The sequence below is a fragment of the Oryzias latipes genome, chromosome 10 (genome assembly GCF_053564925.1).
Source record: "Oryzias latipes strain Hd-rR chromosome 10, Olatipes_Hd-rR_3.1".
In the NCBI taxonomy this organism is placed as follows: Eukaryota; Metazoa; Chordata; class Actinopteri; order Beloniformes; family Adrianichthyidae; genus Oryzias; species Oryzias latipes.
This window is the reverse complement of record NC_136246.1, coordinates 7,221,349-7,326,959: the sequence shown is the minus strand read 5'-3', so window position 1 is coordinate 7,326,959 and position 105,611 is coordinate 7,221,349. Positions and strand designations below refer to the sequence as shown.

General features: G+C 44.5%; 8 protein-coding genes across 29 annotated transcripts; 6 read left to right on the top strand and 2 right to left on the bottom strand.

Moving 5' to 3' along the window:
• Window positions 1-3,996: 3,996 nt before the first annotated feature.
• igbp1 (immunoglobulin (CD79A) binding protein 1) lies at window positions 3,997-9,251 on the bottom strand. The gene is made up of 3 exons (XM_004086502.4): window positions 8,769-9,251; window positions 6,378-6,713; window positions 3,997-4,854 (listed from the first exon to the last, which is right to left on the bottom strand). The coding sequence occupies exons 1-3, from the start codon at window positions 9,249-9,251 to the stop codon at window positions 4,603-4,605; spliced, it is 1,071 nt and encodes a 356-aa protein (XP_004086550.1). The 3' UTR covers window positions 3,997-4,602.
• Window positions 9,252-9,461: 210 nt separating this feature from the next.
• On the top strand, window positions 9,462-14,903 carry tmem129 (transmembrane protein 129, E3 ubiquitin protein ligase). Of its 2 annotated transcripts, none has more exons than XM_004086555.5 (7): window positions 9,462-9,693; window positions 10,022-10,080; window positions 10,198-10,455; window positions 11,139-11,299; window positions 12,027-12,186; window positions 12,263-12,335; window positions 12,821-14,903. In XM_004086555.5, exons 1-7 carry the CDS (start codon window positions 9,468-9,470, stop codon window positions 13,003-13,005), a joined length of 1,122 nt encoding a protein of 373 aa, XP_004086603.2. In that variant the 5' UTR covers window positions 9,462-9,467; the 3' UTR covers window positions 13,006-14,903. The 2 variants fall into 2 exon arrangements, with proteins under 2 accessions (XP_004086603.2, XP_078810046.1); XM_078953920.1 differs by lacking the exon at window positions 9,462-9,693 and adding an exon at window positions 9,745-9,886.
• atoh8 (atonal bHLH transcription factor 8) lies at window positions 14,897-22,277 on the bottom strand. 2 transcript variants are annotated; one of them, XR_013658492.1, is made up of 5 exons: window positions 21,050-22,277; window positions 20,603-20,752; window positions 19,728-19,913; window positions 16,284-16,343; window positions 15,936-16,190 (listed from the first exon to the last, which is right to left on the bottom strand). XR_013658492.1 is itself a non-coding variant. In XM_023959552.2 (4 exons), the coding sequence occupies exons 1-4, from the start codon at window positions 21,782-21,784 to the stop codon at window positions 16,338-16,340; spliced, it is 1,077 nt and encodes a 358-aa protein (XP_023815320.1). In that variant the 5' UTR covers window positions 21,785-22,277; the 3' UTR covers window positions 14,897-16,337. The 2 variants fall into 2 exon arrangements, 1 of the variants encoding a protein (XP_023815320.1); XM_023959552.2 differs by having other exon boundaries at window positions 14,897-16,343.
• Window positions 22,278-27,323: 5,046 nt separating this feature from the next.
• Window positions 27,324-31,300, top strand: LOC101174815 (dolichyl-diphosphooligosaccharide--protein glycosyltransferase subunit MAGT1). Of its 2 annotated transcripts, none has more exons than XM_023959551.2 (10): window positions 27,324-27,483; window positions 28,029-28,198; window positions 28,276-28,393; window positions 28,942-29,082; window positions 29,152-29,292; window positions 29,461-29,550; window positions 29,868-29,931; window positions 30,719-30,793; window positions 30,887-30,977; window positions 31,054-31,300. In XM_023959551.2, exons 1-10 carry the CDS (start codon window positions 27,403-27,405, stop codon window positions 31,067-31,069), a joined length of 987 nt encoding a protein of 328 aa, XP_023815319.1. In that variant the 5' UTR covers window positions 27,324-27,402; the 3' UTR covers window positions 31,070-31,300. The 2 variants fall into 2 exon arrangements, with proteins under 2 accessions (XP_023815319.1, XP_078810045.1); XM_078953919.1 differs by lacking the exon at window positions 27,324-27,483 and adding an exon at window positions 27,533-27,833.
• Window positions 31,301-32,360: 1,060 nt separating this feature from the next.
• Window positions 32,361-38,553, top strand: rnf103 (ring finger protein 103). Its single transcript, XM_004086500.5, has 7 exons — window positions 32,361-33,452; window positions 33,668-33,816; window positions 34,961-35,076; window positions 35,198-35,620; window positions 35,694-35,826; window positions 36,870-36,956; window positions 37,165-38,553. The coding sequence occupies exons 1-7, from the start codon at window positions 33,227-33,229 to the stop codon at window positions 38,011-38,013; spliced, it is 1,983 nt and encodes a 660-aa protein (XP_004086548.1). The 5' UTR covers window positions 32,361-33,226; the 3' UTR covers window positions 38,014-38,553.
• Window positions 38,554-42,493: 3,940 nt separating this feature from the next.
• LOC101168026 (heterogeneous nuclear ribonucleoprotein A0-like) lies at window positions 42,494-43,768 on the top strand. Its single transcript, XM_004086553.4, has one exon. The coding sequence runs from the start codon at window positions 42,617-42,619 to the stop codon at window positions 43,649-43,651; it is 1,035 nt and encodes a 344-aa protein (XP_004086601.2). The 5' UTR covers window positions 42,494-42,616; the 3' UTR covers window positions 43,652-43,768.
• A 6,198-nt stretch (window positions 43,769-49,966) lies between these two features.
• Window positions 49,967-64,622, top strand: fbxo38 (F-box protein 38). 19 transcript variants are annotated; one of them, XM_011473167.4, is made up of 22 exons: window positions 49,967-50,141; window positions 50,796-50,983; window positions 51,057-51,258; window positions 51,329-51,462; window positions 51,575-51,738; window positions 52,938-53,103; window positions 53,175-53,450; window positions 54,837-54,927; window positions 55,464-55,594; window positions 55,813-55,983; window positions 56,053-56,195; window positions 58,862-59,036; window positions 59,879-60,016; window positions 60,104-60,253; window positions 60,358-60,954; window positions 61,880-61,980; window positions 62,114-62,216; window positions 62,302-62,468; window positions 63,269-63,414; window positions 63,641-63,744; window positions 63,849-63,962; window positions 64,031-64,622. In XM_011473167.4, exons 3-22 carry the CDS (start codon window positions 51,062-51,064, stop codon window positions 64,207-64,209), a joined length of 3,447 nt encoding a protein of 1,148 aa, XP_011471469.1. In that variant the 5' UTR covers window positions 49,967-50,141; window positions 50,796-50,983; window positions 51,057-51,061; the 3' UTR covers window positions 64,210-64,622. The 19 variants fall into 19 exon arrangements, with proteins under 19 accessions (XP_011471469.1, XP_078810035.1, XP_011471467.1 ...); XM_078953909.1 differs by having other exon boundaries at window positions 61,850-61,980; XM_011473165.4 differs by having other exon boundaries at window positions 54,834-54,927.
• A 10,298-nt stretch (window positions 64,623-74,920) lies between these two features.
• On the top strand, window positions 74,921-90,581 carry LOC144994845 (uncharacterized). The gene is made up of 4 exons (XM_078953903.1): window positions 74,921-75,333; window positions 88,241-88,393; window positions 88,480-88,552; window positions 88,701-90,581. Exons 1-4 carry the CDS (start codon window positions 75,303-75,305, stop codon window positions 88,750-88,752), a joined length of 309 nt encoding a protein of 102 aa, XP_078810029.1. The 5' UTR covers window positions 74,921-75,302; the 3' UTR covers window positions 88,753-90,581.
• The last annotated feature ends 15,030 nt before the right edge of the window (window positions 90,582-105,611 follow it).

Sequence of the window (105,611 nt, the reverse complement as noted above, 5' to 3'; positions counted from 1 at the left end):
CTTTTATTGCACCTGTCAGATGTCATGTTTTCATTCATGATTCTGCTACTTTGGCTTGTCTTTGGTTAGACTCTACACTAACACAGTAGTTAATTTTGTATATGAACTAAACGTGTTGTCAATGAGAAAGCAGACTGGACCAATTTATAGACTGCAGTGATAGCTCTGTAACAAAAGGGACAACAGTGTGTTGGCTGTGACAGAAGGATTTTTGAAGATCATCTGTACCAATAAAGGAAGAATTGACATTCTGACCAGAAGCTGTTTCAAACGGGTCTGGATTTAACTGAAGTTAATAAATTACTGGTTAAACATAGTCGTGTCTGCACCTTAGCCTACTGCAGCACCCTTCAGACAAATTGAATTGCAGTTTATTGCTGCAGAAGAGAGAGCTGAGCCAGAAAGCGAAGCTCTCATTTTATCTGTCGATCTTCGTTCCAATATTCACCTATGGTCATGAGTTCTGGGTTATGACCGATAGAACAAGGTCCCAAATACAAGCAGCTGAAATGAGCTTCCTCCATAAGGTGGCTGGGTGTTCCCTTAGAGATAGGGTGAGAAACTCGGACACTTGTGGAGACCTCAGAGCAGAACCACTTCTCTTCCACATTGAAAGGAGCCAGTTGAGGTGGCTCTGGCATCTGGTTCGGATGCCTCCTGGACGCCTCCGGTGTGTTCCGGGCATGTCCCACTGGGCGGAGGTCCCGGGGAAGACCCAGGACATGCTGGAGAGACTATGTCTCTTGGCTGGAGAGGAGCTGGAGGAAGTTGTCCAGGGAAAGAGAAGTCTGGGCATCTTTGCTCAGGCTGCTGCCCAAGAACCTGGTCCAGGATGAACAGATGAAGAAGGATGGATAAATGCTGCAGATGACAGGTAACATGTTCAAATAAAACCCCATACGAATTATACTGACCAAAAACATAAACGCAACACTTTTGTTATTGCTCCCATTTTTTATGTTATGAACTCAAAGATGTGAAACATTTTCCACATACACAAAATAACCAATTCTCTGAAATATTGTTCACAAATCTGTCTAAATCTGTGATAGTGAGCACTTTTCCTTTGCCAAGACAATCCATCCCACCTCGCAGGTGTGCCATATCAAAGATGCTGATTAGACAGCATGATTATTGCACAGGTGTGCCTTAGACTGGCCACAAGAAAAGGCCACTCTGAAATCTTTAGTTTTGTTTTATTGAGGGGGTCAGGGGACCCAGACAACCAGTCAGTATCTGGTGTGACCACCATTTGCCTCATGAAGTGCGACACATCACCTTCGCATAGAGTTGATCAGGTTGTCTATTGTGGCCTGTGGAATGTTGGTCCACTCTTCTTCAATGGCTGTGCGAAGTTGCTGGATATTGGCAAGAACTGGAACACGCTGCCGTATACGCCGATCCAGAGCATCCCAAACATGCTCAATGGGTGACATGTCCGGTGAGTATGCTGGCCATGCAAGAACTGGGATGGTTTCAGCTTCCAAGAATTGTGTACAGATCCTTGCAACATGGCGCCGTGCATTATCATGCTGCAACATGAGATGATGTTGTTGGATGTACGGCACAACAATGGGCCCCAGGATCTCGTCACGGTATCTCTGTGCATTCAAAATGCCATCAATGAAATGCACCTATGTTCTTCGCCCATAACATATGCCTGCCCATACCATAACCCCACCACGACCATGGGCTACTGGATCCACAACATTGACATCAGAAAACCGCTCACCCACATGACGCGACACACACTGTCTGCCATCTGCCCTGAACAGTGTAAACCGGGATTCATCCGTGAAGAGAACACCTCTCCAACGTGCCAGACGCCATCGCATGTGAGCATTTGCCCACTCAAGTCGGTTACGACGACGAACTGGAGTGAGTTCGAGACCTCGATGAGGACGACGAGCATGCAGATGAGCTTCCCTAAGACGGTTTCTGACAGTTTGTGCAGAAATTCTGTGGTTATGCCAACCGATTGTTTCAGCAGCTGTCCGAGTGGCTGGTCTCAGACGATCTTGGAGGTGGACATGCTGGATGTGGAGGTCTTGGGCTGGTGTGGTTACACGTGGTCTGCGGTTGTGAGGCCGGTTGGATGTGCTGCCAAATTCTCGGAAACGCCTTTGGAGACGGCCTATAGTGGAGAAATGGACATTCAATTCCCTAACAACATTCCTGCTACCAGCATGCCAATTGCACGCTCCCTCAAAACTTGCGACATCTGTGGCATTGTGCTGTGTGATACAACTGAAGATTTCAGAGTGGGAAGGATTGTCTTGGCAAAGGAGAAGTGCTCACTATCACAGATTTAGACAGATTTGTGAACAATATTTCAGAAAACTGGTTATTTTGTGTATGTGGAAAATGTTTCACATCTTTGAGCTCATACCATAAAAAATGGGAGCAATAACAAAAGTGTTGCGTTTATATTTTTGGTCAGTGCATGTTTGTGATTTTGACTTTTAATTGAGCATGTGAGAGTATGAAATCCGTCTCAGCTTGTACAGATTTTGACTTGTCATCCTTGCAAATGAGATCTGGTTTTCACTTGACCTTGGTAGTTAAATAAAAGTGAAATAAATGATGTAACAGAAAAAAAAGAGAGAGAGAGAACTCTGGTTAACTCCCTCTCTTGGCCTTCTAGAGAGAGGGAGTTAACTAGAACATTCTTGGTTGGGACTTTAACCTCCTACTAGTATGTTATAGGTTGGATCTTTCTCTACCAATCTGACCAATCACACCTCTGTCTACTGCTCCTTCTCCACGTAGCATATAATTGATTAGAGTGGCCAGTCCTAGAGTCTTACATTTTCTATGGCTTGAACCAAGGAGCAACATTTATTTTCTGTTTATCTTTAACACCAAAACTAATTGGAGCCAGTCAGTTCACCTGGTAGGGGGTTTGTTTTTCTTTTTAATTTCATCATTGAGAAATATGTGGCACAGAAACTTTGGTTGCAGAAATGTAAAGCTAATAATAAGCTAAAATCAAGTCAGAATCAAACTCTATGTTGAAAAAGAAATGTCAAAGCCTGGATGGAATTTTTTTTCCTGAGAGGTCACATGAAAATAAAGAAGAGTTTAGATATTTCTACATTGACATCAGTCCTTCATGGTGGATCTTTGAGATGAAGAGTCACGCTGTACTGCATTGACCATCAGCTACTGGGAGGGGAGGCTGGACCTGGTTGAAGGAGTTTAGCTCATTTCATTGCTCTACCATCTAACTTACTCTGTCACTATGGCTGCTGAACTGATGGATCCAAATGGCAGAAACTTGGTGCAACAGTACAGAGCACCCCAGACAAATAGATACGTCTTCGTCTTTGTTTTCCTCATCTGAGCTGGAATCTGGTTTAACCCTTGTGCTATCTTAGATGACCCCACCCTTACATTGACGTGTTCTCCCTACCATGACAAAGGTGGATAAAGGTGGAAAGATTTCATGGAATCCATGGACACCAGTGAAGATCACAAATCATTGAAGAAAAAAGGTTCAGAGCACGGTCTAGTGGGTCTAGATGACCCAACTCCCAACGTTAAAGTGCCTAGGATAGCACAAGGGTTACTTGTTAGGTGAATGTTAGGTTGGGGTTGTGAGGGACTGTGAGCTAACAGGAGGGTGTGTAAACAGATGGATGATGGGAAGGTGGCAGGCTTATCTGAGCTAGTAGTCTTGGCCACAACTCAGAGGTGAATTTCTAATGGACTACTACTGCTCTGCAGAAACTGTCCTAGAAAACAACATGTTTATTGATTCGGGATAAAAGATCACTGGCAAAACTTTTACAGTGGATCAAATGATGATTGGAGTGGGACTATGAAGAGCAGGGTTTGATGAGGTCATATCCTGCCAACATAGCGACAATCAGGAAGCTAAAATCTGCTTTGCATCGTACCATTACGTTTATCTGCAGTAACTGTTTCAAACAGGGATGGTCATATCCCAAAGCTTGAAACTCTTCCACCCCAGCAGGGTAAATACACACAAACAAATCAGAGGTCAACATCTTCAGGTTTATTTGGGTCAGATCTGCCTACAGGCCCAAACACTAAACTGAGCAGGGGCAAGGTAAGCCAGGTGGCACACCTGACGGGTGGAAAGTGATGACAAGCAGAACCAAACATCCTAGGAAACATAGACACAAAAGATTCTCCTCCCACTGTTCTTACATGCTCTCACGTGTGCCCCACCCACTTCTCCAGCCAACAACCAGCACTACACACAGACAAAGCCCCACCCACATAAAAGACGATGGTGCATGTGTTCACGCCACCAGGAAACACGTCAGCGCTCAACAGCGGTGGATAGACCCAGAACTCAACAAAACCATGAGGGAGGGGCACACACACTACCCCTTGCTGCTCCTGATTTCCACATCCCGCCACCACCAGAACCTGCTCCTCTGATTGGTCAACCATTGTTTTTTCTTTGCACCAAAGTGGATCCAGGGGAGTTTAGAAGAGGGTTGGATTTACAGATTGCCAGGAGCCATGGTGCTGTCTGTTTCTAACATTCAAACAGTCTCCAGGAGTAGAGGCATGTTGTCCCGTTCCGGATGACCACAGCATTACATGGGACAGGCCCATTAGTGGGTCCAGTTAGCCCATGTTATGACGGTTCCCATAGCCTCTGCGGTGGCTGTCCTTCCACTCGTCCCACTGCCTGGCCTTCTGCAGAGACTGCTCGTCTTCCTGCTCCTCCTCGTCCTCCTCGTCGTCCTCCTCGTTGTCCCGCGTCGCCCTCTTCGGGATGCCCTGGTCAGGCAGCTGTCCGTGTTTGGCGTGCTGCTCATACCAGTCATTGACTGACATAGTGGGGAGGCTCGGGTAGCCGGCACCGTACACCTGAGCCTGCAAACAGAACCAACACAGTTACTCACAGAAAACAGTGATGGACCTCCAGAACCAGACGCCAGGAGGGAAAATGCTCTGTTCCTAAAAGAACTTCTGTTCCGGTACAAACTAATGGCTGAAATCACATTAAAAGACAAATCCTAAGTCTTTTCAAAGGCGTCGCTTCACCTCTAAAGTGTCTTTTTCAGACTCATTTTGAACAGCAGATTTATTTAGCGTCTACATTGAAGTTAAATCAGACGCTCCTTCATAAAATCTGTATTTAAACCGTAAATAGAAGAACGGCTCGTCTGTCCACGCGTGGATGTGCTTGATCAGATTCAATATTAAGGTTTGCTGGCAGTGCAGCACAAAGTCGTGAAGTCAGTCTGATGTAGTCTCAGAGTTTTTCTCGTCGTCAATTGTCTAAAATAAAAAATTTGAACTAATCGATTAATTGCCCAGACCTAAGAAATAAACAGCTAGTCCTCATTCTATTGGTCAGATAACCATTCTTGCTCTGGTACTTGTTCTTGATAATCCTCTTTTTTCATGTTATTCTTCTGTGAATAGTGAAGCTAGTCAAGTTATAAACTGACAAATCAGATGCCGCAATAAAAGTAGATGGTCTCGTGTCGATATTTCTAAAGTTTGACAGATTCTCTAGAGCCCGCTTTCAGGTGGTAGGGGTGTGGCCTTCCAACAAGCTCACTGCTGACTGGTGAGAGGGGTTGCCATATAAACGTAGACACCGACCAATCACTGCTTATTGACTATGTCTGGTTCCAACACTGGGATGGCCGTATTGCGAAATTTTTGGTGTAGCCAGAAGTTATTCACATTTTATTGGAGATGTCACACTGACTCAGTCCAGTTCTCATATAGTCAATGGCTATAATGATTCGCTTCGCTGTTGTGCAGTGAAGCCTCACCATGGTAACCAGGCTGAAACCCCTTAACTTTAATGACCAAGTGTCATTTGTACAGTTAACCAGGCCCTCCAGATGTTTTCCCAGATGCTGTTGGAGGTTGCTGCCCAGATCTTCTACTCGTCTAGTAATTGTATCATTTGACAGATTTTCTTTTGCTCTGGACAAACAATGTCAGCTACTTTCAGCATTTGTTCTTTTTACAAACTCCCCGTCACCTAAAGGTTTGCTATGCCGGGCCATTTCTAAAGCCACATCTTTGTAAACATCTGCTGTGCAGCATAGCCTCGTTCTAGTTGTTGGAGCTCATTGTTGCGCTCCTCGTTGGTAAATTTGTCATAGTGGTTATGATTTGAAACACAGTCACGATTTATATTGAATTTTTTGAGCATTGCATTTACCTGCTTGCAAATAAGGCACATGACTTTATCCAGCCCTTGAGGAACGACAAAGTAAGCATTTGTTCATTTAGCTTGAAAGCGCCTTTTCTCCTCGCCAACACAATATTTTTCCTCAAAGGAACCTGCTCTGGCTCCCTTTTATTGGGGGCCACAAAAATTGGCCCCAGGGACGCATTTGAGAACCCCTGCTTTAGAGTGTAAAGAGGCTGACCTGTGCTGCGTCCCTCGTGAGGATGAAGGGCTTCATGGGCTGCCTCCCTGGGTGGGATGGGGGTTTAGATGACCCCTGATTCATGAACTCCTTGCTCTGGAGGACCTGCATTTCCAGGTCCATACTCTGCAGCTCATCCAGACACACAGCCACCCATCTGCGGACGTGCAGCAGGTGAAACTCTCTGGTGACCTCATCGTCGGCCCGTCCACTCTCCACAGCCTTCCTGACCTCAGACAGTCGGGCCTCCAGCTCCTTCTTCTGCCGGTGCTGCTCAATTTTACACTGTCTCCTCATTGCCATGGCAGCCAGGCTTGGCTGACCCCCAGGACCAGACTGGAAAAACAGAACACAGACAAACTAAATCCTGAGGAACCAGACATAGACAAAGATCCCAAACCATAGGGGGTGCAAGAGCTGTCCTCTATAGAGCAGTGTTTTTCAACCTTTTTGGAGCCGCGGCACACTTTAACCTTGACAAAAATCCCGCGGCACACCAGCATCCCAAAACAAAACAAAAAAGCAGAAACTCAGTCTGTTTTGATCTAAAACAGTTATAGCTGCAGCTAAATCGCGTTACCGTCATTCTTATCAAAATGTCTTTAATAGAATCAAATAAACACAAAGAAAAAAGTATTTTATGATCGTTTATATTCCTAACTACTCAGTGTTTTATCAGGACCTGTTTGGATGAACAAAGAGCTGATTTCCTGGAGAGGGGAAATGTTTTTAGATCAGTAAATGAAGGCAATTTTCCACGGCACACTTGACCATCTCCCACGGCACACTAGTGTGCCGCGGCACACTGGTTGAAAAACACTGCTCTAGACCAGCGGTCCCCAACCTTTATTGCGCCACGGACCGGTTCGATGTCTGGCAAAATTCTCACGGACCGGTTTGTTATATGTGGCGGACACACGCTGCAGCAACGCTGCAATAAAGGCAGAGACACGTGATAAGACGTACTCTGCCCTTTCATTTTGACACGCTAAACATTGTACATCGCACAGGTGTCATCATCCTCTCCCCTTCCCACACTCATGGTGCTAAAAAGAAGTAAACACAACAGGAAGAAATAACTAAGGGTGGAACAACGTAACTGCCAGATGAAAGGACACGTAGGCAAAAAGAAACATCCGTGCTTAACCCTATTTTGACCAAAGCAGGCAAAGGGGATTGATTTAATTCCCTGTGATGCCAGCTCCGACAGTAACCCCTGCACCCTGAGGAACTCCGACAGCAGACCAAACGATCACATGACGGACACTACAGTACAACAAAGTAATATGATATGACCTGCATGAAAACTGTGGTATTTTCTAAACATAACAATAAACACGAATTATGACGTGAGCAACGTCCTCTCTGCCCGCAACACTCCCTGGTCGCTATTATTATAACAAAAATAAGTGCATGGAAAATCCGACTCACCACAACAATGCTGAATGGTTGGAGGGAATCTCCCGTTGGGATAAATCCGTATATAAAGTAGGACTCCTGATACTGTCTAATAAATGTAGCTTTCTTTTTTTGGAAATGGAAGGCTCCTCTTCTGTCTCCTGGCTGGGCCTTTTCCACTTGGCAAAGAAACTTTCCAAAGATGTTTGTTTTTTATTCATTTTGGTTAAGAGTAAAATAAAATAAAAAAACCCAGGATCTAGCAAAATGAGTAAAAAAAAAACATTACTGGAAAGTTTCTTTGCCAAAGGGAAAAGGCCCAGCCAGGAGACAGAAGAGGAGCCTTCCACTTCCAACAAAAGAAAGCTACATTACAGACAGTACTTCTTTTTGCACCATGAGTGAGGGAAGGGGAGAGGATGATGACACCTGTGCGATGCACAATGACATGCATGTCAAAATAAAAGCTCAATGATCATCTTGTCCTTTTTCATCGTTGCTACATCTTAAAGACTCCGTGAAAATGTTGTCTGACGTCATACCGGTCCGTGGGTTAAGTTGAAAACTGCTGCTCTAGAGTGTGTGTGTGGGTGTGTGTGTGTGTGTGTGTCAGCAATGGTCAGACAGACTGATCTAACTAATGTCTAATCTAGCGTCCAAAATGTTTGCACAGACTTAAGTAGGTATTTAAATGGTCTATAAAACGTCCCAGAAGGACTGTATGACAGTGTTATGATGGTTTTAGAGCAGCTGATAACGGAATTTGACCAATCACAATCAACAAATTGTACAGACAGAAAGTGCTGGAAGAAATTTGAGGACAAAACGTTCCTTGTTTTTTTGCTGTATGTCACCTTTGTTCTGAATCAATAATAAAAAAAAATTGAGGACAAAGCCATGGGGGCCGGTGGGAATTTCAAAGTGGGCGCATTTGGCCCACGGGCCGGACTTTGGACATGCGTGGTTATAAAACGGAGGCGCCTCTCTGCTTACCGGCGCTCCTGGGCCATCGCGTCCGGGCTCAGACTCTGCTTCTTCTGGACTGTCGGCCTCGCCGGGTTCGGGCAGGTCGGCTTTGCAGAGGCCGTAGTCTTTACACCTCCGGAGGAAGTCCAGAAAGAGCTCCCTGGCGGAGCAGAGGTGCTGCAGCCGCCGGGCACGGTCGCTCAGCTTCAGCTGCAGCGCTCCGAGCAGCGCGGGCAGCAGCAGGAACCTGAGGTCGGCCGTGGCCACTTCCTCCAGGTCCTCGTTGCGGCTGAAGAGCTCCAGCTGCGCCACCATGGCCGCCGCCTCCTCCAGCGCGCTGACACCGCGCCTCACCCGGGCCTGCACGCTGCTGGAGTTGAGGGGCTCGTTCGTGTTGTCCACCTCCTCGTAGATCTTCCAACCGAGCTCCAACAGCTCCGGCAGCTTTAGATTCTTCGAATCTGGGTCCACTGGAGGTCCGGCTACGCTGCTGGGCCCGCTGTCCGCCATCTTTGAGCGTCCTCTTCTCTGACGTCTGATTGCTTTGGCGGGAAGGACCAATCACTGTCCAGGGCCGCACCGCGCACAATTGTGACGTCAACCGTTTGTTTGTTTGTTTACTGCTTTACAACAGCTGACCTGCAGGGGGCGGGAGTGCGTCTCCTGTTTACCGGCAGAGGAAGAGGGGCAGGATGCGGAAGCGCCGGTAGGCGTTCTCGGACCCGGATGTTCTGGTCCAGTTCGATCATGGAAAGCCCAGAACTGTCCTTCACGCTGGCTTACGTGGTCCTCGCGTTCTGCTTCGTCTTCACCCCGAACGAGTTCCGCGCGGCCGGGCTCACGGTCCAGAACGTGTTTGCGTCATGGCTCGGGAGCGAGGACGTCGGCTTCATCCAGTACCACGTAAAGAGGACGAGCGTGACCGCGCTTGTGCACTCAGCACTGCCTCTGGGTCAGTCTCTCTCTCAAACACACTCATGACCAGAAACGCGTGAATCACACACACATGCACTTTGTAAAGGACTCCTAGAGCTTAAAGAAACCCGTCTTATCTTGAACTTGGAGTCTGAACTAGCAAAGCAGAACCTTCAGAACCTTTCCTCTGTTCTCCTGTTCTCTGCAGACAAAGATGGTCAGAACTTCAGGTCACTTCTCTGCGCTTTGGTGTCTTCTTTTGGGCACAAGCACAATAAACCTCCCCTTCACTGAATCTACTTTTTGTTTCTATTCTCCCCCCTCCTCACAGGCCTCTCATGATGTTCCTGCTGTCTTCTCTGCAGGTTATTACCTGGGCATGTGTGTGGCAGCTCCAGAGAAGAACCTGGCGCTCATCCATCAGGTTGGTTCTGATTCCACGCCTTTGCTTCACATGTCACTTGACTGAGACTGGGCTGCTCCCTGCTGCTGCAGAGGTTCTGTTCTGATGGTTCTGATGGAGTTGTGGGGGTCCCCGCAGGTGAGCGGCAGCTGGAGGATCTTCCTGTTGCTCTCTCTGTGCCTGCACTTCCTCAGCTTGGCGTTGGTCATCTACTGGTCCCGCCGTCACTGGCACAACCACCCCATCAGCCGGGCGCTGCAGGCCCATGCGCGTGCCCCCAACTCCAGATGGGGCGCCATGGCAAGTAGCATCAACACAGAGTTCAGGCGGATAGACAAGTTTGCCACTGGCGTTCCTGGAGCCAGCGTCATCGTGACGGACAGCTGGGTGTTGAAGGTGAGCGCTCCACTTCAGGTCTGCAGAGCCGCGTGCTGAAAGCATGGAGCTCTGGAGGACTTCTCGTGAAGAAGAAAGCTTGGAAAGCTGCAGTCACGCTGAGTTCTGGTTGGATATTTTGTTTAGTTTGTCCTCTTCATCCAGCCCTTTGATTTGCACATTTGGTGGTTACATCTTCTTCAGCTGAGTTCCAATGAGAAAGAAACATTAATCATTGGTCCAGAGAAGAAGATCCCTCTGATCAGACAACACAGTGATTCTCTTGGCTCGTCTGTCCAGTCCAGCATCTGGATGCAGAAGTTTATTTTAAAACATTTGAGCTCCTTCAACAAACCGTCTTGTGCTCTTAGATCCTGAGGTTGTCCCTCTAAAAAGTTCTCGAATCTCAGTGCATCAAATGCTCCAAGTGATGGCTCCTAAACCCTGGAATGCACTGCCTCTGTCCTGTCTAACTGAGGCTTTTAAAATCCACCTAAAGAGGACTTTATTTCAGCAGGAATGGCATTTTTCTATTGATGAAATTTCCCAATTCTATATTTCATCTTTTAAACAAATGATATGTTCATTCGACTTGTATTGTTAAGCACTTTGGGATTTTTTTCAGATACGCTTGATATACTCAGACTGGTGGTCTCTGACCTGTATTAACACACGGATGGTTCACGGTTCTGCTTTTTCTCCAGGTGACCACCTACCACGTCCATGTGGCCCTGCAGAGCGAGTGTCATGTGACCGTGACGCAGTCCAGACGGCACCAACTGAGTCCTGATTCTGGCTCCCCTGTGGAGATCCTGACCCTGAGGGTGGACAGCATCAACCCTGCTGTCAAAGCCTTCACCATCAGGTACAGCTGGGTGCTCAAACCCTGATCTCAGGTCAGCTGGTCGTGGTGGATCTGCAGAGGCTGCACTCTGCAGGCTGCAGCTGATTGTTTCAGTGGTTGAAAGTAATAAGCAGGAGAACGGATGCACAAAAGAAGAAAGGAAAACCAGCTTGGTTGGTTTATACAAACTTTTAACTGCCCGAAATGCAAAAAAACACAAAAGTTTTTCAGAATGATGTCCTTGTTTCCACAGTATAACAAAAGTCTGATCCTTTATTTTATATTTATTTTCCATCAATACCTGATATGTGACTTTATCCACTTTGAAAACAGATGAACAATTTTAAAGATTCACTCTGTTTTTGACATGTTTTTGTAGCGTTTGTCTGAAAATTGAATACACTAACATTAACCCTACATATCTTTGTGTTTCTTGATTCAAATTATTGTGAATCAGGAACAGACCCCCACAGAGCCCCCACCCTTTACCCTGTCACTTCAACCTCCTCCCCTCAACAAGACGAATCAGAGCAGAGGACATAAGAGTCTCTGAGATTGAAGGGCATGGTTCATTTTTGGCCCCAAGCCCTGGTTGAGGTTCTGAGCTAGTCCACCAGGGTTTGTTTTGTCTGCAGCTGAGCAGGGAACCTCAGAGGGAGGCTCTGCTTCGCCATGGCCACTTTCAGCTCAAAGTTCTTCCTCTTGACAGAGCAGGAGCAAACAGTTCAAGTCCCTTTTGTGTTCTCAGGGTCAACTCCTCTGATTATGCAGACTTCAGGGAGAAGCTCCATGCTCCTATCAGAGTTTCTCCCAATGTGGTGATTCACCAAACTATAAGTGAGCTCTTCCTGGAGACCTTCAGAGCTCAGGTGGAACTTAACCAGGTCTACAGGCTTCCAGCAGGACAGGTATGCAGGTATAAAAAAAAAAGGCTCTAGGTGAACGCTAGAACTGTGAGTGACACCTGTTCTCTTTGATCTTTAGGAGCTGGAATCCTGCATCGGCTGCATGCAGGTTCCTGCCGGAATCAAATTGGTCAGGCTGTGCCAGACTGCAGGTGAGTGCATGCACCAGTGTGCCTGTGCAGTTAAAACCAGAGCCCAGAATGCTTCTGTGATCATATTGACCAGTAGATGACCTTGGCGTGTACTTGTACAGCGCTTTCTAGCTTCCCCACAGTCTCAAAGCGCTTTACAGTCACAAACCCATTGGCTCATTCACACACATTCACACTCTGGTGGCGCCTCCACTGCCGAACACTGGCCCCAACCTTCCACCAGAGGCAAGGTGGGGTTCACTGTCTTGCCCAGGGACACTTCCACACATGGAAGGGCGGGACTCGAACCTGCAATCCGCTGCACCACGGCCGTCCCCGTATGGAACCCGTATGGGCTCTGCTTCTATTCACTGGGAATTTGAATCCTGGACCAGAACTACGGTTGTAGCTGTGCTGTAGTCCTGGTTCTGGACCTTTGGGGCAGGGTTGGTCCTGGCAGTCAGTGCCTGTGACACTGTGTGACTGTGTTTTTTAATGCATTTCAGGACCGGATCAGGAGGTCGAGTGCCAGCAGTGCTTCTGCAGGCCCATGTGGTGCCTGATGTGTTTGGGCCGGTGGTTCGCCAGCCGCCAAGACCAGCAGAGACCCGAGACCTGGCTGTCCAGCAAAGTCCCCTGCCCAACCTGTAGATCCAAGTTCTGCATTCTGGACATTTGTATGGTCCATTAATAGCTGAACCTGTCACTCAGGGGAGTGGATCGGGCCCGTTCTGATGATGGTCCAAGTGACGTGAATCTGTTTTTGGAGTTTGAGCTTCAACTGCCGCATTCTGACAAAGACAATTAGAACTTCCTGACCGCTGTGGTACCACTGTGACTTAGCTTGTACGATTCTGATCTTCTCCATCAGTGAGTTTCTGGACTGACCGACCTGAAGGAACTAAAATGTTCAGGAACTCTTTGGACTGGAGGTTCCGACCCGAGCATTGTGAGGATTCTCCATCCAGAGTCGTGCATGTGAGCACAAAGACTGCAATTGTAATTTATGACTTCAGAACCTGACAATTGGATCAAGTTCTGATCCAAACAGGCTGATTACCCCTTCTCAGACAGGTTCCTTTGTCACGTACAGCTCCATCAGAACCAGAGCTGCTGCCATCAGCGCTTATAAGGCTGTCAGGTTGATGTGCACTCTGATGTGTGCACACAGGTTAAGTCCTGTTATGGAGCGTTACACATGACACACATATGATTTTAACACTTAAAGCCAAAGCATCCTTTGGGAATGACCCCCATTTCTCTAAACAGTAATTTCAAATGAATATGAACATTTGTCTGTCCTATAGAGGATTTCTGTGGGATTTCAGCCTGTCTGAATGTTTTTCGAGTCAAACTTAATGAACTTGTGCATTGCCCAATCTTCACTGCGTGCAAAAATATTTGGCAAGTAATTATTTTGATCATAAAATAGTTGCCTTGAATGTACGATGCATGTAATGCATATCTGGTGATGGGCATTTATGTAACGAGGGAGGGCATGGCCTAAGGAGGTCAACATCCTATATCGAGGTGGGCAGAATTATTCTCCTCCTCAGGTATAAAATGAGATTTAACAGAGTCCGTAAAGTAAAAAAGTGTAAAAAAAACCTCTTGCTCTCTTGAAATATCTAAGACATAGGGGTGGGATCACAGCACCATCAATTGTTTTGTTGCAAATGGTCAAAAATGGTCACAAAAACAATGTCGAGATGAAAAGATGCAAATTAACTGCCAAAGAGTAAATCTTGAAGCTACTAGAAACCCATTATCCTCCAGTGCTGCCAGTTTCTACAGCTGCAACTTACCTGGAGTGTCAAGAAGTATGAGGCGTTAAGTTCTTGTAGATGTGACCAAAGTAAGAAAGGCTGAAACCCGAACATCTCTCAACAAGACACACACGTTGAAACGTCAAAAATCGGCCAAGAAATATCTGAAGACTGATGTTTCAGAGGTTTTGTGGACTGATGAGATGAGAGGGACTCTTGATGGACCAGAGGGATGGCCTGTGCTTAGATCAGTAATGAACACAGAGCTCCATTTCTACTGAAACGCCATCCAGGTCGAGGTGGGGTGCTGGTATGGACAGGTATTATTGCAGGTGAGTTAGCTGGACCTTTTTGAGTTAAAATCAGCCCAAAATAAACTCTCAGACCTACTCCCAATTCTTCAAGCAGTGGTATTTTTCAAAGTCTGCATCTTTCAAGAAGACATTCATTCTTATGTAAGACAGCGCTCCACCACATGCATCAAAGTCCTCCACTGTTGCTGGTAAACAAAGGCCTAGAGATAGAGAAAAAATCTCATGGCATGGCCCCTTCTGCAGCAACTTAGACCTTATGGAGAACTTTGGGGCCTTTAGCAGGAACTCTACAGTTCAGGTAAACACTACACCCCTCTGGTCGCACTAAAAGTTGATTTCAACCTAAATAAGGAAACTGACTCCATGAATGGAAGTCATTAAAGTTATAAAAAAGAAAAGTGGCTATTTTGTTCAATGAGGTTTTTTTTTATTATTTCAGATATGCTGATTTGTAAATTTTCAGTTTCCTCTCAATTTAACAGGTGAAAATAAACAATTGACATGGGAAATCGTGTTTTTTATTGAGTTGCATAGTAATTCTGCACACTAATAGTTGCCTAATAATGATTTACATGTAGATACTCTTTTTAAGAATTCCACCACTTCACTTTTACAACAAAAATGATTCTGTTTTAGGGTTTTTAAACACTTTGAATTGACCAGGAGTACTGAAGTTGTGTAATAATAAAATAATCCTCATCAAATGCTGACCCATCTTCACTCTGATCCAAAACCACCTGAACCAAAAGTCCTGTTAAATGCCCCCTGAAACCAAACCAGCAGCTCCGAGTGCTGCAGCTGGGAACTGTGGAAGGTCTGAGGAGCAGTTCAGAGGTCTGTGAGCTCATTTCAAATAACTTTATTTGTACAGACAGAATGATGGACAGTTAGAAGAGGGGAAGTGGATGTGTAATAATTAATCAATTTATATTCCGAGAATCCAACAAGATCTGTCTGAGCCACGTTAATTAAATTGATCTAGACCTGTTATAATTTTTTTAATGAAATAAATGAATTATATAAATATTGGAAAATAGAATTTAGATTGAGGTTTATTTTACTATGATGTAAAAACAACCAAGTGCATTCTAGTTTACTTGTTTGTTTGGACACATATTTAATTTACACTTGATGATCTTGAAAAAATCAATGAATCTGGAAAACTTCACTGTTCAGTAGCAGGAATTTCTCTCTGAGTCACACTAATTGTGGTTTGGGCTAAAAATGTCCTGGATCATCCAAATAGAACCGATATTGAAAATGAATTGGATCAGGAACCACAAATTATGATGTGAATAAAATCCTTGTTAAAATGAATCGTTATGTCCCCAAGGGGAAGTGATTTCGGTCCCTTCAGGAGCCCGGGACCCTCACTGGGTCTGCAGCCAAGCAGGGTGGGGCTGCTGAGCAGGTCCGAGTGATCTGCAGCTTCAGGTTCTGAAAATTTCAGGACAGATCCAATTTACACGAGCTAAAAACTACTGGAGGGTAGCACACCCACAAGCCCTGTAAGAACTTTTTTGAAATCCAGTCTTTTATGCAGACAGTTTTTAGTACATGTTAAAGAACCTCGAGTCCAGCTGACAGGTTGCTTGTCTCCGGTTCTGGTGCACCTCCACATGGTGCTTTGTTCACTGCAGCTCAGAAAAAAAAATCCCCTTTTGTCAGGATCAGCAAGACTCCCGTGCTAGATCCGAACCAGCTGCTGGTGGTCCTGCAGGGGTCTTCCTGCTGTGAGATCTGCTGCAGTCTGGCTCCAGACAAAGCTGCAAGACACCTTGCTCATAAGGCACATCCTGCTAAGGAGAGGGGTGGAGTTCACTGTCTGCCCACTGGCTCCAGAAAAATAAGGGTGTTTCAAATCAATATCAGGACAAAGAAAAACAAACATGAATATTCTTCAGTCCTCCATCTTCATCCTCTGTGTGCTCCTCCTCTTCATCTCACTCCTGAAACACACAGAAAACCTTCAGTCCAAACCCTCATGGCTCTCCAGTTTAGTTCTGAAATAGAGACATGAGCCTCTGTGAACACAAAGTGCATCTTTCACTATATGTGTGTAGCTGGTTTGCTGTTTTACATTGCAATGTCAAAGTGCAGTTTTTCAATGAAATGTTTCTTGTCAACTCCGGTGTAAATAAGTATTAAGGAGTGTTTTGTTTTAGAGTCCAGGCTTCTGCTGTGCATTCGATGTATCGCGTCTCCTATCTTCTTTCAATGGTTCCTGTTCCCACACCAGCATAACTGAATCCAGGCTTTTCCTGTTAAGAGTGTATGGGGGAAACCCTCACCTGTGTTAGTACTTTTGGGTTGAGCACTTCTTTGACATAGCAGTTATAATCTTATGCTATCTTAGATGACTCCACCCTTACTTTGACGTGTTCTCCCTACCATGACAAAGGTGGATAAAGGTGGAAAGATTTCATGTAATCCATGGACACCAGTGAAGATCACAAATCATTGAAGAAAAAAGGTTAGGCGCTCTGTCTACTGGGTCTAGATGACCCAACTCCCAATGTTAAAGTGGCTAGGATAGCACAAGGGTTACCAATAGCAAAAAAAAAAACACACACACGCACACAAAAACTGCTGTTCTTCTCAGTTATTCATTCATTTTCTATTCCGTTTTATCTCTTTTGGGGTCACGGGGCTGCCGGAGCCTATCCCAACCACTTGTGGACGAAGGCAGGGGACAACCTGGACAGGTCGCCAGTCTGTCGCAGGGTAGAGTGTCCTCAATCACACACCCATTCACTCTCACACTCACACCTATGGACAATGTAGAGTTGCCAATTAACCTATGAAGCATGTTTTTGGACGATGGGAGGAAGCCGGAGATCCCATCTTCTCAGTTCTGCTCTTTATAACCCAACAGCTGGATTCCAGACCTCAGGCCTCACTGGACCAAACTGGACCCGTCTATGGTTATGGCAGCCGAGGCTTAAAACAGAAGGAGTCAGCTGAGAAGAACCGCACTGGAATGAATTCTGAAAGTAGGAGGTTTCAACATTCCCACTGAGGCTGCTGCTCCCCAGAACCCCTAAAAGGAGGAACATGATGGGCTGTGTTCCTTCATGTGCTCGGTTCTGTATCACATTGAGGTGTCCTGGGTTCTGAATAAGTCCTTTCTAAATAACTTACTGCTTCTACTGTTAAGTTCTAAATTTCTTCCTGAATATCTACTCAGACGTTTCCATGTACCTGTCATCTCTCAACTAACCACTAGATGTCAGTAAATATCGAGATTTTTTTCCTGGAAAATATCGCATTTAGAACCAGAACCGGAGCTGGACCATGGCAGTGCCTTGTCGGATTGTGTAAAACTGGTGTGATGAAAACTTTTTTTAGAGCTGAATGTGGAGAAAACAAAAGGACTCATAATTGATTTCAGAAGAACTAAAGTGAAACCCTAAGCGAGCTCCATTCCCGGCGGGAGGCTGAAGTTGTTGAAAACTACAAGTGCTTAGGCACTGTGTTTGACTCCACCCTAAAATTTGACACAAACGCAGAATCTATAGTGAAACTATACCAACAAAAAACACAACTGCTAAGACTGATGGCCTCTGTCAAAGTTTCTAACAAATTCGTTTGTATGTTTTTTCAGTCTCATCAAGAGTCTTTTAATGTTTTTCTTTGTATGCTGGTTTGGTGGCCTGTCTGTCAAAGACAAAAACAAACTGCATCCACTGCTGCTCAGTGCAAACATCACTAACCTACCATCCTTCAATGTCAAAAGCACATCTGCAGCATATTGATAAATTCATTTCTTCCTACTGTTCCTTCTTTATCCCTTGTACGGTGGCCCAGAAGGGTCACAACACAACACATTAACTTTATACACAACACACTAACTTTACACACAACACATTAACTTTACACACAACACATTAACTTTATACACAACACACTAACTTTACACACAACACACTAACTTTACACACAACACATTAACTTTACACACAACACATTAACTTAACACACAACACATTAACTTAACACACAACACATTAACTCACAACACAACACAATAGCTCACAACACAACACATTAACTCACAACACAACACAATAACTCACAACACAACACATTAACTCACAACACAACACATTAACTCATGGCCCAGAAGGGTCACAACACAACACATTAACTTACCTCACAACACATTAACTCACAACGGAAGTAAAGCAGCAATTGAAGTGCTTTTATTCTGAAATTTCTACTGGGCTGAGCAGCTAACTACCTAACAGAAAGTAATGTCACAAAGTTAGTGTGTTGTGTGTAAAGTTAGTGTGTTGTGTGTAAAGTTAGTGTGTTGTGTATAAAGTTAATGTGTTGTCGTGTGACCCTTCTGGGCCACCGTACCCTTGTGCTATCCTAGTCACGTTAATGTTGGGAGTTGGGTCATCTAGACCCTTTTTTCTTCAATGATTTGTGATCTTCACTGGTGTCCATGGATTACATGAAATCTTTCCACCTTTATCCACCTTTGTCATGGTAGGGAGAACACTTAAATATGAGGGTGGGGTCATCTGGACCCCATAAGATAGCACAAGGATTAGAGGAGCAGACGCACTTGCACTTTTCACCAGGCACATGGTGCAGCAGCACCCTCTTGTGGCTGTTCGCTTTATCACAGTCCTTGATTTCCTGATCTCAGGTGTTCAAAACGTCCTCCAGATGAAGCTGTGTGTGTGTGTGTGTGTGGGGGGGGGGGGGAGGGGGTTAACAGCTGCACAATTTCTGAGGAAATAGCACAGAAAACACACGTGCACGCCCCTCTGTCCACCAGCTGCTGCTGTCTGACAGGCTGACGATGACTGTTTTCCTCCTCCCCGTCGGAGAGCCGGGGCAGCAGGGAGATCAGGGGAATGTGGGGGTGGGTGGGGGGCTGCTGGGGAATGTGCCAAAAGTGTGTGTGTGTGAGAGTATGGTTGTGTGTGGTTGAGCTCGCGTGCCTTCTTTCTGCCCTCTGCCCTTCATGGCGCCAGCTCCACTTCCCTTCCACTCTAAACATCTGCTGTCTGCGCCTCTCATGCACACGCACGTGCACTAGCAGCAGGAAAAATCTCTCAGCTAGTTTACATGTGAAGGAGAACCCGACTGCGGGGGCTGCACGTGCTCAGTACGACTCTTGAGCGTCCGTATCATTTGAGGACAGCCTCACATAAGTAAAGAGCTGCGGGTTTGATTATTGTGTGGAAGCGCAAGTCTGGTGCGTGTTTGTGTGTGCGCTGGCAGAACTGCACGGAAATGTCTCATCTCAGAACTCTGTCCTTCACATGATTGTGCACGCCGGCCTCACATGCACGCCGGCCAGTGCGGACCTCCCTCACCTTCCTTTTCTTGCTGCGGCCCTCGGCCTGCAGCGTCCTGGTGCACTGGTCCACGCACTCGGTGAATCCGCTGCGGTCCGAGCCGGGGTGCAGCTCCGCCAGCTGAGCCAGAGACAGGATGTAGTTGCAGGCGATGCGGAGGATGGCCAGCTTGGAGAGCTTCTGGCCGTACGAGTAACAGGGCACCTGCGGGTCGGGAGAAGGTCATGGGTCACAGCCACCCTCCAAGACAGGAAAACAAACTGATGAATGCAGACGAGGTTTGACATCAACCTCTCATGTGAAGGACCTGACTGAAGAACGTGAAGTACTGAGTCTGTCCTCGGCTCCTCAGTTTGTGGTGAAGAACATCAGAAGTCTCCTAAAAAGTAACCCCCTTATTCATCCCTTAACCCTTGTGCTATCCTAGGCACTTTAACGTTGGGAGTTGGGTCATCCAGACCCACTAGACAGTGCTCTGAACCTTTTTTCTTCAATGATTTGTGATCTTCACTGGTGTCCATGGATTACATGAAATCTTTTCACCTTTATCCACCTTTGTCATGGTAGGGAGAACACGTCAATGTAAGGATCGGGTCATCTGGACCCCATAGGATAGCACAAGGGTTAAGGAATAAGCCGTCATGAAGACCACTACATGTCCTCATGCTGGAGACAGGAGCCAACAGAACTGGGACCAAGGCTGCAAGACTGAGGGAGGCTGTGAGGTCTGAACCGGCAGGTCCATGTAGACCGGGTCCGGGTCAAGTGCAAAGTTGTGCTGAACTCCTCAGATGCTTTCTTTGTTCATCTGGGTTTAGTGATGGATGGGACGACTTGCATCCTTCAGACCCAGAAAGGCCGGTTCTGGTCTGAGCTCTGGCTCAGGGACTCACCTGCTTCCTCAGAGCCTCAAATGCAGCGCTGATGGTGTGGACGCGCGTTCTCTCCCTGGCATTGGCCAGCAGCCTCCTGGTCTGCTGGATGGCTTTGACCTCCGGGCCTCGTGGATCTGCATCGATCCCGGCTCGTTTCCTGGGGGACTCCTGGAAGCAGAGAGAGACTGATGTCAGAGGTGCAGCTCTTTCTCCCTTTAGTGTCTGTTCATCAGAGGAACTGTGGTCTTCAGGCCTTCATGACAGCCAGAGACAACTTGGACCTCAGCGGTAACCATAGAAACCCACAGGGGGGGGGGTCCTCTGTGAACCCGACTCAACCCCCAGGTTCTGCACCCAGGGTTCTAGCACAAATGATTGAAACCAACCCCAACTCCTCTGATCTGGTTGGACCAGCTCCAAAATCCCCCCCACTGAGACCGTTTAAACTGTGATGGTCACACTCACCTTGGGCGACAGGAGTGGGCCTTCACTGTGGTCCAGGCATGGAGGGGACTGGGGGGACAGGTGCGTTCTGGGCCCAGATTGACATGGTGGGGAGGTCTCCACAGAGAATACCTGATGAGGGAAGCCCGACCCTGCGGGAAAGGAGGAAGGGGGGCCCAGCTTAAGTCTGCCAGACAGCGGCTGGGAGATGGAAGGGGGCCAGTGGGAGATCTCCTGAGTCGACAGCGAGAAGGGGGGCTGGGACGCCTTGGCGCCGAGCACAGGCCCGTTACTGCCAGTTCTCATGTCCAGGGCCCTGATCTGAGCCCCCGCCTCGTCAGACATGTCCTTAGACATCATCAGCTGTCTGTGCAGGGGGGCCAGCTTGCTGACGTAACGTGTGCCCATGAGGGTGTCCTCTGAGGAGTCCACATCTGACAAGTCCAGAGGGGGGGGCGCGGTGTTCAGCAGCCTTTTGGGCTCCCTGGACTTCCTCTTGAACTTCTTGGCGCTAGGTGTCTCCCCCCGCTCTCTGTGCAGGGAGCTCCACGCATCAGTGGGGGGTGCTGGGTTCTTCATTCTCAGGGTCCACTCCAAACGGAACTTTCTGGACTCTCTGACTGAGTTTAGAGGGCCGACTTCAAACCAGGCCAGAACCGGTCCAGAACAAACCGCACTCGTGCACGGAGCGCGTTCACAGGATGTTTGTAGAAGGGAGGCAGCAGGTCCCGCGTGGCTCCGCTCTGTCTGCAGCATCCACGCAGATCCGCATCACACCAACATCTGTTGCAGCGCGCGCACGACCGCGTGCAGCGCAGTCTGGCTCCAGCCTGTCTGCATTTCTGCGCCGTGAATAACCTCAGGCACGCGCGCGCGCCACGGTCACTGTCCAGCCCCTCATAACCAGGGACCGGTGCCGAACCTCTGTGCCCCACGAACCGCGAAAGAACCGGGTTTAACGCCGCAGGAGCTCACACGCACTCCAGATGAACTCGGGAACAAGACCCGGGGGAAGTCTCCGGTACCGGTTCCTCTGAAGTTATAAGCGTCAGTTTAAGTCCTATTCCGGCCCAGTTCCCAATCGAACTGTGCAGACATAAAGTTCTGATCCGGGTTTAACATCCGCCTTTTTCTCCTGGACTTTTGAACCGGTTTCGAGCGTGTCCGTGCGGCTCCGTGACCACCAGCAGCCGCTTCCACAGAGAGTCTGCAGCGAGAAGAGATCCGCGCTCCCGCTGCCGACTGGCGTCGGACTGGCGGAGCTCGTGCGCGCGCACACGCACGCGCGCACACATGTTGGGTTTTCTGCGGCTGTTAGGGGTTCCCATTGACACAATGCATTCCTCAACAACCCCCCCACCGACCAGAACCATCACTACCCTGCAGAGTCAATCAGAAGTAAGGAACCTGAACAAACCGAACCTCAACTAAGGCAAGAACTTGACTTTGAATCAGAACCTCAAAAAAGACAGCCTGGACTGGAACCAAAACCTGAAAAAAAAAAAAAAAACGGCACCAGAGCCTGACAAAAGCATGAACCTTCTGAAAGGGAACCTGAACTAAAAGTAATAGAATTAAAACCAGAACCTGAACCAAAAAGAGAACCAAAGCTAAAGCCCAAACCTGAACCTAAAAAAGAAAACCTGACATCAAACCAGAAACAAAAACCACAACCTAAATCCAAACCACAACCTCAATCTGACAAAACATCAACCCTAAAACCAAAACCCAAACCTGAACTGAAACCAGCATTAAAACAAACAAAACAAAAATTAATTAAAACAAAAAACAAAAAGTGGAACCTGAAAAAACGCACTGCAGTAAGTTCAGAACCAAAATTGAAACTAGAACTTTACCTACACCTTTAAATGTAAAGCCTGAACAAAAAACAAAATTGAAAAAGCATTTCTACATCTAGAACAAGAACCAAACCCAGAACTATACAAAAATAGGAACATTACGCAAAAGACATTGATCTAAAGCCAATACTTAAACTAAAACCAGAACCTAAACTAAAATCTGAAAGGAACCTGAGCTTAAACCCAAATATCAAACAACTCCAAAGAATGACCCTGAACCAAACCAAACTAAAGTCAGAAGTAGAAAAAGGATTCTCTGTACTTTATAGTACTTTATAACAAAATAAATACCTAAGAAAAACCATTGCACAAAAAGGCTCAATGATCATCTCAAAATGATAACGTATAATTATTGTATTTGTGTTATGTTATGGTCAATGATATTAATAATATCAGTACTATTTATAACTATTTTATCCAATTATTATTTGTTTTGTAGTCTATTCGTTTTACTTGTCCCTCAAGGTCTCACTAGTTTAGCACTAAAAACATACGTTTTAATAGACAGTAGCTAACTTTTTTATTTGTGTACCAATAGAACGTTTCATGAGAATCCCGTCTCATCAGAGCAGAAGACTGATGTCGATCTGCAAAGATGAACTAAATCTGAAAATGCTGCTGTTTCGAACAGACGGCTGACTTTCACAGCGTTATGGTGATGCAATGCACCGTGTTTTCAGGGATTGCTTTGTTTTTAAAGACTCTGTGCTCGGCTCATTGGCCAGATCCTGAAGATAGAAGCAAGAGAAATGCCTGGCATGGAGAAAAAGGACAGTTCAGTTTCATCTACATCCACATTGTTTACATGACATCCATCCATCCATCATCTAGACCTGCTCCACCCCGCTCACGGTCACAGGGTTGCTGGAGCCTATCCCAGCTGCTTTTGGGCAAAGGTGGGGCTCACTACAAGTAGTTTGCTACTCACCTGGAAAGTTTCACTTTGCTGACCAAAGTAGTGACGGGGGTTAAGGTCAGGATGAGTAAAGAGGTCCTTCAGTGGATGCAACTAGAGGAAGGAGAGTTTTTATGGAGTCTGAATAAAACATTACCACCTAAACTGCTGTTTATTAACCTTTTATATCTTTTTAGTATTTGATATGGATTAGCAATGTAGCAAATGGTTTATTTAAAAAAGGATGAAATATACAGATTTGATGTGTAATTTTTGTTTGCTCTTTAAAAACATATTAAATGTGTGTGTGTGTTTGTTTCCTCTTCATCCTTGAAAGTCCACTTGATCAGTTTTCAGAGAGTTCTCAGTGGTCTTTTAACCATGATTATGCAGTTTTTGGCTAAAATCTAAAAACCTGTGTAATTTAGCAGGAAATAAATTCTGCAGAACGGCAGAAGTTCATCAGAAATTCACCTCTGACTTGTGGGTAGACTTTGGCCCAGAGCAAGCCCACCACCATTTGCCATCATCCATCTGTTTACGCTCTATCCTGCTAGCTTACAGTCCACCGCAAACCCAAGTTTACATTAGTGGTGCTACAAAAATGATGGGCAATATCAGAGCCATCCAGCCGTACAGTTTAGATCCAGATTCCAGCTAAGAGGAGGAAAACAATGATGTACATGGATCAGTAGCGGTTTTAGGAATGGGCAATACGGGCAATTGCCCGGAGTGCAACTTCAATGGGGGGCGGCATCCACGTGCTTGGAAGAAAAGAATAATAGCCGCACTATCGTTTTTTTTGTTATTTATTATTTCACAGACTTTGGAACGGCCTAAAACCACAGAATTAGCGCCCCCCCCCCCCCCCCCCCGCAGCTGCGCCCCCCCCTGTCATAGAGAAGAAAAAGGGGAGGGGTAGTGGGCTTAGGCTGCGAGGAGCACAGCTGCTATTAATCAAATCAAATCAAATCAAACTTTATTTATAAAATAGCGCTTCTCATGCATTTTTTGCAGCTCGAAGCGCTTAAACATTAAAAACAGAAAACACACAACATTACAGTAAAAACCCTACCCACCCTTCACCCTTCCCACTCCCCTCCGTTAAAACACATGACCCATGGCCCCCACGTACAAAGAATAATGACTATGTAACTTTAAATAAATAAATAAATAAATAAATAAATAAGCAAACAAACAAGTATGGCTTGGCTCTGCTGTGAGGAAACAGTATTTGGGAATCCTTTCATACCAGGAGCCAGCTTGGCCATTGGAACATCGCCACAGCGCCCACCCAGACTGGGACAACACTGGGGTCCACTTCACAGCCGTGAAGCTGCAAAATTAGACCCCAGCTGCCCCAGCAAGGGCAAGAACTGCAGCAACAACCGCTGACCAAGCCGGCAAGCCCTGGAGGAAAAGATCCCCACAAGAAAGACTGGGGCTAAAATCATGATAAGATACTAAAACTAAAGATACAAGATGTATATAAAACCTTAAAATTGAGAAAAAAGATGCATGAAATGAAATTAAATAAATAAAATTGCCAATACTAAAACTAATAGAATAAATTAGCAGTTAAAATCAACTAAAAGCTAAATTTAAAAGGTGGGTCTTGCGCCTCTTCTTAAAAACTTCCACAGTCTCTGTGACCCTGAGGTTCTCCGGCAGGCCGTTCCATAGGCGAGGACCGTAATGGCAGAACGAAGCCTCACCATAAGTTTTGGTCCTCACCTTCGGAACAACTAAGAGGCCAACACCGGAGGACCTCAGGGTCCGCGAGGGCTCATATTTTAAAATAATATAATTTAAATAAGAGGGCCAAAAACATTTATAAACCATTAAAAGAATTTTAAAATCAATCCTGAAATGTACAGGGAGCCAATGCAGCGATTTTAAAACCGATTTTTATTACGCAACACTTGGATCATCGCGCACTGTTCATTACTCAGCTCATGTTGACAATGTCGTTATTTACTAACTATTGTAGATCTTTTTGTCACTTGTCTTTTCTGTCGTTTAGTTTGTGTCATTATTTGACATAAAGAAAGCAGGAAATGCGGGAAAACAGCTGCACTTTGATCATGAGATCATAAAAAAATTGATCATTGTTTTTTGTTGAATGGATTGAGGTTTGAATGTAGGATTTTTACTGTTGGTGTTGCACAATATTAGAAAATGGCAAATATTTTTGGAGTTCTATGATTTAGTTTTGAATGTTTTAAGACTTAAATAAGACTTAAAAATGATATTCACAATAACAGGTTTTTTTTGAAAAATCATCCCTCTGACACGATTCACACAGACAGGACGTCACACACCAATCAGAAATTAGCTTATTGCTAAAAATGATAAAAGAGCAAAGAATAAAGAATACGGAATGATTTGATTTGTTATTTCAAATTATTAATATTTCCAAGCTTTGTTTGGTTTGTTCTGCATGTTCATATTTGTACAGAATATAGTTTTATGGAGAGCAAAATATTATACGTTATTTAAGGTTTAACTTGATTTATTCCAGATTAATATTCCTGTTTTTATTTATATTTATGCTCAAAAAGTTCAGTTTTAAAGGTTTAAAAGTTTAGCTTAAGTGTGTTCAATAAATTTTTATCTCGTTCCGCCCGCAACCTTAAGTGTGTTTTTAATTTAGGCCCCCTGTGTGTCTAAGTTTGACCCCCCTGTAATACGAGTTTATAAAATTCATGCATTATAAAATCAAATACACTCATTGATGCATTTGTGTAAAACAGCCAAATAAAGATAGGGAACACTTAAGGATGTCATCAAATTTGTCGGGGGGGGGGGGGGGGGGGTATTCGCCCCGGGAGTAAGTTAGTGTAGAACCGCCACGGAAATGGATCTATTTGTCTGCAAGTGGATGAAATGAAGAAATGCTGCAAGAGTATTTTTGTATCTGGTCAGAAAAGATGAGTTGTTCTTGGGCTCCCTCTTGTGGCCAGAATAGGTATTAATCTTTTAATCCCTGAGCATGAGATAAATAAAAGGCTGCTGTTTGAACTTTTTACTGAAGTTTTAAGAAATGATGGAATCCAACAGCAACTTGGCTTCTTCTGTGACTTCATTTTGTATTAACTCCCTAATTTGTTTTTTAATTCTTTACTGTGCACATTTACCAGAATCAGACACACAATAGAAATGTTCTCAAATCATCTTATTAGCACCTTGCTGTGGGCTGACAAGTTTTTACAAACTCTAATTGCCTTTTCCGAAGATGCATAGATCATGACTCTGAAGGTGAAGGAATTAATTACCAGCTTTGATGGTAATCAAACCTCTCAGCATAACTAACTAACTAACTAACTAACTAACTAACTAACTAACTAACTAACTAACTAACTAACTAACTAACTAACTAACTAACTAACTAACTAACTAACTAACTAACTAACTAACTAACTAACTAACTAACTAACTAAACGTTCCTGTAACTGTCATCTGTGAATAAAGCTTTTTGGGGGGATTAAAGTCATCGTGCCATTGCGCCTGCGCAGCAGTCGTAAACACGGAAGATAGGAACGTCTGTGATTGGCTGACTGCTGTCCAATGGGGCACTGACAGGAGTGAAGCGCGTGCTTGTGTGCGCGCGCTGTAACAGAATGTGGGACAAACTTTTATTTTCTCTGCTTTTTCTACTCTTTTGCTGTCACGAGCCCGGACATGCGCAGAAAAAGAAAGAGGTGAGGAGCATTTACGTTATCGGAACCACCTGTCTAGAAGTTCTGACACTTTTCTTGAGTTAATTTCGGACCGGCTAAAGCTAACACACAGCCTTTCAGCACGCGCCTTTCTGCTGTTTAGGTAGCACTAACAGACATCAAACTACTGACGATGAGTCACGTGTGCCGATTCTGGATCTAATGTCTTATCTTATGGCTGTGTCCAAATTCGAAACCATAGAACCAAAGACCTAAAAAATGCTTGTGAATGGCAACTTCCGGTTCGGAGGATAAAGGGATAGGGGGCGGTCCGCCGTATTTACACCCGGCAGTTCATGTATCTTTCGTCAGTTCTGGGTCAAAACATGTGGGTCAGTGTTCCTGCAAATCATGAATGATTTTTTTAAAATATATATAACTTTAAGTGTAGTCATGCCTGTCTGTGTCAAGTTAGATTAGAACCTCAGCTGATCTTGATGTTCCAGCAGGTTTATTGTTGCTAAGGATCCCGGCTGAGCTCATGAAAAGCTACAAACGTGTGCGCATGCGTGTGTGTCTGTGTGTAGACTCTGGTGTCAGAGAAGGTCTCCCAGATGATGGAATGGGCCTCCAAACGCTCTGTCATCAGGATGAACGGGGACAAGTTTCGCCGCTTTGTGAAGGCCCCACCCAGAAACTACTCTATGGTCATCATGTTCACGGCGCTGCAGCCGCACAGGCAGTGTGGCGTCTGCAGGTGAGTGGCAACCAGAGGTGCGTCGCCCTCCATGCTCTGGATCTGCTTCTGCCAACATAAAGCCTTCTCTCTTTCAGACAAGCAGACGAGGAGTTCCAGGTGCTGGCTAATTCTTGGAGGTACTCCTCAGCCTTTACCAACAAGGTCTTCTTTGCGTCTGTGGATTTTGATGAAGGATCGGACGTCTTCCAGATGGTAAGTTGATTTGTGTGTTTGTCTAAACTGATCACCTGAGGTGACATGACTAAACGCACAAACAGACCCAACACTCACTGTAGAGCTGGCCTCCTGCAGAAGCCCTGCTTTCCTCTCCTCTGGAGCAGGAGTTTTTAATGCTCTTCAGGGCAACACTGTGATACAGGCACATGCCTGGCACCAATGAGCATCACAGGGGCTCAACAGGTTTTTAGTAGCACCGGGGGTGCTACTTTCTCCAGGCTGCATTCGTTCAAAGTCTGCAGAAGGTTTTTCACGAGAGGATCAGGAAGAACCAAACCTCTGCTGAAGAGCAATGCTGCCCTCTACAGGAACATTCTGGAACTGTGGGAACTTGATTGAACTCAGTTGTTGAAGCATTTAGAAACTGATGTTTGACATGTCTGTGACTTCATGTCCGGTTTCTCCCTGATCTTGTGAAAACGTGATCTAAGAATAGCAATGGTGAAACAAAGTAGTTCAAACAAACATTTATTGTGTTAGCTAATCTCCAGGTGTCACACCTTCTAACCATGTTGTGTTTGCAGATGAACATGAACTCTGCTCCCACTTTCATCCACTTCCCGTACAAGGGGAAGCCGCGCAAGTCAGACACATACGAGCTGCAGGTGCGAGGCTTTGCAGCCGAGCAGCTGGCTCGATGGGTGGCCGACAGGACGGACGTACAGGTGAGTAGATGGAGTGAGCATCTTAGGAAAGCACAAACACTCCTCCAACACTTCCTGCTGTGCTTTCAGATTCGGATCATTCGGCCACCTAACTATGCCGGGCCCCTTCTGCTGGGATTCATGCTGGCTGTGATTGGGGGGCTTGCCTACCTGAGGAGGAACAATCTGGAGTTTCTCTTCAGCAAGAATGTCTGGGCCTTCTCTGCGCTGGTAAATCTGCACCGATATGCACAGTCATGTCCACATGCACATACCCATGTCCACCCACACACTCAAATATGTATGTGCACATGTCCACGTGCACACAAGGATACATGCAGGCGTGCACATGGAGTTCTGGAGGTCGGTGTGAAGCTGACTGTTTTTTTTTTTTTCCAGTGTTTCACCTTGATCATGACCTCAGGACAGATGTGGAACCACATCAGAGGACCTCCGTACGCACACAAGAACCCGAGCACCGGCCAAGTGGTAAGCAGTGATGCGGAACACACCGGACGCTGGATTTACACTGGTCCGTGTGCAGTGCGTCTCCCTTGCATTGCGTGGGGAGTCCGTCTCACCACCGTCAGTTAGCTTACATTGTCTCTGTTACGTCTCCAGTCTGGAGGAGTGGTTTGTCCAATGGAAACTTCAGATTGTTTAATGAACGTTGTACTTTTTTTTTTTTTGTGTCAACGCAACGGAGACACACCGCAGACGGACCAGAGTAAATCCGGCGTTAGCTGCACCTTGAGCTGAGCCTCACATGAGCGTGTGCATTCACTGGAGTGTTCTTGTGTTTTCAGAGTTACATCCATGGCAGCAGCCAGGCCCAGTTTGTGGCTGAGACTCACATTGTCCTGCTCTTCAGTATCCTTCAGCTGTCAGAAGTTCTGACACTTTTCTTGAGTTAAATTCGGACCGGCTAAAGCTAACACATCATCTCTGAAAAATACATTCAAACTTCTGGTGTGCTTAACTTACTTGGAGCCAGAACTCTTTGAAGATGTAAAGATAGTCTAATGCTGCATGCTCACCAAATGCGATTGCCCCGTCAAGTTTGCGTCTACTCTACTTGAGCATCAGTAATCACGTCTCCATTCATCAGATCATTCAGAGACTCTGACAGTACGGTGAGCTTCACCATTTACCGCTGGAGCTGAGTCTGAATGACGGACGCTTTTAGCAGTACTTCTGCCTCTCTGTGACCCAGTTTGATAGACTTGCTGTCCTGTATTAGTCCAAATAGGGCAACATTTATAAAGAATGAAATAAAAGGGACTTTTTATTATTTTGTCAGTGTAAAAATAAAGTTAAGGTTGAGAACAATCAGCTTTCCTTCATGTTGGTTTTGGACTCCACCAGCTGATCACATTATCCACAGGTCTTGGGGCAAAGGCGAGTCTCTGATTGGTTGACCCGACAAGTTCAGATATCTGAACTCCAAAAACATTGTGCGGTGACACTAGTTGTCATTCAGTGATTGCTTATCCTGTCAAGCAGAAAACTTGATCATGTTTGTAGAAACTAGAGGTATCATGAACTGAAATTTGTTTATGCTCTGGTATACAAACCAATGCAGCTGCTGCTTCCCACTGAACAGCCCTTTCCTGTTGCTGTCATTTACTTCCTGTTTGACCCTTGACCTTGCCATCAGATGGTGCTGTTACAGCTGGGATGGTGCTGCTGTGTGAAGCTGCCACAGGTGACATGGATGTGGGAAAAAGGAAGAGTAAGTACTGCCCCCTTCAGCTTGGTGACCTGCACTGATGTCACGTGACCCCGTGCTGTTGTCATGCGACCTGTTTGTGTGTTTGTGTCTCAGTGACGTGTGTAGCAGGCATCTTTCTGGTGGTGGTTTTCTTCAGCTGGCTGCTGTCCATCTTCAGAGCAAAGTACCACGGTTACCCGTACAGGTAAGTCTGCCCCCTCTCCCCCCCTGCCACCTGCACATGTCGGGTCTGAACTGCATCTGTTCTCGTTGCCTTGCAGCTTCCTCATCAGTTAGGGCTTCTCGTCGCCTCGTCCAGGTTCAGGATGAACTTGAATCTGTCGGTGTGCAGGGCGCTGCTACAGTGACCAGCGGTCCTTGAGAAGGGCACGTGGTGTTCAGGCATCCAGCGGCCCAGCCCTCACACCGCCTTGGAGCTTCCTCAGCCGCCTTCTACCAAACGTGTCTTCTGGGTTGTTACTATGAGGAATAAATGTTTTTAAAAATAAATTGATCTCATTAATCAAACGGCCGTATTTTTTTTTTGTTCTGCTTAAAAACGTCTAGTTTCCTTCGTAGTTGAAGACCAACTGAAGATTCTTTGTGCCTACAGCCTGGAGAACCGTCTGTCTTTTTCCATTTACAGCTGCTCTTCCTCAGGCTCAGATGTACATCTCCAGTCATGTGGGTGAACTAGTTCAGAACTAGAACTGTACCTGCAGCTCCAGGAAGATTCCTGACCACAGCTTCCATCCACTTCATGAGCTCACTGAATCCCTTTGGCGTTCTGCTGGAGCCCAGCTGTTGTTGGGTTATGGTGGGGTACAACCTCAACAGGTCGCCAGTCTTTTGCAAGGTCACACACACACACACACCTAGGGACACTAATTAACCTATGAAGTATTATTTTGAATAAAACCAGAGTTTCTGGAGAAAATCCACTCAAGCATGAAGAGAAAATGCAAACTGCACAGAAAGACCCTGCTGGGATTTGAACCAGGGCCTTCACAGTGTGAACCTATGTTCAGACCACTCTCTGCAAAGTGTCTTGCCACTTCTTTGGTAGTGGCCACACTAACACCAGTGAAATGTCTTCCCTGTTAAATGCCTCACAAGAAGCTATTCAAGATTAAAATCCGTTTTCAGGCTCTATGTGCCAAACACGTGGCGATTGAACAGGCGTTAAAAGTTAAACTGGGTCAAACTTTGCTCTAACAGGGACTCTGATTTGGTGGTGACGTACGGATCACGTTCCTTCCCCGTTGAAGAGAGTGGTTTCAACATCTCCAGCCTCCGATTGCTCGTTCTCCTTCATGGCCGAGTATAACTCCCTCTGGGTCAGCTCTCCTGTCAGGAACAAAGATGGAGAACAGTCAAGGACGGGTGTCGTCTTCCTGTTCAGATCTTCATCTAGCTGCTTTCAGTTAACCCTGATGAAATCTAAGACCTCCTTCTGTTTCAGCTTTAGATTTACTACAAAAATGTTGACGTGTGTTGACTTTAAGGCCAAAATGGCTTGCCAAACTCAAACCTGGGAATAACTCCTGCCGGAGTCATGTGACACCAAGTCTTTCATGTATCAGGATAGAGATGTGACACAAACGCCTGGAGCTCAATTTACGAGATCTGCACCAAGCCTCTTCTAACGGCAGGGTGGCAGACATACGCAAGTAAGCAGTGGAAAAAGATGGAGAAGAAGCCCCTGTTTCTGAAGCTGAAAGCAAGAGTGCTAACAACTAGACCATGTGCAACCCTCTTCTACAACCGTGTTACACAAAAGGTTGTATTCTGTAATGAGCACAAAAGGTTTGGGACAACTCACAGATGTTAGGTGTGAAATGTCAAAAAAATGTCACTCGCTCATTCATGCTTTAAGCGACAGAAACAGACTTTTGTTTAGAAATTAACAAATAATCGTCCCTACGAGTGAGAATCTATTTTATTCTCACTTGTACTTTATAACCTTGAGTGTCCGAGAAGAAGAAACGCATTTGTTTTGAGAACGACTAACTCTGTCACTGAAAATGGACGCACGGCTTGCCATACCAGCAGGAGTTGACATTTTTACGTGATGACATCATTGTTGCACGTTGCCTGACGTCTACAGTGGAGTTTGCAGAGTCCGGTCGGTTCGGAAAGATCCGAGCCAGCCAGTGTTTCTGCGGGTGACAGAGGCCCGCTGGGTTCGGCCCGCATCGAGCAGTCGTGTCGTGGGACTGCGTGAGCGTGCGGGACTTCTCTGCGGGTGACGTCCGAGGCCTTTTTGTTTTGGACACATCCGAGGCCTCCCGAAACCAGCCGAGCGGGTTAAATAGCCATCGGCGCCGCAGATTGATGCCGGACTCCGGCGGGCCAACCATGGAGCTCTGACGGAGCCGCTCGGCCCAGCAGCAGGTCCGGGAGTTTAGGATCCGTTTCAGATCCGGCTCGTGGTTCCGTCCAGCGTCCGCAAAGATGTGGCTGAAGCTCTTCTTCCTGCTGCTGTACTTCGTGGTTCTGTTCGTGCTGAGCCGGATCTTCGAGGCGGTGGTCTGGTATGAGACCGGCGTGTTCGCCACGCAGCTCGTGGACCCGGTCACGCTGAGCTACAAGAAGCTGAAGACCATCCTGGAGAGCCGGGGACTCGGACACCCCGGACTGCCCGGGGGGAAGGACGTCAGCGAGCTGGTGGAGAAGTCCGGTGAGGCTCGGTCCCGGTCCACATGTGTGAAACCCAAACACAACGCTGTATGGCAAGCCGTTATGGCCTTAAATTCAACATTTCTGTAGTAAATCTAAAGCTGAAACAGAAGGAGGTCTTAGATTTCATCAGGGTTAACTGAAAGCAGCTGCATGAAGATCTGAACAGGAAGACGACACCCGTCCTTGACTGTTCTCCATCTTTGTTCCTGACAGGAGAGCTGACCCAGGGGGAGTTATACTCGGCCATGAAGAAGGAGAAGGAGCAATCGGAGGCTGGAGATGTTGAAACCACTCTCTTCAACGGGGAGGCGCACTTCTACGAGCTGGTGGAGGACACCAAAGACGGCATCTGGCTGGTTCAGGTAAAACCCCAGGTTTCTCTTTTGAGGATCTGGAGCCGGCAAAAGATGCATCCAAGTTATCTTAAGAAGGGTGAGAAGATAGACTTTACTAAAGAACACCAATTTTATTCATTCATCTTCTAAACCCGTTTGTTCCCTTTCGGGGTCACGGGGCTGCTGGAGCCTATCCCAGCCACTTGAGGGCAAAGGCAGGGGACATCGTGGACAGGTCGCCAGTTTGTCGCAGGGTCACACACCTATACCTTTCTATACAAAAAAATGTGCTTCCCATACATTGCACAACTAGAAGCGCTTTAACATTTAGAACAAAAACAAAACAAAACACAGTATTATAATAAAAACCCAACCCACCCTTTCCACTCCCCTCCGTTAAAACATACGACCCCACACACAATGAATACTGATAAAAGGAACTACTAAAAGAAATGTAAGGCTTGGCTCTTCTGTGACGAAACAGTACTTGGGAATCTCTTCATGCCAGGAGTCCGCTCGGCCGTAGGATCATCGCCGCAGTGCCCACCCACACCGGGACAGCAAGGGGTCCAATTCACAGACGTGAGGCTGCTATGTTAAACTCCAGCTGCCCCAGCAAGGGCAACAACCACCGACCAAGCCGGGAAGTCAAGGCAGGAAAGACCCCCATAAGAAACACTGGGGCTAAAAACCTGATAAGATACTAAAATTAAAGACATAAGATGAATATAAAAACAAAAGACCGAGGATAAGATTAAATGCATAAAATGAAATTAAATACATAAAATCATATGTATTAAAACTAATAGAATAAATAAGCAGATAAGATCAACTATGGACAATTTAGAGTAACCAGTGAACCTATGAAGCAGATGTTTGGATGGTGGGAGGAAGCCAGAGTCCCTGGAGAAAACCCACGCATGCACGGGGAGAACATGCAAACTCCACACACAAAGTGTTCTGTTTCAGGTCCCCCAGCCGGGACTTGAAAGAATCAAGAGCGCCAACCACGGCACATCCAAATTCCGTTGTTTGCATGCACAAATTTCCATTTGGTTTATGTAACATTTTAAAGTGGAGCGGCATTCAGCTGGTCTGGATCCTCTCAGTCCTTTTCAGAGCTGGATACGTGGTCCAGAGAAATGTTCCCTCAACCCGTCTGTCCCTGCAGGTCATCGCCCAGAATCGAGAAGCTCCGCTCAGCAAGTCCAGCTGGGGGAAGGTGGTTCAGAAAGTGTCCCAGTTTGGGATAAGAACTGGAACCTTCAACTGCTCCAGTGACCACAGGTGAGGCCTCGGGTTCCTCTGTTTCAAACTAAGAAGGTTAAATGGACCTCTTGTTCATCCATGGCTTTATTTGTTCGTGTAACCCCCCCCCCCCCCCCCCCCCCCCTCACCTCCTTGGCAGGTCGTGCATAAAGCGAGGCTGGCAGCGCTCCACCCTGGTCATGTCGGCTCCGCAGACGTCAGCGTCAAAAGGAAAGGTTATGCTGAAAGAATACGACGGATGGCGCATGGACACGGAGCACATCTTTCGCTGGATCACATCCCACGTGGCCCACCGGATCAAGACACTGCGCCGCTCCGACCAGCTGATGGAGGAGTGGCGCTCTGACTCGGATCACCCCGTTAAGATGTTTCTGTTCGCCCGCCTGCCGCAGCCGCCTGCCTTTTTTTCCTCGCTGTCCGTCAAATTCACCGGCAGGATTGACTTCATCTTTGTGGACGTCTGTCGCTGGAGCAACTTCAGCAGCCTATCGGCTATTGGTGTGACACGAAGCCCCGCCTACATTCTGAAGATGCCTGAAGGCACCTATCACTATGGCAACAGGTAAGTACTTAACAGGAGTCCCAGAGACGCCAAACATCAGTTCTCATAAGCCACTTTCAACCCTGCCTCCTAGTTTTGGGGAGTTCCTGTCCCTGGCGTCCATGGACGTGTTCCTGCGCTCGGTCCAGCCTGAAGTCAACGACCTGTTTGTGCTCAGTCTGCTGCTCATCAACCTGCTGGCCTGGATGGATCTCTTCATCACTCAGGTGAGATTCAGTTCATACAGGTTTGCGTGTCCTACGTGAACGGGAACTCAGAGGAACCCTTTACGTGATCCATCGAGGAGGAACTTTAGGACAACCTGTCAAATATTGTAGCAGATAGTTTATCAGGAACCAGACCTTCAGTGATCGATGAACATGAATTTTAAACCTGATCAATATGTCTTTATCACACAACGTTCCTCGAGATTTCAAGGTTTGTGTTACTAAACCTCTACCTAAAAGGTCGACTCCTCCTCCACAAGCTCTATCTAAATACAGGCCAACTTCTGACCCCCCCCCCTTTATTCCCAAACGTCCAATCATCTTCTGATCTGTTGTAAAACTGTTCCCAGTGGTCTTTCAAATATGATGATGCCGCTTTAGCCCAAATCTAATAACCTGTCGTTTTCTAGGACATAGTTTCTGCAGAGAGTTCATCAGAAATTCATCTTTGAGTTGTGGGCAAAAATGTTGGAGCAGAGCAACTCCGCCCCCTTTTCTCCTCTCCATTGTGGAGCAGGGCAGGAAGCTTGTGGCCCACCCAGCGTTTTTTATGTCGCTCTATTTCTAAAATCTGCTCCGGATTCACAAGGATTTGCAAAAAGAAACACTCAGAAATGCAATTTAAGCCTGATTGGTTTAATATATGTCCTTTAATAAAACGGTTGCAGATCAACCTTATGAGCATTTGCTTAGAAAGGATCTTTGAGTAGTTTCAGTCAGGATTTTCAGCACATTGTTGCACTAACACATCTCTGCTGAAGGTAGCAATGATCTTAGGGCTGCAGATATTGGGCATGTGACTGTTCCTGTTCATTTAGACCCCACTTATGCATTTAACACAGAGGTTCAGATTGTTTCATTGCAAATACTGGAACATGTCACTTGAATTACAGGAACTGCTTAAGCTTCTCTGCTTTGCTGCCTTAAACCCAGAAACTGCAAAAGTTCTGGCTCCATCTAATGTGGAGAACTATGATGAAATAAAATTCATAATATTGTCACTACAGAGCTGGTGCTGGTGTCTAACATGTTCTTTCTGATAGGGAGCAACTGTTAAACGATTTGTGGTTCTGATCCGAACTCTGGGAACCTACAACTCCATCCTGCTGGTGTCTTGGCTTCCCGTGCTGGTAAGAAGTCATGGATCCATGTGGTGTTTTAGGCCCCGCCCTCTTGTTTGGCTCCAGTCTGTTGGACACTGTGGTTAGCCCCGCCCCCTGTTCACTCAGTCATTTTTTTAACATGAACTATTTGGTTCTTTCATTTACTAGCAGCCTGTAGAAACAACGATCAGTTGGTTGACTTGTCTGAACACCTTTGCCCCTCCCCACCCCTCAGGCCCTGCTGCAGCTGCCCTACTTGGACTCTCTGTATGGTTACAGCCTGAAGCTGCTGCGTTACGCCGACACCACCACGCTGGCCAGTTTGGTGAGAGCCGATTGGATCTTCTACTCGTCCCACCCTGCTCTCTTCCTGTCCACGTACCTGGCCCACGGCCTGCTGGTGGACTACTTTGAGAAGAAGCGGCGCTGCGGATCCAGGAGCCAGGAGGACAGCTCCACCAATCTGGAGTGGCTGGCCAGCCTGTGGGACTGGTACGCCTCCTATCTGCTGCACCCCATCACCTCCTTCCAGCAGGTTCCGTCGGACCTGTCGGACTGGGAGGATGATCCCAGCTTCCTGTTCGAGCGCCTGGCATTTCCGGACCTATGGCTCCGCCCCTTAGTGAATATGGACTACATGAAGGCTTTACCCACCTGGAGGCTGTCGGTGGACACCCCCTCACCTCCTGCAGGTCCCTGCAGAGACGGCAGTAAAGGCCCGCCCCCTTTAGGCCACCACGACTACAGTGTGTCTACCGGTTTGGCGCCCCACAGTGGCTGTCACAAAGAAGGAGCATCATCATCATCATCAGTCAACAGAAAGCCTGAGGATGGAGGAGGGGGCGTGTCCGGCCGGGAGCTCTGTGATTGTTCGGAGTGGCCCCCTTCTGTCCTGCCGTGCTCCGAGTGCGTGGTGTGTCTGGAGAACTTTGAGGGCGGCGAGCTGCTGATGGGGCTGCCCTGTGGCCACGCCTTCCACCAGCACTGCATCGTGGTGTGGCTGGCCGCCGGCAGGCACTGCTGCCCAGTATGCCGCTGGCCCAGCTACAAGAAGAAGAGTGCCGTAACCCCCCCTCTGGACTGACCCGGCCTTTAGGTGAAGGAAGAAGATGGTGGTCCTGATAATTTCCCCCTAATCCAGACCAAGCAGGTTTCAGTGCTGAGGCTCCACCTGCAGCAGCAGCAACCCAAAGTCCTGATCTAGAACTTGGTTTTCGAGGATCCAGCCCTCGATGGGGCCGGATCAGCAGATCTTCAGGTTTCTGATGTGTTTGTCCGTTGAGCTTCGCTGTGTCTCCTTCGTTTGTGTTGCTGAACATCTTCAGACGATGAGCTGTTGAGAAGATCCCAATGATTGTCACAACCAGAAAGTCCTTGTCCTGGAGAAACGGCCGGAACCAGAGTCCAGCACACTGCTCGTCTCATATCAGAACCACCTTAGGAGGTCATGAAGTCGAGAAGAAATGTAGTAGACCGAGATCTGGATCAGAACTTTGCACCAGAACTGCTGAGTCCCCCTCCTCCCTCCGCCCTGCTGTGTTAAATACTGGAGTTGTGTGTAACCTTTGCTGGTGGACTTTAGCAACATTAAATATTTAGAGTTCAATAAAGATCTGTGAAGGACTACTGGGAGTGCTTGTCAGTCTTTTTAATCCTGTGGTTCTGATGAAAGCCCGGTTTATCTCTGCTCCCTTCATCACACCTTTCCATGAAAGCAGATGCTGCAGAAAATGCAGCCTCATGGATCCATCTTCTCCTCTGAGCCTGTGCTGCCAGGGCTCAAGAACAGAAGCAGATTGGAGCCTTGATGCAAGAAGCAGCTGCTGGAAGTGTTCCCCCCTGCATGGAGGTGAAGAGGCAGCTGTGTTCTACACGACCCAAGCTCCTCAAACATCAAAAGATCTCTGCGTTCCAGTTCTCTCTGCTCCCTCTGCAGACGGATGAGCTGCACGTTGGAATCCAGCTGGCACTGATTGGTGCCCTGCTGTAAAAAGGAGTCCTTGCCACGATGACATCATGGTGACCTCACAGTGTTATCTGTTGAGCCTTTGCTGTGGGTTAGTGAGCTGCTGTCATACTGACATGTTTTTGTCCTGAAGAAGTTTGATTGAAAATTGATTTATGATCAACTTTTGTAAGCAAACAGACCCTCGTTGGGTTTGGAACTTTGTTGTCACTGCCTCCTGGGTAGAGCTGCCTTAGTGTGGTCGAACCCAACATAGAAGGTTGAGAGCAGAAACTCAATGAAGGTTTTGAACCCCATCCTTTGTAAAAACTAAAAATCCAAAATGCAGGCTCACAACACACTAGACCTAGAATGAGATGAGAATCAGAAGCAGATTTGTGACTTGACCCCTTTTCTCCATCTACAGTCAGGACTATAAATATTTGGACAGAGACACGTTTTTTCTAATTTTGTTTCTGTACATTACCACAGTGAATTTTAAATAAAACAACTCGGATGCCATTGAAGTGCAGACTTTCAGCTTTAATTCCATGGGTTGAACAAAAAGATTGCATAAAAATGTGAAAAACTAAAGCAGTTTTTAAACACAGTCTCTTCATTTCTATGGAAGCGATTCTGTAGCATAATTAAAAATAAAAGTCAAAACCAAAAATGCTTTTTCCTTTTCTTCTTCAACACCGCTTATTCAGTTGCGTGAGTGCGTGTTGGTCCAACCAGCAAACGTTTAGCATGGCGAAATCTGCTAGAGCTGTTGATGGGGCTCCAGCTGTCATCGAACAGCAAAATCAGCGCGAAGCTGCAGGAGACTATCTTCTAAATGTGCTTTATTACTGTTGTGATTATTATTAAGGGTCTGCTCGCTCATATTTTTTATAAATCCGTGCGGTCAGTGCTTTTTCCTTCGCTGCAAGGAGGACCCGAAAGATGGGTTAGCATTAGGCTAATATGTACTTAAAACTCTGAACGGGCATTGAGCATCTTGGATGTAAATATGTGGGAATTACATCAGACTTTTTTTTGTTCTGGACACCACTGGAAACACAAATTAGTCATGAGAAGCTGTGTAAAATCAACAGAAGTTCACAACCATCACAAAGCCGTCTTCTCTGCCGCTAACACAAAGCTACACTGCTCCTTGCATGTGTCTGTGTCTCTTAGCAGCCGGACACACTGAGATAGCAATGACGTCATCGCCCTGCCTCCCCTCTGGAAATGCTAAGTCAAATTGAGATATGCGACACTACTGTATTCACAGGGTGGATGTTGAAATGAAAACGCAATCCCCTCTTTGCATTTTCGTTTTAATTATAACACAGAATAAGCGGTTTTTAAGTAGAAATGAAAAAGCATGGACATCACCAGATGCTGGGTTTTCTTCTTCTGAATGCTCTGCCAGGCCTTTACTGCAGCGGCTTTCAGTTGATGTTTGTTTGTGGGCCTTTCTGTCTGAAGTTTAGTCTTCAAAAAGTGAAATGCTGCTCAATTGGTTTGAGATCAGGTGACTGACTTGGCCATTAAAGAATATTCCACTTCTTTGCTTTAATAAACTCCTGAGGTGCTATGGCTGTATGTTTTGGGTCGTTGTCCATCTGTATTATGAAACGCCGCCCAATCAGTTTGGCTGTATTCACCTGGATCTGTGCAGACAGTCTGTCTCTGAACACCTCAGAATTCATTGGGCTGCTTCTGTCCTGTGTCACGTCATCAATAAACACTAGTGTCCCAGTGCCACTAGCAGCCATGCACGCCCAGACCATCACACTGCCTCCACCGTGTTTTACTGATGATGTAGTGTGCTTTGGATCAGGAGCTTCTCCACGCCTTCTCCATACTTTTCTCTTGCCATCATTCTGGTAGAGGTTGATTTTGGTTTCATCTGTCCAAAGAATGTTTTTCCAGAACTTTGCTGGCTTTTTTAGATGCTTTTTAGCAAAGTCCAATCTAGCCTTCTTATTCTTGAGGCTTATGAGTGGCTTACATCTTGCAGTGTAGCCTCTGGATCTACTTTCATGCAGTCTTCTTTTTACGGTAGACTTGGATATTGATACGCCTTCCTCCTGGAGAGTGTTGTTCACTTGGTTGGCTGTTGTGAACGGGTTCCTCTTCACCATGGAAATGATTCTGCCATCATCCACCACTGTTGTCTTCTGTGGACGTCCAGGTCTTTTTGCGTTGCTGAGTTCACCAGTGCTTTCTTTCTTTCTCAGGATGTACCACACTGTTGATTTTGCCACTCCTAATACTGTAGCAATTTCTGGCATGTTTTTTTCTGTTTTCTCAGCTTAAGGATGGCTCCTTTCACCTGCATGGAGAGCTCCTTTGACTGCATGTTGTCTGTTCACAGCAAAATCTCCAAAATGCAGCACGAGTCCTCTAATCAACTCCAGGCCTTTTATCTGCTTCACTCATAATGACATAACAAGGGAATTGCCCACACTTACTTACTTACTTACGAGCCCATGAAATGAAGAGATTGTGTTTAAAAAATGCTTTAGTTTTTCACATTGTATACAATCTTTTTGTTCAACCCATGGAATAAAAGCTAAAAGTCTGCGCTTCAATGGCATCTGAGTTGTTTTATTTAAAATTCACTGTGCTAATGTACAGAAACAAAATAAGAAAGAATGTGTCTGTCCAAATATTTATGGTCCTGATTGTATGTAGCACTGAAGTCCAGGCTGACCTGGTACCTTCACCCCTAGAAATCACAGATTGATGCTGATAACCAAGGAATATCAGAACCAAGATTATTCAAGTCGATTGGATTGTTTTGATGATTTTATTTAACAGGTGTTTTTTTTTAATCTTCAATTGAAAATAAATCAAAAACAGACATAAAGAGGTTTTGGGTTCTTTGACTTACTTCCAGGTCCTGCAGAAATTCACATTCCAGCATTTCAGATACTAAACAGCAAAAATAAATAGGTTTAATAGTAACAAAAATTCACAATCTCAAAGGAGTATATTTTAAAACATTTAAAACAGTAGTTACAAAGAGGAGTAAAGACTTCTGGTAAAAGTTTCTCTGACCTGGAGGGGCTCTGGTGGAGGTGATTGTCCTCGGTGATGAAGAAAGCCACCCTCATCACTTTGCAAATTGCCAGGTTTTAACTTTAAGGGGGGAAAGGAAAATTCTTCCTTAGCCTCCTAGTGCTCATTCATTGAGATTAAGGGTCAACAGTGAAAGTCTCATAGTTAAAGTGCTTTTTGAAGCACTTTGAATGACTTTGTGTACGAATTGTGCTATACAAATAAACTTGCCTTGGTCCTGTTAGCGTGAAACCTAATTTTCAAAATAATTAGGGGATTAGGGTGGGAATCCGGACACAGCCCTATAAATCTATACAGTGCTGGACTATGTAGTAATTCGGACACCACACTCACCAATTTTTTATTACACAGCGAATATGACATGTTTTCAAGAAGTTAAAGTCAAAATAATATGAGCATTTTGCGATGATTATTTATGAATCCTCACATTGTTTCGCATGTTGTAAAGGTGCAGTCTGTTCAATAAATTTAAAAAAAAGCAAAAAATGTGTCACCACTCCGCAAGCCTGTATGATGTAACATGTCATCAGATGAAAAAAAGGAAAAAAGCATGTAATGAAATGAAGTCACATGTCATGAGATGGCGTCACATGTCATGAGATGACGTCACATGTCATCAGATGAAGTCACATGTCATCAGATGATGTCAGATGTCATCAGATGAAGTCAGATGATGTCAGATGACATCACATTATCACAGCTTGAAATCTATGAATACACCCACTTTCCTTTCCATCATCCATTTCAAGATTTCAAGGTTGTTTTAAAGATTAAACCAAACACATCTTACGATTTACCAAAAATGTTCAACCAAGCCTGTAAGCTTTTTGTGGGAGGACTCAAGGTGGACACCAATGATGACGGGCTGCGCAAGCATTTCGAGCAGTTTGGCACCCTCATCGACTGTGCCGTCGTCCCACACAAGACGGCGCAACGCTCTCGCTGTTTTGGCTTTGTGACCTACTTAACACCAGAGGAGGCCAACGCAGCCATGGCGGCAAGTCCACACACAGTGGAAGGGAACTGGGTTGAGGTCAAACGAGCTGTTCCAAAGAAACAGACCGATGAGTCTGAAGCTCGTGACAAGGTGAAGAAAATCTTTGTTGGTGGCTTGAAAAACGACATCCAAGAGGACGACCTCACCGACTACTTCTCTCAGTTTGGTGAAGTGGAAAACTCTGAAATCATGTCAGAGAAGGAGACCGGAAAGAAACGGGGTTTCGGCTTTGTGCACTTCACGGATCACTATGCGGCAGACATGGCCGTGGCTGTGCCTTTCCACACAGTGAACGGACACAGAGTTGAGGTAAAGAAAGCTGTTCCCAAGCAGGAGATGCAGGCACCCAGCAGAATCAGAATGACGCCAAGAGACAATTCACGCCGCACCATGATGGAAAACCAAAACGACGCCATGGATTATGGCCAAAATTACGGCTATGGAAATGGCGGAGGATATGGCGTTTATGGGGGGTGCTGCTGCCCATGCAGAGGCGGCTGTTCCGACCAGCAAAATGTTTACGGAGGCGGCTGTTCCGACCAGCAAAATGGTTACGGAGGTGGCTATTCCAACCAGCAAAATGGTTACAGGGGCAGGAATGGCTACAAAGGTCGTGGCCATGGCCAGCAGTCTTCTGGCTCTGGTCCAATGAAAAAGTCTTTTGGTGGTCAGAGAAGCTCTGCTCCCTACACAAGAGGCAAACAGTAAAGACTTAGAGGAAACGTGAAATAATTGTAGGAAATTCACGTCCCAGAAAAAAAATGAGGATTTATACTGACAGGAACCTCTTTTATGATTTATATTGTTGTTTTTTTATGTTTAAAAGAAAAATAGAAGTTTTAAGGGAATTAAGCTAAAAGGTTAAACAAATTTATTAAATAGGAAAGTTTTTTTGTGCATATTCATTTTTTTTAGTTGTAGGAATTTTTAATATGATTTAGAGTAGCTTAACATTGATTAATTATTAATGTGAGGTTTCACCTTTATGAATTTACATTTGTGAATAAAATGTTGTGCAATGCAAATCCATGAATTGATGATAAAGTCTAGACTTTTTTCAAAAATAGTTTTTTTATTTTATTTTAATAGCATTCCAATTTAAATTGTCTATTGAAACATTTTTACTGGTCAACTGATTTAGAAAAGAGGACCAGAACAGTTCAGGATGTAAACAATGAAAAAACAAATGTTGTACAGTTTTAACCTCATTTAACAGAAAACATAAAGATTTTAACAGAACAAAACATGTTTATCACAAGAGACGCTCAGCCAGAAGGAGCTTTTGTTAAGGATAGAGTTCATCCATCTCAATTACAGAACTCGCTCATGACTGAAAAGATAGAAAAAAAATTTAAACTCCGTTAAGGACCAAAAATCAACATATTGTGCAAATGCAAGAAAACTAAATCAGAGAAGATAAAAAAGGAAGAAAAACAAATGCAATGCAGGTCAAAAAGTCAGCACTAAAGAGTTTCCACAGACAGAACACAGCCCATTCTTCACAGCTGCTCCTCCAACCCAGACATTGCAAAAATCAAAGCTCAACAGGTGGAATGGTGTTGCTCCATTCCCCTGTTTTAACTGCACACCTCAGTGTACACCCACAACAACAAGAGGAGGGGGGTCACGTCAGGCCCTGTCTCTTGTCTTGAGGTGGGATGGGCCTATGACTGATGCCGGGGGGGTGGGGGTGTCTTGGGGGATCCTGTTCCCCGTAACATCTGAGCTGGGTGGACCACACTTTTTTTTAGCTTGCACTCACTTTGAATTAGAAAACTATGAACTTAACTATGTGAACAGAGCAGACAAAAAGGGTGGAGGAGTCACAATATATGTGAAAAGAAACACAAAGTTTACAGTAATTGATAAAGTGTCAGTAGCAGTGGATGGAAGATTGGAATGTATTAAAATTCAAATATTCAGGGAGAAATGTCATTATACGCTGTGTATATAGGTCACCAGGGTCAAGCTTAAGCCTCCTGTTATGGTCAGGGTCAGATTGACCCATTTTGAATTTTAAAATCCAAAAAATAAATAAAAACTGAAAAGCATTTTTCTACTTTGAAGCTTTAATGTAATCACCATATCAAGTAAGGGTTCATATACTTTAATTATAGTTCAAATAGGGACTGCATATCGGTCATTAGCATGTGTGGGTTTCCTCCAGATACAATGGATGGATGGATGGATAGATAGATAGATAGATAGATAGATAGATAGATAGATAGACAGACAGACAGACAGACAGACAGACAGACAGACAGACAGACAGACAGACAGACAGATAGATAGATGACTTTATTAATCCCACAATGGGGAAATTTCACTTCTGTGGCAGCAACACGACATTCAGAAATAATCTATATAATATAACATCAATAAAGGACATCACAAATGACATTTATATTAGATAATTAAAAATATTACTAAAATTATTATGAAAAATTATTATCAAAAATGAGATTCTTATTAAATAAAGAAATAAATATTAAATAAATACAGCTGCAAAAGTGTAAAAAAACATGTGGTCTGCAAAACATGTAAAAAAAACATTACAAATTTTTTCAAAATACAGAAATAACTAATGAAGTTCACACCAAAAACAAAAACAAACAACTGTTCAGGAACAAAAAACAATTTAAAATTGAAAAACAACAACTACAACAAAAGTAAATGAATCAATGACTAAACAGAAAAACACCCCTGGGACCGTGGAGCGTCACTTTGACACAGTGTTGTACAGTCTGATGGCTGTGGGGAGGAATGACCTGCGGTAGCGCTCCTTCTTACACTGAGGGTGCAACAGTCTTGTGCTGAAGGAGCTGGTCAGCGCCTCTACAGTTTTGTGTAGGGGGTGGGAGGGGTTATCCATGATGGATGTCAGCTTAGCTAACATCCTCCTGTCTGCCACCTTCTCCATGGACTCAAGTGTGCAGCCCAGGACAGAGCCGGCCTTCCTAACCAGTTTGTTAAGCCTCTTCAAGTCTCTGCCTGCACTGCCCCCCCCCCAGCACGCAACTCCATAAAGGACCACTGAGGCCACCACAGTGTCGTAAAAGGTCCTCAGCAGCTGTCTGCACACGCCAAAGGACCTCAGTCTCCTCAGCAGGTGAAGGCGACTCTGACCCCTCCTGTACAGAGCATCCGTGTTGTTGGACCAGTCAAGTCTGTTGTTCACGTGAACACCCAGATATTTAAATGTGTCCACGACCTCAATGTCTGAACCCTGGATGTTCACCGGTGACTGTGATGGTGAGGACCTCTTGAAGTCCAGGATCAGCTCCTTTGTCTTGCTGGTGTTAAGCAGCAGGTGGTTAACTTCACACCAGCTAACAAAGTCAGTGATGACCCCCCTGTACTCCTGCTCATCCCCCCCTGATACACAGCCCACAATGGCACTGTCGTCTGAGAACTTCTGCAGATTACAGATAGATGGATGGATGGATTTATGGATGGATGGATGGATGGTAATTCAAATAGAAACGAGCATCAATGCTGTTCCTCAGAAACAAACAAAGCAGGAGGGTTAAAGGTGTTCAGTGACTGGATGGAAAAGACGTTTAACTCTCAAAATAACAAAATATTATTAATCTGTGATTTCAATATCAATCTGATAAACCCCAGAAAACATAAAAAACGATGATTTTATCAGCAGAATATATGCTATGAGTTTATGTCCAACCATAACTAGACCCAGCAGAATCACTACTCAAAGTGCTAATCTGATTGATAACATATTTACAAACAATATAGAATACACTCATATGAGTGGAATAATGACAAGTGACATAACTGATCATTGACCAGTTTTTATAACTAACCAATCAATCAATTAACCAATCAATCAATCAATCAATCAATCAATCAATCAATCAATCAATCAATCAATCAATCAATCAATCAATCAATCAATCAATCAATCAATCAATCAATCAATCAATCAATCAATCAACCAGTCAGTCAATCAATCAATCAATCACTCAACAAATCAATCATTATTTATAAAGAAATTCATATGAAAGCATTACTCAAAATGCTTTACATTAAAACAAAACAAAATAATACACAATAATAATACATACAAGTCTGAAAATTGAAATAAACAAGCCCAAATATTAAAATAGAGCCCCCTCCCCATACCCATACACAACCCCCACCCCTTTCACACACCCCAACCCCTAACTGATGGGGATAGACAATAAGAAATAGGCTGAGCACAAAACCAAGATGTTTGTTGTTGGAAACACTAATCATTTGGAGCTCCCTCTCTGTGAACAGCTGCATAGCAGCAAAATGCAGCATCACAGGCGGGGACCGCTCCACCACAGCAAAGTGGAGATGCAGGTCCCCATTTAAAGCTGCAGTGGCTGAACAGCAGCCGACCCAGAGGGAGAGGATCCAGCTGAGGAAGCACCAGAAAGAAAAATGAGAATGAAAAAGTAAACAAACTGATAAAAGCAACAAACATATAAACAATAAAATAATGAAATAATGTAAAATAAAATAAAGGAGGGGAGGGGTCTTGAAATAAAAACAATTAATGGACAGGAGTTTGAAAAATTAAAAAAGCTGATGCACACCTTTTTAGTCGTTTCAGAATGTATCATTAAAAGCGACATGTAGATCAGCCTCCTGAGTGGGGGAGGGAAAGAGCGCAGCACGTCTGGGAGTTTCTCTGGGATATCCAGAACCGTGGCTCCCGGAAAAAACTGAGTTACCGCGTTGAAGAAACGGACCTTCCCTATTATGGAATCCCAGATTTATGATTATTCATAATAATGATGATGATTTTTATTATTATATATCATTCATTTTTAATTGTCTCTGAACTCTCAAGTTTACCACCAGAAAACCTAAATGATGAGCAAAATTTAAGATGAACCTAAACAGCAAGAAGGCCCTGGTTCGAGTCCTGTGACCCCGAAAGGAAACAAACGGATTAGAAGATGAATGAAAAAAAAAGAAAAGATTTACAATTCAAACTAGACAAAATGTACAAAGCTAAGGCTGAAGGAGCTTTTATAAGATTCCAACAAAAATGGTTGGAACAAAGGGAACAAATGACTTCTTATGTTTTCAAATTAGAAAAATCACAAGCAAAGTTTAACCCCGTTAAATATAGATGGAAAAATTACAAATGTTACAAAAACTTATTTCCAATTTTATTCATGATTATTACTTTATAAGATAAAGTGTAGTCAGGAAGCGATGTTTGTATTTAGTAATTCCTTGAATAACATAAATACAATGAGTGAAGAAGATAAATTGGCATGTGATTCTTTAATTTCTTTAGGAAGTTTTAAGCAGGAAGAATTTCTAGACGGGTCTACATTGCTTCCTCGCTATCTCTGGACACTAAAAATGCAAATAGGATTGATCGGATACTTTTTAATTTCCTTTGGAGAAATAGAATACATATGTACGAACACCAGTAGTAATTAATTTATCAAAACACGGAGGACTTGACTTTCTTGACATCTCCACTCAATGTATTTAAAATTAAATGGTTAAAAAACTTCTTATGGTGGAACTTCATTTTGAAATTTCTAACCAAAATATGTATTTGATAAGCTTGGAAGTCTGCCATTTAGTCTATTACGTAACTTTAGAATCCTTTAAAACTGTCTTACTTTCATTAGCAGGTTTATTTGCATGGACTCTGATCTATAAACATAATCTTTCTCTTCAGCGCTAATATATTTGGAATAAAGATATTCTACACAAAAACAAGAGTATTTTTCTTGAAAATTGGTTTGATAATAACATTTCTCTTGTGACACAACTGAATAATCCTCAAAATGATCTGACGTTACACAGTGAGTTTCTGTCCACCTATAATCTGCATGTCTCACCTGCAGAGTGTGCACTGGTTATTGGTGTTAGACTTCTGTGTAGCGGTTCTCCTTCAAATTCTCCACGTTCTCCTCCCAAATTTACAGAATTGTGGTTTGGAAAAATGTTTTCTTTCGCTTGTAGAAATTATCAAAACACCTGTTTACTTTTTCAAAATGAGATTGGCACGAAGCCCCATGTTAACCCTTTAGTGGAATACGTTTTGTAGTAGAATTCAGTGGGAAAAAGTTTGGTCCCTGGCCCAAGAATTTTCATCACCAATAAAATTAAAGAAATTTATTTGAAAATTATCCAGAAGTTTTACCCTGTAAAACACTTATTTATGTATTTATTTTAACCAAATTTTAAAAAGATCTGGATATAAACTGTTCATTAAACATTCATCACCAGTGAATGACTGAAATATTTCACACTAGTTGGTTTAAAGGCATAGGTATGCGTGTGTGAACACTATCTGTTTTGTGTACATGTCGACAGGTGGACATTTTTGCAGCTAACAGGTGTGTTGATAACATTTGAGTGTGGGTGTGAACAGGCCCCGCCCTTTTTGTACTACATTTGAACCTTACCATAATGATTAACAACCAGTAAACTTGCTGTTCTATGCTGCTCCATGGTCTTATCCCCCTTCCCCTCCTATTATCACCCTCCTACCCCCCCCTCTCTCTAACATCCCTCCTTTTTTCTTCCCTTCTTTCTTTTTCCGTCCGGTCCAACACCCAAAATTTTCAAACATGGTTGAAATTAATAAAGTTTGGCCTCAATTACAAAAGGGGTTTATTCAGACATACCTTTGGTTTGTATGAAGATTAATAACCCCTCTTGTTAAAGTAAAATATGTCCAACACAAGAGGCCCTCAGCTCTCATCTGCCTGGACAGGACAAGTTAAAAAAACAAAAAAACATTCATCACCAGAAACTGTGCCTCATCTTTCTTGATAATGCACTTTCACCTTTATTATTTTCTTTTTTTTGGAAAATCTGCTTTAGATTTCTATTATTATAGTTTATCTAATTATGTATTTAATTTTCCTGGTAAATGTGAAAATGTTGTCATTTTCACATAGTGTGGAGGGTGAATGTTCGATTTTCTGTATGTGCAGTATTTGTCAATAAAGTTTATTAATTTTTTTTAACTTCCTGTTTATGATCCCACTTGGTCGGTCTGTAATTTACGTTTCCCCCCCTTTAGAGGGCGGTGAAGAACTTCAAGCGCCAGTTTTCCACATGAAGAACAAGAGGCAACTCTTCTTCGCTGCTATCTGCTTCTGCCGAGTATTCCTACTTCAAGTTCGATTATAAAGGGGAAGATCTGGTTCTGAGTGACCCGAACGGATCAGCACTGGTGGGTCATAAAACGGGCCTTGGTATCACGGGTGAGGGCTTTAGCGCGGTTTGAGCGCACGGTTAAAACAAGCTTTGCTACAGGCGGGTTGTTGTTTGCAGCCTCGCTCGGTTTAGCTTGCGTGCTTTTCTCCTTTTTTTTAGTTAATTAGAAATATTTCCGTTTTTGTGTACTCCATAGGGTAAGGCCCCGTGTTTACATGAAGCCTCCCCCTTAACTGTGGGGGAACAGAGTGGAATTCTGAAACGCTGTCGGCCGTTATGGAGCAGTGAAGGAGGGATGTTGTCCTTCTGCTCAGATCATCAGTTACCTTCTTAGACTCACTGCCCCCCCCCCCCCCCTCGAAGCCCCTCCCACATTGAGATGATAATAATGTAACTAACTTTTTGGGTCTTTTATTTGGGGGAAGGTGTGTCCCTTCCGGGCTACCCTAGAGGCCAGGTAGGCGTGGCAAGTTAAAGGAGCATTGTGAGTTTTGCGGTTAAAAAGAATAAAAAGGAGTGGATTCACCGAATGGCGTACTCGCTGTCCTGTATGTCGTTTTTACCACAGAGTGACTGATAAATGAACCTCCCCCATGACTAATAACTGAACCTCCCCATCGCTCGGTTACAATAATAATGATAACAACAACGGGATGTTCCTCTCCTTAAGCCACAGGAGCTCCATCTTCGTGGTCTTTGCATCCTGGAGGAGTCGGCGGTGGTCCAGTCAGCAGCAGGACCCCGTCAGTCAGATCAGATCTTTGTGGGGGGGAGGGTTGAGCCTGGGTGTCCTGACTGCCCCCCAGAGATCTGCAGGGAGTCATGCCGGCTGCAGCCGTTGCGGTGATGGTGAGCTGGGTCAGTGAACACAGCAGCTTCAGGTGGTATGCAAACCCCCCCCACACTGATCCTTCCCGTGGTGTTTTTCCAGAGTGGATGATCCTCCCCCAGGAGTCCGGGGCAGTAGGCGGTCTGTTGTGCACCTGCGGGGTAGATAGAATGGCACCGAGGAGGAAGGCTTCTAGACTGCTGTCCTCAGTGGACAGTGCTGGGGGGCCGTCTGTCCCCAGACCCCCTGAGCCCAAAGACTACATCAATGAGCTGTCCCACGAGGTTCTGTGCCACATCTTTAGGTAGGTCCCAACACGAGAGCAGGTCTCAGAGCTGGAGTGCTTCTGTGATGAAGAGCACCATCTTCTGCAGGTATCTGACCATGAAGGACATCATGTGCATGGAGTGTCTGTCCAGGAAGCTCCGAGAAGCCGTCACCCTGTACCTACGGGTGGTCAAAGTGGTGGATCTGTGTGCGGGTCGCTGGTGGGAGTACATGCCTTCTGGTAGGACCTGACCTGTGACCACACCTGCTTTCTTTGTGGCGTTTCTGCCAAGGGGGTTCAGGGACTGCTGTGTTTTTGTGCGCTGCATAAAAAGCTCGGGCTGTGTGTTCAGGTTTCACAGACGGCAGCTTTCTGATCCTCCTGAAGAAGATGCCAGACCTGGAGCAGCTGTACGGCCTCCACCCTCGATACCTGGAGAGGAGGCGTGTCAGAGGCTTTGAGGCCTTCAGCATCCCTGGAGTCCTGGAGGCTCTCCAGGCCTGCCCAAACCTGCTGGTTAGTCCAATAACACAGTATCATGTTATTTTCAGAGCGCAGCTCATCTGATATGGAAGCAAAAAGGAAGAATAAAAACACGAAAACATATCATACCCCCCACAATAAAGGAACAAGATTAAAGTGAAGTCAATCATCAAAATGGAGAAACTTTTGTTGTGTCTCTAACATGAAAAAAAATGAGAAAAGAAATTAAAAAAATAAAACTTCCTAAACTAACTGTGATCAAAAGAAACACTTTGGTTACATCACCCACAGAAAATGGATTTCTTCTGGCTCAAACCAAATTAAATCAATTCAGACGCCATATTTTGCGATATGACCGCCGCCATGTTGGAGTCAGACATAGTCCTTAAGCAGTGATTGGTCCGGGTCGGTCTGATTCAAAGTTTCTACGGGAACCACTCTCAGGAGTCACCTTGTTGGAAGTCTACACTCCTACCACTTGAAATTGGGCTCAGGAGAATCTGTCAATCAAATGTTTCAGACATTCAAGGTGGGGGCCAGCGGGCTCCATATACTTTTATGGTGCCATCTGATTGGTTCGTTTATAATAATTTGCATTAAAGAAAACATACAATGTAAAGAAATAGGAGAATTATCAAGAACATGTTTAAAACGGGTATCAGAGAAAGAATGGTTCTTCTGATCAATAGAATGAGTTATAACTGTCTATTTCTCTATGGTCTATGGGGCTTTGACTTTATTTTATTTATTTATTTATTTTTATTGAACAATTGCAGAATATAATACAAAAATGCAACATTCATACCAATACAATATAAGAATACAACACAGTTCTGAATACAGAATAAGATTGGGGCTTTGACTTCTTGGAACTAGCAGGTACTTGAGGTACTTGTTTGGAGTGCTGGGGTAGGGGTGGGGGGTGGGGACCACTCAGTCCAGTTCTCATATACAGTCAATGGTTGCAATATAGATTTTTGTATTTGTGTTGTCGACGACCTGCTGCATATTGCTCCATTCCCCATCATTGTGTTCTGTGGCGTTCTCGTCTCAGCACTGAGCTCAAGAGTTTGAAATCTGCCACAAAAGCAGCCAATCACAGTCAAGGAGCTTCATGGCTCTGAACTGGATCTCAGAGTCCTATGTGGTCTGGATTTAATAGTCCTGAAAAACAGTTCTGAAGTGTTTTTTGCTTTGAGGGCAACCTTGCTCACCCCCTGGTCTTCCTGCAGGGCGTGGAGACGTCCCATCTGGAGCTGGTGGAAGCTATTTGGAACTACATGCCTCAGGTTCACATCCTGGGGAAGTTCCGCAACCGGAATGGGGCTTTTCCCATCCCCGCGGAGAACAAGCTGTCCATCCCAGTGACGGCCAAAATCCAGACGCTGCACCTTGTGGGTGAGTTCCCCGATGAAGGCAGCCCCCCTTTAGGCACGGTCGGCGCCTGAGCTGTGGTCTTTGTGCTGCAGGTGTGAACGTCCCGGAGGTGCCGTGTGTGTCCATGCTGCGCCACCTCTACATGAAGTGGGTCCGCTTCACCAAGCCACAACCCTTCAAGGACTTCCTTTGTGTGAGCCTGAGGACCTTTGTCATGCGCAACTGTGCCGGACCCACCAACTCCCTCAAGTACGTCCCCCTGGTGACCGGCCTGGCATCCGCCCGCAACCTGGAGCAGCTGGAGCTGGTGCGGGTTCCTTTCCTGGGGGGGCTCATCCAGCATGTGGTGGAGGACAGCTGGAGGTCAGGTGAGGGCTGCTGCTGCTGACTTGTTTTGTTAAGCAGATAAACAATCAGAAACTAAAAATCCCTCAGTTCTGTTCTGTCCTCCTTGGGTCACCAGGATGAATCTAGTGAGCATCGATGCACATTGGTTTTTTGCAGAGACTTCTGGGAAATCGCTAGGGGACTGATTTTGGAAGTTTAGGCTGTGTCTGAATTCCCAGCTTAACCCCTAACTACTAAAAAATTATATAGCGCGGCACTATGTAGTGCCCTGAATTTAAAAAGCAAATCAGACACCATGCTCCCTACTTTTTATTTTTATAAACGGTGGATATGATGTCATCGATTTCACGAAGTTAAAATCTCATTGATATGAGCCGTTTGTGACGATTATTTATGAGTCCACTGTCTTCTGAAGAAAAAACATTGATGATTTAAAAAAAAAACACAAAACATTTAAATACATTTTTTTTTGGCAAAAATAGTTCTGAAGCAATGCATTGTGGTCTATGTGAGCATCAATCCGCAGAGACTTCTGGGAAATTTCTAGGGCACTCGATTTTGGAATTGCATACAGTGGAATTGTAGTGGACAGCACTACAAAATGGCGAACGCACTACATAGTGAGTAGGGAAGGAATTCAAACACAACCATTGCTTATTTCTTTGAAGTTCAGAATGTGGGTGAGTGAGAGAGAGAGAGAGTGTGACAGACAGACGGTGGAAGAGAAAATAAAACATGGCTACAGAAAACACACATATCTGTGAAGACCCACCTGACAAAACGGCACCCACACTCACACACATCCGTGTTTGTGCAGAGGTGAACAGGGAGGTGTGTTCAGGTGAGTGTGTGTGTTTACCACAACGTACCATAGTGTTACTGAATGTAGAAGAGAAAGGAACCCACACACACAGAGGGACTCGGAGGACTTCCTTCCCATGGACCACCTGATGCCAATCATCCAGAGACTGGACAAGAAGGTCCTCCCCATGAGCATCTCGCTGTAATGAGAGTACAGGGCGGTGGTTGGGGGCTTCCTGACTGTCACCAGTGTTCAGAGCCCCCACTCCAAGTCTCTAACTGGGAAGTAGCAGGCCCACCAGTTAGGAGATCGTATCAGAGGCATCACCAGGCCTTCCAGACTCTTTTCTAACCAATGACGGGTCAAGTCTTCTGAGACCTGCCCAGAGGTTTCTGCAGCCCTATCAGAGCCCCAACAGGCCGTTCTTTAGGGTTCAGTTTCTTTGGTTGGTGCCTTACTTTGGTCTTTGTCCTGATTCTGCAGAGGTGCAGAGTAGTAGAGTTGACCGAGGTGAACCTCAGTAGGAAGAAGAGATGAGCAGGACTCTAAAGGTCTGCAGGTGTCTGAGCTGTGTCACTGATGGAATACTTTCCCCCCACAGCAGGATTCCGAAATCTCCACACCATTGTGTTTGGAGCATGCAAGAATGCTCTGGAAGTGGATCTGGGATATCTGATCATCACAGCTGCCCGCAGGTAACCACGGCGACTAGGTCAGGAGGCCACACCCCCTGTTGTCGTAAAGATCTGTTACAGTGATCAGATGAGCGTGTTTGTGACGAGGTTTACTCATTTAAGTACATTACAGTACTCTGATTACACTGATACAATGACAATACTCCAAATAAACTTATAGACCTGGATCACAGTACTCTGATTACATCAGTGAACTCTAATGACAGTACTCTGAGAACACTGATAGATTTGGATGACAGTACTCTGATTACACTGATTGACTTTAATGAAACTACTTTGATTAAATCGATGAATTCAAATAAAAGTACTCCGATTACACTCTTTGACTTGGGTGACACTACTTCGATAAGACTCAAAGACTTGAACGACAGTACTCTAATCCCATCGATTGACTCAAATCAGAGTACTCTGATTACACTGATAGACGGAGACTGCAGTAGTGTGATTGAAGCCTCTGTGGACTCCGCTGCAGCCTTTCTCACCAGAGGAACAGCTCTTTGGGTTAATTCTCATCCTCTGCTCTCGTCTGGGCCCAGGCTTCATGAGCTGCGCGTCCAACCCTCTCTGACCAAAGACGGAGTCTTCTCCGCCCTCAAAATGGCTGAGCTGGAGTTTCCTCAGTTTGAGACGCTTCATCTGGGATACGTGGATGAGTTCCTGTTGCAGTGTGAGTTTTTCTTTTCTACTGTCAGTAGGAGTAGGGAGCTGCAGTTCTCTTTGCTGCATCATGGAGATGTTACTCTGCATTCTGACAGTCATTAACTATCTACTAACTCCAGAAAGGCCAAAGCGTCTTTAGCAGTGAACTTGTGACATGAGAGAGAATGAGTGTCTTGCACTTTATGTTGAAAGCTCCCGTCAGCTCAGGTGAGTTTCTTTCTGCAGGTAAGATGAGTAACTCTGAGCTGGTGAAGTACGGGCTGGCTGATGTCGTGGAGAACCCAGGCATCATCACCGACATCGGGGTGAAGGTGGTGAACGAAGTGTTCACCAACATCAAATACTTGCACATCTACAACTGTCCACACCTGCACAGCCCCCACCATTGGATCACAGGTCAGCTCTGCTCTTAGCTGGTGGGTGGTGGTGCTTATGTATGTGGGGCTCACTTCTGTCTGTCTACAGATCAGTCCAGGTGGAGCCGGCTGGTGGACCTAACTCTGGTCCGCTGTCATGCCATCAAACTGGACTCCTTCTCCCACTTTGTTGAGCTGCTGCCATGCCTGGAGTTCATTTGCCTAGACCAGATGTTCAGAGAGCCCCCCAAGGTGAGCTAAGCCTTCTATCCATGAGAGCTTGTGTTCTGGTGGGACGGCTTAAGCCGTGACACGGCTCTCTGTTGTGCGTAGAGCAGTTTCTTGTTTCTTGGAGGTGACCATTTGGTTCACAGTCTGACGTGAAAAGCTTCGGATGAGACTTGTTTCTTTGTGTTTTCCAGAGGGAACCAGATGTTTCTGTCCACTGCATTGACTTCCTAGGTTTGAATTTAAACCATGGGTTTTTATAAATGCGTACTTTGAAACACAACATGAATGAACTGGGTGTGTCGCCTAGGTAATGGTGAGATGACAGGAAGCGTGTGGCTTGAATGTGATGTATAACAGAGTAGAAGATCCTGGTAGTTTTTTTGTTGGAACCAAGGAGACCAGAGAAGAAACTGGATTTGGTTTGTGTGATGGAATCTTTGTAGAGAGTGGGCTGCAGTGTTAGAAATAAGGAGATAAAAAAGGCAAGTAAACTTGGTTGTCCTCCCCAATTTTTGGTTGTCCTTCGATACCAATAGCAACAAAACCTACTCAGATGTCAGTACTTACAGCTTTATTTCTTCTATACATCTAGTATCAACTGCCTCTTATGATGGACATTTAAAAAAACTCTTTAAATATTAAAAACAAACATTTTACTAAATATTGACGCATCTGGTTACGCAAAGTATTGCCAAAAACTTGAAACTAATATCTTTTTAACTAGTATCTTTACACAGATTTAAATATCTTGGTTCTTTTTTTTGGTTTTGATAATTGTTGCTTAAAGAATATAAAATGCAAAGACTGTTGTAAAAATTTAGAATATCATATCAATCCCATGGAAAAAAAAATTTCAGCTCATGTCAGTCTGTTCTGCTATGAGTGAAAGTTATAGTGTTTTATGAATGTTTTAAATCTTTTTGCGTGTTTTGGGAGACCTCTAGCGGTCGCGTCAGGTACTGTTGTTCAACAGCATTTGAATAATCTTTATTGAAAAATGCACATGTAGAAACAGAAAGGATTCGCTAGCATGCACACACTTCGTTTGGCAGTGGAAAGCATTTGCTGCATGTGTCTCAATTCAGAGGTTGCCAAAAACTAACCCTTGGAACTTGAAAAATAGTCGAAAAATACCAAAATGTTGAATAAAAAACCTGGTTGTCACACGGACAACCATCAGGTTCATTTTGGTTGTCCTCCGTGAAATCTGGTTGTCTGTTTGGAAAACCGCTTATTTCGAATGCTGGGGCTGCTATGTAAACATTTCTTTTTTGTGTGGCCCGTTTTATCTACAAAAATGTTCCAGCTGACAACATTTTGCCTCCATACAGCAGAGTTCAGAGGTAAACCAAAGGGATTGTGGGAAAACAAACTAGGAGTTCAGTGGAGCAAGAGAATTGAGGACAGAACTTCAGGACAACCTTTACTTTTCACAGAAACCACCTCATCAAAAGAGGACAAAGAGCCAGAGAAAGAAAAGCCAGCAATGCAGGAAGATAGAATATCAATATTCATGTCCTTAATATTTTAGAATGAGATCATTTGGGAGAGTTTTAACATGAATAGACACAGATAGAGATCACAGAGATGAGAAGATGGTCTGATATATGAAGTATATTAGCTGTATGGTAACACCAGGGCACTTATACAGTTACGAGAAGGAAAGTTGTTGTATTGCTGGAGTCCAAAACTAACTAGACATGAGTCAGTATGTGGTGAGAGGAAGACTTGGCATTCTTTATATGAATAATGTAATCCATGGAGGTTTGGAGACTACGAGGATTAGTCCATTTTTTACAGTAAGCAGTGGCAGCAACTAGCATCAATGAACACTCAACCCAAAGCCGGTCTTTGATGTGTTGGAATCCACTCTCTACACGACTACGTTTGGCATTTTTTTGGAGGGAATGTCTGAATCTACATTTTCCAGAAGTCTCTGCGGATAACCAGTGCTCACGTTGCGTTTGAATGGTTTGTCATTTGTGGCGGGAAAAGGGTCATGCCAGGGGTTTAAAAAAGTAGTGAGCATTAGGTCAAACTGCATTAAAAGCACTATATAGTCTTTTAGAGGTTAGGGAATAGTGAGGGAATTCAGACACAACCTCTGTGTTCTGAGACAAAGCTTAGGTGGACTTAGTGATCCGTGTTTCCTACCAACAGTGTTGTGAGGTGTTTGGCCACATTGTAGGTGATGGAGGTTTGTGCTGCTCACTCAGGGTGTGGGTTAGGGGGAATTTGTAAGACAGCTGATTACGTTTGCTGTGATACTTGCTGTGGGATCTCTCTGAAGTATTTAGTGTGTCGGCGTGGATTCAAAGGGGAATGTATTAACCCTTGTGCTATCTTAGATGACCCCCCCCCTTCCATTGACGTGTTCTCCCTACCATGACAAAGGTGGATAAAGGTGGAAAGATTTCATGTAATCCATGGACACCAGTGAAGATCACAAATCATTGAAGAAAAAAGGTTCAGAGCACTGTCTAGTGGGTCTAGATGACCCAACTCCCAACGTTAAAGTGCCTAGGATAGCACAAGGGTTAAAGCCCTCTGAGCATCTTCGTTTGTCATCTGGTTGGACATTGTGGTTCTTTTGTAGAGATGTTTCTGTTTTGAAATCTTTTTTTCTTCCTTCGATTGCTAAATGTGTGTGTTCCTAAACCGTGTGTGTTTGTGTGTGTGTGTCTCAGGGCTGTGCCAGGGTGGGGCTGAGTGCAGGAACTGGTATTGGTGTTTCCTCAGCTCTGGTCAGCAACCAGAACCCCAACAATGACAATCACCATCATCCAGCCAACGAGGCCAACATGCCTGCTGCCCCCCCCCCTGCCAACATCAACAACAACCAGCAGCAGCAGCAGCACAACGGCAAGCTCTTCCTCTTTGTGTTCTGTACAGCTTCAGGGGCTGCCTCTGCTGCAGCGGATCAGGGATTCTTTTGTGGGTCTGAACATCTGGCTGTGACATCTGCCTCATGCTGCTCGTTTCTTTAAACGTCTGAAGTGAAGGTGCGAGCTACGGAGGAAATGTCACAGATGTGCAGCTGAAGCACAGCAGGGGTGGGAGTAGCTTTCCTCTTGTCCGTCTCCCCAGGCTGGAGCTAACGGATGAGACCTGCAGCGTTCTGTCAAGTTCAGTTTCAATATAATTCACATTTATTTCTATAGCCCAATATTTATAACAATAGTCTCAATGGGCTTCATACTGTGTAATAAACCTGAATCATAAAGAGCATAAAGTCATAGAATTCAACATGAAATGGCTGAACTAAACAGACTAAACTAAACTGGACATCCCTGCCCTTTGACCCTCCTTCACAGTAAGGAAAAACTCCTAAAAAAATGGATTATGGAGAAAAAGAAGAAACCTCAGGCGTGTCCAGATGAAGGAGGGATCCTCCCCCAGGACAGACAGGCGATGCACCAGAACTCTTAGAGAAGAATTAACTTAAATAACTCTACAACTACATGTTTAAATAGTCCAGCAGATGGGCTTCATCCAGATGAGTGGGGGGACGGCTGGGGGTGCGATTCATGTGTTGTCCCTCTGTCCCGCTGGGGTGGGACAGAGGGACAACACATGAATCACACTGCACCCAACAGAGGCACGGAGAACTGAATGATCGATAAATGATCAAGTTCTCTCCATGTTCAGAGCAGACTGGCTGCTTTCACACAGGCTCTTCATGAGCTCATTCATGCTCTTCACAGAACCACTGGAAATAAATGGAATGGATGAAGAGGAGGAGGAAGAGGAGGCTGCGTACGAGGAGGAGCGGCGGGCTGAGGTGGGGGGGCAGAACAATGACATGGTCGTAGCTGCACCTCCCCCTGATGAGGAACAAGCAGGTTCATAGCATCTTCTCTTTGACACTTATGCTCACTTCAGGAGTTTTTAAAATCTTCAGTCTGACCCCGCCCCCTCCACTCCTGCAGGTCCCAGTGGGTTGAGTGGGCAGAGCAGACCAGCTGCCCCTGTGAAGGCCCCCCTGACCCTCTCGGACTCTGACAGTGAGGAAGAGGAGCGGCTACTTTCTGAGCTCAAACCAGCTTCCTGTATACAGCGACCAATTTCTTGCAACAAAGGTCAGAGGTCATCTGTGTTTTCTCTGTGGGCAGGTTGCTGATGAGCAGGTGACAATCAGGACTGACGAGGGGCAGACTGTCCTCTAACAGAAGTCTGTCTGCAGGTAAAGGAAAGATGCCCCTGCGGCGCTGCAACAACGCAGCGGTCCAGGTAAAAGCCCGGGCGACGCCCAGCAGCTGTGAGAAGAGCTGCCAGGTGAGCAGTGAGCAGATCAAAGCCGACACCAAGGCTGCAGCTGAAAGCAAGAGGGGCAACAGGGGCGTCTGCACAGACCCAACAGACGCCACAGTGCCCAGGAGCAGGGGGAGGTCGTGGGCCGGACCCGTGAGCAGGGCTGCCCCCGCTGCTGGAGCGTCTGGACCCGTTAGTGGCTGTGGCAGGGTGGCGGACGGTGGTCCTCTCGGGTCAAACACAGACAGAACTGCAGGACTTCTTAGGACCAGCACATCCTCCGGACCTGAAGTGGAGACTTCTAGCACAGCAAGCACAGAGGCCGCCAAGAGTCCCAGTCCAGGTCCAGACTCTGTTTCCACTAGCGCTGAGTCGGGGTGTCCTTCTCCAGTGTCGCGATTGGGTCATGGAGGGGCTGCCAATGTCAATAGTTCACAGCAGACTCCAGCGGGCGCAGATCCCAGTCCAAGGAGACCCCTCACCAGATCCCATACGCGCATGTCTGCTCTGCCGCTGCTTCCTGAGACAGGTGAGGTGGGCGGGGCTTTGTCATTCTACATCTAAGTTCAGCTTTCTTGGTCTGGGCTGCAGCTTGGTCTGCTTGGCATGGTTGGATCTGACCTTCAGCAGGTCACAGTTGAAGTGTTCGATCCTCTCAGAGGCAGAGATGCTTGAAGGAGTCTGCAGATAGTTTCAGCAGACCTGGAGCACCTCTGCACCCTTTGCGGGTCTCTAAAGTTCAGCGGCAGTCCAGCAGAACTTTAGAAATGTGTTGTTCGTGTGACGGCAATGCTACGTTTACGCCGGCCAAGTGACACAATTATTCACTTCCGTGAATTAAAGGGACGTCATCCATACTTCACTAATATGCCCGAAAATTATCTTAAAATCCTGTGTAATGACGCGTAAACATGAGAGTTCTGTACGAATAAGTCTGAAACCCGCAAATAGGTGCATTTACATCGACTTTTCATTGCCTGATGCTTGATCACGCGTTGCAAAGGCCGGTGTGAGTGAAGCTTTAAAGGTTTTGTTTTGAAAGTCAAGTGGATCCTTCTCCTTCTTCCTCCCCCCACAATAACTTCCTGTAAGCTGGTGTCTCTTTTTTCTTTTATTTATTATTTTCTTTTTTTTAAACTTTATTTATTTTTTGAGCTGGTTCCTCTGCTGCAGCCTGGTTCTGTTCAGTGGAGCAGCAGCTCCTCAGGATCTCCGTCATGCCGGGACTATGACAATTTAAGAACCAGAGTAAATTGACTTCAGTAGGGTGGGTTTAATGGCTCACATTTTCTTACATGCTCCTGTTTTTCCCACCACTTTTTGACAAATGTAGTTTGCTTTTTATATGTCAACATAAACTACACATTTTATTGGACAGTATGGTTCTGATTTGGCTAAAATGATAAATTGGTTTCTTTTAGCAGATTCTTCAACCTGTCCTTCCTGCTCACCAGATTTTTCCAGAACAAGACCTCGGGCTGCTACAAGGAAGAAACGGATGGCTGACAAATCCACCAGCACCTCAGACCCGGTTACAGAGGACGACCACGTCCAGGTGAGGAGCTGTGGTGGAACTCTGTGCACGGCTCTGGGCTTTGGAGCTGCATTCAGAATGCCTGCAGCACTTTGCTGATCTTTGAAAGACGTCCTGTAGACTCGGCGTTCAGTCATGGTCTGGTCTCCTGCAGGTTCTGTGTCTGAAAAGTAAGAACTTGGTGGGCATCACTTTGACAAACTGTGGAGTCACAGACCTGGTCCTGAAGGACTGTCCCAAGATGATGTTCATCCATGGTAACCATCTTTGTCTGCTCTCCCCGATGACCATAGATGAATTAAAAACTGAAGAAACGTCTTTACCTGCTGTTCTCCTCTGCAGCCACCAGGTGTCGCGTCCTGAAGCAGCTGCGCATTGAACGGGCCCCCATCGTGAACCGCTTTGACTACGCCCAGTGTAAGAAGCTGGACATGGAGCAGGTTCTGGATCAGATCCTGAGAACGCCTCCAGAGAGGAACCGCATCATCTACATGCGTCCCATGCACCAGGTTGGTCATCTGGTGTCTCCACGCTGTTCTCCTGTAGGTCTGAGCTGGAGCCTGGTCTCTGGCAAAGAGGAAGAGTCTTGAGGTCTTCTCTCCTTTACGTGGAAGTTGAATATTGGCAGCATTTACAGCTCTGGTACCTTTAGGCAGACAGAAATGCTGTAAAAAACACAGACTAAAAAAAAGACACAACAAATTCAAGCAAAGAATGACTTCTGTGTTGAATTATTAAATATTTAGGAACAAAATAAGTGGGAAAACAACAAACAGGCAGAGAGGTGGGGGCGGGGCTTAGACTCACCGCTTATGATTCCAGACAAACTAACAGCTGCTTCCTAATAAAAAATAGTTCTCATCCATAAAATTAATACAATTCTTTGGGTTTACTGGATTTAAAGAAAAAAAAATAGAAAGGAGTCTGCATCAAAGTGAATTTGTTTCCATCATCTCACTTATGTTAACTCTGGGTGTTTGACAGACAGAAAAGTCTATTCAAGGTTGTGGAAAATGGACAAAAGATCAAAGGAAACATCACACTCATAAAGAATAAAAATAATTAGATTAAATAACTTAATAAATGTCCCGACAACATTTTGAATCAATACAAGTATTGCCAAATTAACTATCTTGATATGTCGGTAAAAACATTTTTTCTAACACATCCAGTGTTGCGGCCCCCTGTTCCTTTCATCTCAGTGGGAAACTGATCCAAATGGCTCTTTGAGAGGTTCAGGTTGCTGACCCCTGTGTTAGTCTGTTTGGTTTGCAGCTCAAAGCTCAGACCCTCGTCTCTCCTTCCTCAGATTGACTCGGTGGCTCTGGAGCGGCAGCTCTTCCGGGGCCCATATCCGTATCACATCGCCATCGTGCACGAGTTCAGCAACCCTCCAAACATCCGCAACAAAGTTCGCATTCGCAGCTGGATGGACACAATAGCCAACATCAGCCAGTAAGTTTGTGTGCGTCGTTTTCCTGTCGATCCTGGAGTCCAGATTTGTGCCCACCTCCATATTCACCTTGAGCGGCAGCTTCCTGAACCTCTGTCTGTCTGTGGAGCTGTTTGAAGGTGGATTATTGAAGCTGCACCAGATCGGGAACAGGACCGTCACGGCCTGCCAAGGTCAAGGTTCTGGATTCTGCTAAGATTCTGGAACAATCTCTCACTTGTCTCTTAGGGAGCTGATCAAGTACGAGTTCTTTCCAGAAGCTACCAGATCTGAAGAAGATGTGAAGAAGAATCCTCAGTATCCCTGGGGGAGGGACATCTACACTCTAGAGGGTAATGTGTGCGAGTCATATCTGTGTGCCCTAAGACCTGTGGCCTTTGATGTCTGAGAGGCTGTAGAAGCGAGAGGTTCTGCTGAAGCTCTCCTGTGCTTCCAGGCGAGGTGGACGGCGCTCCCTACAGCATGACCACAGACTTCCCTTGGCTGCGTACGCTACGAGCCGCCTACCCGAACAGCTACGCCCGCTGCGACTTTGAGGACGATGAAAGCAGTGAGTACCCGGCCCTCATCCTACTGGAGGACTGGAGGTTCTGGAGCTGAAGGTGCTTCTCTCTGCAGCCACCATCTACGCACCGCGGCGGAAAGGACAGCTGTCAGCCGACATCTGCATGGAGACCATCGGAGAGGAGATCTCTGAGCGCAGGCAGAGCAGGAGAGCCGTGTTCCAGAGGGTCGCCGTCGTCTTTCTTCACCACTGTGACACGCCAGGAGAGCCGGTGGAAGACGACTACATCTAGACCGCAGAGACCTGACGGAGGTCAGGAGGAGGGTGGTCCTCTCTGGAGAACGCTGGAGAGACTTGCAGCTGTGCACATTCCCCTCTGATGGTTCCAGATTCAGCACCACCCCTCCCACATCTAGCTGAGAAGGAGCTGAAAGCAGTCTACCTCCAGCACTCTGGCTTTTCTCCTTCAGCTTCATGGAGGATGCTAAGCTGCTGAAGGTGTTGATGTGAGCACAGTGGACATATTTGTATCTGCAGTTGAAGGACTTGGAAGGATCCTAGTAAGAGATCAGAAATCTCAAGCATCGTAATAACAGCTGAGATGTTTGGACTCCATGAGCCGTAAACCTTCAGGAGGTCATGGGTGAAGCTGTTTGAATAAAAAAGGTGAATTTCTCTCAATGCTAAATGAATATAAAACCAAAATGATCTCTGTTCTCATTTTTCGACATCTCACATGGGTTCAAAACCTCCTTACTGCTCTAATTCTCATTGTTGTCGCTGCTGATGGACTCTGACCTGATCACCTACAGGAGAAAAGAAGAGTGAAGGAAACACTGGAATTCATGAGTCTGCATGTGATGACAGATATGATGAAGACCAAAGTGATGCTAATGCGTGTGTATGTGTGTGTGCTTGCATGTGCGTGTGTGTGTACATCATCTCTGATTTTCATATGGGAAGGACTTTATTTCTTGAAAATGAACCTTTCTCTCATGTTATCCTGGTAAAAGGGACAATTCAATTATATTTATGTAGCCACATATAATAACAATAGTCGTCTCAATGGGCTTCATACAGCAGGAGCTTTGGTATTGTAGACGACAACCTCTTGGTTCAACCTGCAAACTTCCTGTTTCTGACCAGAAATCAAGAGATAAAACCTGAAGCCTCACCGAATGTGGTCAGTTATGTGTGTGTGTGTGGGGGTGTGTGTTGGAGGCTGTGTGTGTCTGTCTCTGTGTTCATCTGTTCATCAATAAGCTGCGTTCAGCATAAACTCAAGACTCTGCGGTTTTGCTGGCATCTTCAGGAGCTCTCTGGCTCTCCTGTGGCTCTGCCATGTAAATCTCAATCCTGAGCTTTGGCGTCATGAAAGCTGAAGAAAAGAAACCATCATCAGCTCTAACGGGAGAGTCTGAATTTCATCGATCCTTCCTGAAATCCTCCTTTCTCTTGGCTCATCAAAACTCTCCAGGTAGATTGGATGTGTGCCGGCTCATTGAATGAATTTGTAATTGCTGCAGCTAGGGCCACACATGCATCTGTCATCACGCTCCTGCTGGTGACATTTTTCTTTAGGAAACTCCATCTTATCCTTCATAATTCATTCCATGATTTTGGAGTTTTAGGAAAAATTACCCAGAAGTTTCTTGTGTTATCCTGACAGAAACTGCAAGTTGATTTCTGAGGGGAGAACTTGACATGATTATTCGCACATTCCTTTGATTATGTCTGGATTATATAGGAGGATCTTTTAACCTATTTAAGCTCTTCAGAACTGCAGTTTTAGCAGCACTCCACTTGTTCTCAGTTTTTTTTTTAAATTTTACTTCAAATTCATCTTAAACTTTAGTTTTTTTAGAGCTCTGCACGTTCAGATTTTGAATCAACAAACCTTCTCATACTCTCAGATCATAAGGTTGTTCCTAGCACACATTTTAAATCTGTAAGGAAGTAAACATTCCCAGTGTTGGTTCCTGAACTCTGCAACGCTCTGCCTCCGTCTTTATGCGCCACTCAGGCTTTGAAACAAACCTGTAGACCTTTTTTATGTCAGCAGGCTTTAGCTCGAAAGGGGTTAATTAATTGACATTTTTAAAAATGTTTTATTTCATGATTTATCCCATTTGATGTAGCTGTGATTTGTATTGTTAGGTGATTTGTGCATTTTTCTAGAAAGAACCAAATGAACAAAAGTGGCAGAGATGTTCAGCAGATTTTTGACCACAAAGGTTCTCAGCTCCAGTGCAGGGAAAGGACAACATTCTGTGCGTTGGATGGCCAGCTCATTTGCATATTTTCTTAAAACCAGACTGAGTTTGTTCTGTAACTTTCTGAGCTGCAACTTTTCACACGAAGTGAACCCCCCATGTCAGCTCTGTCATACAGTCTTATCCGTCTGGTTCAAATGATGAACGATATTCATTTTCTCGTAACCCTTGTGCTATCCTAGGCACTTTAACGTTGGGAGTTGGGTCATCTAGACCCACTAGACAGTGCTCTGAACCTTTTTTCTTCAATGATTTTTGATCTTCACTGGTGTCCATGGATTACATGAAATCTTTCCACCTTTATCCACCTTTGTCATGGTAGGGAGAACACGTCAATCTAAGGGTGGGGTCATCTAAGATAGCACAAGGGGGTACAAGTCACTTTAGGAGGAAAACTAAGGAGAAAGAGAATTTTTTTAAACCTCTGCAATTATGAGAAGTTGTTTTTAAAATGTGCATTTTCTGTCTTGCCACAAGATGGCAGACCTTCATCAGAGGAAAAAGAAAATGTTTAGTCCAATGTTTTCCAAGTATGTCAATAAGTAAAAAAGACACAGACAAAAGTGCAGACAGGAACCAAGGCAGGCAGACACATAGACAGGAAGGCAGACAGGTAGGGAGGAAGACGTAGGCTGGCAGACAGGACAATAAAGACAGGGAGACAGACAGGTCAACAGGTAGAAAGTTTGCAGGGTCCTAAAGAACCAGAATTCCAGCATTATTTTCTGGAATTCTGGGGGGGGGGGGGGGCAGTGTGGGTCAAAGGCAGACACAGTTCCTTGACCCCCCAGGTAAAGAACCATGTCAGAAGTCACTAAAGTCCCACAAACAAGAAACCCTCCCCTAAAGATTCTTTCATTACAAGAGCTGTAGAGGAGCTCGGAACCCAGTTCTGATGAAATCTGATGGTCTGGATGTGGACGGAAACTGATAGTCTGAGCAGCCTCAGTCAGCGCACTGCCCCCCCCCTCCTCAAGGCTGATGTGACAGTCTCAGTAAGCTGATTTCTGCTTGGATAAAGTAATTACATCTTCAGCCCTGCGAGGGCCAAGTCTTCGTTCAAACAGCTGGAGGAGCATGTCTGCAGGTTTACTACCTTCATTAGGCTGTAAATCTGAAAGTGTCCGCCGCGGTGAAACAAGTGAACGCATCGCCTCACATGTAAGAATCGTAAAAGCCAAAGTGTTTGCTTCAGTTTCACTGCAGGTGCGGAGACGGAGGAAAACCCTCAATGATTTATGGGAACATAAAAGGAGGAAAGAAGAAAGAATCTTCCCGCATGATGTTGCACTTGGATGGAGACAGAAACGAGTAAACCTGGAATAAAAGTCCACTTCCTGTAAGCATCCCAAACCCGTGCAGCTCAGTTCTTGTTTTGGAAGAATGCATTGAGTGAAACAATAAGTTCTGACTTACAGTTAGACTAGAATCGTCTTTGGAGGCTTTGTGCTTCAACACAACCTGGAGAAACAAGTTTTCTGCTTTTTTAAAGACAAAGGGAACTGAGGTACTGCAACACTGTCACACACACCACAATTATACTACTGTACTACAACACAATAATATTAATTTACAGTAAACTGTCTCCATGTTTGGAGCAAAAAAAAAAAAAAAACTGACTGCAACAGTCACTAGCAGGAGGTAAAATATTGCAGACATGACCTAAACTACAATAGAGACATTCTCTGTGCTCTAATCACTTCAATAAAATAAAGTGAAAATACTGAAGGCAATCAAACACAAGTCCTGAACATTTGAGTATGGGTTAGGGTTCCATCTTTATGCAGATGACGCTCAGCCAGGAGTTCTTCCAGTTGATATGATTTTCAGCATTTTCATAGATTCAACATGCAGCAGTACTTTCAAAACAATTCTATATGTGACTGGTACTCAGTACAAGGACTACAGACCGGGAGTGAAGCGCTCCATTCTTCAAGCTCTGGTCCAAACTCTGGCAGCAGTGTTCTGATCGAGCTACAGATTTTAAAGTGTCCACTACCAAGTCTGCAGGAGATAAAGACATTGCCTTCACTCTTTCCTAAAAAGAACAACAGAGCTGCAAAAAGCTGAGGGTTGTCTGCACGACTGTGGAATGAAACATTGGGACTCAGAGGGAGCCACAGGATGTACAGGATAAACAGCAGCTGTTTAAGAGTCTAACCCTGAGGAACTCCACTTGACATGAAGACTTTTGCAGTTCCCCTCTCACTTTTCCAGACTTGTAGAGTGTAGACTGTGTAGATTTTATGGTCCCCCATTTTAACCCTTGTGCTATCTTAGATGACCCCACCCTTACATTGACGTGTTCTTCCTACCATGACAAAGGTGGATAAAGGTGGAAAGATTTCATGTAATCCATGGACACCAGTGAAGATCACAAATTATTGAAAAAAAAAAGTTCAGCACACTGTCTAGTGGGTCTAGATGACCCAACTCCCAACGTTAAAGTGCCTAGGATAGCACAAGGGTTACATAGGTGCACTTAGACCACTAAAACTTTTTGCTGAGTCAGCGTTGACATGGTTTTGGTTTAGCCTATTTGACAAGTGCAGTCTCAAAGCTGCGATGTTGCCCCCACTGAAGTTTGTCTAAAAGGTTGTTGGAAGGAGCCAAAGCTTAGAAAACATCCTGAAGTTGTTAGACGTGGAAAGATCCATGCTGCTTTTTTCAGAAGGGGTTGAACAACAGCTGTTTGGAGGGATTTGGGACAAAACCCTGACCAAGGGAATCTGTTGATATTTTTTTACTCATCATTTTTTTAGAGTGCTGAAATGTTTTAAAATAAATGTATTTGCAAATTGTCCAAACAGCAGGACGATGAGTTCATGGTTGAAACTGCCCTCCAGTGTTTTAGCTCTGATTCCAGTAAATCTTGACAGCTTGATCAGATTATGCTACCAGGCTGCAGCTGATGTTGTTGTCCTGCTATTTTCTATTAGTCTCTTGAAAAGGATGCAAACTTAATGCCCTTGCCTTGAGATAATAAATCAGCAGTCAGCTGAGTAGAGGATTAGTTAGCCTTTCAACAGTAACAAACAAACTCAAGAATTATTGATGTTACTGCTGATGACATTTGAAAAAAGCCTTGCCTGGCTCAGAGCTGTAGCAGCCAAGATGCTCTTTATACCTTTCACAAACACAGAGACGATTACTGATACAATATTTTCACTCAAGTTTTTCATGCTCTTTATTCTTAGCTTACAAACAACCAAGGAGTTCCTCCACTCAGCTTCTCTCCTGCTAGAGATGGATCCAACCATCTCAGGTGCAACCATTACAAAAACGTCTAAAATGAAGGCCACCAAGAAGCAAATTAACACAACCAGATGTTAAACTTGCGGTGACAAATCTACAGCCTGAATGAAATGTGCTGCTGTGGTCATTCGGCTACTTCCTTCACTAAGTCATATGTGTGTGTTGAGCAGCAGGTAGAGCCATCTAATCAGAGAAAGGATAGAAGTAATCAGAAAGACCCACATTTTTGACAATAGTAAGGAAAACAGCATCAAGTGTGTTCACACATGTTCCATCACATGGTCCTGCACACACACGAAAGAAAGCACAATGTCCAGACAATTATCAAGAGGTCAATAACATAATAATAATGTTGTCCTGTTGACAAATAAATGATGGTCCAACTAAATGCAAACCGGATGGACTAGCATGCTGCTGCAAGATGCTGTGGTAGCCATGCTGGTTCAGTATGCCTTCAGTTTGGAATAAATCCCCAATAGTGTAACCACAAAGCACCCCCACACCATCACACCTCCTCCTCCATGCTTCATGATGGGAACCAGGCATGTGGAGTCCATCCAACGTTCCAGACGTTCTTGCCAGCAAAAAGTGGGTAAACTAAAGAATAAATGTAAAAAAGCGCGGGAGCCCTGCCTTCTGCGTCCTCACTCTACATCGCTGCCGGAAGTCCTCTCCTGTCTCAGAATGAAACCAAGAAAAGAATTCATACATTTGCTACCTCAAGATTAGACTGCTGTAATTCTTCAAAATTAAGTTGTTCTAAAAAGCCTTCAGCTGGTCCAAACCAAGGCAGCCAGAGTCTGAATGAAAACTTATTTAGATAAAGTTTATAACAGAAAAGTTCCATGTGATCTGAAAGAACTCACAGTTCAGGACACTATTCATACTGCAAACGCAATGACAACACATATGCAAAGAAGCCCAATGCATGATGGGACGTCCTGCGGTGGTGTGGGTTTTTACACAGAAAAGAACATGCTTTTCTTTATCATGTCAGTTGGGGTTAAAGGATTTCCTCAGGCAGAGGGGGGTCTGTCGTCCACCTTCCTTTCCCTCTTCGGGATGGTATGACATCATGTCTCAGTGCCCCCCCCCCATGCATATCCCAAGGGACTACAACCAATCAACGAAAGTGCTGTCCCCTCATTGAACCTCTTAACACACCATCCCACCCCTCAAACCCCTGACCTGTCGCTTTCCCATCATCCCCCTGGGGACCTCCCACTGACACCCCCTGTAGAAGGGGGTGGAGAAACAAAGTTAAACAGGCATAGTTGCACCAGTTCAGTGTTCTTGTATCTTCACCCCCTTTCCCTTGTGAGGCTGAAGGTCAAACACACACACATAAACACACTCATTCAAGGGATGAGATCCCTGTTTTTAATCAAGAGCTTCTCATAAAATGTGAGAGCACACTTTAATAACACAATGCTCAGATGATGTTGCTCTCAAATCAATTTTTTTCACCTTCAAAGTGTTCCTGCTCTCATTCAGATCTTCTCTGTTGGTCTTTTTATCTGTTTGTGTTCTCGATTTGACTCTTTCTCCACATATTTCACCAAATCGTTCAAAACTCTCTGTCACAGTTGCTTGTTTTCAAAGTATTTGTTCTTGAATCTCTCTGCTTGTACTTCATTTTTATGTGAAATAACCATTGACTGTAAGCTGGACGAGAAGTAGACTGAGTCAGTGTGATGTCACCCATTGAAACTTCCTGCTCCAACAAAATGAAGTCGATTCAGTCCCCCCTCTTTTTTTTTTTTTTGCAATACAACATTGCCATGTTGGAGCCAGACATTGTAAGTAAGCAGTGATTGGTTCGAGTCAGTCTGGGTAAATATTTCTATGGCAACCAATCTCACCAATAAGGAGTGAGCTCATTGGAAGTCCACACCCCTGCCACCTGAGAGCGGGTATTGGAGAATCAGTCAATCAAATATTTCAAACATAAGACCATATACCTTTTTTGAAGCATGTGATTGCTCAGTTTCTATCTTTAAATAACTTGAAGTGCAAGCAAATATCATTAAAAAAAAGGATTATCAAGAACAAGTCTATGGGATTTGGGCTTCTTGGAGCCGCGGGTACTTCCTGTTTGGAGCAGGAGGGGGGAGGGGTCAATGGAAATGAACCTGTCAAAATTTACCTGCCAATGGGATGCCAGATTGTGGCTTTCTGACAAAAACACACTTGAAAACATGAAAAAACTAACTAAAACACTGAAACATTTAAACATATAAACAAACAACAGTTTCCATGTTAACACAAAAGCTCAGAAACAAACACAGACTTGCAATAATAAGACAAGATACACTTGTCTAAAAATGTGAACACAGTTGTTGGTGGCACCGACATCCCTGGGATTTTGAAACGGTCAAGATTCCTGGAAGTGTTGTGGCCTTTTTTAGTCCCAACATGAAAAATTCAAAGCGACCAATCACAGAGCTTAATTAGATCTCAGGGCCCCTCCCACCAGGGAGGACGGGTCCAATCACAGCCAATTAGAGGCAGATAAGCCTGACAGTAATTGGAGCAATCTGTTTGTCCCAGAAGAGGGACCATGTTTGCACACACAGGCACAAAGATACACACATGTAAGGTATGCATGCACACACACACACACTGTAGACCATCCAGCAGTAATCGTATTTAAGGATAGGTGGTGTGTGTGTGTATGCATACAGACACTTGGGGAGGGGGGCATGCAAATCCTCAATAACCTAATTATTTTGTTGGTCCCCAGTGTTTTCTCATTAGGGCTGACTGGCAGCAAAGAGCAAAGAGTGAGGCAGACAGATGCTGGTAAGGAAAGGGAGAAGATGAGCCACCAACAAAGACAAGGATGAAGAAAAATAAAAGAGAAAGGGGAATGAGAGAATAACAAACACACTGACACGTACACACCAACTCACAGACACACACAGACTATCCAACACACATTCCTTATGGATACCCAAAGATCAAAAACCATTGCTTTGCCCTGACTGCCGTCACCAGGGTCCCATCCTGGAGCCATGCCATAGACCGGGGCTCACAGGTGAGCAGGGACTCCATCGTTATACTGAGAGACGTCAATGCCCCCATGGGCAATGACAGTCACACTTAGAAGGTGGGATTTAGAGGAATGGTCTCCCTGATCTGAACCTATTGTGGTGATTTGTTCTTGAACTTCTGTGACAGTCACAGGTTTTTCATAACAAACATCATGTGTAAGCTCAAGGGTGTCCATCAGGGCAGATGACACCAGGGGGGTATTCCAGAAAGCAGGTTATGCTAGCTCCCACGGTAAGTTTGAGGCTAAGGAAGTTGATAACCTCAGCTTTCGGTTCCAGAAATGGAGGTATGTTTCAGGGTAGGTCAAGTTGCCATGGCAACTCATGCTCTGAACATAACCTGGTCCGGAGCAGGTTTAGTTGAAGGTTACTTTGTTTACAGAGAGGTGCAGCAGCATGGCGTGTCCATTTGAAGATGATTTAGTGGATGAAAAAGCTCAGATAATACTTTTTCCACCGTGAGAGGGTGATAAGACCACATATGGATGTTAGAAAAATAAACTTTTTTACTTTGATCTAACTTAATTATTTGCTTCAGTTAAGATAATTAAAAATCTTTTTTTTTTTGTTAAGTCAGTTTAAAAATAACACGTAGTTTTCAGATAGTTATTTTACTTTCATTCAAATTAATTCAATTAAGTAGGTGTAACTTTGGTGCTGCTGTTAGATCAGCACCGCAAGGAATTGCGGGTATATTCCCTTTGCCTGTCTGGATGGATTTGGGTTTAAGTGTGGCTTTTTGACCAAATGTGTTTAGTTGTTTAGCTGTTTTACTGTGTTTTTCCGAGTTATTTTGTCCTACTATGCTTACTTCTCTGCACCATGAGGGAGAGGGAGGGAAAGCATGATGAGTTTATAAAGCACTCCCACGATCCAGTGCTATATTGATAAAGTTGGAAAATTTCTAAATGTATTTATCAATCGCATACTGTTTTCTTCTTTTTATTGTTATAAAAATGAGTATTTCTGCCGGCTCAAATTTAAACATATGAGAGTTCAAGAATTATAATTCATTACGATGGAAAAAAGATTACTTGAATTGGAGTAATCTGACATTTAGTTAAATAAATACATAAATTTGAGTTGTATAAACAATTATTGAGTTTTATAGACGTAAGAAATTAGGTTGAATACATTTAACTCAATTACTTGTTACCAATAGAAGTAATTCATTTAAGGTGGCAAAATTGGATAAGTTATATATATATATATATATATATATATATATATATATATATATATATGCGTCACATGAAAATGGAAATAAGATCAGAAACTCGTGCGTTTACTTTGTCTGTTCTTCTACTACAAGCAAAAACTCTTTCTTTTGCTGATGCAGCTGTATTCCTTTTTTGATGGTCGTATAATCTTCATACGCCGTCATTAATCTCAGACTCCGTCTCACTGAAGTATAGCGCTCTCTTTTATCTCTCCACGCGTTTCCATGGTGACTTCAGAAATCGGCGATCTATTGAGAATGTCTTTATGTACCTTCTGTGCACGAGCATTTACCCAGGGTTACCAAGTCGAGCGTAATTACGCCAACTCATATCCAGTTTTTTTCCAACCGACATACAGAGTAAGCAAGTTCAGGCGGATTTTAGCCAGAGTTCAGGATTAAAGTCAGGGTAGTTTAAACATGCTTCCTGGAACACCCCAGGACATCCTTGGTGAGGAGCATTCAATTGTTCTTCACTTGCTAAGTTGAATTTGCTGGTGGAGGAGGAGGCTGGACAGACTCTGTAGGCCCAAATGTATTGTGGGAGTCTGTTGATAGCATCTGGTTGAACCCATTGTCTCAAGGGTCTTCATCTCCAACATACTGGAGAACTTTACCCAGATACTGAGGAAGGCTGGAGATAATGAGTCAAAATCGATAACATTTTCCACCTGTGACTGATCCTAAACGGCGGTCTTTGAGTCTCTGGCGCCAGTTGTGGCAGGAATCCACAAATTTGGTGGTGATTGCTGGATGCATTGGATGTCATTAAGCTGTTAAAGGAGGAGTTCTATTAGGACCTGTTTTTTTAGAGGGACGCTTGAATCCAGCCGACATGCCTTCTGTTGAGAAAACAGAAACTGGGGACTGAAGTGGGCTAGTCCATCACCCAGTCCCTGCAGGGCAAAAAGCTCCTCTGCACACACGCCAACAAATACACTTTAACAAGACGCCACACATTATTCCACACGTACTCACAAAATTCCACACACTTACTTTCTTACACAACCACACAAACATATAGAGACAAACACATTTATGCTCACAAAAATAGATACATGCACGCACTTTCACACACACTGGAGTTTAGGATCTAATCCACACTTTGGAATCAGAAATCCAGAAATACTAAAAGGGGTGGGGCCTCAGGGATGTGACACACGTGAGACGGGAAACAGTGGAAAGGGACAAAGACATGAAAAAGAAAACCCAAATTCAGAAAGATTTTCAACACCTGGCAGGAGGATCGTCAGGGAGCAGAGACGGTGGGATTTGAAGGGTTGTCAGAACCTAGAGGAAGGATGAAGATAGTGTGGGAGGCAGCAGGAGAGATAAACTATGTTAAGGAGAGAGTGGGAGGTGCACAAGAAAGGAAGGATGAAAGAGGAGTGGGTGGATGAATACTGAAGAAAATGAGGAGCAGAAAAGCTGACTGTGTGAAAGACAAAAGGAGGAGAGCATGGACAGAGATGGAAGGATGCTGCTGGCAGTCTGAAAGCATTTCCCTGACAGAGAGTTGACTCGGATTTTTGAAGACCTGTCTGGGTTCTCCTGGAAGAACATCCGAGTTCCTAATGGTGAAAGCATGAGGCTGAGCATGAAGATGAGGATAAAAGGTATGCACAGCAGGAGCTCAGAGGTTATGAGGAAGACCGATTGGAGCTGAATCAGTTCTGTTTTGGATCAGGATTCTGTGATCCACGTTCAGGACCTGTGTGCAGATGTACATTATCTTCCAAGTTTTTTGAGTAATCACATTACATCTTATTCACTAGCTGAAGTAGTGTAACTTTGTCTGAATGTTGACTGTACAACATGTGAGGGGCTGAACAGCCCGGGTTTCTGTCCTGTCATGTTCCACAGAGGAAACGCTCAGATGGACTCTGCATCACAAAGAGCTGGAGATAGAGTAGCACAAATGGAATAAAGGGGGGAGTACAGCGCCTGTGTGCTAACGTGTGATAAAGCAACCGTTTGGAGGAGGGGGTATGGGGGGTTGGAGGGATGGAGGCAGCGAGCGGCAACTCTGATGTGTAAGCATAGATTAGGTTTAAGAAACCTCCTCTGTTGACTCAACTTGTTAAATTTCAGTGTTTGGAATAAAGAAATTGTGTTTTATCGAGCAAACACACCAGCAAAAACACACAAATTGATACAGATGCACACACACAGATACAAAATGAAGACACCCACACACAGACATCAATGTAAACAGAGACACACACACCAAAGATGCAGACACAAACACATGCACACACGCACCCCCCCACAAACACATACGCAAACAGACACACACACACATGCGGCATATGTAGTCAAGCTAACACACAAAGCACAAATGGAAACACACAGACTTACACAGACAAACACACTAACATACCTAAACACTCACACACCCACACATGCGAGCACACATGCAAAACACACAAACACAGATACAAAGAAAAGACACACAAAAGTAAAGCAAACAGAGATACACAACAGAGATGCTTAAACAGACACAACTAAACAAAGACCAACACAAACACACACAAACCGACTCACACAGAAGGGTGCAGCCGTGTGTCAAATGCATTACTGTACAACACAAACAGTTTTACTGCACAATAAAATTCTACCTTTGTTGTGGCATCATTTACATGTTTGAGATTCTCCGCAGACCTTTGTGTTTTAGAGTGTGTGTGTCTGTGTGTGTGTGTGCATGTGCAGTAATGCGCTGCTGCTCGCTCGTTTAGCTTGTTGACACTTTGGGGTCAGAGCCATGCAGGGTGAATGGTGTTGGCTGACAGCGTGGAACCTCTTCATTATCCCGCCATAATGTCCTCATCGCCGTTGGCTTCTCGCCCCCCACCCCCCACGTTTCATAGACTGGCCCCCAAACACACATACACACACACACACACCCACACACCCACACATTCAGCCCGTACCCCCAACCTCCATCATTCCTGCTCTTTCCAATATTACACCCCCTCCCTCACCCTGTTATTCGTCCTTCTTGCTACTGTTCACCCCCCCCCCCGTCCGTGTAGGTGCTCCTCTCTCTTTCTGTCTGTCTGACCCCATTACTCTGAAATTACTTTTTCCACTGTTTCATGCTTTCTCCTTTTGTCACGTTTCTTCGTCAGTTTGCTTTCAGTCACCGCCCTCCCCACCGTCTCTGTGACTTTTCTCCACAAACAAGCTCACCTCCAAAAAAAACTATCTGCAGACAAACTGCACAGGATAATGAAATCCTGTCCAGATTACAAACTACATCTACTCATGACTGTAGGAATGGGCCGGCTCAGAAAACAAAAGAAACTTGGAAATCTTTTTTCCCCACTGATGTCTGAAAGCAGCGTTTGAAAACATGTAACACTCTGATGTCGTTACGTAATGTTTCAACAGAAGGACCAATGTCCACTGAAGATCTGACAGCCAAAGATCCTCTCCTGAAGTGTTCACAAACACCAGTGACTCTGAACTTCCTGAACATTTTCAGAAAAGCCGCCGCTGCTGCTGCGGGCTGTAGAGTGGTGGAGCGGTTGCACTCTTCACAGTGAGAGGGTTATGTTCAAATCCCAGCTGAGTCATTTCTGTGTTAAGTTGGCATTCCAGCTTCCTCGCATGGTCCAAAAAACATGATTCATAGGTTAAAGAGGTCTCTAAATTGCCCCTAGGTGTGTACATGGCTGTGTGTGTCCCTGCAACAGACTGGTGACCAAACCTGGCTTGGCTCCAGCAGCCGTGACAGGGATACACAGAGTAAAGGAGATGGATGGACTGATGGATGGATGCTGCTTCTGTCCCAAACTGCTGATTCAATCATGTTCTCTTCCAAAAAGGAAGTCTGTTATTTTCAAAGTAATGGTTATGGCACCTGACAATTTTCAAGAGCTTTTCTGGCTCCTGGGTCCATGTGGTTCTCCTCAAACGGTGGTCTGTAGGTCAAACACCCACAGTAGATTGTGGAAGTAAATCTTTACTGGGAAACCATCTTTTACCATCTTTTTTCAGTTTTCTCAGGTTTCTCCTTCTCCTTTTTCATTACTGAACAAGCATTCCTTAGAGTTTGAAGGTTCACCAATCCGTCCTGGGAGAGGATCCCTCCTTTATGTGGACATCCCTGAGGTTTTGTCTTTTTTTCCCTATAATCAGTTTTTTTAGTAGTTTTTCCTCAAGAGAAGGAGAGTTTAAGGGCAGGGATATCCAGGGTCTGTCTAATTTAGTTTAGCTATTAGCTATTGTTCATATTTTATGACGGATTTGCATGTTTTTGTACAAGTATTGGTGTGAATGCAGTTGAGAAAACTGTTGTGGAGTTGGACTATGTAAATAAAATGATAGAATGATATTCTGACCCAAGTCTGACAGGTAGGATGTAGATCCTACCACAGAAACGTCCAGATCTGAACCTGGATCTCTATGCTGCTCCAGGTCAGACCAGACGGACTCGCTGGTTTTAGCTGATGCTCCTCAGAGCTCATGCATGACCTGCAGCCATGAGCATGCTAGGGTTAAGCTCACAAAATCTTTTAGGTGTAATTTTTTGAAAAGAAAACTGTTTCACTCCTTCCAGATGAGCTTATTTCCTGTGAAGTGTTTCATCATGCCTCCTGTTGTCTGAGTCTGAGTGCAGGAAATGATGTCCGCTGTTGAAGTCCTCAGAGAGCTGCAGAAACACTCTTCAGCTCCTTCATAGCAGGAGCCCACAAACGCCTTTGTTCTGGACTGCTGTAGAGAAAACTACTCTGAGCCTTTGATTAGATTTCAATTAATGAAAAGCTTTCCTGATAATGATAATTGTTCTCGTTAACCACCAAGAAGGTAAAGAGCCAATTAGATGATCAGGCGTGCTTGAGTCGTCGTCACACTCAGAGGAAGGAGGCTGCTGCAGACGTGTTATGAAAGGGGGCAGGAACTGTGTCGCCACAAAATCAACACAGCTGGTCACACTCAGAGGAAGCCTGATGCTGATGAGGAGGGCCCCCAGGTGCAAACGCATGAGCCCTGCCGTCCAATTCTGATTTGACACGCAGTTACTCTGCAAAATTACAAAGATGAAGTGCTCCCGTCTTTGCAGCATTGTCACATGCAGGATCATTGTGTGTTAAGGTTCTGATTAGGATCTGATGAAGTCTAACGTGCTGTATCACTATGATATGATAAAGTCACATGCCACTGAGTGGAACAGGTGACCTCAGTTGCCTACAAATTTAGAGAACAGCCATGAAAGTAAATGTTCTGGTTCCAAAGTGGACCAGACGTGGGTTCGGATTTGGGTTTTTTCTCAGGTTTGGTGTGTTTATTCTGTCTATTTTTTATACTGTCTTCTTTTTTTCACAACTGGTAAAAGCAATGTTTTTTTAGTCAGACCAAATTTGTAACCATCTAGAATGTTTTGATATTTTATATATTTTGAAAAACCTTCCAGATTATTTTAAGGACTGTGACAGGCTTTTTTTTTAAATGGGTTGTTAACCGGATGGCCTTGGTGTCTGTACTAATACTATGGATTCTGCTATGGACTGAGTTACTCTGCATTGCATTAAGCGAGTGATAAGCTACAATCAGATACGGTGTGATACTGCCAGAGACGAGTACAGGATGAACGAGGCAGGACAGAGTTGGGGTCCAGATGAACTCCTCTTCCAGCCTCCTGCCTTCTCTTTTCATGTGACAAAGAAAATCACTGGCTAAGGTTGTGGACCTTGTAATCAAGGACATTCAGTAAATTGATGCTGATCTTTTCAGCCCTACAGAGTCCAGCTGGGACTTGAACCTTCTTGGTGTGAGGCAAGAGCGCTAACCACTGCCCCACAGTGCAGCCCTTTAAAAAGAATTCCCGACCTGCAGAATTTGGGCTGATTTCTCCACAGTGTTCTAATGTCCTGAGATCCTGTTCCTGTGGGACACAACCATCACCATCACACCAGCTGATGAATTCCCCCATGACCGGGGACAGGGGATGAGCGGCAGCCCATCTCCTGTAGCAATTAATATGTGTATGAATGAGTATCATGTGTTGCAATAAGGGGTGTGTGTACTAAAAGGTGTATTTCAAATTTGGCAACTTTGATTCGTCATTGTATGAATGTATAACTGATGATTGCATTTTTGTTGTGTATTATTCTTATTTGATTGCTTGAAATAAACCATTTCAAATCAAATTCAAATCAAAGTATAGTCTGATCCTCAAGATGTACACCAGGAAAACCTGTCCCCCAGACTGCATAAAGGGAAAGCCGAACAGAGTCTGTGTTTCCAATACTCAAATGCGCAAAACTTTATCGAAATTCTGGAAATGTCGAAAAAACACAATTTCGCAAATTCATTATTTCCCTTAAATCATAATTATGCGTATGAACACAAACCAACTCACACGATAAGTCATCCAAAAACACGCATGTGAGCAATACCTTTTTCTACAGATACATTCCAATTTATGTCTGTGTATATCTCATTTCAATGTATGGAAGAGAGGGAGGATGATTAGAGATCGGATTTATTGACTTTAAAAAGTTCTCCAAATTCATCGGTAATCCCGTCTCCATGTCTGGGTTCATGAGATCATCCAGTCTCCTGCTGCAAAAACATCTTTCCACCGCTACTCACGTGTCTCTGTGACCCACATTAGTTCAAGAGGGTAAAAACATTTTTAAAGGAAGACTAGAGGATGTTTTTATTATTGTCTTGGTAAAAATAAGAAAAATATCATAAGATTTAGGAAGCCTGAGCTGGCTGCCTTTCCGTTCCACAGCAGCGCTCCATCTGCGACCAGCCAGCTGAAATTCTGGCAGGGGAAATACATACCTTGGCACAACCCTGGGATTTGGCGAAGCGACCACAGGCTGGCGACCTGTCCAGGCTAAATCCCTCCTTTGCTCAACAGTAGCCGGGACGACTCCTGCAACTCTGCGGCCCCGGTGGGTTAAGAAAATGAATGCCAACTGTCTGTGCAGAGTTGTTGGTCACGTGACTCATTTGATTTGAAAAAAGTGTTTCTATTGCAGCTTGGCAATATACGTCCATTTCGATACACCTCAAAAACCACTTCCTCCAAACCCAAAAACTTTTCTTTAATAAATATGAGTCTTTTTGAAATTGGTTTCCATTGGGCAAATTTCTGATCACAAATGCAGAGTTTCATAGTCAATGGAAACTCAGCGTTTAAGAGGTAAAGACATGGAAAGAGGTGGGGACTCACAATAAGCTCACACCTGTTTGGCGACAGTAGTTGGCATAGATACATATATGACTTAGAGCAAATCGGACCAATCACTGTTGACTGGTTTCAAAATGGTAGTGCCCGTATCAGGAAGCAATGGTTTTGGGATTTGGCCTCATTTCGCAAGAGCTGGAAGTAAGACGTCACACCTCGGTTCATCCATTGTTTTTACAGTCTATAGTCACCGGCGACTATTCACGATGTCTTGGAATTGTTGTGTCATCCAAATTTGAAGACACTTTTTTCCACAACTCTCCACCTGTAGGGATGAGTAGGGTTAGGGAGAACCCGGATTTGGATTCAGCCTTATTTTGTTTTCTTTCGGGCCCCTTATTTCCATTTTCCTTTTTTGCATAAAAGCTGCTGCAAAAGTACAACTGTTGCAGTGATGCTGCTGAAGGCGCCTTAACAGGACCGGACACTTTTTGGTTTTGTCTACAGACTCTGACAAAGAAAGATGGAGAGAAGGTGTGAGATGGGATTTATTCTAATTTGTTTGGGTTTATTTAATGTTGGGAGTTGGGTCATCTAGACCCACTAGACAGTGCTCTGAACCTTTTTTCTTCAATGATTTGTGATCTTCACTGGTGTCCATGGATTACATGAAATCTCTCCACCTTTATCCACTTTTGTCATGGTAGGGAGAACACGTCAATGCAAGGGTGGGGTCATCTAAGACAGCACACGGGTTACAGAGAGTTTGTCAGCTCCGTGAGGCAGGGTCCCATCCGGATCAGCATCATTTGGCTTCGGAAATCCCTCACAGTGAAATCAAATCTGCTTCCTCTGCTGGAGATCTGGCTTTCCTCTACAGTCGATTTAAAAACAAGCAGCCTTGCTTTCCAACTCGTTTTTGCATTTCATTTCTGTATTGTCACCGCGTTGCTTTTGAAAGCTCTGGAGTTTCTGAAATGTTCTTATGCATAGTATAAGTATAAAAGTATTATATGTTCTGAGGAGATCCAGCTTCTTTGACAAAAACAAACAAACAAGCAAACTTCATTAGAGGATCCAAAAAGCGTTCTGCACCCCTCAATTAAGCCCCCCCACCATGATGGACCGAGGAGGGTCATTGTCTGCAGGCCAAAAATGGAGATGAATCTCAGAAACCAGACTGATGCCGACCCTTTCATCACAGCCAGTATCTACCTGACAGAGATCACAGTTACCTAAAACAGGATGAACACGGTCCACACACACTCCAGCCGGGGTGGAGGGGGGGTTCTTGAATTCATCCTTCAGAAAAGCCGACAGCCAGAGGAGGACAGAGGGAGGAGGTGATAGAGGCAGATAATGAAGGGAGCACGGAAAGAATGAAGTGGCAGATTAGAGGGGGGGGGGAGTAAATTGAAAGTATTGAGTGACTGCAAAAGGAGTGGGGAGGTGGGGAGGGGCTGGGCAAAGAAAAAAGGAGCAGACAGGGGGATGTGTTTACCCCCAAACAAAGACGGAGAGGCTCAGATCTGCAGGTAGGGAGGGCATGAGAGACGGCTTTCAGCTCACAAGAGACTGAGCTGACCCCAGGTGTGGGGCCAGAGCTGTGTGTTGTGCGCATGTAGGTGTGTCTGTGTGTAGGGGGGCTGTGAACATAATCTGCTACAAATGAAAAGTATTTTTTTTATGAGCTCCATCCATTGTTGTTGATCATGTGATTCAGCTCTTCTTTGTGCTTTTTTGTGTGTGGGGGGGGGGGTGCGAGGGGTGCGAAGGGTTATGTTTGACATCATGACACAGGTGGAAATGTCAGGTGCGTGTCTGTAGAGGGCTGTGTGTCTGAAATTACCTGTGGACCCTGGAGCTGCAGCTTCTCGTCTGAAATGATGCTTCGATCTGAACCTGAGGATCATCTCACTCCACGGTTGAACCATCCAGAGACTCAGTTGATTAAGTCTCCGTGTTTAACTGCAGCACATTTTAAAATGATAGCAGACTTTTGCCGACTTATTCATCGTTCTAAGGGAAAACAGCAGCAGCAGCAGAGGCTGTTGCAGAGCCCTATTCACCCACAACACACTCAGAAAGGAAAGACAAGTCTTCTTGTAGGAAGACGTCACTGCTAAATCCCTGATTGGTCAAAGTTCAACTGGTTGAGCTCTCAATGTGTGTTCAATAGATATCCGTTTTGTACGTACAGGCCAGAAATGGACTCAAAAACTTGTGTAGCAATGTGTGAGTGAACCCGAGAGTTTTTAACACGGTAGCCCGAAATGCATATTTACACACGTGTACTTTTCATTGGAAGTGGTTGCTTGAACGAGTGTTGCAGAGGTCGGTTTGAATGTAGCTAAGGCTGAGAGAGGAAGGATAACAGACCTGACATTTAATTTCACAAAATCCTCTCCTGTTTAATCCCAATTGAATGATTTAGAAAATCTTTCTGACATCCTAAAGCATCACTATATTAACAATTAAAAAAACATGACATGCCGTAAACACTTGCACTAAGATCCTTTGGTCAGAGTTATTCCCTCTGGATTTTGTCATTTGTGCCTCAAAGGAGCACAAAGACATCTAGAAGTACATGGGATTCACACCATCATCAGTCCTTGGTGACTGACAGATATCTTGCAGACATTTAAACGGTACTATTTCTGTTCAGAAATGTAACCGTACAAGAAAAGCTTCAAAATTTTAAAATAAACCCATTTTGTGAGAAAAAACATCTGGTTTATCCACACGGAAGCAAACATTCAAATTCATTGTATAAAAATTGGAACTCTGCAGAACCAACATCCAGGGGGCAGATCTGAAAGCCCAAAATCTTCTGTTTGAAACCCACCTATCTGACACAGACACAGATGACTAAACAAAAAGATTTTGCTTTTCTATTGCTCTCAATATAATACAGTCAAAACATCATGAAATTGACTGACCATTTTAATTTGGCATATTGCTCATTTTTGGGTATTTTGACATTCTGTCCCTATATTTACTTATTAAAGACATTTTTATCGCAAATATGGTATGTTGTGGCGTGGCAGGCCTCAAAAACCTTTGGGTAAATAAATTCTCCATAATTTTTAACAGAACAACTGCATTTCCTGAAGCGTTTGCCAGACCTAAAAGAAATGACATTTGATTCTGTCACTTTCCTAAAAACGTGGGCAGGCTTTCTGAAATATAGGGGTGTAACGATAACCGTATCACCTCATCACTGCATGTTTTTTGGTTGTTGAAAGTTCTGCATATGGTGCGTGATTGGACACATTAATTACATTCATCTTTGCTCATAATTTACTTTTTCTGTTAGTCCTGTGTTCTGACTTCAAGGGCTTCTGGGGGAAACCTTTTATTACTGTTCTCCTTCACTCCCTCCTGCGCTGCACGCGGCTCCCTCTACTCACACACAGGCGCGCGGTTTCAGCAGCACACACACATCCTCACTCTACAACAGAAGTTTCCGTCTCGCGAGAAAATATGACAAATTTACTGCGTATTACTGTTTTCCTTCACTCTGTAACACCAAACATGAACGCGCACTGTTAGATTTCGGTGAATATCACTACATGTTTTGTTTGGGAACTATTTTGTGCAGCGTAGCGTTACGTGTCTGTATAAATAAAGGCGGAGCCTCCTGCCCTGTGTTCTTCATGGGTGTCAGGCTCATGGCTACCGGAAATGTGACAAAGTGTCTGCAGTCTGTTTATTACTGTGCAATATATAATATTCTGAGAAGATGTCTGTACCAGAGAGCACAGGTGAAGCTTCGCGTGCAGCTAGAGAGCGGTCCACTGCAGAAGAATCAACACACACCCCCAACACACTTGTGCGCGCTCCCTCCTCCAACACACGCAGCACACCGACACGGATACACACAGTCATTCTACAACACCTGTAACCCTTGTGCTATCCTAGGCACTTTACCATTGGGAGTTGGGTCATCTAGACCCACTAGACAGTGCTCTGAACCTTTTTTCTTCAATGATGACAATGACATCAATGACATCATTCACTGGTGTCCATGGATTACATGAAATCATTCCACCTTTATCCACCTTTGTCATGGTAGGGAGAACACGTCACTGTAAGGGTGAGGTCATCTAAGATAGCACAAGGGATATAGTTAGTTCATTAGTTAAATAGGTAGTTGTTACTGTTATTTGTTAATAAAGAATACTGCGTTGTAATTGTATTCATTTGCGACGCGGCCGCCGGTGGATTGAGTGTGGGGGGGTGCGGTTAATCGCGACACCGCGCCCCTTGTTGGTTGATCAAAAATCCCACACCGTCACAGCTCTTTAAAAATATGTGCATAGTTTTTCCTGTTGCTTTCATTTCTCTATATAATGTCCCCTCCTTAGACCATTGTTCACTCTTAGAGTTGCGTTGATTTTTTTCAACACAACTCTGCATGTTTTTTTTATTTTCAAACAGCTTAGTGTGTTCTATGTTCTGATTGGCTGGTAATCTTGTCAATCAATCTCCTCTGAGCCGGGTCTCCCGCACAGAGAGACAGCATATTCATCCTGCCGGATTTAAATAAATCTTCCGTCTTTGAGCAGATCTTTGTTTTCATTAAGAAAGACTCAACTTGAAATTTGAGAGTTTAAACAAGAGAAAAAATAAGGAAAACATTCACCTCTGTCTCATAAAAAGCTTAGAAAGTTTGTTGTGAGAATTTTTTCCGCCTTATAGCATCTGTAATCCGATTTCATGGATTTCACCTATTACAGGTTTTTATTGAACTTCTCCTCGTGATAAATGAAGGAACACTGTATTGCACTTTGATGTGCAACTCAGAGGAGGACAAACTTTAGTTAAGTCAAGAGTTCCACTCCCATCATCTTCTGATTTCTTGTAAAATCATTTCCAGTGGTCTTTTAATTGCGCTGTTTTTAGCCTAAATCAAAAAAAATTGTATCGTTTACTAGGACATAATTTCTGCAGAGCGGCAGTAGTTCATTAGAAATTCACCTCTTGTCAATCAATCTCCTCTGTGCTGGGTCTCCCGCACAGAGAGACAGCATATTCATCCTGCCGGATTTAAATAAATCTTCCTGCCGGATTTAAATAAATATTCCAAGCCCCTGTCTTATGGAATAAACTCCCAGCTCATGTAAGAGAGGCCGACTCAGTTTCTACATTCAAAGCTAGACTGAAAACATTCCTCTTTGGACAGGCTTATTGTCAGACTAGTTAGTATTCAGAGATTATTTAACATAATGTTAATTTGTTTAAATTAAACTTAATAATAACTATTTCTTTTAAAAGGCTGCTAGAAGTTGAAGCTGGGGTAACTATGGTGCACTGGGGTTCTGTCCTCTTTCCTGTTTTTACTTCTACCCTTCCTCTCCTCTATTCTTGATCATAATTTATCATTTAGTTCTCCATGCCTCTGTTTGGTGCAGTGCGATTCATGTATTGTCCCTCTTTTCCTCTCCCCTCCTGGGGAGTGGGAGTGCTTCCAGACTCCAGTTGGTTCATCCGTGCTCCTGTTCCTGACCGTTTACCTCACCTTTGCTCGCGCTCCTACACCTGGCTGTGGATCCTGCCTCTGGCTCATCTCTGGCTCGTCTCTGCTCTGTACCTGACCGAGTACCTCGTCTCTTCTCCTGCTCCTACACCTGGCTGTGGTTCCTGTCTCCGGCTCGACTTGCGCCTTTGACTGTCCCCACAACCACGGCTGGATGAAGCTCGTCTGCTGGACTTTTATATATGTAGTTGTAGATTTAGATAAGTTAATTCTTCTCTAAGAGTTCTGGTAAATCGCCTGTCCGTCCTGGGGGAGGATCCCTCCTTCATGTGGGCACCCCTGAGGTTTCTTCGTTTTTTCCGGAATCCGGTTTTTTTGGGAGTTTTTCCTTACCGCGAAGGGGGGTCTAAGGGCAGGGATGCCAGTATAGCTTAGTCAGTTTGTTAGTTCATTTTAGTATTTTTCTATTGAACTCTTTGTATTCGTGATCCTTTTGATTTCATGTTTTACTTCGAAGCCCATCGAGACGACTGTTGTTGTGATTTTGGGCTATACAAATAAAATTGAATTGAATTAAAATTGAAGTTGTGGGCAGGTCTGTTGGGGTCGAGTAAGCCCGCCCCCTTACCATCATCTATCTGTTAAAACACTCTCCCTCTAGCTTACAGCCCCTCACAACCCCAGCCTAACATTACAGTACAAAGTGAAAATCTGAAAGCACTGTCTGGGTCTGATTACATAAATCCACAGATCCAAAGACCTGTGGTCAAGGGGGAAAACACGGTTAGAAAAAAGAATATTGAGTAGGTAGGTGAGGAGCATACGATTGGTTAAAGGAGATGAGAACACTGTAGGACCTAAAAAGTAAATGTATCAGTGTCATGGTAGTTGATTAGTCTATTTTTGTTTTACCTGATGCTCTCGCATCACCTGCGGGGATGAAACAGCCTACAGGAGGGAGGTGGCCAGTCTGGTGACATGGTGTGAGGACAACAACCTCACCCTCAACACAGACAAGACAAAGGAGATGATAGTGGACATGGAGAGGAGGAACCCTCATCAGCCGCTTTTTATCCGGGGTCTGGAAGTGGAGAGGGTGAGCAGCTTCAAATATCTGGGGGTCCACCTCAGCCAGGACCTCACCTGGACAGTCAAGACCTCACAGCTGGTGAAGAAAGCTCATCAGCGGCTGTACTTCCTGGGGAGGCTGAGGAAGTTCCCAAAAAATCCTCAGCAACTTCTACAGCTGCGTGGTTGAGTCCGTCCTGACCAGCTGCATCACAGTGTGGTACGGCAGCTCTACCGCCATGGACCGCAAACACCAGCAGAGAGTGCTGAAGACTGTGTCCAAGATCAGCAGGACTCCTTTGCCCTCGCTGCAGAGCATCTACAAACGCAGGAGAGCTGCCTCCATCATCAAGGACCCCACCCACCCGCAACCTGGTCTGTTCACTCTCCTCCCCTCTGACGGAGGTACAGAAGTGTGAAGTGCGGGACCACCAGACTCAGGAACTTTTTCTTTCCCTCTGCCACCAGACTCCTTAACAGCTGACTGGAGTCTGGAAGGACAAACTGCACCTTGCACACCCTCATTGTTCGCTTCAGTTTATCACTTTTTGCCCATTTAGAATTTGCACATCTTGTGTTTTTATTTGTTTATTTTGTGTGTGTGTGTGTGTGTGTGTGTGTGTATGTTTTGTGTGAATTTTCAGTTTCCTGTATACTTTTTTGGCATTCGGAGCAGACAGCAAAGTAAGAATTTCATTGTGCAGGGAAACCCGTTTCTTACTGTGCATATTGTCATGGTATTCAAGACTTTGAGACAGACCCAGATGCTGGAACCCAGAAGTAACACAGGAGAGTTTTAAGGTAAGTGATTTGATTTATTTTGTTCTTGTAGGTGATCTTCCAGAGGTGATGTCTTCGGCTCGAGACTGCAGTTGGGTAGCAGGAAGACGAAGCGTGGCTGGAGGGCATCCGTGGAGGCTGAGAGGGCATGAACGGCTGGCGAGGAGAGCGCGGATAGAACAGGCGGTTCCGGAGGAAATCCCAGGTAGAACTCGTGGTGATAGAGTCCTGGAACCGAGGCGCAAGGCAAAGTTACTAAACAAGAATTATTTCTTGCCATAAACATGAGAGACCAGACAAGCACCATGGACGACCAACGAATACTGGCTGTGGATCTCCTTAAGAAGGCAGCAGGGCTGATGAGGTGAGTGGCAACAGCTGGGAATCCTCCGGAGCAGAGCAGAGAAGGGCGGGGCTGACGGAGGCACCATGACACATATGAAAATAAACCCTTTGAATCTTGAATCTCTTGAATCTAGTGTTTCTGTGTTTGTCTCTTTCTGTGTTCCTAGACCCCAACCTGTGATGACACATGGCCTTACTGTGTGGTTCTGCTGCAGGTAACTTCCTGTCAGACAGAGTTCTCTCCACAGGGTTCATCCACCTCTATGCTCAGTGGAATTACATACTCTGTGAAATACATCTCTGCAGCTCTTTCACAGGAAGCAGCAATTTTCTGGTCAACCAAGACATCAAAAGAGCAATGGAATTTCAGAATAAAAGCCTCTGGTCACAGAGGGGAGCAGCACAGTGGTGTGCTCGTGTGCGTGCACGCATGAGTGCAGTGTCAGGAGGCTCAGCAGAACCACTTCCTCATATTCACGTCTCTCTCTCCCTTTCTTTTCTTGGTGCCGTCACCTGTTCATTTGTCGCTGCTTGACAGTTCTCATTATTGCTTTGGCAGCAGCTCAGCGTGTCCTGCCAAAGCAAGACACTGAAATGGAATTTGAGAAAAGCGAGTGTGGGAGATTGTAAATGAAGAGAGGGAGGACGATGTTGACAGGGGGGGAGAGATCAAGGGGGGTGGGGGGAAATGAGAAGAGAGGAGACAAAGGAGCAGGGAGGAATGTTGCAGCATAATTAAGAGTATTTAACTCTCACCTGAATGACAATGAATCTGCAGGAACAGCTCTGACACAGGTGTTAACATGAGACAGGCCACCGCAACACCCTACTCCTCCTTAACCCCCTCCTGCATTTGCTGTCTCTCAAGCTTGCGTGAACGTCAGCTCCTGTTGGGAGATATTCTATTCAGATGAGCTCAAACAATAAACTATATCTGAGCTGCTGGAACATGCCACTGCATTTTTGAGCTGGAGTCTTTTCCAGTTACTTCCAAGGATTGAGACACCTTGTGACCCGTCCAAACAGATGGATGAGTTTTTGCCTTTTCCAGACTCCCCTTTGCTTTGATAGTCATATGGACTCGTCTTAAGGCCCGTACACAGCGGGACGAATTTCGCGCGCGATATTCGCTGATGTTTAACGCCTCGTGACGAAACAAAGGGCACCAATGTGAGTGTGCACACCGACGCGAAAAAACGCCACGGGTCATAGCGTCACTTTTTAAAAAACGACTCAGGTTCGTTTTTTTGGTTTGACGCGCTGCGTCAAAAACTATACGACCAATGAGAATGGCGCTTTTGCACACGTGTCTGGAGCTTCTGAAGTTACAATAAAACACAATTTGGGGGCGCTCAAACACAAAACTGTCTTGCTGAGCACACATACGTCACGGCAAAGAAGATATACTCCAAGTAGCGTCTACACTGCCGCGAAGAAATAAGACGAAGAAGAGGCTCTCACCGACGGACATTCTAAAATATCCCCGAAAACACTCATGATACATTTTCAGCTCTTGTACCAGTCGAAAAAACTCCCCATGTTCTTCTCTTCTCGTAATTATGGGATGTACCCAAAATCGCCGTCTTTCATCATTCAACAGAACAATAATTTCTTCATCGCTGGAACTGGAGCTAGTGCTACTGGTGCTGGAAATATTTATGTTTTCTTTGTATGATTCTGACAAGCGCGTAAATACTTGCTCTCTTCTTCTGAGTGAAAAGCGAGTTTAAGAAGCGTAAAATTGCGCAGCGCCACCTTGTGTACAGGAGTATTTCTGTTTTACATTAAGCGCCATCTAATGTCAGGGAATGAAATTGCATGTTCGCTCGGCTCATCGTCAGCGAAAATCGCCTGGGTGTGAACACAAAAAACGTGCCGAAAAACGCTGGCGAATAACGCTGGCGAATATTCGTCCCGGTGTGTACGGGCCTTTAAGCTTTGGGACAATCGCATTTGTGGTGGGTCTCTTGTGAAGTGTTGTTTAAGTCTTCAGGTTCTAGGCATGGGGTGTGTGTGTGTGTTAAATTCTATAACCCCCCCCCCCCCCCCCCCCCCCCAAAACCACAATTAACTAAAGAAATACAAATGACAAAGAAACCCGCAACCCCTAAAGCAAACACACAACAGATCTAGGGAAGAACAGTCCCTCAACAGTGCACAAACCAGTGTCCTGCTTGTGCATGTCCCAAGTCTGTCAAATGTTGGAGGTGGCTGGCCTAGCCGTGGACTGGGTGGGTGGTTGCCTGGACTGTGGGGCGGGTCTCCCTCAGGGGGCCCTGGCTTGTGCCTGGGGTTGGAGTGGGGGGATGCTCAGAACTCCTGGGTGGCGGTGGGGTGCTCGTCTGGGGCTGAGAGTGCTATCCTGGGGCGGGACTCCGCGTTGGGCCCTCAAGTGGCGGCGGGGGGGGGCTGCTTGTCTGGTCGAGCTGGAGCTTGCACTCTCTGTCACCCCATGGCTCCATGCTCTCTGGCTTTAGGGTCCCATGTTACGGTCCTGCTTACCCTGATGTGATCACCCAGCGGGCGGTTTTTCTCTATCTTCCACCGTGGGGATGTTGGAGGGGTCCGGACTGGGGTCTTGGTGTGGGGATGATCCTTCTTTTCACATTCCATCATCCAGCTTAGAAGAACGTAAAAACTCACTATAGCACAGGTGCCATCTCACCTTTGCACAAACAGTTTGCGTGATTGAATGAAATATTTTATGTGTTGGTCTGAATGCATAAGCATGCATGTGTGGACAGCAGCTGTTTTATGTGCATGTTTACTTGTTTGTATGTGAACGTTTTTGGAGCCAACAGATATGTTAATAACATTTGAATGTGTGTGTAGACAGGCCCCGCCCCTTCTAGATTTGTATTAAATCTAAACCTAACCATATGGATTATAAACATCCAGCAACTTGTTTCTTCATGCTGCTTCACGGTTCCACCCCCCTTATTTAATCACCCCCCTCACATCCCTCTCTCTTCCTCCCTCCTTTTCTTTTCCGTCAGGTCCAACTAAATTTTTTACAAAAGTCAGTAATATGAATAAAGTTTAGAATAAATTACAAAAGGGGTTTATTCAAATATACACCTGGTGTGTCAGAAGAGACCCCTGTTGTAACAGTAAAATCTGTTTTCCAGCTCTCATCTGTTTGCTCAGCTGTTGGACAGGACAAGTTAAAATAAATGTTGAGGGTGGTGTCACGAAGAGCATTCAACATAAAACTTGTAAGACACAGATATATGGATAGATGAAGTGAAATGGTTTTCTGCGCTATTTAGGGGCTTGGAGTGACATAACACCCCAAACTCTCAGCATAACCAGAATTGCCCCTCCTGAACTTCTACATGTACCCCATAGTGGGGCTGGTAAATCTAGGCCTGGTTTAAGGGGGGTCTAATGTGGACCTCAGGCATCCAGCCATCTGAGATGGAGTCCACATGTTCTTGTCTGGTAGCGAGGACCCCTGCTGGTATCTGTTATTCCTGGGGAGGGATACCCTCAGGTCAGGCATCCACCTGGAAGGTGGGAGTTGACCGTTCCAGGAGCATGTATTTCTTGTCTCAGATACAGCATTGGTGCCCCTGCTTCTCAGAATGGAAGTCGAAGGAGGGCCAGTTTGCTGAACCCAGCTTGTATCAGTGCTAATTATTTCTGGAGGGTTTGAATTTATACACATAAGGCGCAGAGTGGCTGAAAATCACTGTCCATATTTAAATTACAGCACCATCCCAGGAGGAATAAATGAACTGCATGTGGGTCCTCATTTATCATGGCTGACCATAATAAAAAAAAGATAATAATATTATTTGATGTGGAGAAAACTGTGAAAATAAGAGTCTTGGCTTTAAAACAGCACAGATGAATAATTTTCTGCCTGATTGACACCTGGAGATTAGACCACCACAAATTCTAACTGAGCGTACTCACACAGAGCTACGGCAGAGCCAGATCACCATACAGACTGACAGACATGCAGACAGGAAGACAGTGGTAACCCCGGAACCAGGAGTCAGAGGACGACCAAATTACTGGATGGAATCTCGTCAGCAATCCTTCAACTTTAAAGCCGAAGGTTTTCAGTAACTGCAGCCAGGTTGTTTCACACAATGTCCAATAGTGGTGTGTTTCTCAATAAAGTCATTTTTATTTTCTCCACTTTAAAACACTTCAACAAACCTGAAATAAAGGTCTGGTTTCAACTCCTTGTACATTTAACAAGCCAACTCAGTGACCTTGTGGTGGAGTGTCTGCCTTGAGACCCGAAGGTTGTAAGAAACGTGGTCAACAAATTGAATCTCATTTGTTTGGTGGGAAATTTTCTCAGGTAACCCAAGACTAAAAATGGGACCCAGGGCCTCCCTGCTTGATGCTCAGCATTAAGTGGTAAGAATGGGGGGGGGATAAAACCACCTAATGGTTCCTTTGTAGAGCTGTGTCTGCACCTCACTGCTCCCCCAAGCGGTGAGTCAAGTGTGGAGAACAAATTTCACACTCCTCGGAGTGTGACAACTAAAGGAACTTTAACTTCTGTGTTTACATTTATGAGGAAACATTTGGATCCTAGCAGCAGCTGCACTATGCAGCTTTGATTCCTAAACCATTTAACATTGGAGCTGTCACCAGCGACACCTAAATAAATCACGCTCTTGGACACACCGTAACTCTTCTACCATTTACGCCAGGCCTGGATGTCCTACATGTTTTCCAACCAACCTGCCATTGAAGCTCCTTATTGGCTGAACACACCTGATCCAGGTAATCATCATTAAATAAGGCAGGATTTCTGGAAAACCAGCAGGACACCGGCCCTCAAGACCTGGATTTGGGGACCCCTGATTTACACGATCAATGTGAATTGGGTGATTCTGACAAGGACAAGGGTGCCTTTTCGTTTTGGCTTTGCAGCATTATGCAACACTTTTCAATACTAAAGTGAAAAGCTGCTTGTCTCCACTTCAGAATCTGCCAGAATAACATTGATTGTGTAAACAGTTGAAGAGTTATGGTATTTGAAGAGCTCTGGTCTTAAAGGGATAAAATGTGTTTTATGTCCAGATTGAGAACAGAGCAGTTTCATCAAGCAGAATGTTGTTCGTACCAGTACATGTCTGTAGTTTTAGATTCGTCCCAACATGCTATGGTCAAAAGTCACATTTCCAAAAACTGTCACACACAACACAAAGAAGTGCACTCTCAGCATTCTTCCTGCACAGTCAGTGCAGTTGTAGGCCTGCAGAGAAAATCAAGGCCATTCAGCTGGCAAATGAAGCACAGTGCAGATTTCGCAGCCTCGGGCTCCTGTGCTCTTCCACACCTGAGATGACCTGCTTCTGCAGAAGATGATGGTTAATGCTGGCTGGGAATTTATGATTATGCTCCCATAATGCAGCTGTCGTCATCCCATGCAGGTCTGAAGAGCTGCTTCGGATGCTCAGGTTGGTTCAGTGAGAAACAGTCTGTGTCCTCTTCTGTGACTGTTATTATATGTTCCCAAGCATGACTCATGCTGCTACTCAACTTGAACAACTGTATGAAAGACTAGTTTAGAAACCCAAAAGAAAATTACACCAAGACTCTACTGAAAGCTGCACAATAAACTACTCAGAAAAATACCTAAAAATGAGAAGTAAACTATATGCAAAACTGCACAAAAAACTAAACTAAAATATTAATAAGTCCAGTTCTCTATATACAGTAGAAGGGGGGTCTAAGGGCAGGGATGCCAGTTTAGTTTAGTTTAGTCTATTTAATTAAAGTTTTAGTATTATCCTATCTAATTCTATGCATTTATGATCCTTTTTGATTGTATGTTTACCTTACAAGTATCGGTACGAAACCCATTGAGACGACTGTTGTTGTGAATTTGGGCTATACAAATAAAATTGAATTGAATATACAGTCAACGTCTACAACTAAGTTGTACATATGTCATTGAGCTCTGTATCAACCTAAAAACACGAGGCTAATGAGAAAACCTCTAAAACAAGATGCTTCTCATGAGATCTTATTGTTTTGGTGTAAATTTGTGCTGCCAACTAGCAGTTGAAATTAAGTAGAACACAAAATAAGACAACGAATTACATGTTTGCTCAAAAATAATTCATTAGGCCACATATTGTCTTGGCAAGATTTTAAATCAATACAAGTATTGCCAAAAGAAACATTGCCATATTTCGCTGAATCAATTTTTTCCTACACCCCTACCGTGCCTGTGTGGGCCCCAGCAACCCGCATGACCCCAAATAGGAAAGACAAATAAGAACTTGAAACAACAGGTTTAGAAAATGGATGGAAGGAAATATGATATGAGAGTGAATTTGGTTACATTTTGAAAGAAAACTGAACTGCTGCTCTTAAAATAACAAACCATAAATTAATCTCAGCACTCATCATTGTTCACACCGAATTTTTTTTATAGTTAAATTAAAGTGGACCCCATTAAATCCTGGGTTTCACCTTTGGGTGCCTTTGAAATTCAACAGACACAACAGAAAAGAAAATTACTTGGCAACACCAACAGATGTTTGTCCTTTTTCTTTCTTTTGAGTCTTGATTATTCATTTACAGGTGGCATAAACAGGCAGAAGGCCAATTATTGCCTGAAGATCATAACTTTAAACCTACCAACACATGTTAAGATCTCTATCTTTAGGGCCCTTTTGAAACAAACAACGCAAGATCCAGCTTGATTTGTTGTCAGCATTGTTTTTTCACCCTTTATTGAGCTCTGGCACAATCTTTACATTGACAGAAATATAATGACAATTTCTCCTCTGGAGTTTTCCAATGTCTGCCTCGCACAGTGATGGTGTTGACATGCTGTTTCCTCAGTGAGTGGGAACATCTCAAGAATGCCACGCTGCACATATAGTTGCAGAGCTGCACCTTTAAATGGAATCCATTTATTTTATCAGTGCTTGTAAGCAGGTTTTCATTTCGGTCTAGCATCCGTCTTAAGCGATGGCTAGAGAGATGACCAGAGCAGCAGACCTACAGCGCTCAGCTGATGCTGGAAGGTAAAAAAAAGTAGCATGAGAAAGGCGAGGCACTTACGAGGAGCAGAGCGGGTGAGCATTTGTCCAGACTGGGGACCGGCACACAGGAGCCACTTGTGCCCCCTTGTAGTTGCATTATAGAGAATGCTAACAACACATTTAGGTTAAATCAGAGAAAGGCCTTTTATGGCTGTCATAAAGCAAAGGAACTCAAGATTTATGAGGAAACTGATTACATAATATCTTACTTAAAAATTACAAGTTAATCAGACTTCAACTAAATTTAAACCATGACTTTTTACTCGTTCAAAATCCTCTCAGGATCACCAGACCTATGGTGGGAGAAAGCCAGAGTCCCAACTTGTGTGACAGACAGGTATTCTGTTGCAGGTCCCCCAGCTGGGCCTTGAACTGGGGTCATCTTGGTGAGAGGCATGAGCACTAACCACTGCACCACAGCATCTTGAAGATTTTCCTCAATTGGTGGCTCAGTTCATGTCATAACGTACGTTGTGACGCATTCACGTCTCTTCACTTATAAGTTTTGAAACCAAGGTTTCATTTACTCAAAATGTTAAAGTGCAATAAAGATAAAGACTTGACTTGGTTGCAACTTTTGAGTTCTGATTATAAAACGTTTGGGCTTATTGTACGGTTCGGGTTTACAGTGCAGCCTGCACAGTACGCAGGATTTGGGGGGGGGTTGAAAATTGAAAAATCCAGACGACATGCGTCATCTCAACTATTTCCCCCTTACACTTACAGTACATGTTGCCTAGGTGTTCTCCATGGCCAGCAGTATGCTCACAGAAAAACTGTGCATGAACATTTTCGCCTCGATGTTTCTGTGTGCCAAGGGTTGCCCATTTCTTGGCCAAAGACAGCCCATATCTGTCCATATTTAAAGTGAAGGTTGAAGTTAAAGTCCCATTAGGTGTCAACACCTAGGTGTGTGAAACTGAAGGCAGCGCAATGTGGTTTTATGTTCTAAAACTACACTCTTAAAGCAGAGAAGCAGCTAAGAACTCCAGAATCCTTTAATAATTTCTTGAATCCACATCATCTAAAACAGTGTTTTTCAACCAGAGTGCCACGGCACTAGTGTGGGAGATGGTCAAGTGTGCCGTGGGAAATTGCCCTCATTAACTGATCTAAAAACATTTCTCATCTCCAGGAAATCAGCTCTTTGTTCATCCAAACAGGCCCTAATAAAACACTGAGTAGTTAGGAATATAAAAGATCATAAAATTATTTTTCTTTGTGTTTATTTGATTCTATTAAAGACATTTTGATAAGAATGACGATCCCGCGATTTAGCCGCAGCTATAACTGTTTTAGGAAAGTCCCGCCCCTTCAGCTGTCTCCGCCAATCATTCTTGGAGGCTTAATCACACGTCATCAGTCTGACCAATCAGAAGTGGTTAAAGTCTTAACTTCCTTGTTCCAATTTAGCTCAAAAAGTCGCTCAGTTCTAACAAAAATATCAGCCAAAGCTCGCCTTTAGCGGTGTAGCTTTCCACAGAATCCGGGATCAGACCGTGGAATTAGTAAACAAAACAATGAAGCTCAGAGACGCTAGGCTTTCTGCCCTTTTGCGGTAGTTTTTCACACTACATCTTCCATGATGCATTGGGTTAAAGTGACAGCGCCTTAGCGTACAATGAGCCGTCCTTGTTAAAAGTCTTGAAACAGCAAGGAACACACAGTTTGTAAATTTTCTAACTTAACTTTTATGTCATCTCAAAACAGCTGCAACTTCCTCCTTCTTCTGCCACAATTATCACAAAAATGCACGTGAGATTGTGTGTGTGTGTGTGTGTGTGGGGGGGGGGGGGCTGTAGATCAATACAGGCTATGAGTTTCTGCTTTTTATTTTTTTTTTGGATGCTGGTGTGCCGCAGGATTTTTGTCAAGGTTGAAGTGTGCCGTGGCTCAAAAAAGGTTGAAAAACACTGATCTAAAATAATCTAATAACTTCTTCCTTTACCCATATCTTACATATTAAAAAAAACTGTACACACATTTTTGTGTGTACACATTTGTTGCCAACATACAGACACCTTGAATGAAAACTTTACAATAACTAAAATATCTAAATTGTACTAGTTCACCTTTTTTGGTTCATTATTGTTCTAATTGTCCCCCTATGACTTTCCCAATAAATGGTGCACACAAATTCTTAAAATTCTCTTCTACTTCTTTAGAGAATTGGACAGCAATAGATGGATGTGTATGAAAACGTCCTTGACCTTTCTAAACCATCTTTTCTCATGCAGGTTCGGGGATTGCTCAATCCTGGTGAAGAAATTGACCTGTATGCACTGCACACATGCTTTCTTCATCACATTCAACAGCATCTTCCCACTTTCAAAGAAGCCTGGTCATATCATGGACTGAGAACAGCAAACAACAGTTCACTCCTGCAACTCTGGTTACAGCTTTGATATGTTGTTAAATTTGCAGTGAAGTAAAGAAACAGAGAATGATTAGAATTTCTCATTTATACAGTGATTATTGCGTTCATTTTTTCCAGAACTCAACAATATGACTCCCTGAGGATTAAAAAAAAAAACGTCCAAGCCCAACTACATGTAACTTTTTTACCCTATGATTGCTCTGCACATATGGAAATTATGTAATGATCAGACAATAGGGTCACCTGATGACAAATAAACTCTTTTGTCTTCTATGTCACTTTATCAGAACAACACAAGCAAAACTGCATTCGAATTTACATCAGACGAGAATAAACAGTATTAATATGCTGTGTAACTTTAGAATGTTGGAAACATTATCTTGTATTGGTGAGCTCCTAAACCTAATAACAACACCTGTGTCAGAAGAGGTGAGATGTGCCTGTAAGTCCACCAAAAAAGACTCTACTTTGCTTTTTGCATTACATTTTTGTTGTTCTGATGGTTTACTAGTTGAAACGGAATGGTGTAATTTTGACGTTTCTGTGTCAGTTGTGTTATGATGATAGCCTCCCCTTTCCCGCCAAAGTTGGCAGTGAGGTCTTGAACCTCCAGTCTGCACCGCTCACCTGATGAAGAATCAGAATGTGTTCTGCGTGTTGGGTCTACTGCCTCTCAATGGATTTCTGCAGAGTGTAGCCAGTCTGTGTAGTGGAGTGCCAGCGTCATCATGTTGGCACTTAAAGTTGGAAGCTCTGATTGAGAGTAGTTAGCCAGCAGGACTCCGCTAAACGCAAAGGGCAGGCCTCATCCCACTCTCTGCCCAGTCCCTACCCCACTCCTGCGAGTCCCCAATCATGCCCCCACCTGTGGAGAAGTTGTTTCTGCAGCCCCGTGGAAGATGACTTGTTTCTGCAGCAGTGGTGAAGAGCACCCGTGGTGCCGACATCTCCGCTGGGATGAGAAAGAAACATGCTGAGAGAATTGCATTTCCACCTGAGCGATTCTGGCAGCTTTCATCACAGAAACTGCAGCGTGCACGTGATGAGAGTCCTGCTCCCCTGACTGAAGCTCTCCTCCGCCAAGAACATGCTAATGGCTGAAACTGCTCCTCAACTTCTACTCACTTCTTCCATGAGTGTCTGTCTCTGAGGGAATAAACACAGCGAGCTATCAGCTCCTAATGATGGAAGACAAAAGCCCCGCTGTGCACGTCACTTACTGTGACACTGTGCACACACCAGGACGAGACACAGCAGCAGTGCAAGTCTGCATGTGTGTGTTTGCATTGTGTTATCAGCATCTAATGGTTAGACTTAAGGGCTCAGATGAGGATTCAATTACTGTGGCCTGTTGTTCACAGCCCAGGGCTGCACACACACACACATACACACACACACACGCATACACACGTGTGCTTATACAGGGATTTACACACTTTGAAAGAATTATACGCACACTTTTCATATAATGACAACAGTTCATTGACTCATTGCAGTTCAAAAGCCCTGAACACACAGACACACAAACTCCTCAACAACAAAGTCATTTGGGAACCCTGAAGGAGCAATATCCAAATGTGCCAAAGAGAAAAGAATGATAATTCTCCTGAGAGTGGATCTGGGGGCGTTCTGCGATCAGGGTTATTTATTTGGAGGCGCAGTACAGTCAGCATCAGGACAAACGCAAATATCGATCTGTTCTAGGATATGAAAACACCTGCAGGCCTCCAATCATTCCTGGCCAGCTCAGCTCAGCATTCACTCATCACTGCAGCATGGCTGCTCCTCCTCCTCCTCACTTCCTCTTTATGATGATCAGCTGAGGCAATTTGTAGGTTTTTTTTTGTCAAACAAATGAAGGATGAAGATGAAGTGTAGTTTGACGTGTTTTGGCCGCTGGCCTGCTGTCTTCTTCAGAAAGTTTCATGCCCATCATGTTGATATCAACTGTTTATGGGTGTGGACAAACCCGTCTGATCAATTTGAGAGACAAAACCCCCTGATAGTGGCACATCAGGACAGGTGTGAAACCTGTTGAGGAAGACGCTAGGTTAGTGGTTGAATCCTGTCACGCTAAACTTCAGTCATCTGACCAAAAGAAAAAAAAATCTGTTTTTGTGGATTCTGTGGATTTCTTCACAGTTGAGGGATTATTTGCAGTCTGTTTATTCACTGAGACCCACAGAGGGTAAACCTCAGGTCCAGAGTGGAGACAGTTTTCCTAAAAAGCAGGGAAGCACTCACAGATGGAGCCAACAGAAACAGCAGAGTTCCTACAGCGACAGAGCTTCAGGAAACGAATGCAGCTTTCCCAGGATAACAGGTCTGAAGAACAAAAACACACAAGCCACGATCTTAATCTGTCATTCAAATGCTCATAAAACAATAAAGTTATTCTGTAATCCGAATGATTTTAATTGAACTCCAATCAAGGGAACAAAGAAACCTGATGAACCAAAAAAGTGAGAACAGACAGATGGACGGACTGGCCTAAAGAGAATAAGCGTCTTTAATCTGTTAATAAACTCTGATCTAGCTCTAAGCAACCCCCCCCCCCCCCCCCCACACACACACACACACACATACACACGGGATTTTAAAAACTGCAAACATCTCTTTTGCACCTTTGCAGCTGAGGCTCCAAGCATCTTCAGCCGCATCACTCAGGCTCTTTGAGCACAGACTTGTGGTCCAGATGCAGTAAATCAGAAGAGCTGTGCACATTTAGGCTCCACTTTGCAGAGGAGGAAATCGTGAGTGCTGCGTCAGCAGGGATCATATTAGCGGGAGATCTTGACCCAGAATTAAAAACGTGGAAAGAACCAAGGCGGACGGAGAGCTCTGCTGCCTCACGTTTCCCTCTATGATTTTAATGTTTTTTCACAGAGAGAAGCTGGAAGCTTTTAGAAAAATCCAGTCCTTATTGCAAATGGATGGAGCCAAAATGTGCTCCATAGAAACCATGTCTGAGGGAAAAGTGACACAGTTGACTTTCAGTCTCCTTTTGTTAAGATAGCAGGGAGAGCTCACCTTCTCTCTGATGCCCTTCCTCATCCTCTTGTGAGTCTCTGTAGAGGCTTGTGATGGTGGAGAAAACCCGCAGAAAGCTCATCACTGCTGCAGGACAGCATGGAGTGTCCTCATAGCAGTAGTAACTTGTTTCTTTTTTCTTTCTAAATTAAGATCATCCTGCCTCCAGTCACAGCATCTCCATCAGTAGAAGTGCCTTTTTTCTGTCTACATATATTCTGTCCTCTCAGTGCACTTAAATCTATAATTTTGTAGTTGGTTGTCAGATATGCATGTCGCCCTCTGCATGTTTTTCAGTTCAGTTCTTTATTGTCGTCATCATACACTTTCAGTATGCATAGAAGCGATACATTGTTCCCCATTTATCATCATGCCCAACGTTCATTCATCCACACAGTGTCGCAGTCAGCCTGTGTAAAAAAGTTCTGAATAGAGTTTCAGGCTGGTCAGGTAGGACTTGAGCCTTCTGGCATTATTGTTTTTTTACTGTTTCAGGGTTTCACACAGAGGCAATTGAAAGGGCAACAAGCCAATTACCCGTTTTCTAACAAGGTCACATCCCTGGATTCTACCCTACATGGTCACCTGGATCAGTTTTGTTTTGTTTGCTTTGCTTTTGTCTGCTCATGTGAAGGGGTGGAGATGTTTCTTGGTCTGCAAACTGAGCAGACGTTGGCAGCGGTCATGAAGATAAAGCAAGACCATCGTCAGCATATTTTAGGTGCGTATGAATTATTTACAGGTCAAAGGGCTTTACGGTCCAGACCAGCTGACTTGGCGAAGGCCGGTCTTCCTCTCAGACCTTCCTCCTTGTGTGCTCAACTCCCCCCCTCGTGTTTTTATGATCTTTTTAAAAGCTCAAGATCTGCTTTTGTGAACCGCATCATTATCTGATCTCATCCCTCATCATCCCTTATGTAAATCTCCCCTCCACTTTAGGCTGTGTTTACTCTTCATGGGGGAGGGGGTCCATCAACAGAAACATCTGAACTTTGGTCAGATAAACCAAACCGTCGTTGTTTGTGATGACCCTTCTAAATGCAGCAGCCATCCTTTTATTCTTTGTACTTTAGTTGAGTCTTTCTTTGTGAGGGGGTCAACTCAGTCTATATTGGACAGAGTTGGTTTCAAACCACCACATTACTGGAATAACAGCGTGTTCAGTTGTGATGCAGACGGTCCTTACTGTACAGTGCAAAACTGTTACACAAAACCGGTTCTGGCCTTAATTGAGTTTTTTCAGTTGTATTTTCTTGTCTCTTCCAATTTTACACTATTCACAGTAGAATTTGTTATATCTATGAGTGCTTATCCTATTTGGTCTGAATTTTAATAAAATACATCCAAGTTCCCTTGATATTACTAATAATAAATGAGAAAAACCCCATTTTCATAAGTTTGAAAATGACGAAAAATTGAGGCAACAATAAAGATAGCTTGAATAACAAAAGTTGACCATTTCAATAGCAGGTATTTCCACCATTTGTTGCAATGACAGTTTCAAAGCGACGACTCCTGCTCCTCATTATGATGTTGTTCTGAGGCAATGTGTCCCACTCTTCCACAAGTGCTACATGCAGTTCTTCCAGTTCACTTTGGGGTCTCTTCATCCAGTCTCTGCTTCAGCTGGTCCTGGACATACTCTATGAGGTTCAGGTCAGGGGTCATTGCTGGCTCCACTCCTCTGTCTGTCACAAGCTCTGCAAGTAGTTCTGTATTTTGATGCAAGTATGACACTTTTAGACTCACCAAGACTCACCTGACTGCCTATTACCAACCTGAAGGAGCACTATGACCAGGTGGCACTGTTCGTCCGTTAAGCGGCGTCGTCTGTTCATGGCTGTTGAATGATGAACTTGGAATGACTAACTGACAAAATCAACTTTTTATACCCACAAAATGTTGAAATTGATGGCACATTTAAAAGGTTTCTCTCACTAAGTTTTTCACAATATCCCTGGCTTATTGCGAGAAATGTATTTTTGGTAGAATTGTTCTTCGTATCAATGTCAGGTCTGGGTTTGGTGTACAGGTTGGTTATTTAGTTACCACTCCTCCGTTGTTGTCTGTAATCTGGTTGCTGTTTGCATCGGTCATGTATTTACTCTGCCCCTCCCCTCATCAGCTCTATGACTCCACCATCATCTCTGTCTGAGCTGAACTCCTTCCCTTTTTTTTCTGAGCCTGCCTGTCATTTGTGGCCCCATCACAAAACGTGTCAATCTGGTTCTAGATTCAGTTTCTTAGCAGCATCTTCAACTGAGTTTAGCTTAAGGTAAAGGAATTAACCTGGTCACCAAGCAGCTGTTTGAGTTCTGTGATGGGATCTTCAAGCATAAACACCAATTCCTGACATGAGTTACTGCAACAGCCAGTGGGTTCTAGTTCTGAGCATCTGAACAGCACACAGGTCTAGACTTCAGTTGGACATAGCCCCCTATCCCTCTGGTGTGTGTAAGAAACATACTCAGCTGGTTGGGAAGTGGTCTGGCTCAGAAGGGTCTAGCCGGTTCTGACCTGCTTTCCTGATGGGCGTTCTCGTGACGAGCAGATGGTGAACCATGAAAGCACAGCAGGCTTCTGCAGAGTGAGTGCAAAGGAAAGAAGTTCAGGGAGCAGCAGCAGAACCAGGCCCATCGTCTGCAGGTCCTCATCGCTGATGAAAGTTTGCAGCAGAGTCATGTGACCGAGCCCCCTCCATGAGATGGACTGCTGAGGTCCCAGCAGAGAGAGACGGGAGCAGCGCGTCTGCTGGAAGCCTCGTCATCTGTTCGCGCCACCTCGTGATTAAAGAGCGGCAGATCGCAGCAGATGCTATCCTGTGGGGAAATGCTGCAGCATCAAAGGAACTGCAGCTGAATAATGCAGTCTGATGTAAATTTAAAGACGCGCAGCGAGGCCCACACTTCACAATAAACTCTTTCTGAATGACACACAGGAAAGTTTGACAGCTGATGTTCATTACTCCCTTTCTTGTGTTTCTGTAACCAAGCAAAAGATCTGGTGATGGTCATTGACAGCGTTTCTGTGCACCACATTTAGACGTCCCTGCTGCACCCATGCTGAAGGAGACCTGGCAGGAGCCAGAAGTAGTGGGCTAAAGGACATATATGTGTTGATCGATGTTCAGCTCACAGAAACCTTCCAGCTCTGCTCCTTCACTCACTTTGTTTCTGAAGATTCGAACTTGCAGACACAAAAGACAAGTCGAAAGTGAGCTAGATGCACACAGACAGAATGGTCTCAAATACTGGAGGTTTGAATAATGTTTTTGCTGACAGCAACAGGTGCAGTAGGACTTAAAATGCAGGAGAGCAGGCTCAATTGCAGATATGCAAAAGCTGAATAAATACACTGACAAAACCATTTTAACTCAGATACGAGAAGTCAATGAACAAAAAAGGTGGTAACAAGGCAGCAGGCTTGACCAAGCAGGGCCGAAAACCTGTTCTGGTCGGAGCAGGTGGAGCAAAACAGCCACAGCGTGAATCTGACGAAGCAGGAATCATGAAACAGTTTGAAGATGTCTGCCATTTGACAGAGTAATGGAAAGATGAGCAGCTTTTCTTTCTGCTTTTTTGGTCCAAGTCAGAGCTTGTTTCTACGATAGCACCATGGCGTATGGATTTTACTATTATGAAGCACTTAGTGAGCTTATTCTGTGAAAACTGCAATGGAAATAAAGTTTACTTCCAGGTGGTGGTATAGGCTTTCAGTGTCAGATGTCGGCTGGAGGGGTAGAGCGCAGGACAGTAGAGAGAAGGAGCGGATTGAGCTCAAAGGAAACATCCACGGTAAACATGTGATTCGCAAAAAAACACTATTATTGTCAGCCTTAATTGCCCTGATTGTTTTCAGCAGCCTCTCTTAACTCACCCTAAAGCACAAACATTGTAAACCTGGATTCGAGATTTGTCTGAAATATCCTTGCCTTTGACATTCTAAAGGATTTATAAGTGCAGAAAGGATGATCTGTTTTTCTCTTTTTTTGTGAGTCCTTTAAACAATGGCTGCAGACCTTTTTGTGCACAGTTGTGTTGGATTGTTTCTGCCTTTTAGACATACAAAATATTGTGGCAAAACAGCTGCTGCACATTTGATACAACGGCCATGTTGGATATCCATCAAAGACACAAGGTTCTAAATAGATTACACATATTACTTTGGCTGTTAAATTGATGCAATCCCTGTGAGAAAGTCAAATGCAACAACTTTTTATGTGCACTGTCAAGCTGGCACACATTTTTACATATGAAAACATTGGAGAAATCAGGTCCAAAGTCTTTTTAATTGTCTTTTTTGTGGATTTCCTGTATGGTTAGTCCTGCATCAGATTTGAACACAAAGACCAAATGAAAAGAAAACTAATTAGAGACAGTAAGCATCACTGAAATTGTGAAAGTGCGCAGAAACACAAAGACAATATGAGGCAAACCGAGCAGTGATGACAGGTACAGGAAGAAACGTCTCACCTGAATTTCCATAAGGCGGGACAGAGAAGAAGAATCTGACTTAAGCTTCATCCAGATGTTTTGCAGCAGAAGATCCGATCCATGAAGTTCCTCATAAAGTCATCAGAATGGATCCGCTGCTAAGAAACTCAAATTGGGCAGTTACCCCCCCCCCCCCATCTAGCTCATTAATTT

Bases quoted from the DNA above. Each gene is read 5' to 3' on its own strand.
- LOC101168026 (XM_004086553.4), top strand. From the start codon at position 42,617: ATGATGTCAGATGACATCACATTATCACAGCTTGAAATCTATGAATAC.
- LOC144994845 (XM_078953903.1), top strand. From the start codon at position 75,303: ATGAGGCTGAGCATGAAGATGAGGATAAAAG. The intron at 88,394-88,479 runs GTAGAACTCGTG...TAAACATGAGAG, and splicing joins GGTTCCGGAGGAAATCCCAG to ACCAGACAAGCACCATGGAC. The intron at 88,553-88,700 runs GTGAGTGGCAAC...CTGTGTTCCTAG, and splicing joins AAGGCAGCAGGGCTGATGAG to ACCCCAACCTGTGATGACAC.
- rnf103 (XM_004086500.5), top strand. From the start codon at position 33,227: ATGTGGCTGAAGCTCTTCTTCCTGCTGCTGTACTTCGTGGTTCTGTTC. The intron at 33,453-33,667 runs GTGAGGCTCGGT...TGTTCCTGACAG, and splicing joins CGAGCTGGTGGAGAAGTCCG to GAGAGCTGACCCAGGGGGAG. The intron at 35,077-35,197 runs GTGAGGCCTCGG...CCTCCTTGGCAG, and splicing joins AACTGCTCCAGTGACCACAG to GTCGTGCATAAAGCGAGGCT.
- fbxo38 (XM_078953904.1), top strand. From the start codon at position 51,062: ATGATCCTCCCCCAGGAGTCCGGGGCAGTAGGCGGTCTGTTGTGCACC. The intron at 51,259-51,328 runs GTAGGTCCCAAC...CATCTTCTGCAG, and splicing joins GTTCTGTGCCACATCTTTAG to GTATCTGACCATGAAGGACA. The intron at 62,217-62,301 runs GTAACCATCTTT...TCTCCTCTGCAG, and splicing joins CAAGATGATGTTCATCCATG to CCACCAGGTGTCGCGTCCTG.
- LOC101174815 (XM_023959551.2), top strand. From the start codon at position 27,403: ATGTGGGACAAACTTTTATTTTCTCTGCTTTTTCTACTCTTTTGCTGT. The intron at 29,551-29,867 runs GTAAGCAGTGAT...TTGTGTTTTCAG, and splicing joins ACCCGAGCACCGGCCAAGTG to AGTTACATCCATGGCAGCAG. The intron at 30,794-30,886 runs GTAAGTACTGCC...TTTGTGTCTCAG, and splicing joins GGATGTGGGAAAAAGGAAGA to TGACGTGTGTAGCAGGCATC.
- tmem129 (XM_004086555.5), top strand. From the start codon at position 9,468: ATGTTCTGGTCCAGTTCGATCATGGAAAGCCCAGAACTGTCCTTCACG. The intron at 10,081-10,197 runs GTTGGTTCTGAT...GGGTCCCCGCAG, and splicing joins ACCTGGCGCTCATCCATCAG to GTGAGCGGCAGCTGGAGGAT. The intron at 10,456-11,138 runs GTGAGCGCTCCA...CTTTTTCTCCAG, and splicing joins CGGACAGCTGGGTGTTGAAG to GTGACCACCTACCACGTCCA.
- igbp1 (XM_004086502.4), bottom strand. From the start codon at position 9,251: ATGGCGGACAGCGGGCCCAGCAGCGTAGCCGGACCTCCAGTGGACCCA. The intron at 6,714-8,768 runs GTAAGCAGAGAG...CTGTTTTTCCAG, and splicing joins GCGATGGCCCAGGAGCGCCG to TCTGGTCCTGGGGGTCAGCC. The intron at 4,855-6,377 runs GTCAGCCTCTTT...TTCTGTTTGCAG, and splicing joins TCACGAGGGACGCAGCACAG to GCTCAGGTGTACGGTGCCGG.
- atoh8 (XM_023959552.2), bottom strand. From the start codon at position 21,784: ATGCTGCAGACAGAGCGGAGCCACGCGGGACCTGCTGCCTCCCTTCTA. The intron at 20,753-21,049 runs GTGAGTGTGACC...CTCTGCTTCCAG, and splicing joins GCCCACTCCTGTCGCCCAAG to GAGTCCCCCAGGAAACGAGC. The intron at 19,914-20,602 runs GTGAGTCCCTGA...CCCGACCCGCAG, and splicing joins TTGAGGCTCTGAGGAAGCAG to GTGCCCTGTTACTCGTACGG.